This window comes from Equus caballus, chromosome 1 (genome assembly GCF_041296265.1).
Source record: "Equus caballus isolate H_3958 breed thoroughbred chromosome 1, TB-T2T, whole genome shotgun sequence".
Classification (NCBI taxonomy): domain Eukaryota; kingdom Metazoa; phylum Chordata; class Mammalia; order Perissodactyla; family Equidae; genus Equus; species Equus caballus.
In genome coordinates this window covers 18659826-18781721 of record NC_091684.1, presented here as the reverse complement: position 1 = coordinate 18781721, position 121896 = coordinate 18659826, and the positions used below count along the sequence as shown (strand labels likewise).

Below are 121896 nucleotides of genomic sequence, written 5' to 3'. Positions count from 1 at the left end.
AGGACCTGGGACTAGGGTGAGGCAAAAGCGGTCTCCTAATGTAAAATTTAAGGAGGTACCCACTCTCAGGGTCACGCAAGTGCAGGGTCAGCCTCAAAAAGGAGGACTGCCTCTTTAAATTTTGTACCCTAGGCACCTCTCCTGCCTCACCCTAGTTCTGGCCCAGCTACGAATGTTCAAGAAAATAATCATTTTGTGTCATATTTGGTTTTGTATACTTGGTCCACTCCATAACAAATGTTTTATAAATCATTTCTGGCTTGCCAAAAATGGAACTGTGGAATCATGGGGGAAAGATGAAACATAATTAGCGTATTAAAATGATTGCCAAGTTAAAAGCTTGCAACTACTCAGATTAGAAGTAATTCTCATACCTCAACTGTTCTACTCTTATCTATAACCATTAACTTATGATTTTGCTAACGTAAAATAACTTCTTTATTGGAATTTTTCTATGATCAATACCAAATGAACTGAATGAGTAGTAATAAAATAACCAGAAAAGTTACAAGCCAGCATCCATACTCTTTCAAGGCAGATCATTTGGGGTTTAGTACTTATAGTACTTGAAGATGATTCCCCTCTTAGTTCTTTAGTCTAGTTATTGATGGTTATTCAGGACCAAATAAGGAAATTCTTAATGTGTTTCGTCCACAGGAATATAACTCAATAACTGAACAAAGCATTAATTAAAGTTAGTTGTTCTGAAAACCAGTTTCATATTTAGGTACATGAATAAATAGAGAGTAAGTGATAAACAACTTAGATTTAAAAGGCATTGACATCACGTGGAAAAGGTTTTCCCGCTACATGAAAGTGATGAGAACTTGAAATCAGCCTGTCAAGTGTCACTGCATCTGGTAATTCAATGTTCAATGTCAGGTAAGATTGTAAAGAAGCTTTCTGAAAAGTTCTAAATACACTTTTAGTAAAACATTTTCCCCTATGTTGGCTGAATTCTACATTTCCTTCTCTACACGTTTAGAAGGTTCAAGAGCTATCATCCCTTTCTTTTGGGTTGACAGTAGATTTCTTCTTCTTTCATTTCACTTTAAAATTGAAAATTTTTACCTACCAAGCGTTAGGTACTAGAACTAAGAATTTCATATACAACTCTCAACAGTCTAGAAAAGTTTGGTTGTGATTGCGACTCATTTATAAAACCATTTGAGATGGTCCCTAAATGAAGTTTTACATATTCTGCCATAATAGCAGCAAAACAAAATCATCCCAAGCTTCCATAAATGGTGCTGCTTGTGAAGAAAGATATTTTTGCATAAGATAATAAAAAGGCTTAGGCTGCTCTTAAATACATCTGGATTTTCAAAGCAAAACATTCAAACTTACAAAAAATCAAAAAATCTTTTTACTAATGGAAAATGACAATTCTAGGAAACAGCTATTACTCAAATAATAAATAAAAATGACCCTAAATGACTTGCCCATCTCTCCTATGTTAAAAATACCAGTATTTGTATACCATACAAAGTTTTTCTAATTATAACTCTTTTTTTTTTCAAAGATTGGCACCTGAGCTAACAACTGTTGCTAATCTTCTTCTTTTTTTTTCTCCTCCCCAAAGCCCCCCAGTATATAGTTGTATATTCTAGTTGTGAGTGCCTCCGGCTCTGCCATGTGGGACGCCACCTCAGCATGGCCTGATGAGTGGTGCCATGTCTGCACCCAGGATCTGAATCAGTGAAACCCCAGGCTGTTGAAGCAGAGCACAAGAACTTAACCACTCGGCCATGGGGCTGGCCCCTAATTATAACTCTTTTATTTATTTATTTAGAGGAAGATTAGACCTGAGCTAACATCTGCTGCCAATCCTCCTCTTTTTGCTGAGGAAGATTGGCCCTGAGCTAACATCCATGCCCATTTTCCTGTACTTTATATGTGGGACGCCTGCCACAGCATGGCTTGACAAGTGGTGCATAGGTCCACACCTGGGATCTGAACCAGTGAACCCGGCTGCCGAAGAGGAATATGTGAACTTTACCGCTGCACCACCAGGCCGGCTCCTAATTATAACTCTTAATTAACAACTTATAAAACAATTTAAAACACCAAAATGAAACAAGTGAAAATAATTAAAGCATGTAAGTGAAGTCAACTGAGAATATAGTTAAACTTGATTTATTATCCATGTGCCCCTAAAGCTTTTCCTCCCCTGTGATCCCTACAACCCTTACCTCCATAACAAAAGATCCAAGTTATAAAAATAAAGTTCATGGAGAATACCATTATTCTGATGACTGAAATCCTTACTGAAAATAAATGATTTCATGGAAAATTATTAAGAAATCCCCAAGTTAATTTCATTGCTAGAGGTAATGCAACAATACACATATACACACACGCATACATTCATTATGCTAGCCAATTTCTTATTCAAACCCCATAAAAATATTTTTAATACGCATTGGCCCCAAACTTTCAGCTACTTAATCTGTGTCAGAGAGATCAAGATTCATAAATAAATTATACAATCTCACTTAGAAAAAAATACTGCAATCTAAACTTCTAGTTATCTGATGTCTTGGGTAAACAGTTCAGATAAACATCATTCATGTAAACTTTTCTCCATCCTTTATTGGGTGATTATCTAGGCTCTCTGAATCATCTTTTTCAGTCACACGTTGAATTATTTTCATTGAAATTTTGTAAGACTGCACGAATGTCACAGTTACAAATCCCAAAAATCGAAAGACACTATAGCAAATTTAAGATTAATTTTTTATTTAAGTAAACATATCATATAAAAGTTTTATCTCATAAAAAATATGCTTCATATTAAATAATTTTAAGGAAACATAATTACTTATACATAATGCTGTCAATCTAGTTTATCCATTACCATTCTGGTCCCCGAACCTGCCTTTGTTTCCACTCCTAAGGCTGGATGCAGAACATAACTGCCCCCACGGGGAGGGGCAAGCGGTCCTAGGGAGACCAGTCTCAGTTATCACGGATGACGCTGAGAGGCATTCAGCACCATGATGTGTTATTCAAATGTAAATGAGAAAATAAGCTATATGAGTGACCTTCATGAGGTTTTTCACATAAAGTGTATTTCATATCACTAAAGATTTAACGACTAACAAGCTACACCTAAGTTACTTAACTACTTTTGAGTCCTTCGAGATAACATCAATATCCAGCTTCTAATTTCCACTCTTTAAAATATTTCTCCATTGTGCTCCTCGATTTCCAGGTGCCGACATTCACGGTAGGTATGATTTTCTGCGGCTTCAGCCACTGAACAAAACGTTTCATTTCTAAGAAGCTGCTGTGTTCACTATAAGGAACTCCTGCAACAGAAAAGAAAAGATACGGCCTACTAAAAAGCAAGTTAATAAAAAAAATGCACAAGTCCAAAATAAAATAAAATAAAAGAGAAAAGGAAAGCAATTTGGAGTATTTTTGTCAAGAACTTCTTGGTGCTTTATTTCTGATGAGAAAATCTGTTATTATCTCTTACAGATAAAGATTAGAACATTAAAATGATACAAAAACTCTGAATTAAAAAATTCTATTACTTTTCTATGTAGACAATAACATGCATTTCTATAGATTCTTCTTTATAATTAGGCTTTTCTTTTAAACTAATTCTTCCCTTTAAGTACTTTGCTGAGCTATGGATTTCAGGAAAATCTTGGGAGAAATGTAGTAAAATTTGAAGAATAACAAGGAAGAGAGTCTTGATTTCCAGAGCAGGTAAGCAGATTCCAGTCCCCAAGCGTGGCACATATAAAAAGTAAGCAAAGAGAGAAAAATTAAATCCTAACAATCTCTTTATCTTCTTTACTGAAGATCAAGTACCACAGAGAAAGGGAGACAGGGTTCTGAATCGAGTAATCTAGGGTCTTTAGAGACAAAGTCATCGGTCTAGTGACATATCACAAATGTTTCCATCAGCCATTATTACAATAAGCCAATTTCTGAGGACAATGGTAAACCTCCTCCAAGAGATGAAACAATTAAAGTCAAGTCTGTAACTCTTGCTGTCACCACATCTAATCCATTGTCTCCTGCTCCCAGTTTCACAGCGTCATCTAAACTTCCAGGACACAGCTGCACTGCCCCTGGCTGTGAGCAGGTCTACGATTTCCTCTCCGTATCACTGATCACACAAACGAATGAGCTGCATTAGTCAATGTCTGTCTACCACAGTCACACGTCTTTCTATCAGTTCACACTGTACTAAAGATACAGGCTTAGAGTATGGAGACGATTTGATACCAGAATTTTTAAAGATTCTTTGGTGCCTATTTTTCTTGCATCTTAAAATGTAAGATTTTACAGCCTTTTAAAAAATGTAATTACAAATACTAAAAGTGACAAAACTTAATAATTATACCATATATTGAAATGTTTCCTTTGGTCCGGGGAAGGACATCTGCTATACTAGTTAACTTATTAGAATGTGTCCATCCTGTAGGTCGAAAAGCCAAAATCCGATCATATTTTCCACCACACTTCTTCAAATGACTCTGTAAGCCCTGTTAAATAAAAATAGGATATTTATTTAATGGTCGGTGAAGATAGTTATGTAGAATAAAACAGAACGATCAAAGATGTTACATCGGCATAGTCACAGGGAGTTTTCACTTGCTAAGCATTAGCTTGCAACAACCTGGGACAGTGATTCCAAAAAAATAAAATCACTGAAAAAAAATCTATTTTCCCCTTTACTTATCTAAAGTTAAACACGCTTAAGTACAGGGTGAAAAAAAGATGAGGCAAGGTTAAATGTAAATAATTATGTCTTTAAAAATTGCAATTCAGAGAGCTACCAAAAAAACCCCTCTCCATATCCTACCACTTTTTGGGTATTAGATACGCTATTAGCAGATTGAAGACACTAGCATCTAACAGTATCCCTATTAGACATACTGACATTAACACTTGCAAACATCATTCCAGACATATCCCCCCAGATAAACCAACAGAGGACTGACAGGTGGCTAGAGAGATGGGAATAAATGTATGGAATGGCATCATACTCCACACAGACATACATTTTAAAGACGCACAGTAGCATTCTTTTCAGGTGTTTACTCCTTTTCACCTCTAAACATGAGCTAGAATAACTTCAAAACTTCTCATGCTGCGACAACTGGAAGTAATATGCTTCCCTAATAAATCCTGAGTAGAATAGAACTTTGGAAACTGAAGTCATCATAAGTGATGACATTTGACACAATTCTCGGAAAATCAATGACCAAAGTTCAATCTTTGAAAGATAAGAGAAATCCAGATAAAGACAATAAGGGCATGAGGGATTCAAAAAGGTCTAATACTTTTGGTCTTAAGACTAAACCCAGAGTGTCAAAGGCTTATGGAAATCTATAATAAAATTCTAGTTTTATTAAAAATAATAAAAAATCTAAACCGTAAGTAGTGTTATCTTGGATTTCCAAAAGTCTTTTTCTTCCTTAATCATACACACTCTGAACTATTAAAGTATTCTAAACGGTGCTGGTATACAGTTCTGAAGAAAACTTAAAGACAAATCCATTCATTCATCGACCTATTCACTCCTCCAGGAAATATCTGCTCCAGGATTATGCCACGCCCTGGGTCAGAGATGGATGAGAGACACCGTCTTTATCTTCTGGAAGCTTACAGCCTGGCGGGGAGACGGTCAATAAACCCTACCGTCTGGGTCTTTTTTAATGGAAACCCTCTGCCATTTCTTGACTTTTTCTAACTCTCATCATCTGTTACACCATGAGCACTTAGGAGCCTTACAGATTGACCTTTTGAGAAAGGATTCATTTTTTTAGTATGAATTCCTAGAAATGGAATTGCTGAGTAAAAGGATTTACCCCTAATTTCCAATACTATCCAAGCAGATGAGAGTGCCAATTTCTCTGATCTCAGCATAGGAATATTACCTTTTTTAAAAGTATGCCAATTTGATAGAACACAAACATATTTTTTTTATTTTTATGCTTGATTACTAGAGACTGAACATTTTATTGTGTTTATCAGACATTTATATAGCCTGGTGAATTGCTAACAATCCCTTGATTTCTCTTTTGTACCAGTAATATTTTATTAATTTGATATTAATATTAATAAAATTATTTTATTATATGAATACTATTTACCTTAAAATTTTATTAATTTTATATTAAGTTATTTTAAGATAATTAAAAATTTATCTTTTATTAATTTGAATACCTACTATTAAAGTCATATTTCTTACCAACTACCACCTCCCCACAAAAAAGTTTAAGTTATGGATATATAACTAAGTTTTCATTACAATATCTCTGGCTCTGTACATTTTCAGGTTTTTGGCGTGCTAGTCTAGGATCTAGCTAATGTAATGCTCTTTGCTGAATTGCTAATCCTCCTCCTCTTGTCCTCACAGAGAGAAGGAAATAATAGAAAAGTGCAGTTTAGAGCAATTATACATGTAATACTGAGCTCCCCCTTTCCTATTTGTGCAAAAACACTCGGGAGAATTAAATGAGAAGTAATTTCTACTTTTCATGAGGGAAATTCGAGTTACCACAAAAACATCATTAACCTGTGCCACAAACAAAAACATATTATCATATAAGCCAAACATACAGAAGAGATTGCCAACAGCCACTAGTCCTTCATTCACTACAACTGGAGAACCACCATCATGAGGAACTTTAAGAATGATTTAGTCAACAGAAAGTCCTGATCTATGACTTGTCTCTCTGTTTATTGGTAACCAGTTTGTCATAACAATGCTTTCAGTATATGCCACCAGAATTATTTTTTCAGTATGCAAATAATCATGTATAACACAAACATATTGCTATAACATTTTACCACGTTCAATCAGGTTTAAATCAGAGATGATAGTCAACTGCATATCACATATATGAACTTGGGATGTTGAAAGAGACATCATGAACGGTATTATTTATACAGTTTCTCAGGCTTTTATACCTGCCTTAGAAACCCTGAAAATTGCATCAGGCTTACATTTTCACAAAAAGTCATTAGCTCTGATGCAACAAAACTATTTTTGGCTGGTAAAAAACTGGCTTTAAGTACTAACTAAAATATAGCTTCATGGTAACCATTTGCTTCTGTTCTGTGTTTTGAAGATAAGAAATTGTCAAAAACGCCATCAATATCTGGTCACTTTAACAGAAGAAGGGAAGGGCTACTGAAGGCAATGCCAACAGCAGATGAGAAATACAGAGAAAATAACAGACAATAATTTCAGATAATCATTTTTTTTGTCTTCAAGGCAGATAATTGTATTTTTTTTTAAGTGCACAGGTCAGTGATTGTCAGTACATTTAGAAAGTTGTGCGACCATCACCACTATCTAATTCTAGAACATTTTCATCACCACAAAAAGAAACACTGTCTCCATTAGCAGTCATTCCCCATTCCCTCTCTCAAGTCCTGGCATCACTAATCTATGTACTGTCTCCATAGATTTACCTGTTCTGTACATTTCATAGAAACGGAATAACACAGGATGTAGCCTTTTGTGTGTGGCTTCTTTCACCTGACATAATGTTCTCAAGGCTCATTCACATTGTACTATATACTAGCAATTCATTCCTTTTCATAGCTGAATAATATTTCTATTTTATGGATGTTACATTTTGTTAGTCATTCATCATGTGATGGACATGTGAGTTGTTTCCACTTTTCTGCTATTACAAATAATGCTACTATGAAGTTTTTGTGAACGCATATTTTTAATTCTCTTGGGCATATACCTAGGACTAGAATTGTTGGTCATATAGTCACTCCATGTTTAATTCTTTAAGGAAATTATCAAACTGTTTTCCAAAGTAGTTGTACCATTTAACAACCTCACTAGCACTGAATGAGGGTTCCAGTTTCTCCATATCCTCACCAACAACTGGCACTGTCTTTTTTATCATGGCTCTCCTAGGGAGTGGAAAGCAGTACCTCACAGTGGTTTTGATTTACAGTTCCCTGATGGCTAACAACGGAGATCCGCTTCTCATGTGCTTATTGGCCATCTATATACCTTCTCATTCACAATATTGATGCGCTTTTCATGTGCTTATTGGCCATTTGTATACTTTCCCATTTATTTGGCGATTTCTATACCTTCTGTCTTCGCCCTCTGCCATCTGGCTTCCTCCAACATCCCCTCACTTGAAATAGTTCTTGAGCAGGTCACCAAAGATGTTCTAATTGCCAAATTGCCATTTTTTCCTTATATGACCTCTCTGCAGCATGTAGCTTTTCAACACTTTTTCTTAAAAAGCTCTAGTTCCTTCATTTCTACAATATCCTGATTCCTCTGCTTCATCATCCTCCTAAGTAGACAATTTGTTCAAACGGAACACACTAAGTTAGTAAGAAATAAAACTGTAAAATAAAAATAATAAAAATACGCCATACCCTCCTCAGGATTTCAGTATTCATTTTACAATTAATCAACATCTCATGAACCTTCACACAATTTGGATGTCTCCCAAATTTAAAATACGTTTGCAAAGCTGGCTTAAATACCAGTGGACAAAATTCTGACTTGATTAGTTTTATGAATTACACACTCATGAAAAAAGCCCATAAAAACTTTACCTTAATCTCATGAACAAAGGAGTAGTTATACCAGTTAGAATTTCCTTACTCAAGAGATAGACCTAAAATATTCATTTTCTTTACACCATACGTGTTATTATTTCTAAGACAGATACAATAATCAACATCCTAAGCTATTTCAACAAGCTCCATAAAAGTTCTTTCATGAACATTATAGCAAAAGTGAAAATACATTGTTTTGTGTACATTATGTTCTGAATTGTTTTTAATAGACAGGTTTGATGTATTCCATCACTAGGTGTCAAAATGTTAGTAAATGGAATGAATCTTAGTTAGTACATGAATAAATCTGACAAATAAGCCTCCAAATCACAGTGAGGTCATATCATATGTATCTTAATTTATACCTCAGAACTAATATTAGAACTTCCTCTGAGGATGCACGGCCACCATTTCATTTAATCCTCACAAGTAAATTTCCAATATGAAGCAGCGTCACAGGGGCTTAATATTAATACAGAATACATCTGAAGAGAAGTAAGAACTCCTCAGAATTCTCCACTCATTTCCCCACTCACCCAGAAAGAACTGGAAAACAATCTTAAAAACAGATCACACAGCTGTGAATGACCAGACAGCTGCATACTTTTGTATTTTTGTTTCTTCCTTTATGATAGTTCTCTAGATCGTAAACTCCTGGTGGGCATATGAATTACTCTACTCAGCTGCAGATGCTAAAAAACTAAAACCATTTTATATTCCACCGAAAAGATTTTCTAGGACAAAGTTTACCGTAGGTGATGGCACTATAACTTAATTCCTCTAAGTTAAATGCGAGTAGAATGGAAATCCAGTTTACAATCATAGGTCATCTTTTTCAGTTCATCCTACAAAGACGCATCTCCTGAATGCTTACCTTAAAATTAATTTGCATCATTGGGAGAAGGTGAACCAGTGAATTGCACATGTCTGTAGTGATGAGGGAATTAATTTCCGGTATATTGAGGCACTGTAATGTTTTATATTTTTCTTGGGACATGCCCACCTTCGAACCTAAAACATCAGCAATGGCTACAGGCAAAGGAAAAGGTTGAAAATAGTAAAATTATAACTTATGAAAAACATCATAAAATTACAACTTAATCAAAATTTAAAATAAGAATTTACTAAAAAAAGAAAGGAAATTCAAAATATTCACACTTTTGCCAGAATATCTTAAAAAGGACGAACAATTTTGTTGGTTAACTGTGTGGAATAAATTGTGAGAAATTCAAACAATTTATTTTTAAAGACACAGTATTTAAAAACTGTAAAAGATGTATAGCAAGTGGTAGAAGGGAGGGAACCAAATTTGGAGGAGTTGAAACCCTGGCTTTACCACTGCATATCTTAATGTTTGCCATTATGTGACCACAGTTAGGAGAAATGGAAAGCACTCGGCAAAGCAGAGTAATACTATCTAGACAAACTGCAATTACATAGCCAGCCATGATTTAGGAACAAAAATTACAACTGTTCCCCCAACATAATTAATTGATGGCTACCCTCCAAGAATGCAGCAATACAACCATGCATGAGCCATCTTTCAAAGTTTACTGAAATACTCACGTAGCACGGCCATTTGCTCTATAAACATTTTGTAGCTATAAAGCCACCATAAACACACTTATCAAATGTTCCCAGTAAGCTGAGCCATTCCGAGTTTAAATGAATCGAACTCTATCAAATTTTCCTTCAACTTCAAAGGTAATATTGAATCATTTCAGGAAATAAATATCAAGTGCAGAACTAGAGACTGAAAGGGGTTTATGCAAAAGGAATCTGATCTTTATAATATATTAATGTAAATTAGATACAGCTACAACCCACCTAGGAAGACTTTCTCTTTTCCAATAGAATAAGTGCCACAGACAACAAGAGTACATGGGTTTAGAGTTACAGCCTCAAAGGCAGTGTTGATGACAAACTGGATAACCTCTTGCTGAGACGGAAAGGAGTATTCTGGGCTGCAATATCTGTAACATGGAAATATGGTACTTATTCAGAGAACAACAAGAAAGCCATAGCATTCAGTTGGATGCTATTTTAGAAAACAAGATTTAGCAACATCACATACAACTAGCAGTCTAAGATATTAATACCACTGCAGTTATCCCATTGTCTGTGGTTAAAACATTTGTTACCAGGAATTGATAACTGATGATGGAATTATACATTTTGAATATACCTTTTGCATTATATTTCTTTTATCACTCCGAAATAAAGAAATTGCCTTTTTTTCTTCAAGACTATTTCTAGGCAGCCAGCTATTTTAGCTATGAATTATAAACCTCAAGATCTTTTTTTTTTTAACCCCAATTACCATCAACGAAAATACTATTGATAGGGATTATTTATGGATTAAAGAATTCCGATTTAGTGAAAAAAAATTATTAAAACAATGGAACTAAACACGAATTTAATGAAGCAGTTTTATATGAAACAGTTAATATTCACATAGTTGTTCTCTTCTGTTAGGAGACACAGGGATACATATAGTATTAGAGGAATACAAAAGATCCAGTTGGATGGACCTCAATACAATAACACCCAATGAAAAATTAACTCTAAGACTACTAGCTATATACATTTGAGATGAAAATTAAGTACTTTTTCACTAAAAAAGTCATAAAGTACAAAGAAACATATTTTTTCCGATTTTCAAAATTGTTCTTGCTGTCAGCCATAAGAATACAGAAAAAACTTAGTCCTTTCTCCTATAAAAATCCACAAAAAAATTCAGAATTGTATGTAGAACAGAACTAAGTACTAACAAAAAAGAAACTTTTTTTGTTTTTTTGTGAGGAAAACTGTCCCTGAGCTAACACATGTTGCCAATCTTCCTCTTTTTCGCTTGAGGAAGATTGTCACTGAGCTAACATCTGTGCCAATCTTCTTCCACTTTGTAAGTGGGACACCATCACAGCACAGCTTGATGAGCAGTGTGCAGGTCCATGCCTGGGTTCCGAACCTGCAAACCCCGGGCCACTGAAACAGAGTGCATGAACTTAACCACTATGCCACCGGGCTGGGCCCAGTTTTTTGTTTTTCGGGGTTTTTTTTACTTATTACTTTCTTAATTTATCTAGTATTTAAAGCATATATAAAAGAATGGAAAAATTAGCTATAGTGTTAGAAAACTGGATGTGGAAAGACCAACTTTTACTAAAATATGCCACCCAAATTCACTTCTTGAAACAGGTTGAAATAGCGAATAATTAATTTCTAACAAATTGATGAGGTATTTTAATATATAATAAACAGATAATGGCTATTATCCGTATGTTTACAGCATTTAGAAATTCAAAGTCATCACTTATAAACTACCTTTTGGAGAAAGGAACAAAGTAATTTTGAATATTCAGAAATAAAATTGCATGTTGGCCTCTGTTCTTTCCTCCACAATTATACTTAATAATTATACAAATACTTTGAAAGGATAACTTAAAAGCGTGTTTTCCTAAAGTTTGCCCCCCAATTTTCTTCCTTGTTTCAGTAACAGGGTTCTCACATAGACCATATTTTCAAAAGGAAATTACAAAAAAATTGAGTTATAGTCAGTTAATACATGTAATCCCAAATTTGGGATCCCAAATCTCAAATGTAACCATAAATTCTTAAGCAAGTGCATTTTTTTTTTCAAACAGCACTCCTCTCATAAATAGCCTTAAAATGATAATGAACAGTAAGCCATGCTTTTGATTACCTAAGCTAATGCTCAAAGTACTCATAATATTCAGGGTAAATGCTGCCCGTGGGAAAGGAAGCGCACAAAGAAAGCCCCTCTTACGTGGTGTCTAAGTAAAGTGTGTGGACTCTCTGGCTCGCGAGAAGAGAACGTTCCATGCTGGGATCTGCTCGGAAGTCTCCAGTGTGTAACATGACATTACCATTAGGAAGATAAAAAAGGATCATGACAGCACCTGGACAGCTGAACACAAACATTTCAAAGGAATATTCTTAATACAGGCAAAGCATCTAAAGGAAGAGTACTTATTTCAATGCCAACACGTAAATACAGTTTCTTAGCAGACCACAACGACATAGCATTGCACCAGAGGAAATGGAGCATTTTAACCTACAGGAAGTTACATCATTAAAAAAACTGGTGTGCAGGAAAGGATTAATTTAGCAGACCAGGGTTGCTCAAACTCCATGTCCCCGAGAAAGGCCTGTCTGGAGGACTAGTCCTTGGCTGGCCCTTGGGAGATGAGTTCTGAGCCTTTGGAATATTCTGCCTAATAAGAATGTTTTGTATGTCTGATGCATTGGGCCACATGTTACCAGTCTGAGCAGAGTTTATGCTAACACTGTGATCTACGGTGAATATTTGTTTTTGCTCTAGGGGACTGCAGTCTGAGTGGCTGAGGTCAGTCACATGGGTACTGCATATGTACATGACTGACCTTCAATAAAAACCCTGAACACCAAGGCTCAGGTGAGCTTCCCTGGTTGGTCACACTTCACACGTGTTGTTACACCTTGTTGCTGGGAGACAAGTGCATCTGTGTGACTCTACTAGAAGAGGACACCTGGGAACACGTGCCTGGTTTCTTCTAGACTGGGCCCACTTTCACCCTTTCCCTTTGCTGACTTTAGTCCGTATCTTTTCCCTGTGATAAGCTGTAACCATGAGTATAACAGCTTTTCTGAGTCCTGTGAGTCCTTCTGGTGAACCATTGAGCCTGAAGGTGGTCTCGGGGACCCCTGACACAATGGGTTTTGGAGATTACTACTAACACACATAGAACTTTTGAATGCTAGGAAAACACAAGAAACGATTACTTTTATAATTAAAAACTTCCCCTCACCTCCTCAAGTCAAAACTTCAGACCCCAGTGACCTCACTGGGAAATTCTATCAAACACTTAGGGAGGAAATAACACCAATACTATATAACATCTTTCAGAAAACAGAGGAGGAGGGAATACTTCATGAGGCCAGCATTACCTTGATGGCAAAACCAGACAAAAACATTATAAACACACTCCAGACCTAATCCATTATGCAAACAGACACAAAATTCCCTAACAAAATATGAGCATATCAAATCCAGCAATATATTTTTAAAAAGGATAATACGTGAAGACCAAGTGGGGTTTATCCCAGGGATGCAAGGCTGGTTTGACATTCAAAAAGTCCATCATTGTAATTTACCATGTTAACATTACACAGGAGAAAAATTATATGATGACTTCAACAGATGCCTGAGAAGCATTTGACAAAACTCAACACTCATTCATGATTACAAACTCTCAGCAGATTAGGAACAGAGAGGATCTTCCTCTACCTGATAGAAGGTATCTACGAAAAAGCTACATCATGCTTAATGGAGAAAGACTGAAAGCTTTCCCCTTAAGATCAGGAACAAGACAGTGTGTCTGCTCTCACCACTCCTATTCAACATTGTACTAAAGGTGTGAGCCGGTAAACAAGAGGAAAAAGCACTCTGAATGGAAAGTAAGAAGTAAAACAAAATTGCATGTGCAGATGACATGATCACATATGTAGGAAATTTTCAAGATTCTACAAAAAAATCTATTATAATTAATAAGCAAGGTTAGCAAGGTCTCAGGATACAAGGTCAATAAACAAAAATCAGTTGTCCATCAAGAGGTGAATGGATAAAGAAATTATAGTGTGTCCATACAACAGACGCTACTCAGTGATAAAAAGCGACAAACTACTGAGACACACAACAGCACGAATGGATCTCAAAAACACGATGAGTGACAGAAGCCAGACACAAAAGAGTAGACACCATCTGATTCCACTTAGATGAATCCCTACGAAAGATAAAGCCAGTCCATAGTGATAGGAAACAGATCAATGGTTTCCTGGGCCAGAGTGGGGGCTGGGGACTGACTGGGAAGGAGCACAAGGAAACCTTCTGGGGTGGGGAGAATTTTCTCTATTTTTATTGTGGCAGGAATTACATGGGAGTACAGTTTTGTCAAAACTCAGCAAACACTTCAAATAAGTCAATTTTATTTATGTAAGTTATACCTTAAAAAAGTTGAGTAAAAGAAAAAAGTCAGAGCTAGGAGTTGTCGTAATTGGGAATTAAAAAAAGAAACAGCAACTAAGTTAGCAGGCAAAAACTTAAAGGCAACCTGAAGAAACAGCACTGGCCTGGGTTTCAGGAGACAAGTTGATAATTTATATAAGTGATATTAAAGAAAACGGCAAAGGTTCTCTCTTCAAGAACAACAGGACACGTTAAAATATTTTTTAAAAAATAAGATGGAGCTTCACATGTCAAGCATAGTAATTAAAACTGCATAAAAAATGGGTTACACAACATTTAGGGGATCCCTGTACATTTAACTCTGATTCTGTAATTGGGTACATCACTTTTTTCCAAAAGGAGAAACGTTTTACTCAAGTTTTAAGAAATATCAAGCATATTGGTTCCTATTATAAAGTTCTTAAAAATGCCAATGCGTTTTCCTTTTGAATATTTATAAAATAGGCTACTATTGAGGTAACTTTAATACTTACTGATTGGCATCAAGAAAAACAACTTTGACACCATTCACTATACAGCCAGTGTCCATTGGCAACGGATGGATATACTGTTCTTGCACATGAAGTTTGCACTTCAACAAATTGCCAGTTATCTGCAAAACAGAACATGCTTACTGCTGATATGGTGAAACACTAAATAAGTCTTTTATTTCATATCTAGTTTAGAACCCAAGCATCTTAATAATCTCTCACTTCTCCCACTTAGATTCATGTAAAGGCTTCAGAATGCCAGGAAGAACTTCCTAAAATGATTGTCACAAGTCTGCTTAAACACTATCACTGACTCTCCCTCACCTGTGAAAAGTCCATCACCACCACACCCACCCCCCCCCCCCCCCAACGCCCAGCACAACACAGAAACCCTTTGTGATCTGGCCCCTGCCCATTTCTGTGGGTTTATCTTCTGTTATTCCCTATTTCATGTTTAGCCATTCTGAACTGTCTGAAGCACCTGGAATGCGTATATTTCTTAGCTGTCTGTGCCTTTATACAAACTCTTCTCTTTACCTGGAACGCTCTCTCCTCTTTCTCTGCCTGGTTCTGGAATCCAACAGACTTGCATTCAAATTCTGGCTCTGCAGTTACTAGCTCTGTGACTTTGGGTAGGTCACTTAACTTCAATCCTCAACTGCTTCATTAATAGAAAGAAGATAACTCAAGAACTCTGAGGATTAAATCGAATTCTAGCCAAAATTCTTAGTAGTAGGCATTAAAGCGTTCACCTTTTAACAATTAGTTCAAGTACCTCTTTCACCATGAAACTTTCTCTAACCTTAGGCTGTGACAGAGTAAAGCACTCCCTTCCCTCTACTTCTAGGCATTCTGCCCACTTTTCTATTACAATACCGATCCCATGACAGCATTATTTGTGATGTGTTCTCGAAGGCTGTAAGCTCCTTGAAGTTAGGTATTTTGCCTTGAATATCTTTGTAGGCACTTAATGAATATTTACTGAATGAGATTTAGGTGTTTCAGTACATTGTGAAGTAGTTTATCGTTTCCATATAACAAAACGTATTCTTAAAAAATCTATTGTAACTATTGACAATAACTCATTTAATTTTAGAATCTCAATGTGGAATCTGTTTTCTCATATCTTTTCTAGTAGAATGATAGATCTTACAATTTATTCTTTTTTTAACCGAATAGTTTAAAAATTTGCTGCAGTCTACAAATTCAGAATTTAGAATACTAAAACTTACCTCGCTACAATACACTGGAAATGTGAAATTTTTAGACAATCCAGCATAATGATCAGAATGAAAATGTGTGAGAAAATAGGCTGTGCAACCTTCAACCAAACCATACTGAAAGGCATCGACTGTAAAGCCCGTTCCTGGAATGAAATGCCAAGACAGCTGCTTGAGTGACAGCAAAGTCAAAGAAACCCAGTTTGATTATAAATAGTGAACCCTCTAACATCTTTACATCTCACTTCCAACTTAAATTTATAATTTAAAAACTTATACCACATAAATTCAGCAAAAGGTGCCAAGAGAGATGAAAATGAGTCTTTTAAGTTTCTACTAAATACCCTGTGTAGGCTTTTTTAATGAACTGTACCAAAAAATCAAAATATTAAGCTACAAACCAGTTACTTCTTTATTTTACTGAATATTTTCGTGATACCTATGGGCACCTAAAATACTTCTGCAAAACAGCAAAAGGAGAATGTTAACTTTCTTCTAAAACATGAATTCTCAATGGGGGTCATAGTGTTCTGCTTTAAAGAGGGCAAAAATAGTTGAAGGCCCAAATAATCTTACATATTACAGTGGTCTGTGGTCCTCCAAAAGGCCATGGTACAATAACAGATAAACAGTATATCTGTAGTATTTGAATTTCATTGTGGGAGGCTAGGGGGGAGGGAGGGAAACAAGAAAAAAAAAAAGTCTAATAAAGGCTCCCTAGAGGAGCAATAATGAAAAAAAAAAGGTTGAGCTGTTAAGAAAGGTGTTTGCAAAAGAAATAACAGTGTGCTGACTGTGATATGCAAGTATCATACCTTATAAATAAGCATAACTTCACATTTCTATTGAGGCTTATCAACACAGGGCATACTAGTCTTAGGTTCACTTAAAATACAGAAAAGTAATCAAAATAATTACTAAAAACAAAACTGGTGCTATCATGTACACAAATGCTATCCTCTACATAAATATTTTGAACAAATTATAGACCTAGAATATCAATAAAACACAAAAATATTTCTGAAACCAAGTGTATTTTGGCAGTTATACTTTATATTCTTTTCAGAAGAAGAGTTACTGGTTTCTTTATTCTTAAGGAATACTAAAATTCACTTTGCTACACATTTTTCTATTAACTCATCTATTAAGGCATGAGAAATTACGAGAATATGAGAAGGCTGAGAAACTAAGTTATAATACGGTTTAAAAATGTTTGGCATTTATCATGACCCATACAACCTGTGCCATTTTCCTTATTTGAAGCTTTTTAGTACTTGGCATTTCTTCTAAGTGCTTAGAAGCTGTCTTTTATTACAGTTACTTACAGAGTGTGTTTCCTCCTTCCATATTAAGCTGATCTTTACTAATCTTTGTCAAGTCTGTAATATCTACCTAACTAGTACATTATCTTGTATACAGAATATGTTTAATAAGTTTCCTGAATTGAATGGAGTGAAAAAGATTAAATAGGCAAAAAATCTGTTAGAGGTCAATGAACTATCATAAAAAGCAAAAGAAACATACAAAAAATTGCTTCATACATACCGCAACATAGACAACGAACATGAAATTCAAAAAAGTTGATTCTTTGTAGATACATCAAGCACTGATAGTTCAACTTACCAGGTATTTTCTTATAGAATGGACATGTCTTTTTTCTTAATTCTCCTGCATTAGATGACTCTGGGATTTTTGTGTTCCCTCTCTGCAGCTTGCCACAAGCAGATTTTATGAAGACTTTGTCTTTACTTAAGTTGACTATTCCAGATTCTGTCTTGTTCATCCGGCGATCTGACTTCTTCTGACGTGCTCCTTCCTGCAGTGAATGTGACTTTTTAAGTCTCTTTCTTTGACGCTGTGACTTCTCACTAGAAAGTTCCACAGAAAGCTGACTCTCATTTAAATTCTTTGCATCAAATTCTAAGTCACTTAAAGATTTTTCTGCTTTCCTCTTGCGCTGCCGGGACCTCTTTTCATTAGGACTTACAACTGGATTTAAGTTCATCCCTTCCAGCGCACTTTTCCCCAGCAATTTCTCTTCTTTTCTTTTGGGTGGTAGTCCAAAGTACACACCTATATCCATTTGCTTCATGACCTTGGTAGAAGGCTGTGTTGCATTACACTTAGGACTAGATGGCAATATTTTCAAAGACTTAGCAGCAGTAGGTGTACTACAAAATTTCCCTGTATTTGGCGCTGCAACTTTCCTGCAGGAACATGTTGAGTTAGCACTGTTCTTAGCACTGAGGTTTTTACTTGATACTTCTCTAATTTTACTTTGGGTTGGGTGGAAAGAAAGACAGTCTCCTCCCTGGCTTGCAAAAGGTTTAGACATTTCACTCGTAAGTAACGGAAGGGAAGTTTGATTGCAAACAGCTGATTCTTCAATTACCTGTTTTTGTTTATTTGATTGAGATGAGTGAAATTCTGGCTCATCAGGTTTTGCTTTAGTGGCTTGGTAACTAGAAGCAGGACCCCTTGCTAATGCAGGTGGGAACAACCTAAAATCAGCAGCAGCAAATGCTGGATCACCACACAAAATATTCTCATTTTGGAAAATAATTTGAGACGAATCATTTACAGCATTGTATTCGGACAATTCTTCATTGTATTTATCTTGAGTTAAGAAGCTATACACTTCAGGGCGGCTCTCCTCCTGGTCCTTCAGAAAGGGACCATGGAATTTTTTAAACAAAGGAGAGCTGTTGTCATCTTCTTCTTGGCTGCCATCTTTAGAGCTGTCTGTAAAAAATAGTTCCTGTTGTGAATCACCCAGCTTTTCATCTATCTCGTAAGTTTCTTCATCACTTTGAAGTGGAGAATAGGAAATTTCACAGCTGCTAACGTCATTTTCTGGCAATGGCAAACTTATGTGCTCCGAGTTGTTTTGGCTGTCTAATTCTTCAGCAAGAGGCAAACCAACTCCTACCAGTTTGTCATTATTAACAAATTGTGTGAATTGTGGAGGGTGCTGGGATGTTTGGATATTTGTCAAAGAGGAAATCTTTTTATTGGTTTCAATTGGAGCCTGAGATTTTCTTAGACACGGTGTCACCAACAAGGGATCAGCTGAAACGTTTTTTAAGTTCTCAGATTGTTTCTGATACAGAGACCATTCTTCCTCAAGGCTACAAAGAGAGCCCGAATTAGTCTTACTGAAACTACCATCTGACCCATGTGAGGGACTGCTCAAAGGACCATTACCAGCCCTGCTTTGAGCTAGCAGGAGGTGTGTGTATTTCTTGTAATGAGAAGGAATTGCTGAAGTACACAGAAGACCTTCAGGACACTCTGAAAATTGTAATAAAGAAAAAAGTATTACAGGATCAAAGCACAGACTAAGCTCTGACCACATTAGCACTACAAATTAACATGAAAGTGGAAAGTTGTCAGGCCTACTTTGAGGCCTTAGGACACTGGCTATCTTTATACAAGCAAAAGATCAGCATAAAATAACAGTAATCCAGTATGGCTTTGCAAGGGGTTAGTTATTATTTTTAAATCGAATACTCTTTTAAATTTCTTTTCAAATATTCTTAAAAAAATTTTTTTATGACTAACACCCTCTTTTTCCCTACGTAACTCTTACAAATATGAGCTCCCTCAAAATGCATGTCATGCTTGCATTAGCTATTTCTTAAACAGGTGTTACAGATCGACACCTTCAGTTTCACTAGTTCACTAACACTCAGGCAATAAAGAGTAAAGAAGACTAGGATATGGCTCTCAGAACTAACACTCTAACCCAATTTTTATCTTATCAAGCAACACAGATTTATGAAAATTGTAGTATTGAATTAGATGCCATTACTTAATATTCACATCTATACAATAACAATAAAAATTTTAATTAGTTACGGGTGTTCATACCCTGAACATTTTACATACTGTTCTAAGATTTGAAATTCAATTTGATAAACTGGTTAATAATAAGGCTTTAATAGTCTGGAAACGATTCTCTATTATACCGTTATGATTGAGAAGCATTCTGTAAGCCATTTGGCATATCCCCTTGTATGTTCATTTCGAAGGGTATCAAAAAATGATTCCCTCTCCCTCCAAAAAAGATGTTACATTAAATTAGAAGACTTCATTGCTTAAAACTTAAAACCACCACACAAAAGTTATTTGTTACAGAATAGAATTCAGTTCCAGAAGAGGCCATCTGAGATTCTATTCAAAGGAGTTTACTCGGTGACAAACCAAAAGAAAAAACATCTCTTTGAGGTGGCTTCCTTGTAAGACATTTCACCCTGAGATGCTCACCATGCCACTGCAACTTCCATTTCTGATTTTCAAGCCACTTAAAAGCAAATTACTAGCATTTGATGAGGCTTTCACTTGCTATACTTTTATAAGAAAGGTTAATGCTAAATTAAAAAACAAAAAGTACTTTTGCATCTTCATGGAGAACTTCGAAATAACTAGAGGTTCCAGATATCTATATATCTCTCTATATTTATCTGTATATCTCTCCATATATATCTATATCTATATATAGATCTCTCTATATATCTATATCAAAATATCTTCTGAATCATAGTTACCATGAAGGTCATATTGAGTATTATTTTTATTTCACTGAATTTTAATTCCTTGAGATTTAAAAATCTATGTATGGTATAAATGATAACTTTAAAACATACAAATCATCATAATAACCCATTCTCCAAATACTCCAAGCTGAATTTTCTACAGGCTAAACATGACACATTACATACTTTAAAAGATGAAAACATAGCATTACTTCAGTTATAAATTGGCACATTTTTATTACTAGAATCTTAATAATCTAAGACTGCCTCCCAGTTCTTCTTCCTGTACATTAGTGTGATAAATTCAGCACAACCAGATTTATAAGACTGGACTACAGTCACAATTCTCTAAAAGCCTGTTTCATAAAAGATAAAATGGGCAAGTTGTTTAACTTTTAAGAACCCCCATCTATAAACTGTCAATACCACCTACCTTAAGGGCTCCTTGTAAGAGTCACATAAGTAAACAAAGTATCTAGTCTATGTGCTTAGTTAACACGAAAAATAACTGAGATGTTCAGCGACTTATGAGATTAATAAAATACACTTAAGCTGTTTTCAAGTTTGCAACATTCTTTACAATTGTACCATTGACTGTTATCATTTTACCCTTCTCAAAAAGAGTAAAGTGCATTTACGTTGTTTCCTTTGAGGATAAGTCATTCATACCTCTAATGCCTCATCTGTCTTTTGGCTTACTGCTTGCCTTGCTTGTTTCACTGAACTGATGTATCTGGCCTAATGCAGGTCTTTTAGACTATTTAGAGACCACTATGTTTTTCGTAATCTTACCTGTTTCAGAGACTGGCAGAGAATCCAGACACTCAAACACATGCCATCGAGGAGTTTGACCTAGCAATGAAGAAAAAGGCATCTGGCATTTGGGACAGTATCCATCATAAACTGGACGTATCTTTGGAGACACGTGTTTGTTTTTGTGAGTCCTACACTGCTTTCCTGGAGTGGTCTCCTTGTCTTGGGACTGCTGGATACCAACTCTACAACTAGAATTCTCACCAGAAGCTACAGAAGTCTGACTAACTGTTTCTCCAAGGCACATTTCGGGGTCCTTCACCTTTTCTTTAGCTTGTACAGTCCTTTTTTTATTTCTGTTTCGTTTTGACTGGTATTTTCCATCTGTTACTTTTTCAACAGATTCTGGAATAGTCTCAGAGCAATTATTTGGATGTCCTGGTTTTGGTTTTCTTTTGGATTTGTATTCCCAGATGTCTTCTTCCAAAAAAGCGTCTTCTAACATGGCAAAATGACTTTATCATTAAAGAAGCACTAATATTAAGTAAATTGACAGCTTATTTCTTGTTACAAAATTTTTTAACGGAATTATTTTGCTGAGAAAAAAAAGTAACAAAACGCCACTAATTTGATGGGAATCTAATGCTATGGTAACGAATATATTGGCAAACTACTAAAGCTTATACCTGAGAACCCCCTGTGGTTCCATTTACACCATAATAAAATTAACAGAACCTACTACAGGAGTAGCATCTGAGTTTTCCATTGTGGCTACTATTTTATTCAGGTATCGTGGTCTCTTCCAAGACTTGATTCATAAAAATAAGAATCAGTAATACTTCGAAAATTAGGCACTAATGGGAAGTATGGGCTCAACAGCTTAGTCTTAGAACAAGCTTTGCAAAATTGTTGTAAAGTGCCTGTCAGTTCTCTTTCAACTGGAACACTGTCCAAACAGTTCACAAATGCAACGACAGTCCCTGGGCAAGTGGCTCAGCAGGTGTCCCAAACGCTAAATGGTTACCTCCAACACTAGTCACACCATTATCAGAGGTATGTGATTCGCAAAAAAAAGTTAATCGCCCTTTTCCTTGACTCGTGGATATTCAACAACTTCAGTTTCCCGGGTGAGTCCAGCATCTTCCTCCAGCAGCAATAAACCACCGCTGCAGAATGAACAAATAAAATTCAAACATGTGAAGTCACGTTTGCCCTGAGGCCACACTCCTAACTCCAGACCACAGAGATGGTCTGCCCTGGAGGTGGCCAGGCCCCTGTCCACCAGCCTCAAAACCAAAGTTCACCTGCCTGATGCCTCCCACTCGCTCTACCTTGTTTGGACATAGAAGGCTGCAAGGCCAGCGAGTGGGGCCTTACCCGCCTTGCCCAGGGAGCGAGTAAGCTGCTACCACAACCCGCTCCACAAAAAGCCACCGGAGCCCGCCCCTTCTGAAGACCCAGAGGCCGGGCCCTCAGGGATCCTCGCCGCAGCCCACCTGCCACCCGCACCCCCGGGAGCAGCTCCAGCTGCGTCCGCTCCCCTCGGCGCCCCCTCCCCCCTGCTCGGCTGACAATCTATTCGCAGCCGCACTTTCAGCACTCCGGGGCGACAAAATACTGTATTTGTGTATAAACCAAAGCCACTGGCCAGTTACTCCCAACTTTAAAAGCCTCCTCCCTTGAGGATATCTCTACCCCATTACCTTTCCTGCCTTGGCAGGAACAGCTTCCCGCTGCCAGTGCTGTGTCGAATCGGCTGATCCTGCTGTAAGAGCGGGACTTTAAAAAGAGCGGAAAAAATGTGATCCTTTTTAAGTCCTACAGATTTTTTTTTATGTTTGTTCCATAACGCGCTCATTCTCAAAGTGAAGGGTGGGGGAATGGTTCTTTTAGAGGTTCTAGAACGCTGACCCAGAGGCCTTCCCCATGTTGAATCTGGCGCTCTGAATGTCCAGACCTAGCTGTGGCGAGAGGATGGAGGGGGCGGGGTGGTTTGGGACGGTAGTTTACGTGCCCGGGGAGTTGCGACGACTTGTACTTTAGCACTTGAATGCATGCTTAAAAAGTAAGAAGTGTCGTTAGTGTGGAGTGGGGCTGGTGGAGAGTGCGGTGAATGTGCCGTTTTGAAACCAAAGGACAGTAAACGCGTCCTCTCTCCCGGAACGAGCCTCTCCCGCGGCCCGGCGGCCGCCTCTGGACGGTCCGGAGAGAACATGGCGGCCCCCGGCCCCCGGGGCTGCAGCCTTTCGGGCCTGCTCCCGGCTCAGACCTCGCTGGAGTACGCCCTGCTCGACGCCGTCACCCAGGAGGAGAAGGACAGCCTGGTCTACCAGTATCTGCAGAAGGTGGACGGCTGGGAGCAGGACTTGTTAGTGCCCGAGTTTCCGGAAGGTGAGGGGCTGGCTTTGGGGTGGGCAGCCCTCACGGATCCTCCCCTTCCTCGGGGCGGGGGGCGAGGCGGGGTGGCGTCGCTGCCCCAGGGCTAGGCACTGCGGTCCGCCTGGGCCTCGGCTCGCGGCTCTGCAGTTCCCAGGTGTCTTCCCGGTGTCCCGAAGCAGCTGCGACGGCGGGAGTGACAGGGCGGGCACCTCCACGTTCGTCTCTGTATCCCGAGCCCTGTCCGGTTAACCAAGCAGACATTCCGTGACTGTTTACCCGGCCCCGGTTGGCGATGATTGAAAGGTCCATGCCACCCTGTCCTTTCACTCTGGATGCTCAGCATCGTCGTCTTCATCATCTTTCTGCATCAACCCAGCTAACATTTATTGATCACTTTTTATGGGCCACACACGCTTCTGAACACTTAGGGGGTATTATCTCATTTATCCTCCCTGTAACCCATCGTGGTGCTCTTATTAGTCCTATTTTACATTTGAGGAAACTGAGGCACGGGGAGGTTAAGTGACTTGCCCAGGGCCTCACAACTAATATCTATCAGAGTCGGATTTTACAGACCCCAGATTGGCCGGTTTTTCAGCTGAGCCAGACTTCTCCGTTCAGAGTCCTGAAACTTCTAAGTTTTAAAATCAGAATCAATTATGTCCCATCTCCAAGGTTCGGATCCTGGCCCTGCGAGTGTTTGGAACATGAGGGAACTGACATTCCCAGCAGTGCTATTTGTCAAGCACATCTTGCTATGATAAATGAAACGGTACTTTACCTTCTTGGTTGGGACTGGCATTGTTTTGCCTGGTGGTGTTGGCCTGTCTCCTGGCATGACACTGAAACCACATGTATAGTTAATTGGTTGGATGTGGCAGGCAGGGTTCAGTATTTCATGGGAGGCATATCAGAACCTTGCCTCTGACGACAGAGTCTTGTGTGTCTTTTCAAGCCTTTTGCTCCCTCCTTGAAAAGTGTTTATTTTTTGTTACTAATCCTATACTGGATTTGAAATCCTGTGGAATTCTTACAAAAGAATTGGACGCATGAATGCTTATCCCATCAAAGAAACTTGAAAAGATTATGTACATATATGCATATTTTTTACAAACTTGGGAATAAGTTAGTTATGTAGTCCACTGTTTTAAATGAGCAGGCCACCAGCTAGGATTAGGGCCAGTGTTTTTATTTTCTAGTCTTGTTTATATTTACAGTGCGTGTATTTTATTACCATGAGATTTGACCTCTGTGACTTGTAAATAATGTAATAAATATTCAGGCTTCAGATTTGACGTAGTCAGATTTTCTGCTGGACCTGATTATCGAGGACAGAATACTACAAATGAGTTTTTTCTTGGATTCTCTATCAGTAAACTGTAATCAAGAAGTCATAAACATAAGTCTATCTCAAAAACAGTAGGCTTTGTTCATTTCTTAAGAGAAACACACGTTTATGGGAAGCAGTGTGGTATAATGGATGGATTCAGACAGACCTGGGATTAAATCCCACTTATTCCGTTTGTTAACTATGTGATTTTGAGCAAGTCACTTGACTTCTCCAGGCCTTACTTATCTCACTTATAAAATGGAACCAGTATTTACCTTTCGAGTTTATTATGTTGATTACAAATAATATATTTAAAGTTCTTAGTTCATAGGAGAGCTCAGTAAATGTTAACAGCTTTTTAAAAAATTATATTCATTGTAATTATTGTTATAAAATTTCTTATTATTATTAAGCCCAATAAGCACCAAGCACAATAACTGACATGTAATAATAGTTTCCCTACCCTGCAATCCAAGTCACTCTTGACTATTTACGGAAAAAAATTTAAAGGACAGATTCATAAATATTTTGCAATTAGAATATAAAATATACATTAACTAGTTTAAAGTTTTGTATAGTTATGTGATCTGGTATACAATTAACACTTTATTAAAATGGATAATTAAGAGTTCACTATACTCTAAAACCTCACTAGGTTGGACTAATTGGCAGAAATACTAGCTTAATTTGAGGTTTTTTGTTTTTTGGGTTTTTTTTAGTATTTTGTTATAATCAAGTAACTCTAGTTACTATTGTTAGTCCTTCACTGTTATTTACTTGTTCCGGCTAACTTTGGCTTTCAGTTTCTATAAAATATTTACAAATACCTGCTTCAAGATATAATTAATAGTTTTCGTAGCTGCATTTATTTACTTAGAAGCAACAAACTCATTATTTTTGTTTTCTTAATTGAGTAAATAGAGATGCTGTACTTTTACGATTAGTTTATAACAAAATGTTTCTTCACAGTGCATAGTTAAAATTGTAAATCATGGTTAAGTAATGATAAACTCTGATTTTCAAAAGTACAGATGAATGAGGTTCTATTTTTCTTTTTTTGGAGGGACGGGAACGTGCTTTTCATGGGTATTGATGTTGCTTCCATGAAATTTATAATAATAACATATTTTGCTTAACTTGCATTTAAAATGTTTTGTGTTTAAGATCTCATTCAAATCCATAGCATTTCGGCTCTTCGGAAATTAGCCTAGGCATTTTGTATATTTTACTCCTTTTTGATGTTTAGTCATCCCTTGCTATTCTTAAGGTTGACTTTCATTCTCAATAGCCCGTTTGTACCTAATTGTGTCCTCTTAATATGTTATCTTTCCTCTGGTTTTTACCTAAATGTGTTGATTTTACTTCCTTTCACACACAATTATACTCTTTCAGAAAGAATTAGTAGCTTTTCCTTGCTGTATTTGCAGACTGCCTCATAATCGCACCTTTCCCATCCTCTCCCCCCCCACTCCTTCCTCCCCTCCCCATCCTGTCCTTAGAAATCACAATGGTTCACATTTTAGTGGAAAGTTTTAGATCAATTATCTTTATCTTTTCCTTTAATCATGATAATTTTGTGTAAATTTCAGGATTAGAATGGTTGAACACAGAAGAACCTATTTCTGTCTATAAGGATCTATCTGGAAAAGTGGTCGTCTTTGATTTCTTCTCCTACTGCTGCATAAACTGTATTCACCTGTTGCCTGATCTTCATGCATTGGAACACACATACTCTGATAAAGGTATCTGCCCCTTAATTGGTTGCTAACACACTGTCCTGGCATAGGCACTGGAAGAGTCGCTGACTCATTCTGACTCATTTGTTCATAGGAGAATGACCATTTGGCACAACTTAATGATTCTAAAAGTAATTTCTAATCTATGAATTAAGGACTCCATGTGCCTTTTCGTGAAGAGTTAAGCTTAGTGATAGTGGTTTGCCTTCGTAAAGAACCAGCATTTAGCATATGGTTTTTCCTCTAGGATAAGGACATAATTTACTATTTTCATGATCAAGTATTTTTAAAAGGTCATTTTGTGTATCCAGCCTTACCTAAATGTGTTCTGTGAAAAAATGAAACATGTGTCTCTAATTCTATACTCTTCTCAATGTGATTTAAGGTTTAAAATTCTTGTTAGGAAGTGTGATTAGGCTTCCTTTAATTTCAGATGATGTGAACTACAATGCAATGCAAAATGTTATAGCAGATACGTTTTCTTTCACCCTGCTTTATTAAAAAATGATTTATATTGGGCCTGGTGGCATAGTGGTTAAGTTCACGCACTCTGCTTCAGGGGTTTGGGGATTTGGATCCTGGGTGCAGACCTACACACTACTCATCAAGCTATGCTGTGGTGGCGTCCCACATACAAAATAAAGGAAGATTGGCACAGCTGTTAGCTCAGGGCCAGTCTTCCTCAAGCCAAAAGAGGAAGATTGGCAACAGATGTTAACTCAGGGACAATCTTCCTCATACACACACACACACACACACAAAAGATTTCTAAAGGTTAGTGTTTAGAAAATCCAGGAAATCCTTCTTTATGACATTACAAATTCTGAAGTTGTGAGAGATTATACTTAGTATTTGCTTTAGAAGTTTGAATTTTTTTCAGATCTTTTTTCTAAAGAGAGGATGGGGGTAAATGAAGCTAATTAAAGGTTCCACTTAATTAAGTTTAAATTACTTGAAGCTCTACTGTTGGAGTGAATGAAAAGGAGAGAGGGGCACTGATCTTATGAGAGTGAAGATGAGAATAGAGTATATGTGTACAGTCATGCGTTGCTTACCAGCAGGGATATATTCTGAGAAATGCATCATTAGGCGATTTCATCGTTGTGCAAATATCATAGAGTGTACTTACACAAACCTAGATGGTACAGTCTGCTACACACCTAGGCTATGTGGTACTAATCTTATGGGACCACCTTCACGTATGCAGTCTCTGGTGGGCTGAAACATTGCTATATGGCGCAGGACTGTGCAAAAATGAAGGATATCTTAATGCTTAGTATAAAAAAGGAGTGATAGGTAAAATCTTCTGTGCAAGTGAAAGTTCAGATGCTTTTAAATTGTAATAGATTGTATCTTGAAATTGTCAGTGAGACTTATCAAGACCTCAAATATTCCCAGTAGCTAAATCATCTGTATTGATGTAAGAAATGCGAGTATCTCATTATCTTCTAGGTTTTGGATGCCTGTGGGTCTTGTTCAAGCCCATGTAAATAAAGGCATTTATGGAACACGTGTTATGTGCAGGGTGCTCTGCTGAGGAATCATGTAACAGAGTTGAATAAAAAGCATTCTGGAACCTGAGGAAAGGAGTAACTCTCTTTGCCCAGAAGCATTGGAAAATATTTCTCAGAGAAGGAGACAGTTAAGCTGGATTTGAAAAATGAGCAGGAATGCAGCTGAAAATGAAAATGGGGCTGGGGGGGGGTGGCACTCCTGGCTGAGGAAGCAACAGGTAAACAAGCAGGGAACCATGGAAGAGTGGGTTTCTTGGGAGAAGTGAAAGGTGTGGTGAGACTGTGGGAGCTCCTGGGGAAGGTGAAGGAGAGGAAGGTAGCTTAGGTTGTGAGCACGTTGCAAAGGGCTTTGTATAACAGTCTCAATAATTTAGGCGTCTTCTATTGACAATACAGAGATGTTTAAGGTTGTTTTTGATGTGTTTGTTGAACAGAAGGATGACATAATAAAATTTGCGTTTTAGAAAGGCACTACAGACTGGGTTAAGAATCCCAAAGTTAACTATTTCCTTACTTAAGATCACCCCTAGAAGACTGTATTTGGTCAACTTAACTGCTTAACCCTATACCTGAAGCAAATTCAGTGACTTCTTAGAATGGATCCTTATAATCTCTTTATTAGTTTACTGGAAACATCATTTTTATAGCACATTGTGACAAAAAATAAAAATTATTTTTGTATACAAATACAATTCTGAAAAGTAAAATGCTTTGTAAGTGGTGTCAACATTTTAATGTCAAAGAAACATTACTTCAGTAATATGCTACTCTATGAAAATACTAGTAACTTAGAAATAAAAGGTTTTTGTATTGCTTAGAAGATAAGTTCAGTTCACATTCACAAAAGGCATGCTCAGATTATCACATGAAAGTTCAATAAGCTGTCACTAAATGCATTTGCTTTCTTGCAGCTAAGCATCTTGTCTCATTATCTGATATGTTTCTGAACATATTTGCAGCAATGCTATGTATGTTCTTGAAGTGACATTCAGCAGCATGGGTTAAATTTCATGTAATAGTTCATTTTATCAGTAAGCCAGACATGCGCAGCTGAGTGAGGAAGTGCTTTTTACTTCAGAAACACTCTGAAAGAGGCCCATTTTAATACCCAGTCTCGTTCCTCTTGAAAACAGCTTCTAAAATCAGCTTTTGGTGACCAGTATCACTTTCACAATAGCTAAGACAAATTACAAATGCCAGAGAGTCAAAAGCAAAAAGTAAAAAGATACTTCACAGAATGAATGCTTCTGATCTTCAAACATTTGTTAAGAATGTAGCTGTTCCATAAGGTTGTTATTAATTCATAATAATTTAGCGTATGTTTATAGTAAACTGACAGGTACCTTTGTGGGGTTTTTTCCTTTTCTACTTGAGGGTTTCTAAATATTCTTACGTGTTTATGCTGGATACATTAATGTTATATTATTATATAATACCCAAATTTAGCACAGTGGCCGTTAGCTAAAGAAAAGCACGCTTGTTTTAATAGAAAACATCTATTAGGAAAACTTGGCATATTTTAAACTGTGATTGCAAGGTGTATGTTAATGTATAAATAAATCAGACTTTTAAAAACCTAAATGCCATAATGCTACTGAATAAATTCTAGTATTCTCTCTGTTTGCACTTTTTCTATTTTATACTTTATTAAAAATTAGAAGAATATTCTTCTAACTTCATAGTGGGACCTTTAAATGAGTCAGTATATAATATCACTCTGTGTCAGGTTCCCACCCCCCTCCCCACTCCCCCAACCCCCTAGCTTTGCTTTGGTAATTCTTTCAGAGGACTCATAGGATTCAACATGTAGTTGTTTGTACTTATGGCTGTAGTTTCTTACAGCAAAAGGATACAAAGCAGAATCAACAAAGGGAAAAGACTCATGGGGCTAAGTCAAGGGGAGACCAGGCATAAGCTTCCAGAGTCCTCTCTCAGTGGAGTCACAAAAGACGGGCTGAATCCCCCCAGCAAGGAGTTGTAAAAAACACATTTGAGATGTTGCCAACCAGGGAAGCTAGTTAGAGACTCAGTCCCCAAGGTTTTTATTAGGGGCTTGCCACACAGGCAGCTTCTATCCATTGTCGTGTACCAAAATTTCAGACTCCCAAAAGTAAAGCAGGTGTTCAGCAGAAACCAGCTAATTTGTATAAACAGTTTAGGCACCGTGAGCCACTCTTGCCAGTTCTGGGAATGGTGGGAACCTCCCAAAATCCAGGCTGGCGCCAGCCTTGTGAGCAGGCCTTTGAAAGCATAGCAGTCAGGCCTGCTATGTTAACTCTTTTATGCACACGCTTTATATTTTCTTTGTTCAGCAGTCCACATGTTTATTATTCTCTGTTCTTAAATAGTTAAAATGTGATGAAAATATTTACCAATTTATGGCAAACTTTCCGGGTGTTTAATGTGGACAATTTTTAAAAGTAAAAAATTTTCAAATTTGTTTCTGACCTCTGCTTCAATTTAGTGTTCAGTGATTCTGATGCTTTCATTTCACATTTCCGTTACTCTCAGTATGAAACCTAAAATCCTGCCTCTCCACACCCTTCTTTTCCATACCTTTGTCTGCTTCCCTCAGGGCGCTCTAGCCCGCCTCGCCTGCCTTCAGTTCCTCAGTGGTGTTGTTCCCCTTTAAAGGCCGGAGTTCCTTCTGCCTGGGATGATCTTCTCATCGTTTCTCGCTTGTAAAGTCATGCTTGTCTTTTAGATCTCAAAATGTCTCAGTTTACAGTTTTTGTGACATCTGAAACTCCTCAAATATTTTCAGGCTGCGTTTAACTAGGTTATTATAGTGCCTGTGATTAAACTATACCTTCTGCTGTATCCTGTATTATATATATAAAAATGTTGTGTATATTACTATACACAATTGTGATCTAGTACAGTTGAATCTACATATTTATGCCTCTGAAAAATAAGACCTTTGAAGCTTTTAAAATGATTTCATAAAGTCATTTTATTACTACTGTTTCAGAAGTAGTTATTCTTTCTATATGGTGTCTTCTTCCTTCAGTCCCTCCCTTCTTGCTCTGTCTCTTCTCCTTCCTTCTCCCTCTCTCTTCCTTTTCTTCCTTCCATTTTTAATTTTAAATGGAGTAGTTTTGATCCTTGTGTAGGCAAAAGATTCATAAAGGGAAGAATCTTTAACACTCTGCTTTTTATTGTGTACAATTAACAGAAAAAGCAAAATATTTTAAGAAAAATCTCTGTATACTTAAAGGTTCTTGACACTGAGAAAATAGGAGGCATCATTTTTGGCGGTTGTCTTTGTATGGACGTCAATATAGATATTCTGTTTTAGACAGTATGATATGGTTTATATATCATACAAATATGTAAGTTCTTCAGTATTTGTGTCCTATCTATTCATTCTTTTATTTCCTGCTATCTACTAGATACTGTACTGGTGAATAATAAAACATGCATGGTCCCTGAATAATTAATAGGAATTACAGTCTAATGGGGGAAAACTTATAATCAAATAATCACACAAATATTTTTATAATTTCTGATTAGTCCTAAGAAGGAAAATTACAGGGTGCTATGTGCTGTGAAAATAAATAATGGGGTTTACCCTCATCTGGAGGAATTAAAGAAAGCTTTCTTAAGAGTGAAAATTGAGCTTGAGATCTGAAAGACAAGTATGGCTTTACTAGGTGAGAAAGGACGAGAACATTCCAGGTCAAGGGAACTGTCAAGGCCTTAAAGCAAGAGGAATAATGATACTCTTGAGCAGCTGAAGGAACGCCAGGCTGCTGCAGCACCCTGAGCGAGGGGAAGAAGGATGTGGAGAACGTGCTGTGAGGTGAGATTTGGCTTTTATACAAGGAACAGGGGATTTCTGCAAGAGGGTGACATGATCAGATTTGTGTTTTTTAAAAGATCAGTCCAACTCTAGGGTGGCAACTAATTAGTAGAGAAGAAGGATGTAAGATCTGTGACAAGGCTATTACTGTGTTCCCTGTGAAACATGATAGTAATAGCTTGAAACTAGTTATAGATGATAAGATCAACAGGAGTTGGTCATGGATTAAATATGAGTGATGAGAGAGGGCTTGTTGGTTGTTAGAGAAATATCCTAGGTAGGTTTCTGGCCCTTATAATCAGACAGGTGATAGTGCCATTCACTCACAGGAAACACTGTAGAAAGGACAAAGTTGGAGGGGAAGGTCATGAGTTTAGTTTGAAGTATCTTTGAGACTTACACTTCGTTCTCCATATGACTTCCATTGCTCTTAAGGATAAAGATCTAAATCCTTAGTGTACTTAGAAAGCTGACCCTATCTGTGTATCTCATTTTGTCCCCTGCCCCGCTTTGTTCTCTGGGCTTTGTCACTTACCTTCTTCAGTCTCTCTCTCTTTCATGCACCCTCTTTTGCATGCATTGTTTTCTCTCCCTGGAATCTCCTTCATTGCTCTCTTCACCTAGTTAATACTTTCTCATCATTCAGATCTCACCTCATTTATCACTTCTTCAAGGAAGTGTTGGGGTATATTGATCAGAAGGAAAATAAATATTTTTTGATGTAATATGATATATATTGTGTGTATGTATAATACATATATAAAATATACATGGACTTGGTTCATGGATACTTATTTAATTCATTGGCTTATAAATCATCACTGTCATTATTTCTTTTGATGTTTGCACCGTTCCTATTTGACTAATGGGATCCCTTTCAGGCTATCACTTGTGGCCTTTTGACGTGTCCTTTTCATTCTTTGAGCACTTCCTTACTTGTCACAACAAAATAGTTCCAGGTTCATCTTGTGCTTTCCCAGCACCATCCCTGAATTGGCCATTTCTCCAGGGAGTTCTGATTCCTTTGAGTGTTGGGAATGGTTTTGAGAAACCACATCTGGGCACTAGATGTGCTCATTGTTTCTGGGGTGTCTTTGCTTCTAGTCCCTCTCAACTAATTCAAAAATTACTTAGACTAGTCCCTCTCACCTCCCCCCAATGAAGTTATGTTATTCATTTGAAGTATAGCTAGGTTCATTTTTGTTTGTATTTTTATCCCTCCCATTTTTGTTGATTTTATTTGTTTTTGAGTATGTAAAATTTTAATGTGGTCCTGAAAGTCAGAACTATACAGAAAGTATGGTTCCATCCACCCATCTCTTCCACCTGTTCCTACCTTCCATTCTTTTAATTGTTTTATTTCCTCCTCTTCTTGTTTTCTTTTTTCCAAAAAATGTGGCATACTATAGGCATTTTTGTGCACTTTGCTTTTTTCCCCTAAAAAATTTGTCCTTGCATTCACCCCATATCAATTCATAGAGAACTTCCTGATTATTTTTAATAGCTGCGTGGTACTCCTTGTGTGTGTGTGTACCATAATTTGTTGAGCCACTCTCCTATCTTATATATTGGCCTTTAGGTTGTTTCCAATATTTAGCAGTTACAAACAATGAATAATCTCGTGGATCTATTTTTGTATTGCTGGTAGTATATCTTAAGGATAAATTCCCAGAAGTGGGATTGCTTGGTCAAAGTTAAATGCCTATGTTGTTTGTTAGATGTTGCCAAATTTTGCACCAGGAGGGTTGAACTAGTTTACGTTCCTACTAGTGGTATGTGAGTGTACCTCTTTCACTGCTGATCCAGTAAAATATGTTGACTTAATTTTTACTGATCTATGAGGTGAGCACTGGTAACTTAGTGTAGTAATAAATTGCATTTTAGAATGGGATTGAATGTCTTTTCATACGTTTATGGCTGTGAGGTTTTGTCTACCATTATCTCCTCCAACTGATTGTTGTATAGGTGTATAAAGGCTATTGATTTCCATGTGTTAATTTTATATTGTTACTTCTTGAATCTCTTATTATTTGGTTTAGTTTTATAATTGATTCTGTGAGGTTTCCCTAATACACTATCATTATCTGCAAAGAAATTTTCTAATTCTTATGTCTGTGACTGATTTCTCTTGTCTAATTTTGTTGGTAAATACCCCCCTCCCAATCCATTGTTAAATAGTAGTAGAGACAGTGGGCATCTTTGCCTCATTCCTTATCTTATTGGAAATTCTTCTAGTTTTATCCATTAAGTAAGAGGCTGGTCTTAGGACTCAGTTATATTTATTTAATTAACAGTATCAAAAGACAAAGTTTACTTTAAGTAAATTTTAGCTCGGTAAACCGGATGGTAAAAACAAGAATCTATCTCTGCTACTTCCTAGTTTGGAGAAGAATGGTAGCCACCTGATTTTGAGTCTCCCACTTGTCTTCTCTTTCCTGCCAAATATAAAAACAACAGGGAGAGTAAACAAAACCACACTTGATCCTGCATTCAGCAATACTAGGAGATAGAGAACATCATGGCCTTTGAATTACCTGTAAGTTGAGAAATAAACTGAATGCTGTTAAAGGTACTGCTGCCTCAAGCCCACAGGTGCTGAGAAGAGGAACGGGGAGGTGTAAGAGACTCCATGAAAAAAACTAGAGTGGTTCAGAGGACTTGCAGAGCACAAACCGAGTAACCTCCTTACCTACAGAAAGAGAAAGCCCAACACTAAGTGTAAAATACTGAACACTGGTTTCCTAGCACCGGCTCTTGAAAGAGTGCGGGACTAGAAACGGAAACCTCAGAGAAGCATTGCTTCTGGGAAGGAATCGGAGATATAGAGGTGTGGTTTCCCTTGGAGAGAGTCTACTGAAGGGAAAGAACAAAATAAGAGGGAAAAGTTAGGGATCCTGCAGAAACAAAAGAAAAAATACACATCAACCCCTCCTTCCAACAATGCTATCCAAAATGAAACTGCCCAGAAAGAAGGAACTATCAGAAGAGGTCGCTCAAACTAGTAGCCCTGTCCACAAAATGAAAAGGAATATTAGAAAGCAGATCATATCTGTATGAAACTGTAAAAAGCATTCCCAGTTGAAATGCTGATGAAAATTCTCAATCACAATGTTGACAAAAACAGTAACAATTCTCCATATGGAATTACATATCCTCAGACAGCCGTTAGGAATAGTGAAAATCAGTTTGAATCAGAAATTCAAAAACTAAGAACAGAAATGGACACAAAAAAGGAAGAAATAAGTGTTGACTGAACTCAGAAAAGATATAGAAGAGAAAGGTCAGAATTAGCAATGAAGGCTAAATTACAAAGTACCCAAGGGACAATAAGTTCATATAAAAATGTAATAAGGAGCGTTGAAGTAAAGCAGGGGAAGAAAAACAAACAGAAAATGAAAATAAGCTAAAGAAAGAAGTAAAAAGAGTTAGAAAATGACTGAATTGGAAGACATGCAGAAGTCCAACATAAGACTACTTGGAGACTCTGAAGAAGAAAATCAAAACAATTGACTAGAATATCTAAAATTAGAATCCAAGAAAATATTCTAGAAATAAAAGAAACCTCACATCTTTGTTTTGAAAGGGCCTACCGGATACCAGGGAAAACAGCCAGAACAGCCCAAGGAGTATCGTAGTCAAGCTAGTACACTTTCAAGATGTTGAAAAAAAATCCTCAGGGCCTCCAGGAAAAAAGATGACTTTCAGAAGCATGTAAATTAGACTGGACAGACTTTTCGCAAATCCCAAAAAAAGCAAGAGCAACATTTTCAGGAATCTGAAGTGGAGAGAGTACAAATCAAGGCTATTGTATCCAACCAGCTGTCTGTCAAGAATCAGTAAGGGTTATAGAAAAACAGTTTTGAATGTCCAAGAACTCGGAGAATACTGTGCACATCTGAATCTACTTTCTGGTGACTCTACTTGAGGGAGAGCTGCTTGTAACCAGGGGTGACTAAGGAACCGGCCAAATGGAAAGATGAAGATTTCATACAGGTCTTTGTAGAGCTAAGACCAAAACGAGGATGTGGAGTTTTGGTTGTAAGTCAGGGTTTGATTAGAGAAGCAGAACCACTAAGAGTAATGAGAAATAATAAAGGGTTTATGATAGGCACTTGGCCTTATGTAATTGTGGGAGCTGATTAACTAGTGTACATGTGAATGTTGCTTCTATGTCTAGTACCTCAACTTGGAGTCAGCTGGTCAGGCAGCTGAAAAGGAAAGATGGCTGTGAAGTAGGGGAGAGCAAGGATGGACTACAGCCTGCGGGCATGAGCTGGAACCCACGTAAATTTCCAACATAAGTAATGAGGGGACCAGCGGAGGAAGTTGGTGTCCTTTGTCTTGGAGCTAACCACTCACCTGGCCCAGGAGTTGAAGAAGCTGAGGGAGGAGATCTGGCAGGAGCTGGTGCATCTGTGGGGCCCAGTTGGCTATCCCACGGCCAGCAGCATGAGCCAGCAGATAAGCTATGAAGTATGTGAACTGTGCAGTAATGCCTGGTGCCCTGTACCAGTCTTCCAAGCAAAACAGAATGTGGCTGCTGCTTTCTTGTACACCTTCCACTTCTCTCTCAAAATATCTCTTGTGGTCCAGGATACCCCAGCACTAGGGAGGGAATAGAATACTGGAAAACAATTCCAACTTAGCTAAATTGACAAGATACAAATCCATCACCCATGGGTAGAAGAATAGTATAAAATTATATATTCTGACAAAAGTAGAAAGAATGCAACTAAAGGAAGATGGAAAGAAAAGGGAGAGAGCAAGGAGAAGTACAAGACTATTGATGATTGTATAGACCTAGGTGGGAGTTAAAGGATCCCATTTAAGAATAATAGACTAGATAGTAAAAGGTTATGAAAAATGGGGATTAATACTTTCATAATAGTATAAAACGTATTAATACAAGGATTACCGCTGGAACAAAAATACAAACCTTTCTAAAACCCAAAAGAAATTTTTAAAAAAGGAAAAGGGACACACCAAATAAAGAAACACAATCAGTCTAATGTAGCCAGTAAGTACAATATAGGATAATATGAGAGAATTGAGATTAGATATACCAGTTGCATTAATAAATGTGAATAAGGTTTACTCTCCTATTGAAAGAAAATATCTATCAATTCCTATTTTCTTTATTGGGAATGGATGTTGAATTTTGTTTTTCTATTTTGTATCGATTAATTCCTGGTTTTATCTTTATTTCCTTCCTTGTGCTTTCTCTTGATTTATTTTGTTCTTTTCCTAGATTTTTTTAGTGGGAATTTATTCATCTATTTTAATTTGTATTGATATAAATGTTTAAGGCTATGAATTGAAGGCTATGAATTTTCTTCTGTCAATACATTAAATATATCCAATTGTGATATATAGTAGTATTTTTTAGAAGTTCTGTAATTTTGACTTTTGTTTCACTTATCACTCAAGTTGATAGAGGGTTTTAAAATTTCTAAATGGACGGTTGTGAGACAATAGAAAATATATATATTATTCTCTGCCCTGGGTTCCTGGCACAGACCTCCTAAAACCCTTGTAATTTCCTAAGTGGTAAGGGCACTAGGAGTGTCTTTTGTTCTAATATTTGGTCTTTGCCCCTAATTCCTGACAGCGTTCCAAAATCTCCTGGAATTTCCTGGGTGATGGCAGTGTCTTTTGTTCTGAGATGACCCTTGGTGAGCTCCTGGATGGGGGCGCTGGTCACCAGAAAGACCAAGCCATGATTAGAAGCTTGGAATTTTCAGCCTTATTCCCCGTTCTCCAGAGAGGGGAGAGGGGTGGGAATGGAGTTAATAATTAGTCATGCCTATGTGATGAAGACTCCATAAAAAGCCCAGAGCGCTGACGTTCAGAGAGCTTCCGAGCTGGTGCATGCGTGGAGGGGCTGGGAGAAGGCACGGAAGCTCGGCGCCCCTCCTTCCCACCTACCTGGCCACCTTGTCTCTTCCGTCTGCATGTTCATAATAAACTGTGAACCTGTGTTTCCCTGAGTTCTGTGAGCCCTTCTAGCAGATAATTGAATCCAAGGGAAGGGTCATGGGAACCTCTGATCTGTAGCCAAGTGGGACAGAAGCTGTGGGTAAGCTGGGGACCTGCTGCTTGTGGTTAGTGTGTGAGGCGGTGGGGCAGGTTCGTGGGACTGAGCCCTTCACCTCTGGGTCTGTGCTAACTCCAGTTAGCGTCAGGGTTGAATTGTACCATACGAGGCTGGTGTCATAGATAGTGGCTTAGTGTGGAGAAAAAACCCACACATCTCGTGTCAGAAATATTGTGAGTGTGGTGGTCGTGTGAGAGTAAAGGAGAAACACACAGGAACAGTGTAAATTTTTCCTAAACAAAAGGTACTTTTCGTTGCCAGTTTCTGGTTTTATTGTATTGAGGTTAGAGTGTAATCTTTATAATGCTTTCTTTGTGGTCCATGTTTATAAGTGTTCCATGTACACTTGAGAGGAAGGAGACTCTTTATTATCAGAGTATAGTTTGATATGTGTCGATAAGATCAACTTCATTTTACATTAATTAGGCCTTCTGTATCTTGTTATCTGTCTGCTGGGTCTGGCTCGTACTCAGAGTGGTGTGTGTCTGCTTTATTAAGCTGCTTCCTTTATTACTTGGTACATGGATATTTGTATCTTTGTCGTGAATGTTTTGAATGTTTTTGCATTAAGATGTTTCTTCCTTTGTCATATTTAATGCTTCAGGGCTTGAAATCTACCTTCTCATCAGGATCACAACCCTTGAATAGGATTGCCTTCATTTCTGTGGTTCACCTTTGTCCATCCCTTTATTTTTAGCTCTTTTGATTCACTTTGTTTTAGATGTTTCTCTAATATGTAGAATGTATCCCTATCTTTTTCTTCTAATAGATGAGTTAAGCCCGTTAACATTTATTTATGGTTATTATGTATTAATATTGTGTTATTATGTGTATTAGGTTTTATTTGTGTTTCTCAACATGATGTGCTTTCTTTGCTGTTGTATTTTACTAATTTCTTTTCATATTTAGATAAGGTTATATTTTTCTTTTATTGGTTATCGTACTTATAAACAAAAAAATAATGAGGGAACATATTTCGAGCTTTTACAGTATACTAGGTACTATGCTAAATGCCTTATATACATTATCTCTTTTAATCCTTAAAACTGACATATGAGGCAGTTATTATTATTTTCCCCATTTTACAAATGAGAAAACTGATGCACAGAGAGGGTAAGTAACTTGCCCAAGGTAACTCAGCAAGTGGTAAAGCCAGAACTTGAATACAGGGAGTGTGAGTCCAGAGCCCTTGCTGTTTTTTGAGGAACTCTATTGTGGCGTAATCAGCATACAGTAAACTGCACGTTTCAAGCGCATAGTCCTTCCCACTCCGCGGCCCGCCCTTCCCCCAGTCCTCAAGCAGCCGCCAGTCACTGTCTTTCTGTAGCTGCTTTCAGGATGTGTGTGGGGCTTTTTGGTTTTATCTTTGGTTTTCAGCAGTTTATGATGTGTCTAGCTAGACATGGTTTTCTTTTAATTTATCCTATTTGGAGTGTACTAACCTTCTTGAATTCTATAAATTTATACGTTTAACCAAACGTTGAAAGTTTTGACATTATTCAGATATTTTTTTCTGCCCTGATCTCTTTCTGGAATTCCAATTACACGTATATTAGATCTTTTGAAACTGTCCCTGTGATTCTGTCCGTTTTTATTTTTTCCAGTCTTCTTTGTTTATGTTCTTCAGATTGGATAATTTCTGTTGAACTATCTTTAGGTTCGTTGACACTTTTTTCTGACATCTCCTTTTTGCCATTGACCTTATGAGTGAATTTATTTCAAATATGGTATTTTTAAGTGCTAAAATTTTCATTTAGTTCTATTTTTGTTTCTGTTTCTGTTTATAGTTTCTACTTCTCTGTTTATATTTCCTATCTTTTTTTACTTATTTCAAGGGTGTTTTTGTTTACCCTGTGGAGCATAGTTATCATAGCTGTTTTAAGTCTGTCCAGTAATTCAAATATCTGCCTCGTTTTGGTGTTCGTAACTGTCAGTTGTTTTTCCTTTGTAATAGGTCACGTTACCTTGTTCTTTGAGTGTTAGGCAATTTTGGATTGTATCCTGGACAGTGGATGTTATGATATGTAGACTCTGGGTTTTATTATAGTCCTCTAGAGTATATTGACTAATAGGAGGATATTGATCGTTTTAGGAGGCATTCAACCCTTTCAGTTCAAACCCTAAGTTCTGCCTCGTCTTCCGTGTCTCTGTCTCTCCTTCCATCAACCCAGTAGTTCAATTCTCAGTTCTCCAAGCATTTGCTCTACTTTTTTGGGACTGTCTCCCACATGTGCAGGTTAGGAGTTAAGCGAAGACTTGCACGTGTTCCTACTCAAAATGAGGAATCCTCCTCCAGCTCTCGTCCCCTCAGGGTGTCCGCCACACTCTCCACTTTCCCTGGTTCCTTGGGCCAGAAAGGTAGTGGGGTTTCTACTGGAGTTTCAGCTGCCTGTGTTGCTCCAAAACAGGCCAATCCTCAGTGCAAAGCCGAGAAAGGGAAAGTAAAACTGGAGACACCCTCATGTGGTTTGCTTTTCCAAGTTTTGCCGCCACCCCAACAGTCTACCTGGTTTTGTTTGCTTTTCTCAGTCCTCAGGTGTGTGTGTGTGTGTGCATGCGTGAGTTTTGTTTCGGAGTTAATAGTTGTAGTGGAGGGATGGGCTGTCAGCGAATTACACCTTCCACTTTGCGTCGTTTTATTTCTTCTTTATGCTGGTTTATATAGTTTTTGATGGGTGTGTTGGGAGATTCTAATTTACAGAGCTGTTATTATCTCCGCTACTGTGGTGGTCAATATTGAGTTTTCTCTCTGAATCTAAGCCAAACACTTCTTACTTTTTTTTTTTTTTTACCTTCTTCTTGACATACCATATTGATTAAGTAAAGGAAATATGTTTTTAGTTTTTAGTTTTCAACAGTTCTACTGTCTACAATGAGGTTTTTTCTAAGAACTATATAATAAGAATTTTAAATAAGTCAAAGACCTTATATTATGGAACATATTGCTTGTATTCATTCTGTTATCTGTATGTAGGTAGGTCATAAAAATTTAGGAGGCTAGTGAATTTCAAAGGGTTTTACACGAGGTGGAGAAAAACGTTACGAAATTTCAACATCTTCATAAGAAAATAGTGTTGTTGTTTTTTTCTGAGGAAGATTCGCCCTGAGCTAACAGCTGTGCCAGTTTTCTCTTATTTTGTACGTGGGATGACGCCACAGCATGGCCACTGACGAGTGGTGTAGGTCTGTACCCAGGAAGCGTACCCTGGCCCCTGAGGCAGAGTGTACTCCACTTAACGACTAGGCCACAGGGCTGGCCCCAAGAGTGTATGTTTTAAAGCTGTGTCTAGATAAAGGCCGTAAAGAGTTTTAATTCTGGAATAGCCACATGATTTTGATCATCTGTGTTTTTATGTAGTAACTAAGATTTTCATGAGATTTAAATGTTAATTTCTCATACATGTGTTTTAAGTTGATACTAATTTAGTTCCACCTTTTTTCTTTTTTCTCTCTGGACTGTTTATATTCATTAATGACCCAAAACCTAATCCATGGATGGTGATATTCAAACTTTAATCCTTCATAATGTTTAACTTATAATGTTTTCCATTTAGATGGCCTTCTGATTGTTGGTGTTCACTCAGCTAAGTTTCCAAATGAAAAAGTCCTGGATAGCATTAAGAGTGCTGTTCTTCGATACAACATCACCCACCCTGTGGTTAATGATGCTGATGCCAGCCTTTGGCAAGAGCTGGAAGTTTCCTGCTGGCCAACTCTCGTCATACTGGGACCCCGTGGAAACATGTTGTTCTCTTTGATTGGAGAGGGACACAAAGATAAATTATTTTTATATACTTCAATAGCTTTAAAGTATTACAAAGACAGGGGACAGATCAAAGATAATAAAATTGGAATAAAACTCTATAAAGATTCTTTGCCGCCTTCACCATTGCTATTTCCTGGCAAAGTAACAGTAGACCGTGTTACTAATAGATTGGTGATAGCAGACACTGGACATCATAGAATTTTGGTTGTCTGGAAGAATGGACAAATTCAGTACAGCATTGGAGGTAAAGTTTGCTTCTAATTATGATGTAAAATGTCTTTTACAGTAAAAAAAAAAGTAGCTCAAGGTAATATATTAAAATTGAAATTTATAATTAAGAATGAATTATAGAAGGGCAATATACATTGACGTTTAACTTCATCATGAAATTATTTTGTTAATTCATATATGAGATCTGAATTAATCTCTTCTCACTCTCTCAAAAACCAAACAAGAATACTCAAAAAGCTCCATTCAGATCAAAAGGAGGAAATCTTTTAAGTTATAATTTTTGAATATATTTGTATATCCCTTCTTGTTTTTTAAAAAAAACTACCACACTTATTGTATCTTATGAAATTATTGTATGCATTTTGGATTTCAGGCTTAAATGGAGTGTTTCACTTTCCATCAGAATATACCCATATCTTTTTGAAGATCAGGACAGTACCCTAGGAACTTGAGACTTAGATTATAAAATAAATAACCTAGGATTTGTACGGAATTTTACGTCTCTCTTCTTCTGTAAGAACTTAAGCATACTCTGGATCCATTCCCTTTGGGTATAGCAAAAATACAAGTATCATACAAGCATAGATCATTTTGTTCCCTATCTCCCTGGTCTTAGATTTAAAAAGGGCTCTTACTGACACCTACATAATTAATAAAATCTGTTAAGTACATTCTTATTAATCCAGGCTGAATTGACGTCTACCAACATATTAGTCAAAGAAAGAAGTCAGTCAGCTCTTTGCAGTTCTGCTTTAGTAATACATACAGCGTTAGTACATAAAGTAGGGATATCTGCGTTTCTAATGCAAATAAATTAATCATACACTAAGCCCTGGTGCTTCTTAGTATGCCAAGATATTATTCCCTTAGCTCTTGAATTTTTTATGTTGTTGTTTTTGTTAGAGTATGTGTATATTTTATGTTTTTTAAATAAACCCACAGAAGCTACCTTTCCCAAACATGTTTCTAGGAATACTGTTATCTTGTGATAATAGTTATTTTACAATTTTTTAAAAGCAATTCTGTTGTCAGATACACTCAGGAAATACTGGTTAGGTGTAGTTTAACAGATCTCTGTTGGTGGTGGTGTCACTGTACTGCTTAGATCTTTTACTCTGCTAATGTGCCTCAGGAATATCCAAGAGGGCGTTATAGTGCACAGTATTTTCTGATCTGAAGTGACCACAGTATCCTCCCTTTCTTTTTACCCAGGGAACTCTCACCAACAATAATAATATTAATAATAGTAAGCACTTATGCATGTGCCTGGCATTATTCTAAGCACTTTACCTGTATTAGTTTATTTCGTCTCACAATGCTATGAGTTAGGTATGTTATTAGTTCCATTTTACAGAAGAGAAAAGGAGACACAGAGAACTTGCCCCCATCGTCAGCTGGGGTTTAAACCAAGTCTGCTGGGCCTTGAGTGTATGTCCTTAGCTGCTGCATCATACCGCCTCTCTTACAGCTGGGACAGTGGAGTTCTTTGAAGCGTAGTTTGGGAATGCTGGCTTAGAGGCTTGAATTGCTTGTCCTCTTGTCACAGAAATAACAATTATATTTTATTATTCTGTGTGCTCTCCACCCTTGAAACTCTACATGTAGTCCAGAAGCTGAGAAGTAGGCCATTAGAACAGAATCACTCTTTGTCTCTCTTAAAGTGTGCATGAGATAGAACTTTGTGGCCAAGTGACGTGGTAAATATGAATGATTCTTAACCTGGGGTTTATGGACTATTAAGAAATGCTTGAATGGTCCTTGGGATCTAAGACCCCCTAGAAATTGTTTGTGATGTTTTATGGGCATGTGTATTTTTCTTAGTGAGGAGTTCATAATTTTCATTGTATTATCAAATTGTATTGTAGATCTTCCAAAATTGTTAAAAATCATTCATCTGTATGCTAAAAGATTAAAATTATTTTTTAATTCTTTCTAGTCTAGATAATAGGTAATTAAGACGCTTTTAAAAGTGTGTTCTTCTGATATATACTACTATACTTACGTGCACTGGTGAGCATTGTCCAGTAAGCCCTGTCATTTGCAGAACTCACTCTTCAGAAAAACAGATTTCTTGGGAAACATTTTAGTTTTTAGGTAGAAGTATCATGCTATTTATAATAAAATCCCAGCTATAAACACAAGTTTTATCTTTTTGGTTTTACTTTGAGATAACTTTTGAAGTGGAAAATTTGTCATGATTATCTTGTCTTTTAGGACCCAACCCTGGAAGAAAAGATGGAACATTTTCAGAGTCAACTTTCAATTCACCACAGGGTGTGGCCATAATGAATAATATCATCTATGTAGCAGATACTGAAAATCACCTTATCAGAAAGGTAATTTTCCATTTTAAATAAGGCTTTAGCAATTCTAATCAGAAAAACTGATAATTACTTGCCGCCTTAAATATTGAAGTGAGAGGGTGATACTTAAATACCTCAGAGCATTCTTACTCAGATTTTTTCAGAGGTACTCGCTTTAGTTTTATCCCTGGTATCTTGTTTTTCGTCACAGAGGACAAACCCACTCAAGTCCTTTTTTTTTTATCCTTTATTTCAAGGTCATAGTCCTAATTCCCGAAAGCTCCTCATTTTGAGTTGTTTTCCTAACCGCTATTTGCAAAGTGATGCTTTGTCCTTTTCAGTTAAGTTTTCTCAGACCTAGAAAAAAATCATATCATGCCTGCGTTCCTTCAGCTCTTATGCTTTGCCTGAAAGTTATCAGTCAGTTAGTCTTAAAATTTGTTTTATCTCATTATAAAAGTAATGTGTGATCTTATTGTTTTAAAAAATGGATTAATACATAAAGGTAAAAACGTCCCCTGATCATCTATCTATTCCAGTTCCCCAGATAACCAGTCATTGTTAAAATTTGTGCCATTTCAGAAATTTTCTTCTCATATACAAATAAATTTATATTAAAAAGACTGCCTCTAGAGAATCTTTTTTTTTTTTTTGCGGTGGGGAAGATTAGCCCTGAGCCAGCATCTGCCAATCCTCCCTTTTGGCTGAGGAAGATTGGCTCTAAGCTAACATCTGTGCCCATCATCCTCTACTCTATATGTGGGACACCTGCCACAGCACAGCTTGACAAGCAGTATGTAGGCCCACTCCCGGGACCCAAACAGGCGAAACCCAGGCTGCCGAAGCGAAATGTGTGAACTTGACCGCTGCGCCACCCAGCTAGCCCCTAGAGAATCTTTTTTAAAACAAATGGAATCATACTGTGTATACATAAGCCTCTACAATCTTTTTTTAGCTTATTTTTTCCCTGTTAGTCACTTGAATGATATGACTGCATAGTATTCCATTATAGAAGTACCTAGTTGTTTTAAACATTCTTTATTGGTGAATATTTTCGCTATAATCCATTGGTCTTTAAGTTGCCATCTATTTGGAAAATAAGTAACTACGTTCATCTAACGTCCTTCTGCTTAAACATACTGTTTCTGATACTTCCTTGCTTTTCTCGCTGGTTCTCTCTGTATGCCAATTTATCTGACAATATCATCACCTAATATAAACATAATAGGAGAAACATGTATAGAACATATGACAACATCCACTGTAATGTAAGTCTCCATTAGGGCACGAAATGTGTTTTCTTTGCTGCTGAAATCCTAAGCACCTAGAACAGGGCCTGGCCCACAGTAGATGTTCAATAGATATCTGTTAAATGAATTTATGGACAAATGACATCTGTCTAATGAAGCATTTTCTAAAGAGAATATTCTTCTTAACACAAAAAGGTGTTACATGAAGAAAGGATTTTGTGAATTTATAAATTAAAGCAGATTTATTTTTTGAAAGTGTTAGAGACTTTCTTTTTGGAGACTTTAATATACTAATGGATTGTGATTACATCAGTCGAGGGATATGTGTGCAGTATTTCTAAAGTTACTTGACCCGGGAACCATTTTAGGCAGAACTTTCATAGGACTGATGATTTCATGGTATATACTTTGGGAAAAAGTGGTTTTCTGTCACTAAATCCTTAAAGGTCACTGTTTGTTTATCAGCATCTTTTTGGGGTTGTATGCCTCTATAATTCATCATAGTGTCCTAGACATCTAATGGAATTAAAGTAGTAAGATATTTAACCTACAACATTCAGGAAGTACTTGTCTTTTTTTAATTGTACATTATTTCTCTTGCTTTAGAACTGAACTTAACAGGTTTTGGAGTATTGACTGTTTTTCAGATACTTTTTAAGTAGCATAATCACAACAAATTTAGGTTACCTGGAGTTATTTTTATATTGTGTGACTTAGTGTCTGCAAAAATAGGAAGTGAAGTGAAATTATTTCTTCCTCTTCTTTTAAAAGTATAAAAATATTTATTGTTTTACTTTTGTTTTTTGTTTTTTTCTTTTTTTTTTTTTTTTGAGGAAGATTAGCCCTGAGCTTACTACTGCCAATCCTCCTCTTTTTGCTCAGGAAGACTGGCCCTGAGCTAACATCCATGCCCATCTTCCTCTACTTTATACTTGGGACGCCTACCACAGCATGGCTTTTGCCAATCCATGTCATGTCCGCACCCGGGACCCGAAGCGGCAAACCCCAGGCTGCTGAGTAGCGGAACGTGCGCACTTAACTGCTGCACCACCAGGCCAGCCCCTTAATTTTGTTTAAAACCTTATTTGCAGAGAGTTAGTCATACTCTCACAAACGTCATAGCTCACAAACATCACTGTTTCATGCAGACCTGTCTCGTTTAGAATTTATTTTTTATAAATTTTTCTTCACACCCCATTCCCCTACAATTCCCCTTACATAAACACACCTGTACACAGCCATTTTGATATGTTTAATTTGTATTATTTTATTTGTTTATGACCTTGTAACATGTAGTGTTTCATGTGCATGCTTTTTTTTAAAATTGAGGTATAATTGATGTACAACATTATAATGATTTGATATTTGTATATATTGCAAAATGTTCACCACAATGTCTCGTTAACATCTGTGACCGTACATAGTTACCAGAAAACTTTTTTGACTTATGATGAAGGCTTTTAAGATGTACTCTCTTAGCAGCTTTCAAATATGCAATACAGTATTAATAACTACAGTCACCATGTTATACATTATATCCTCATGACTTACTTATTTTATAACTGGAAGTTTATACCTTTTGACTTCTTTTGTAGGTGTTTTTTAACAACTTTATTGTGATATATTTTACGTGGCATAAAATTCACCCATTTCAAGTATACAAGAATTTTTGGTAAATTTAACCTGTTATGCAACCGTAACCATAAACTGTTTTTGGAAAATTTTCATTCCCTTAGTAAGAACCCTCGTGACCAATTACAGTTAATACCCCTTCCTCCCCCAGTCCTAATCTACTTTGTGTCTCCATAAATTTGCCTCTTTTGAACTCATATAAATAGAATCATTCTGTATATGGTCTCTTGTGTCTGGGTTCTTTCATTCTGCGCAGTGTTTTTGAGGTTTACCTATGATGTAGCATATCATAGTTTATTACTTCATATTGCTGGATGGTGTTCCACTGGATATACTACATTTTGTCTAACCACTTAGCAGTTGATGAACATTAGGGTTTTTCTAATTTTGGGCTATTGTGAATAATTCACATGTAAGTTTTGTGTGTATATACATTTTCTTTTCTCTTGCATACATAACCTAAGTACTGAAATTGTTGTCATGTGTTTTATATTTTATGTTTAACATTTAGAAAAACTGCTAAACTGTTTTGAACAGTGATTGTACCATTTTACATTTCCACCCACATATTTCTGCGTTCCAATTTCTGCATATCTTCACCATTACTTATTTTCCATTTTTTTAATTCTAGTCATCCTACTATGTGTGAAGTGGCCTCTCACTGTAGTTTTGATGTGCATTTCTCTAATGAGTAATGATGTCAAACATCTTTTTCTATGTTTATTGACCACTTGTGTATCTTCCTTTGAGAAATGTCTATTCAGATTCTTTGCCAATTTTTTAATTGGGTTCTTTATATTTTTTATTATTGAGCTATAAGAGTTCTATATATATGCTGGGTCCCTTATCAGGTATATGATTTTCAAATGCTTTCTCACATTCTGTGAGTTGTCTTTTCACTTTCTTAATCATGTCTTTTCATTCATAAAAGTTTTAAATTTGATGATTCCCAATTTATTTTTTTCTTTCATTGCTTATGCTTTTGGTGTTACGTGTAAGACTCCATTGGCAAATCCAAGGTCACAAAGATTTACTCCTATGTTTTCCTCTAAGCATTTTATGATTATGGCTCTCTCAGTTGTCTTTGATCCATTTTGAGTTGATTTTTGTATATGGTGTGAGGTAGGAGTCTAACTTTATTCTTTCACATGTGGATATCCAGTTACTTCAGAACAACTATTTATTGAAGACTCTTTCTCCATTGAATAATCTTGGCAACCTTGTAGAAAATCTGTTGATCATACATGCGTGGGTTTATTTCTGGACTTTCAAGTTTATTCCATTGATCTGTGTGTCTTTCCTTAGGCCATTACCACACCGTTTTGATTGCTGAAACTTTTAATAAGTTTTGAAATCAGGAATTATGAGTTCTCTCACTCTCTTCTTTTTCTTAGGGATAGCAAGGGCCCATCCCTAAGCTGCCTTGTTTTGGCTCTTCTGGGTCCCTTGCAATTCCATATGAGTTTTAGGACCACCTTATCCATTTCTACAAAAACTTCTGTTTGTTTCTCATATAAATAATTATATTGTCCACAAAAACAAATAACAGTTTGATCTTTTTATTTTTACCCTTTTTCTTTCCTTTTATTATATTGCTGGCCACAACCTCCATTGCTTTTAACAGTGATAGTGGCTATCTTGTCATACTCAGATCTTAAAGGGAATGCATGTAAATTTTTTCTAAAAGTTTAATATTCTCTATAGCTTTGGGAAATAAAGTAGTTATGAAGTTAAGAAACTTTCCTTTCATTCCTAGCTGCTAAGAATTATTTTATTATATAATTTTATTAAATGCGTGTTCTACATTTATGGAAATAATTATATAATTTTTTGCCCTTAGTGTGTTGATGTGATGAGTTATATCAGTAGATTTTTTTCTTTTTTTTTTGGTGAGGAAGACCTGAGCTAACATCTATGCCAGTCTTCCTTTAATTTGTATGTAGGACGCCACCCTGGCATGGCTTGACAAACAGTGTGTAGGTCCACACCTGGGATCTCAACCCGCAAGCCTTGGGCCACTGAAGCAGAGCTTGTGAACTTAACCACTATGCCACCAGGCCGGCCCCTTAATAGATTTTTTTAATGTTTAACCACCTTTTTATTCCTTTGGATAAACCTTATCTAATCTTGAATTTTTTAAGCAGTCTAGTTGGATTTGATTATCCAGAATTATATTTAATATTTTAAAATTCATAAAATTCATGTTTATAAATTAAATGGCTCTATATTTTCTTTCTTTTTTGTTTTTTTTGAGGAAGATTAGCCCTGACCTAACATCTATGCCCATCTTCCTCTACTTTATATGTGGGACACCTACCACAGCATGGTGTGCCAAGTGGTGCCATGTCCACACCTGGGATCCAAACCGGCGAACCCCAAGCCGCCAAAGCCAAACGTGTGCACACAACCGCAGTGCCACTGGGCTGGCCCCTCTATATTTTCTTATACTGTTTTCCCCTGATTTTGCGATGAAGGTCACAATAACCTTATCAGATGAGCTACTTAATTTTCATTCTTTTTCTCTTTTTTTTGGAAAAATTTATCTAATGTAGGAATTAATGGTTTTTGAACATTTATTAAAGCTCCTCTATCTAATCACCTGGTCCTGGGGCTTTTTGCAGGAGGAATTCTTCAATTATCTTATGAGTTTCTGTGATACATTTCTTAAATCAAGATCTGTTTCAAGGGCCCATCCCTAAGCTGCCTATTGTATTTAGGCATATTGGTTTCAGTAAAAATATAGATAAGGTTACGTGGATGAATATTCTTTACAGTTTTAGGAGATTATAGAGTAGCTATTAAAAATAATGCAAGGAGGGGCAGTGGCCGGCCCAGTGGTGTAGTGGTTAAGTTCGTGTGCTTCACTTCGGCAGCAAAATATCGAATTCTTTCCCTCCAAAACTGGGAACCAAGCAAGGATTCCCACTCTCACCCCATCTATTAAATATTGTACTGGAAGTACTAGCCATTGTAATAAGGCAAGAAAGGCATACAGGCTGAAAAGGAAGAAGAACTGTCTTTATTTGCCAGTGACTTGTCACATATGTAGAAAATTCTAAGTCTATGAAAAAGCTACTGGAACTAATTGAATTTACGAAGGTTGCAGAATACAAAGTCGATATAAAAGATCAGCTGTATTTTTATATACTAGTGACAGTCAATTGGAAGTTGGAATTTTAAAATTCTATTTATAATAGCAAAAAAAACATAAAATACTTAGAATAAATTTAACAAAATAATACGAGAACTGTATACTTCAGACTACAAAACATTGCTGAGAAAAATTAATCCAATACTGGATTGGAAGGCTCAGTATTAAGCCATAGATCTCCAAATTGATCTGTAGATTCAATGCAATCTCAATCAAAACTCCATCAGGCTTTTTTGGTAGATATTGACAAGCAGTTCCAAAACTTACGTGAAAAGGCAAAACAAAGTCTTATTATATCTAAAACAATCTTGAAAAAGCACAGTTAAAAGACTTATACTGCCTGATTTCAAGACTTACTATAATGCTGTGCTAATCAAGACAGATACTTTCATAAGGACAGATATCAAAGAATAGCCTAGAAGTAATCTCATACCTGTACAGTTATTTGATTTTCAAAAGAGCATCAAAACAATCAAGGGAGAAAGGAAAGTCATTTCAGCAAATTGTGCTTAAACAACCAGATATCCACATGAGAAAGAAAAGAAACACGACTCCTACCTCACACTTTATATAAACACCAATTCAACATGCATCAGAGACCTACATGGAAACACAAAAACCATAGAGCTTTTAGCAGGAGACAGGAGAATAGCTTTGTGACTTGCAGGTGGGCAAAGGTTTCTCAAGACAGAACATAGAAACGATAATCATAAAAGGAAAAAATAATAGATTTGAATTTATCACAATTTAAAACTTCTCGTTAAAATTTGCTATTAAGAAAATGAAAAGACAAGCCACAGATTGTCAGAAAATAGTCACAAAAATTCACGAAATGTAATCTATTGAGGGACTAGTATTCATGAAATATAAAGTTTCCTACAACTTAAAAATGAGAAGACAGCCCAATGAAAAATGGGCCAACAATTTGAACAGACATTTTTCAAAAGCAGATATAATAATGACCACAGCAAGGCTAGCCCAGTGGTGTAGTGATTAAGTTTGCATGCTCTGCTTCAGTGGCCCAGAGGTCACAGATTTGGATCCTGGGTGCAGACCTACATACTGCTCATCAAGAAATGCTGTGGCAATGTCCCACAACAGTATATAGATTGGTACAAGATGTTAGCTCAGGGCCAGTCTTCCTCACACACACAAAAAAAGAATGACCACAGCACATAAAAAAGTAATCAACATCATGAGTTAAAAAGGAAATGTAAATTAAAACCACAGTGAAACTCCACTATACATCCACTGTAATGTTAAAAGTGAAAAGACTGACACTATAGGTTGGCAAGGATGTGGAGCAGTTGGAGCTCACATACATTTTTGGTGGAGATATCAAATGATGGACTACTATGGACAACTTGCAGGCAGTGTTATCAGACTAATCGTATCCCTGCCCTATAACAGCAGTATAGTTCTGTGAATTTACCCAAGAGAAGTGAAGACTTATCTACCAAATGGCCGCTGCAAAAATATTCATAGCAACTCTACTTAAACTAGAAACATCCGAGGTGTCCATTAGTAGGGAAATATATAAATAAACCATGCTATATTCCTATGATGGGATACTGCTCGGCAATAAAAAGGAACAAGCTACCAATACATGCATAAATCTCAGAAACATGAAGATAAGAAGCCTCACACAAGAATCCAGTCTTTGATTCCATTTGTCTGAAGTCCTGGAAGAGAGAAAACTATTCTGTGATGGAAAAAAACTTAATACTGTTTGCCTCTGGGGGCAGGAATGACTGGAAAGAGGCTTGAGGGAACTTGCTGAGATGAAGGTGACATTCTATATCTTTTTGTAAGTTGGGGCTCCACAGGTTTATGCGTTTGTTACAGTTCATCACATGATATGCTTAAGGTTTGTGCATTTCATTATAAGTTTCGCCTTAAAAAAGGAACTCTAGTTAATGATAAGCATGCTGAGATATTTAGGGACAGTGTACTGATGTATACAGTTTACTTTCAGATGTGTCAAAAAATATAAATGGATTGAGGGATTGGTAGCTGGAGAAGATATGTGATAAAGCGAGTAAGTGAAATGTTGATAGTAGGTGGTGGGCGTATGGATGTTTGCTGCAAAATTCTTTCAGCTTTTCTGTATGTTTGAAAGTTTTCATGGTAAAATGTTGGGAGAGGATCTCAGGAGATGAAACCGGAGCATCTGGTTTGCAGTAGAGTGCATTAGTTTTTCAGGGTATGAAGTAGAGGCAGTATGGTCTAGAGCTAGAACTACTTGGTTGAAATCCCAGGTCCTCAGCTTACTAGCTCTGGAATCTTGGGAAAGTTACTTAATGATCTAGGCCTCAGTTTTCTCTAAAATAATCAAAATCACATATTAAGTTCTATATGTGTCAGTTACTAGCTGAGCATAATTAGAATATATACATTTAATTTTAAGAAACATACATTTTTCTAGATTGCACTTTTACTTTCCAAATTTCACTTTCTTTTAAATTATTTTATAGTTAAAGTGAGATCAACACCAGTTTTGATAAAGGCATGATGAGGGAGTAGGGTAGGAAGAAAGTAGGGGAATGGACAGGTGGGGAAATGAAAAGCACTGAGTTTGTGCATTTGAATAATAAGGTGACACTGTACTTGATTAGCCTTTTTTTTAAAAAAAAAAAGAAAAAAAGAGTATTTGTCTGCAAATGCTCTCTATGTGTTCTATTGGAAATCTTCATATGCCAAAAGAAAAAGTAAAAGTAACATGCATTGCATAAAACGTATTAATTTCTGTAGATTGACCTGGAAGCTGAGATGGTGAGCACTGTAGCTGGCATTGGAATTCAAGGTACAGATAAAGAAGGTGGAGCTGAAGGAGAACAGCAGCCCATTAGTTCCCCTTGGGATGTGGTTTTTGGAACATCAGGTATGTAAAGTTTTAATATTAAACATAAGTGAACTTTGCTTAATAAAAATAAGATTTTAAAAATATTCTTGGGACATTCTATTGGATTAATTCTATTGCAAGTTATTTCATACTAAAAAGACAATCCAGGAATTTTAGTACTCGTGTTTTTCGTTGGCCCACAGTGATGCTGAGATGGTTATCTATATGTCTAAAACCAGATTCATGAATAAAGAAAGTTAGTATAGTACTTTGAAAATGGAATTTGGGACTAAATGGTATGTATGGTCTTAATATATTTATAGAGTGTATAAGCACCAACTTAGCTGAATGGCTTTATGTTTGAGATTATTTTCTATTATGCCAATTTAGTTACAATTCAGTGACCTTGATCTTTTCTGCTGTCATTAACTTTTTTTATAAAGCTTTTAATATCATAAAATAACCAAATGAACTACTAGTATTACCTATACTTAATGTATTTAACTTAGCTATTTTGTGTGAGTTATTTTTGAGAATTCTGGTTTTGGCATTCTGTGTGCTAGTAATTATGACTTGTTGTCGTGGCTCACAGGGGCAAGAGGATGGGAGGTAGGGAAGCAGTGCGTCCCAGGTGCAAGGGGATTTATTCCATGTGGAGAATCTAAAAACAGTAGTAAAACCAACTAAAACTCAGCCTTCTTCTATCACCAGGTTCCAGCAATTGTAAATAATTTCAGGGTTAAAAATACTCATCCCCACCAGGACTTGTCACTCTTGCCTCTCTGCCTTTGGTATGCCACTGAGCTATTTGAATATAAATCTTGTAGATGGAAAAATAATCTGAAACACATCCATCAGTTCAAATACTCAAACTGATTGAGATTTGTTACTTTGGTATGCTGTTACCCTCCCTCAAGGAAAACAAAAATTTCTGGCCTTAGTATGTAAGCCCCCAGTGATTTATAGCTGATAGTGGATATAGCAGTTCAGTTATTGATACTTACATTTGCAACTTACAGCCTGTATATACTGTATCTGTCAGTAATTGCCACTTATAATAATGCTTCATAAGAAACCATCCCAAAACTTTATTTCTCACTCACATACAGGGTTGGGGTTCAGCTCATCAAGGCTGAGCCTGGGCTGGGTTCCAAGCTGTTTCTTGGGTTGGATCTACTCCATTTGTTTCTCATCCTCCTTGGACCAGTAGTTGTCTGAGGCATATTCTTTTGGCAAGAGGCAGGAACACAAGAGCGTGAGCTCAGTTACCCACGTTTTAAGCCTTTGCTCATGTCATATCTGTTTACTTGCTGTTATTAAAGCAAGTGCTATAACTAAGCTCAGAGGCATGGGGCAGAGGCATGGGATCTGCACTTTACCTACAGTGAGGCCATGGCGAGGGTGTGGATGTATAATATGACTACAGAGGAATTAAGAATTCAATTACCAGTAGTTCAATCTGTCACATATATCAGAATTTACATTGCTTAAAAACAGGATGTACTTTTCTAGATGCTTTACTAAGTTGGATTTGGATGGCCAAGGAGTAGAGGAGTACTTCATTATTTTTCTAGGCTAATATTTTTTTAATCATACTTTACGGTGTGTGATTTCTGGTGGTTTATCTCTGAGAATGTGCCCAAATTGCTTTCCAAGGAAAACCTTGGCTGTCTTGACAAGTACTCCCTCAGCTTCCTACTGGAGTGATGTGCTGTCTGAGACTTGTTTCTTGATTAAACTGTTTACCGTAAAGGAAGTGAGTCCTACCTTAGTTCAACAGATCATTAGAAGCATATGGCTCTGCATTTAACTTACAGCTTAAGATAACTTCACTCTCGCTACTTGGCAAGAGGAGTAATCTTGAATGCACATAAGTAACCCCTTTCAAAATGTTGGCTGCAAGAAAATGTTTTTCAAGCACTGTATGAAGGACCTACAATCATGATGACTACTCTAGTCCAAGAGTTCTTAACCTTGGCTTATAGACCTAAGGCATTCATGGTTAGGCTTTATGAGGTACTTAAACTTCCCAGAAATTCTGTTTAACATTTGGAGGAGTTGGTCAGATTCTCACCAGAGTTTGACAGTGGTGTGTTACTCAAAAATATTAAGAACCACTGCTTTAAATTGCTCTAGAATCTAACCCTGGATTAATGTATTTTGTCAGAGTATGAGGAAATAGAATCCTAGAATATTGTTCTACTTAGAGTTGTTTTTACTAAACTGCATTTTGGCATGACATCATTCATTAAAAAATATATCGACACAAACATATCATATACATTTATATTTATATGTGTGTTGTATGTGTTTCATATTATGTATTTCATCAAAATACGGCCCTATGGGACTTGTTACTGTTTTTACTATAGGGATTTCCTGGTAGTTTCAGTTATTAACTTCTAAATGACCTCTCTGATTATCTACTGGAGAAATTTTTTTCTGGTTGCTGCATTATAGATAATTATACTTTTTCCTAAGTATCAGGTTTGTTTTTAAGCTCCTGGGTAATTTGAGTATCATAACTGATTGTGTTTGCATTGTATTGATTGCTAGGAAACTAAGACAGATTTATCTTTAGCAAAGTATAGTGGATAACGTGGCATTCATTTTAATATTAGCATGGTTGCATCGTCCTTTTCTACCTTGTTTACTTATTGCTTCAGTTTTTTTACTTATATTAAATTTATTTATCTTGTTAGGGTTTGTTTCTTTGTAAACTACCTGAACCCTTGTGAAGTAAAAGTAGAAGTATATAAATACAGTAGAATCCTTTACTGAAGTGATTAGAAGTATGATAGTTGATCCATATAGAAAAAAAATCTGTTAAATCTGGGAATAGAAAACTAAAAGGCTTTATTTTAATTTAAGAATTATGAATGTACATTTTTTAGCCAATCTTTTGATGTAGGAACAAAGTGTTTTCTTTAAGTGACCTTGACATTCTCGCACCCCTAAATGTATTGTTTTTGGTTTTCTTAAAGCGTGATGCGAACTTTAAAACACCTGCAAAGAAATCTGAGGGTGGAAATTTTTTTAACCTATTTTTTCCCATTGTCCTCCCCCACCTAATTCAACAATACTTTGACTTAGCTACTTGTCTTTATTGAGTCTTTCCAAAGTATTCAACTTTGTTTTCATAGAAACAGCTTCTTTTTTGCATCCATATTGAATTGGTTCATATATATTTAAATTACAAAATTGTACGACTGGTTTAATCAGACATGGGAATAAGCACAACTTGAAGAGGACCGTATTGAGAAAAATTGTTCTTTTAAACACTTAAGTTTTTTAATACTTCAGTAATTTTCCATAATATTTCTGATAGTCTACCATAGTTAGGAATTTGAAAGAAGATGGAATTATCAGGAGGAAAGCATGAAAAATTAGGTATTGTGATATCTTTATATACTAGGCTGCACTTCAGTGCCAATAATGGACCACAGCTACACCAAGCAACGTGGACAAGTTATCGGAAGGCATCTGTTGAGTGACAAAAGCAAGTTACAGAAGAGACCTACAATATGATTTATTTTATAGGAAGTTCCTTAGCAAGCAAGACTAAATAGATGTTGAGAGATCCATCCAGACATGGTAAAATTAAAAAGTAAAGCAAGAAAATGAAAAACACAGATTTTTAGGTTAGTGGTTCCTTCTGGGAAGAAGTGGGGCATATGGTCATTGAGAGATGCACAGGGTTTTCAAATATTCTCTTCGTTGAGCTAGGTGGTATGCACATGGATGTTCAGTTATTATTTAAACTTTATATATAACATACATCCATTTGTGTCCATATTTAATTAAAAATTAAACCTTAAACAAAATAGGTAAAGAGAATGAAAACTACCAAGAATAAATACACAGTTAAATATATACCCTACCAAGAGGTGCAGTTAATAAACAACATACTTCAAGAAGAGATTAAAGAAAGGGATTTGACATACCTCTGATTATTTTAAATATACATATAGTATATAAATATGTATGTATTTTAAATAGTGCCTAAATATTTAACCTAATTATGCCATTATAGTGATAAAAGCATAAAATAATTAACATAAAGTGATTTTTTACAAAAGTGATTGTTTCGTCTTTGTTCATTCTTTTTGATTATCACTATAAATATGATTAGAACTTCATAATGCACTAAAAGCAATTACTAACTACAATATATTTGTTTTTTCAGCAGAAATTTTACTATGTTTCAAAAATGCATATCAGGTCTGTGCTGACTCCACTCATGCCAGGCAATAACCTGAGAGATTTTTTATCATAAAGGTCAAAACCCCTGCTAGTCTCTAAATGCTTTAGCCTTTGCTGATTTAGAATCATTTATAAAAAAGGATAATGTGCCCAAATCCCATTAACCTTCCTTAGCCCTTCAATCAGCATTTTCCTTAGATAGAAGTTTGGCTGTTCTTATCTAACCTTTAATGATTGAAATCCAATTATTTAGTATGCTATTCTGATAATCTACAGTGTTGGTACTTATGTGCTTCAGTAATGTGCTTCTCTGAACTTCTGTTAATATGCTATAAAATACCATAAAAGCATTTGTCCTCTAATGATAATCAGATGATAAAGAATTTTTTTGAGGAATAAATTTTATGCAGTGTGACTAGTGTGTTTTTGCTTTTTAAAATAAAAACAATTATAGTATTCTTATATCTAAAATTGAAGAGAAGATTCTTATATTATCTTACTACATTGACTTGGTATTTATAAGATTTTTTTTTTTTAGTCAGGTTGATGAGGTATAATTTACAGAAAGTAACATACACCCTTATTAGGTATAGGTTCTGTGAATTTTGACAGACATATAGCTTACAACCATTATTACAATCAAGATATAGAAAATTTCCAAAAAGTTCTCTTGTGACCCTTTGTTCAGTCTCTCTCCCAGCACCTTCACCATTCACTCTAGCCACTGGCAACAATGATCGGTTTCTTTTTTTTTTTTTTTAAGATTTTATTTTTTCCTTTTTCTCCCAAAGCTCCCTGGTACGTAGTTGTGTATTTCCAACTTCTATGTTGGTCCTTCTAGTTGTGGCACGTGGGATGCCGCCTCAGCATGGCCTGATTGGCTGGGCCGCCAAAGCAGAGCACGAGAACTTAACCACTCGGCCATGGGGCCGGCCCCAACAATGATCTGTTTCTTGCTCCTCGGTATAGTCTTTTATGTATGCCTTCTTTCATATAGCATAATGCTTTGGAGATTCATCCCTGTTGTATGTATCAGTAGTTTGTTCTTTTTTGTTGTTGAGTACTATTTCCATTGTACAGCTGTATCAGAGTTTATTCATTCACAAGTTGATAGACATTTCAGCTGGCAATTATGATTAAAGACTCTATAAAACATTTGTGTGCAGGTTTTTATGTGGACATATGTATTCCTGTTGAGCAAATGCTTAGGAATGAAATTGCTGGTTTATATGCTAAGTGTATGTATAATTTTCTAAGAAACTGACGAACTGTTTTCCAAAATGGCTGTTTTCTGAAGAGTCCTATGTGTCCTTCTGGAATAATATTGCTTCTACATGAAGAATTTCCTTTAACATTTCTTGTAGCACTGCCTGTTGACAGTTATTTCTCTTGACCTTTTTTTGGTGTGTGTGTAGGGGGTGGTCTGAAAAAGTATTTAGCCTTCATTTTTTAAAGATATTTTTACTCCTTATATGAAGTCTGGATTCGTTTTATTTTTCTTTGATACTTGAAAGATGTCCTTCCATTGTCTTATAGCTTACATAGTTTTAAACAAAAGGAGTGATTTAATTCTCTTCCTAGTTCCTTTGTATATAAAGTGTGTTTCTCCTCTGGCTGCCTTCAGGATTTTCTTTGGTTTTGAGCAATTTAACTGATATGTCTAGGACTTATTCTGTTAGGATTCTTGAGTGTGTGGTTTGATGTCCTTCATTATTTGTGAAAAATTCTCATTCATTATCTCTTCAAATATTTTTTCTGCTCCCTTTCTCTCCTTTCTTGGATTTTAGTTACCGATATGTTAAACTTACATTATATCCAGCAACTCTTACATATTGTGTTCCTTTTATTTCACCCTTTTTTAACTTTGTTTCAGTGTGGATAGTTTCTGTTGATTTGTCTTTAGGGTTATTGATTATTTCCTCAGCTGTGTCTAGTCAACTAATGAGCCCATTGATGGAATTTTTCATCTCTGATATTCTTTTTTTATAGCATTTCCATTTTACTATTTCCTATAGATTCCATCTATCTGCTGAAATTTGTCATCTGTTTGAATATGTTGGCCGCTTTTTTCTCTAGATTCTTTAACATAGTAAGCATAATAATTTCAAAGTCCGTGTCATATAGTTCCAAATTTCAGATCATCTCTGAGTCTGTTTCTGTTGATTGCTTTGTCTCTTGAAAATGGTCTTTTGTTTTTTTGTTGGTTTTTTGTTTGTTTGTTTTTTGCTTATTTTTTGCTTATTTTTATGTGTGCCTCCTCATTTTCTTAATTAAATTCCAGTCATCTTCTGTGGAACTGGGGCACTGAGATCAGTAGCATTTCTGCCATTGTTATGGGAGGTTGTGTCAGTTTAGTCAGAAGCTGGGCTGGGTCTGGCTTTTATTATTGCTGTAAGTTCTGTCAGTTCACCATAGCTTTCAAATTCCTCCAGCAGTGGGCTGGTGTTGCCTAGGCTTGGGGGCCTAGATGCCGGAGGGTTTTTCTCAATGTTAGTATTCCACCCTCAGCTTTCAGTCACCTTGCACAGCTAAGCCACAGAGTGGTTCTCTCTCTACACTCTTGCAGCTCCCCAAGGGGTAGACTGCTGCCGTTTATCATTCTGTTGTGGCTTAAGGCAGTGTTCTCTATTGTTCTGGTAAGCCTGTCTTAGGGAGGCCCTGTGTGCCTTTTTCATCATTCCTGTTCCTTCTCTCTCTAGCAGCTGAGCTCTGCCTTGCATCTGTGAGTGGTTTTAAAGAGTGTGCTGCGTCTCCCCCAGCAGTGGGCAGCCTCTACTTGGTGACAGTATGGCCAAAGACTCTTCTCTGCTCCTCCCCCAGACGTAGAGAGGTTTCTTTTCCTGTGCCCTAGGGGTGACGGGCTTTGTGCTTATTCCTAGTGGCTTAGGCTTTGCTACATAGGAGGTTTTTGGAGAGTGCAGAAAAAGCTATTTACACTAATGGACAATTTCACAGATGCTATTAAAAGGATTCTTATTCAGTGGGATCTATTTTGATCTTAGTTGTTTAAAATAACAGAGAATATTTAAAAACTGGATTGCAGGTCATTTTCATTTCATATTTCATTTGCTGATTTTTTTCCTCCTTTTTGAAAGTATTTCACTAGTCCTTGTTGACAATTATGAGGGGTTTTGCCTTTAAAAATACTCATTCCCAAAGCCTTTTTAGCTTGTGGCATTGTCCTTTTTTATTTTTAATTTGTGACTGTTGAAAGTCAGTGATACTTAAGTTCACTTTTAATTTAAAATTGAAATGTTCATGATTGCAACATTCTTGTTAGAAGGAACAAAACTGATACCCATACTCAGTGATATAACTGTGTGCTTTAGATTTTAAAATCCAAGGTAAACAGCATAAATTATTAATCTGACTCTTGTTAGTTTAATAGACATTATAATTGCAGACTACTTTTTTTTTTAACTCTCAGTTTATTTGCAAAAACAAACTCTTCAGCCCTCAGTGAAATGATCTGGCAGGGTAAAAACTTCTTGAGAAACTGTGTAGCGTGGACTACTTGGGTCCCTAATTAGTTTCACATCTTATAGTGTGTGACTTGGGACAAGTTACTCAGCCTCTTTATGCCTCAATTTCCTCATCTAAAGTGAAGATACTAATAGTACCTACCTCAGGCTTATGAGAATTAATATATGGAAAGCACTTAGAACAGTTCTTGGTATATAGAAAGTACTACGTGTTATTGTCATCGTTTGCTGTAAGATAGGGTCACCTCGTAAAAGTCACAAAAAGATGTTGATAGGCTGAACCAAACCAAAAATGGAAAAGGCAGGGGACTGGGAAAAAAACTAGTAAGACATTATTCAGCCATAGGCTATTCCAGGGGCCACAGGGAAGGAAGGGCTGAAGGAGTGAACCTAGCCACACATCATGGAGCAGAAAGCCATGCTACATTTGATCAGATCCCTGTTTTTCATCACATCTCAGAATGCTTGGGTACTTGAAGCCTGAGCTAAGTCCGTGGGGCAGAGGCAGAAGGGAAGGGTAAGAGAATGGGCCAGAAGAGCACAGCTCACTTCTAGTTCCTTCATTCTGATCAGAACACTAATAATCTGGAGTCAGACTCACTAATTATTGGATTCAGATTCCAGGTTTACCTGTGTGAATTTCAACAAATTATTTAACCCCTTTGAATTTCAGTTTCTTTGTAAAATAGAGATAATAAGACTTCCTAAGGTTGTTAAGTTAAAGGAAATAATCCAGGTAAGGTGCTTATTAGCTCAGTGCCTTAAACATAGGAAATGTTCTGGATGGTTATCCTTTTCACCACCCCCCCAGTCCCCCACCGTCATCGTCATCATCAGTTGATCTGAGAATCGCAAACACGTGAGTCCTGACCTGATATAGCACCCACTTCTATACTTTTTCTCATTCCTTGGGCTTCTACAGGAAGTAAGTACACAGAGACCAAGCCCAGACAAATGCTCACACTTTATAGTTGGCAGCTTGTGCCTTCGTGTAGCAGACCCTGCTGAGCTGGTCTGGCCTCTTTGGAGGACTAGGTAACACAGACCTGATGTGGTCTTTCACTCAGATATACCCCAACACAGCTCTCTTTCAGCAGAATAGAGGCTTTAAGCGCATGGCACCTTCTAATAGTTACAGTTTTACTTCTAACCTTTATGCCTTTGCTTCTTTTTCTTACTTGTTGCACAAATTAGGACCTTCATATGGTGCTAAATAAAGATGTTGATAGCAGATATTCTTGTCTCATTTCTAGTCTCAGGGGAAATGTCTTAGTCAGCTCAGGCTGCCGTAACAAAATACCACAGTTCTGGAGGCTAGAAGTCCAAGGTCAAGGTGCCAGCATGGTTGGTTTCTGGTGAGAGCTCTCTTCTGGTTTATAGACAGTCACCGTCACACTTTGTCCTCACATGGTGGTGGCAAAATAAAATTTAAAAATTATGAAAAGCTTTTGATCTGCTTTTAAGGTGATTAAGTACAGACGGAGTCCCCGTAATATATAGATGGCAGTGTCACTTTTAATACGGTTTAACTTGATAAAAATATTTCGCTATGAAAAATTAAATTGAAATAAACTGCTTTCCTTTAGATTTCATAGGATAGCAATTAAGAACACCGAGAAAGAGATAGCATATGAACTAGGTATTTGTGTTGGACTGCTGGGTTCTGATTCTAGTTCCTTCATTTCCTAGCTCTATGATCCTGCCAAGTTACCTAACCTCTACTCCTCAGTTTCTTCATCTGTAAAAAGGGCCTGATACCACTGATCTCCTGGAGCTTTTGAGAAAATTTAAGTGATAATCTCTGTAAAGTAGTTGGCACATAGCAACCACAATTTATTGAGAACTGTCATCATTATTTTTGTTATTTTTAAATCAAAATACACTTGAAAGAAATAAAGATGAAAAATTCCTTCTAGACATAAACTATTTGACGTTAAATAAAATACAAATAAAATAGCCTTGCCAAGATACTTCTTTTAGCATAAGATATGTCAGACCAAATTATTTTAAATTGTCTCGATTACATGTAAAAGTACCCTCAGAATACAGCTTAAATTAAAATTAAATATTTTAACAATAGAATTAGTAAAACAGCTTTGTCACGTTGTAGTAAGTTGTAACGTCAGTCTAAAAAAATTGTCGTTAGTTTTAGTAAACAGAGCTTGTAATTGTAATATATTGTACTCCTAGCTTTTTTGCATGTCAGCTGTATCTTTGAAAAAGTTTCACAACCAATTAGTGTATTTTTTTTATTTTGCTCCTGAGAGAGTTTTTTTTTTTAAAGATTGGCACCTGAGCTAACAATTGTTGCCAATCTTCCTTTCCTTTTCCTTCTCCCCAAAGGCCCCCAGTACATAGTTGTACATTCTAGCTGTGAGTGCCTCTGGTTGTGCTATGTGGGACGCCACCCAGCATGGCCTGATGAGTGGTGCCATGTCCACGCCCGGGATCCAAACCAGTGAAACCCTGGGTTGCCGAAGTGGAGCGCACGAACCTAACCATTCAGCCACAGAGCCGGCCCCAATAATGGTTATGATGTATGTCTGAGTCTAAAGGCTAACACTGGTGGAAATACACATTTATTAAATTATTAAAAGATATAGTTTTTTCATGAGAAATTGTTCAAAGAAGCTATTATTAAAGCATATAATCTAGGTGATTAGTGCTAGGTATTTGACTAGCGCAGTTCCTTTGGAGAGTATGTATCAACACATTTCTTCTATCACGTAAAATAAGAAATCAAATATTTTAAAACATTGTGTCCAGAGATGCAGTGGGACATATTGTTATTAAAAACACTTTGGATTTCTGTGAAATCATTACAGGTAAGTTTATAAGTCTAAAGAACTTTCACAAGGAAAATGGAAAATTTTCAAAAACAACTTAAAACATTACAAATATTTATATCAGATGATTTACAAACATATTGCTGTCCTCCCTTAATTTAAATTTCTGAAACAATTGGAGTGTTTGTATGAATCAGACATGTGTATATAATAATGACTGTTTATTTTTTTATAAAGGTTCAGAGGTCCAACGAGATGACATTCTGTGGATAGCCATGGCAGGGACTCATCAGATATGGGCACTCCTGTTGGACTCTGGCAGACTACCAAAGAAAAAGTAAGTGGCAACATCTCCTTTTGGGTAACTGCACAACTTGAAGTTCACGGACTTCCCTTTCTCAAAGTCTCCATCCTCACAACACCCATTGTACTAGTCAGGATACACGCTGGGCTGTACTACGGTAACAAACAACCCAGATGCTTGGTGGCTTAAGACAGGGTTTGTTTCTTGCTGACTCACGTGGCTTCACTGGGGAGCACTCCTGCCCCCCAGGCTGCTGAAGCAGGCACCATCAGGAGCTTTGCCAGGCAGCCTGGCAGAGAGAGAAAGGTGATGATTTGCTCACTGGCTCTTAAAGCTTCTCCTCAGAAGTAATGCCTCACTTCTGCTTACATATCATCAGCCAGATTAAGTCTCATGGGCGCACCTAACTTCAAGGAACCTGGGAAGAGCTGTCTCCCAAGCATCCAGAAAGAGGACGGGAAGTGTTTGGTGGGTGCTCGTCTCTTTAATGCGTAGTTCACATATCCCCGATCACTAATTCAGATATTTGAGTACTGCGTAGCAGGGTGGTTAGTAGCTCAGGTCTGTAGTCAAGCCTGAGATTGAATCCTGGTTTTGCTACTTATCAGTGTGAGCTTAGGAGAACCGCTTTAACTTTCTAAGCCTCAGTTTCCCTATTTCTATCTACCTGATAGACTTATTTTGAGGATTAATATGTGTGAAGAGCTCAGCCTGGTGCCTGGCATATATATACACTAACTGTAGGTGGCTTTGCAGCCACTGTTGGGGATATAAAGATGAAAAGGCAGCGTCTACAGAGTGTCTTACATCTTTTCTGTAGAGCCTCTCCTCTTTTCCCTCACACCCCAGGTAGATCGACCATACTCTTCTCTGTGACCTCACTGTGCTCCCTCTGAGTTCTGTCACTGCACTAAGTCCATTCTCTCTTCCCTCCCTTCCTTCTCTCTTTTTCTCTCTCCCTCTCCCCTCTCTCCCCCTCTCTGTTTTCAGTTGCACTTATTTGTTTACGTAACTATTTCCTCCTACTAGACTGCCTCTTAAAGGAAAGGACCCTTTCTCATTCGTTTCTGTGTCCCCTGTGCCTAACACAGTGTCTGGTACCTAATAGCTCAGGAGGGGTTTGCAGAATAAATAGATGAATGAAAGTCATAGACCATAAAGACTGTTAAATCACCATAGAAAGTAAGTGCGGGTCATCTCCGTTACCTTTATCAGTAGAAAGGAGCAGTTGTGTAGTAGATAATCAGAAATATCAGATATTCCAAATAGTGTATGTGTTGCTTTATATGACGTTTTGTAAAATTTAATCATCTAACAAATTTTTATTAACTATGCTATGTGCTAGGCACTATGCTAGGTATTAAGGACGAAACATGTTCGCTATGTTAAGAACAAAATGAAAAGACATGGTTGCTGCCCTCAGTGAGCTTACAGAGGAAGAATCAGATCAGCAGACAAACAAAAATAGTTGGGAAGAGCAGGTACTGTGTATAGAAGGAATCACTACAGTAAGCCTTTAAGTGGAAAGTGTCCCTTATGTAAATGAGAGGAACACTCAGTATCAATAAGAGTTGAAGTATCAAGGAAGGCTTCCTGGAAGAAGCTACTAAGCTATCGCTGATAGAAGAGTAGGAGTTAGACAGGGAGTGTGGAGGTTTTCCAGGCAAGTAAATGACACTAGTGATATCACTAGAAGCCAGATCACGGAGTGTCTTGTGAGTCCTTTTAAGAGATTTGAATGTTATTTTAACATTATTCTACTTGCTTTTATGGAAAGTTTTAAGCTGAGAAGTGACATGTTAGACTTGTGTTTTTGAAAGAACACTTGCAGCATTTGGAGTGGGACCATGCTAGAGACAGAGATACCACTGAGGAAGCTATTGCTGTTATCCAGGCAAGAGATGACAGTAGCCTGACAGTGAGGTGACCAGTAACATTTTATGTGAGCGAAATGACCAGAATATGCTGTTCTAAGTGATGGCTGTTTTGGACCTAGATGGTCAAGAGTGGACTTAATTTCGAAATAAGTAATGATCACTCTTGTTCGTAGTAGAAAAATGTCCAATCAGATCACGTTGACCTGTGTCATAATTTTAAGGATGACTTATCTTTATTTGTTGCTGATCTTCAAGTGGTAATGACTCCTAACATTTTAGAAGTTCCTGTTTCTCCCCACTCTTCCTACCTTTTATTTGGTTAAGGGAACTCTTTTAAATTGTGAAGACTCCCGTAGTAATTACCTTTTAATTATTTGTTTGGCATGTTAGTTATTACACGTATTTCTCTGACTACATAAATTCCTTGAGTAAGTGGCCATGTTTTATACTCTCTGTATCGCTTGCCTCCATCCCCTGCTCCCCACTTAACTTCGCAGTGGGAACATATCAACCAATAAGTGATTAACGGTCATTTTAGACTTCTGCATGTTGTGCCGTATTTGGAAATGATACACATATAGTCTCTCATTATAGTGCATCCTGGGTCAGCTTCTTCCCTTCCCTCAACACAAGACACCACCATGTCTTCCTTCCAATCCCTCTGGCATAGACTTAGAAACCAAAGTGTAAAACTTTCTCTGCATTACAAAAGGAATCACTGCAACAGACCTTTAAATAGTGATTTCCCTGGTGTATTTAAGAAATGGTTTTGTGCAATTGATTAGTTGAAGCAGCATGATCATCCTACATCAGTTTCTTAAAATGGGTAATGCTTGACCTGACTACCTTTCAAAAATGATCTTTTTAATTCTTTTTGCTAGTCTCTACATATATACAAGAAAACCAAACATGTTTAATGAAAATTTAAGCTTTAAACCATCCAGAGCTAGGTAATCTTTTTAATCCCCTTTCAGAACTGGATTTTGCATGAAGCTAAGAAATTAAGGTGGGATTCAGCTGTACCTGTCTGACCATTTGGAGGAAAAATAAACCATCCCATCAATCATATGATCATTATTATAATTCTGACATTGTCAGGGATTACCTGTGTGGCCACTGAGAATAGTTTCAGTTTTGTGTATGTCAAGAAAAAAAACAGTAAGAAAGGTCTCTACACAGTGGATAAATAAGTTAATGATTAGAAAAACTACACTGAAATCTGACTTGCACAGGTTAACTAGGCTAAGATCACTAGATCTTTTGTTGTTTATAAGGCTTATCACCACTGATTTCATCACTTACATTCATTTGTTTCATAACTAAGTTGGGCATAATATAACAGTGTTGATTTCACCTATGAACTTGTCTTTCTAGTGAGTTAAAAAAAGGAACCTGCCTTCGGTTTGCTGGAAGTGGAAATGAAGAGAATCGAAATAATGCATATCCTCACAAGGCAGGTTTTGCCCAACCTTCAGGTCTTTCTGTGGCCTCAGAAGATCCCTGGAGCTGCCTGTTCGTAGCAGATAGTGAGAGCAGCACCGTGAGAACCGTCTCACTGAAGGATGGAGCCGTGAAGCACCTTGTGGGAGGAGAAAGAGACCCCATGGTAATGCAGATCACTTCTGCACAGTATGCCCAGGCTCACCAGCTTGCAATTTTCTGAATTGTGAAAAGTGAATAAAATTTAGGAGGGAGTGAGTTCTTGGCCTATCCATAAGTTAAAATGGAAGCCAAACCAAAGGAATGTGAATATAAAGAAACACAAGTAACAAAACCATCTAAGAAAAGTAAACTGACTCTACTTGATTATATATAAATGTCAAGGCTTCAGGGAGAGAGGAAGGATAAAATACTGATTACCAAGAGAAGAGGAGATGTAAGTTAGATAGTTGGCTGTAGGGTGGAAAGAGCACCAGATTAGTAGACTTGACTTGTTCCTGAGCAAGTGTGTGATTATAGTGAATAAAACTACTAAGCACTACAAACTAATACAGGTTTAAAATTCTGTCATTTTTATCTAGTCTGAATCAAATGCCCAGCCCTGTTTATATGAAATCAGACCTTTTCCCCTTTACCTTAAGTAGCATCTTTAGCCATCTTAATTTTCTCTTTATACCATAACAAAGTACTGTAAAAATTTTAATTCATGCTGTTTCTTTCTTTTAAAAAAACGTAAAAGGACTTATTTGCTTTTGGTGATGTTGATGGAGTAGGAATCAATGCAAAGCTTCAGCACCCACTTGGAGTAACTTGGGACAAGAAAAGGAATTTAGTTTATGTGGCAGACTCTTATAATCACAAGGTGAGTCTTGACAAAATTATATAATACCCTGCTTGTCATTTGTGGTATTTAAAATACTGGAAGATCTATGAGCCTCCTCCAGCTGCCACTCTGAAATATAGAGAGGAAGAACAGTCTTTGACAACTATACATAAGCCTCTTCTGTTCTTGGTCCTTTCTTTGCAAAGAGGATATGGTGGTACTCTGAGCTGGGGAAAAGACTAAACAAATTCCCAATGCCTATAGCCAAAAATTGTGAATTGCAACCCATCAAAGCTGCCTAGTAACGCATTGAGTAAATAAGGAAGAGGCAGGTAGCAGGGAAATTAATATATCAACTAACAAATGAACATTTTTGAGTTCTTGCAATGCCTGTTAGGAAAAAATTCCACTTTCAGCAGCATTTCCTTTTTTGGCTCTCTTGTATTGACTATTCAACTATTTTTATTGCATTTCTCTTTTATGAAAATCAGTGGAAAGTAAATGTTAATATTTTGTGATGAGGGCCTATAAATTTAACATGAATCATTAAGTTTAACGTAAGTAGCAACTCCTCAGCCAGTGTTAGATGCTCATGAGAAGAAACACAGTTCAGTGTCCCATTGTGAGGAAAGAGAGTAACACTTAAAAATTTTTTTAATTCCATAAATAATTTCATCAAAGATTGCTTCTAGAAGACAAGATGTAATTGAGGATTTTATGTAGATTTTAGCTCTCAGAATGGAATATCCCCTTTTAGACTGTAATTTGAATTTTTGGCTTCTTAAGAAAATATGGAAATGCCACTTCTTTTTCTGAGATTTATTAAGAATACTAATAGCAATCCGAAATTCTCTGGCTTGCTTAATACTACACTTTTCCATACCATAAACACGAGATTGAGCTTCAAATGTATAATTTTTTGTTCTTTCTTTTTAGATTAAAGTTGTGGATCCCAAAACGAAAACCTGTACAACATTAGCAGGAACTGGAGATGCAAGTAATGTTATCAGTTCCAGTTTTACTCAGTCAACTTTTAATGAGCCAGGAGGCTTGTGTATTGGAGAGAATGGTCAGTTATTATATGTAGCAGACACCAATAATCATCAGATTAAAGTGATGGATTTAGAAACAAAAATGATTTCTGTGGTAAGTAATCTCAAGGTGTAAGTTAAAGGGTGTCGATTTAAGAAAGATACTGAGATCTTCACAGCACTGACAGATGGTTACAGGCTGTCTATGGGTGAAAGTGAAACATAGAGGTGGAGTAGTAAGAGAATGCCTATTTCAAGGGTATCCTGTTGTTTTTAAAATAAAAATTCATTTGTGCCGAGAGCATTTGAGAAAGATAATGGAAGCTGGACAGAATTTAATGAACTTTCAGAAAAGAAAGAAAAAGAGGAATCAGACGTGTTCTTAGGTGTATGGACTTACTGACACATACTACACAGACGCACTGTGGGTTGCGTTGTTTAGTCTTGTTTTGTTTTTAATGATCCTTAGATTAATGTGTAACCTTCGTTTCCTATGGTGAATCTGTTACCAAATGATCTTCCAGAGTGGGCTCCAGAAGCTACATTTCTCAAGACGTTGAAAATAAGACTGGAAGAAACTAAAATAAGTTCTAATCAGTTTTTAAAGATAGGGACATGATCTCCAATAAAATTTTCAAGCTACCCCTTGATGTGTCACACTTGCCTAAAAAAAATGCAAGAGTTGTTTTTCTAAAATTCTAGGAATTTTCATGATATGTTTTTTAAAAGAAAAACACAGAGATTGCCATCATAACATTAGTATCATTTCTCTTGACATAGATCTCTGATATAAGATGAATGACATCTTATAGTTGGCAATGAAAATTATAAGAGGAGGTATACTATATCCACTACGTTTAAATTGGTAAAGTTTTACTTTAATTTCCTGCCATCCATAAACGTATTGGACAGTTAATTTAATTCTTTTTCATTCATAAGTGTTGGTACTCTCTTTGCCAGGGTGAGATATTTTTCTGAACCTACAAAATAATCATGAGTACATGTAAGTAAACATATTGTAATTCAGACTAGATGGCAATTAAGTTTCGTTTACATCAAACCTCATTTTTCTTGCGAAGTCTAAAAATAAGCTTTCTCACATTTATTATAAAGTACTTGTGCTTTAATAAACAGATGTTCTTATTTCCTAGCTCCCACTCTTCACATCTGAAAACACTGTGGTAGATGGCCCATTCCCAGAAGAAAAACAGAAGACATTACCCAGACTACCTAAATCTGCTCCAGCCGTTAAACTCTCCCCAGTGGCTGCATCTCCAGGACAGACTCTTCAGTTCAAGCTGAGATTAGACCTCCCATCGGGAGCAAAACTAACTGAAGGAGCACCCAGTTGCTGGTTTCTAACAGCTGAAGGTATGAGAATAATCTTGCAAATGCAAATATTCCATAAACTTGATGTTTAGCCTAGTGATTTTTCTTATTTGTTTTGTAATATTTTACTCTACAGTTAGGCAGGATTTGAGGGAGGTCCTATGAAAAAATAGATCCAGATCTAACACCACTTTAGCGGTTTTCTTTAGTCTCTGAGATTCTTTCCTCTCTTTTATCAAAGAACGGTGTAACTCACCCAGAGTTACTCAGTCATAATTGCACTGTTTGCTACCAGGCAAGTCCATCACATGAGGCAGACCGTGTGGCCTCGGAATGATAGGCCTTTGAACGTTAGAGCCGAAAGACACCATCTGTAACAAGCTCTTATTTTGTAAGTGAGGAGAGTAATGGCTCAAAGAGGCAAAGTGATTTGCTCAAGGGCATATATTGAATTAGGTCAAAAGGTTTGGAATTTGACCCCAGTTGTGCTAGTTCTTAGTCTAGGGTCTTTTCCATTGTCCTGCTCCATCTTAAACTAGTTCTCAGGGTATTAGCCCTAAAAATGAAATTATTTTTTTTAAAAAGACATATAAAATTCAAAGCCACCAATTACACATTTGTGTGTTGTAAAAGTTTCTAAACTTTCCTCTCAATTTCTGTACTTAACTCGTCATGGGTTAAGGACCAGCACCAGTCCACAGACTGTACTTTGAGTGGCACTGTTCTAGAGCACTCCAGCATAAAGAGATCAAGGAGAGGAGGAGGAACCAGCCAAGAAGACTGAAGAGTGAATAAGCAAGTAGGAGCAAAACCAAGAGACGGTGGTTTTTTGGAGTCACATGTTTTAAGGAGGAGAGAGTGATCAGCTGTGTCAAGTGCTATTGATAGATAACGACTAAAAATTTAATGTCATAGAGTTAATTGATGTCCTTGACCAGAGATGTTTCAGAGTGATGAAGGAGATGCCTGATTAGAGCAGGTTGAAAAAGAATAGAAAGTAGGGCCCACCTGGTGGCATAGTGGTTAAGTTCACATGCTTTGGCTTTTTTCACAGGTTTGGGTCCTGGGCAGGGACCTATACACCATTCATCAAGCCATGCTGAGGTGGCATCCCATATATAACGTAGGGAAAGATTGGCACAGATGTTAGCTCGGGACAATCTTCCTCAAGCAAAAAGAAGAAGATTGGCAATAGATGTTAGCTCAGGGCCAGTCTTCCTCACCAAAATAAATAATATATGGAGAGGAACTGGAGACGGCAAATATAGACAACTCTTTCAGGAGTTTAGCTAAAAAGATAAGAGAAAATAAAGCAGTTGCTGGAAGAGGAAAATGAAGTTGAGAGAACAGCATGTTTGATATATTGAGGACAAAGATCCAATAGAGAAAAGAATAGATGATATGTGGGGTGGGTACCCTTCAGGATGTGAGGGGACGGGATCTAGCACACAAGTGGAAGGCTGGCCTCTGCCAGGAATGTGGAAATTTCCACAGTGAAGAGAGAAGGCCCAGTGTGTGACCTAGAAGTCTAGCAGCTGTGGAGGTCAGTGCTTGTGGAAGCTCTTTCTGAATGATTCTGTTTTCTTAGTACATTGGGAAACACAGCCATCAGCTGAGAGCGAGGGGAGAAGGTTCTGGAGATCTGAAGAGAGAAGAGGGTCATCCAGGCGGGTAGGAAGGTGACTACACAAGGAAAATACAGCGTGATTGCACTTGAGGCTCGCTGTCACCAATTGGAGGGCAGGCTAGTCCACGTGGAGGCGGTTTTTCTCAGCCAAGTTTAGCCACAAGGGTGCAGTCTGTGTGGGGAGAGTATTGACTGAGTTGCGTTGATCAGGAGGTCTGCTGCAATGCCAGGCGATGGTCCCTCAGCTTAGATCTCTGCAGTCCCGATCCTGCGTTAGGTGTTCACCACTGTGCCTTCCCACAGTACAGTGACGGAAATCTCACAGATTCTAAAGGATTAAATTGATGTTCCCCTTGAGTATGCTGTTTTTTAAAAACACATGCTTTCTTTTAACAGAGGTAACTTGACGTAGGCACTCTCCAATTCAGTTCTTTGGTGGTGGTATTTATTGTTTACTTTTCCAGATACTGTCTATCAAATGCTTTAGAGCTTTCATTTAGTTGTTTGCTGCTCATTTTATTCACTAGTATCATTAAGACTTGATTTACCACTTTTAAGCCTGAAGCTGCGGTTTCTTCTTTAGAGATGCCAGAAGTAGAATTTGAGCCCCATTACTTGCTTACTACAAGAAAATGGATGCCAAAGCCATATCTTAAAAGTATGCCATTCAAGTAGAAGAAGAAAACATTGTTGGAGGATGTGTAACTGAATACAGATGAATTACTGTGATCAGAATCCAGGCAGAGCCTTTGTCCTCACTCACTGATTTGTGATCTTTTAATCTAAGAACACTTCCTGTTTGAGTCTATTCTCAAAAGTATTCAGTTACGGTAAATTATGTAGGTTTGAATGAGTGTTTGAGTCACAGTGTGAACTTATCTCATTAATTTATAATAAGGAATCAGAATATTACTTGCCGTATAGCAGTGCTTTCCAACATCTCTAGCAGAGTGGACAGCAATTTTAAAGTAAAATGTTAGTGGTCCAGAACTAAACTCTGACTTCCCTTCTCTCGTGATCTTCCTCTGTCTTACTCTCCCACGCTCTTTCACATGTTCTCACTCAATCTTCATTTCCTCCCCGACTCCTCCTCTCTTGTCCCCTCTCACACACTTTTCTTTTGTACATTACCCAGATCCAGGCTTTGTGCCTTCTTACCTTGGTACATTCTCGGGGCGGCAGCTACTGTCCTGCAACTCTCCACTCGGAGTCCACACCCAGAGCGCAGAGAGATCTTGGTAGACTAGCCAGGAGGAGCCTGCTGGGTTAGAGTTTGGGAGGCTGGCTGAGTGACGGAGCCTGTGGGAAAAGCACCCCCTTAGTCCCCATAAGGGAGAGGGCTGAGCCTCGCTTTACCAGGAGGGTGTTTGGAGCCAGCTTTGTGGACAGGAGAGTGCTCAAACCCTAGCCAGGCCTCAGTCCTCTGGAGGTCATAACCAGTCCTCGACTGCCATTTTCACTGTTCTGCTCGTGTCCATTTGTCTGAGAGCATTGCGTCAATTGGAGATGACTGTTAATTTCTCTCTGTGAAATTAAAGAGCTGTGTTTTGATTTTTAGAATAGGTTATTGACAAATTAACATGTTTAACTCTGTCAAACACAAATTAATTAACATTGAGTCATTGGAATACAAAATGTAGATAGTATCAAAGGAAAAGTGAAGTAGTCTGCAGAGAAAATTCTCAGCCATTTTATCACTTGTCCAAGATATTGGCTTCATTTTTACTGAAAGCAAATGAGCTTTCAGGCAAGAGTTCTAAGAATTTAAGTTTTTGAAAATTCTTTATTTTATAGGGTACATTTGTACACCTATGATTAAAGGACATTTTTTCTTCTTGGCCAGTTATTTAGAGACAGAAACACTTATTTTTAGCTAAATTTTGGTCTGTATAAAGTTGTCAGCATATGTGAAGGTTTTAAGCCAAAAAAAGGCAGCATAAAAGCACCACTAGCATATAACTTCACAAATCCTGCCTGTGATGTATCAGAAAAATATCTAAAGGAACATTTTCTGTGTTTTATTTCTAGAATTGGACATTAAAACAGCACAATTTATTATTTTCCTGTTTTGGCTTAAAGGATAAGAAGTTCCCCACTAATATGATGTCTAGGTAAATCAAACATTAAATAAAATAAAACATCCTCCTCAGTCCAGAAATAAGCAAAGAAGTCCAAAGAATTTTAAAGAGAATTTGTAAAGAATTGCTTAAGGCTCCTACATAAAAACTTTGCACTTAACTCTAGATTCTCACCTTCACTTTCTCCTTACTCTTATTTGACATATTTTTCTCAAATTTGATTTTTCAACCAGCAGAATATTAGCAGCAATAAACTAAAGGAGAGGTGGAGAGGACCAGTAGAAGCAGCTGCCTGAGTCTGCTGACTCTTCCTAAGGTCAAAAGAAAGAGACAGAAAAGCTAAAAAGTAGACACACAATTTCATCACTACTCAACAGATGGTCCATTTTTTGTCCATGTGGTCCTGAGTCGTTGATAAGTCATTAGATTATGTTCAGTGTATTATATTTAAGATGGCAGGAGCACATGTCCTGCATTTCCCAGATGCTGGCTCCATGTGTAACTCCCTCTAAAGCTACGTCAGGGTAAGTATTTGCTTCCTCAATACAATATGTGTGTTCCTTCTGAGAGAAGGCACTGGATGGATAAAGACATTTAAAAACTTTTTTTTTTTTTCCCTTCCCAAAGCCCCAGCACACAGCTGTATATCCTAGTCTAAGTTGTTCTGGTTCTCCTATGTAGGACGCCATCACAGCTTGGCTTGATGAGTGGTGTGCAGGCCTGCACCCAGGATCTCAACTGGTGAACCCCGGGCCACTGAAGCGGAGTGCACTAACTTAACCACTCCACCATGGGGCCGGCCCTGATTTAAAACTTTTAATACTAGAAATCTTCAAGATGTTTAGTGGTTTGTTAGACTTTTGTTATATAGATAATCTTTGTGTTTAAGTCTTGGAAGAGTTTTATGTATTAAAATGAGGTAGACAAAATCTCTTAGTTTTTACGTTATTTGAGCCCATCGGAATTATGCAGTGTTAGTTGTTTCTAAAAAAGTTAGTCTTATTTTTTGATTATTACGTTTGGATATTTAATAGTTCGTCAGTCCTAACTTGAAAGTCACTGCGGAGTTGCACATACATTTGTATTCCCTAGATTGTTTTACAGTTTTAGTATTATATTCCTGAAAAGTTTTATCTGGTAAAAATGATCTATTTTCTGAAGCATCCTATGTTTATTTCTAGAAATTAATAGGTTTCATTTTTAGTTTCAGGAATTAAGGGTCTATAAACATATTTGCAATATTCAACTTGATTTCAGTAGACACAAATTTATAATTTATCTTACAGTGAGTGCTCAAAGGAAGAATTTTAATAATTTGATATCAAGATCATTAGACTGGGGACTTCTCACGGGTGTTGTTGTATCTTGTTTATATTTATGTCCTTCACACAGAGCATAATGCCTGGCATTTGAGGCTTTCTGTAAATATTTGTTGATTGAATGAATGTAATCCTCGTAAAGTTTGTCTAATCTCCTACTTGTCTTCTTATGCAGTCTTAATAATTTACCTTTTTATTTGCTAGGCAATGAATGGCTTCTTCAAGGACAGATACCATCTGGAGAAATAGAGAGCATTTCCAATCAACCCACAATCTCACTACAGATTCCTGGAGATTGTGTATCGCTTGAAGCTGTTATATCTGTCAGCGTGTTTCTTTACTACTGTAGCGCAGACAGCAGTGCCTGTATGATGAAGGGAATTTTGTTCAGTCAGCCTTTACAAATAAGCGCTACGCAACAAGGTTGCATAGCTCCAGTAGAGCTCCAATATGTATTTTAGCAAGCAAGCTAGCAACTCACTCGCCACAGGCACCTGTTCGCCATCCTTCCCGTCACTGTATCTTATGAAAAGAAACTTTATTTCTGCCTCTGGATACCAAGAAACCCATTGCTGAGTTCTAGCCACTGATCTTAAAATAAAGCTATGCTCCTTATTTATTTATTATAAACAGATTCCTTCATTCTGGGTGTGTTCCAGCTGAGTCGTTGACCATTATTTGAACCATGATTTTGTAATCGATGCTGCTATTTGGCACAAGACTTAAGTCCACACTACAGTATAGGATATTATCATGAGATAATTTGCAGTAGATACTGATAACAATAATGATACCAAATATCTTAACTAACTTTTTCTACCTTTATTAATTGTGAACAGCACATTTGAATGTGTAAATTTCACATTCACCTTACAGGGAACCTAAGATCCAGTCCACATGTCAGTATAAGGACACCTGCCATTCAAGGCATAAGGTCTGTTTTAAGCCAAGACAAAAAAGGTCTTTTCATCACAATAGGGGTTTAAAGAGTACCTAGGTGGTAAATATGTTTGTTGTTCTCTTCTATGGTTTTCTTGGTTGAGATATATTTAAAAGAGAATTTCAGTCTATTTTTATTATAAATTATTTGCTATTTTAACATACCATTATTAATGCCTTATAACTCTATATGGAAGAAGTTAAAGATAGAGTCTCTAAAGACATACAGACTCATTCCTTTTACTTTCTTCTGAATGAACACAGTCTTACCAGATAGTGAATGCGTCCCCAGAAATATTGAGTTTCAAGAAGAGAGGGCCCGAGGGACACATTTCTGTCTGTGATACTATTTAATGATAAAGAATTAATTGTGACAGCTGAATCTGATGTAAATGGGTATGTATGTTGTCTTAGAAATTTACATTTCACCTGTAAGAATTGAATGCAGATTTGTTGAATTTTGGGTTTTTTGGTTCCCATATTCAGAATTTAAATTATGATCATTTATTGTGATGTCTTTAAAAATCATTTTTAAGCCTTCAAAGTGAAAATTTCAATGTGAAGCACTTTCATGGTGTTAATGTGTATAGTAATCCTAATATATTACTCTTTAAAATATTTAGGCTGAAACATATAGTGACTTGATGACACTGTTTCGGGGTTTTTTTTTAAACCCCAAAAGAGATAGCTACTAGAAGTACTGAAAGTTTTTTTATTACCATAATTTTTCTTTATGACTATTTAAAAGTCTATTCTTGTTTTTACTAAAACTGATTCAACGTGTTTGTTATTTAATCAGCTTTACAAGATTTTAAAAATGTCAAGTGAACCATATTTATTCAATAAATATTTATAGACAATATGCCATAATATGCCTTCCTCCCCCCTTCAAAAACAATGCTGAATTTGAAGTGTAATCTTTTAAGCATCATCATCTGCCCGTTTCTTCATGTTTTTTTGAAATATAGTTTTGAACATACTGTTTGCTGTTTTTATTCAGGTTACCTAAATCTCTGAAGGAGGGAAATACATAGATCATGACTCTCATTTAATTTGCACCCCGCTAAAGCTATTTTTAGAGAGAAGTATAAATGTAAAGTTAAAAGCAATCCTATTTGAAATTATATATAATTACCTCATAAACCTTTTCTCTCCACAAAAAAAAAATGTGTTGTTCTGTAATAAAAGGATATATGATATTAATATTCTCTTTTATGGAGAATAGGCCGTAGTCATTTTTTAATCTCGTTTGATTATTATACTTCTCATTTCCAGTTGGACAAGATGAGGATATTTTGGCTTAATCTTTTCCTATTGAAAGACATAAACAGTTTCACTCTCTAAAGGAAGTATATCTACTTTTAACTTGCTAATTCAGAAATACCTGATAATTAATTTTTCAATATTATACACAAACACACATACAGTATATATTTTCATGTACACTAAAAATCCAAAATTATTTCTTATAATCTATTAATATTCCCTTTGTCTAGACAAAGTTTTAGGTTAGTATTAAGCTTATACTTAAGTTAACTTTCAAAGTACAATTTTATTGAACATTCTTATTCTTAGTCACCAGTTTGCATTGTTTACATTCAAAATATTATTTATATGGGTTAGTATGATTTTTTGTAAATCATGCTAAAGCAATATAAATAGGTTCCTAGAATTTCTGACTAATACAAACCTCTTACATAGAGGAAGCAGCAGAACGTTTATTTTGAAAAACTTCTTAATCCTTGTAGGCCTTCAGTTTTCTATAAGGACTCCTGTATATTTTTTTTAACTTTTGCTTTTATTCATGCATAAATTTTTATGTCCAATGCTAGTTTGAAAAGAGTAAAGTTGTAGTGTAAGTCACCTTAATCGAAGTGCCAGTAATGTGGCATTACACGCACTTTGACATAATACCTAGAATCTTTGCCCTAGATTATTCTGCTGCTTTGTCACTATTTTTTCTGTCACTTTTTGTGGTATCATTTCACAAGTAGAGTTGTTTGTTCTGAATTTATGCTCAGGATTGATATGGTCCCTGAAAAGAGTTGTGCTTATCTTGAATATGCTGTCCCAAGCAAATATGTAAGCTATTCACAAGGGAAAGCTACAGTTTCATCACATGTGAGGGTCACTTTGGCAAAGTTCAATGACTAAAAAACAATTTTCTCCTTAACTGTGCTAATAATATATTTAGTTATAGTATTATCAGGCCTGCAGAAAGCTATAAATCTTAAGATAGCCAAAAAAAAGTTTAATGTGTGTGGATCAGCATATGTGTCTCTGTCTATAAATGTATGTGTATATATATATATACATAGACAGATACAAAAGAATTTATCGCATAATTTTCTCTCATGGCCAACGTACTGTTGAGCTACTGAGTTTAGTTACTCTCTGCTTGTTTTTCCACAGTTGGGAAATTGGGGAAGAAATCAAAAATATGTATCTCTGTAATATACTTTTATGCTTGCACAAAAGTTACTACTAGTTTATATCTGCCAGTTAAGACTTCAGCCTAGCCATTGTATGTGGCTTTCTGTTTAAGAACAATCATCAAAAACTAAATTCCATAGTTCACAGTTACATAAAAATATAGGCAGAGGGACTGTGTCTGCAGTGGTTCTCCTGAATGGTGGAATTATGGCTATTTTTATTTTAATTCTACTTTTTTGGGTTTTTTTTTCAGTGAGCCATGTGTTATTTTTCCAGAATTAAAGATTCACAATGAACTGCCTAGGAAGCACTTATTTTGAGTACCTCTTTCTTCTAGAGTCACTTGTTACAAAGATCAGAACATAGTTTGGAGCTCTTTGATCCAGCAGTTCTCTGAAGTATGTGATTTGGTGAAGACAGGAGTGCTGATGGCCCTTCTTCTGGTGTTTGCTGGTGTCCTGTGGTGTAGTGGTAAAGGGCGTGGGCTTTGCAGTCCCTTGGATTCTAACCCTATAATTGGGGCTACTCTACCTGCCCCTGTTGCTTTAAGGATTCAGTGAAGTCGTGTTTGTAAAGCATTTAGTAATTAATGAAACTGCTAGTTAATGGTTTAGTTAATAATAATGATAGTATTAACTTATGGCCATAAACACATGTCTTGACATTTTTCTTGCAACTGCAATTTCTAAAGTAAATTCTTTCTCTACCAACTATTTGCTATGTTAATGCTCTCCACAGAGTTGGGATTCAAAACAAGAAATACAATTTTATAATAAAGCATATTACTATTTTATAAAGGATATTATTTATAAAGAAGCATACTTACAGTTTTATTAATTTTTTTAAAAGGCCTTCTGGACCTGTGAGTAATAAACTTCCTTTGAGAGGGTCGAGACATACTCCCCCTGAATCACATGCCTATCCCGTACTCTGATGGCGCTTCACAACATCTTCCCAGTGCCTTTATGCATTTTGCCTCATATGAGCTTCGAAGTAACCTTATGAATCAGACAAGTAGATGTTCTGTCCATTTTACAGATGAGAAAACAGCTTTAGGATGTTGGTGGCAAATCTCAAGATCTGAGCTCCCAGAGCGCCTGATGCTGGGCGGCGCCTGGGATGAGCAGCTGTACTCAGCCCATTTTGTTGATGACTGAAGGGTGAACAGTGAGTGGCGGGTCTTTTATTTGAACACAGGTCTCCTAATTCCTAGCTCTACTCCTAGATGTGGAGAGAAAACAAACCGTGGAATTAAGAGACTTCTTCACTTTGTGACTGCTTTCTTATTAAGCCTTTGCAGTATTTAAATAAAGGGATAAGAATAATAGCCAGATTTATTGACTGCTTCCTATGTGCCTGGCACTTTCCTGAGTGTTTTGTATGTAGTAACTATTTAATCCTCACAACCACCTTATGAGGGAGTTACTATTTTTTTCTTATTTCCCTGATGAGGAAACTGAGACACAAAGTTAAGTTATAAGCAGTCACAGCGACATAATCAAGATCATGCATTTAGGAAGTGGCCAAGCCTGGATGAGTCCACTCAACCGCCATGCTGCATAGCCTCTCAAAGTACAGTTTTAAAAACATAAATCTTTCATAGTTATATATAGTAACTATTCAAAGAACCAAAAAAGTCCTAGTGATGATTGTTTTTAAAGTTTAAATTAAATCCATTTAATTATATTAGCCTTTGACTTTTCATTATACACACTTATCCTTCAGGGCTTGGAACAGTCTGTATAATTGTTGTTTCCCAAAAGATTTTATGTAACATTCTTTGTTAAATTCAGATATTATCCGGAGTTTTTCTTGGCAGATGGATGTAATAAAGAATTAAATAGCTTTTCAGTGTTAGTTCCAACACTGCTATTTTTAATTGGTCTTCAAAAGGTAATTATAAGACCTTGTCATAAAGTGTAACTGAATTCTTAGCACAGGACTGTCTCAGACCCTGAAAAGCTTATTCATAGTTAAGAAAATTTTCTTTTAATAACCAAAGTGAGCTCTAGAAACATAATATTTGGCCAATCTGTTAACACACAAAGTCCTCTGCTTACTTGCTTCATAAATAACACTAAGGTATGTAGACCTCCACAGCAACCTAAATCTATGCAATCTATTGTAATGTTCTCACCGGGTCAGCCTATTGTTCCGGCTTTAGATGCTATTAAAAGGAGTGAAGTGAAATGCTACATACTACTGATTATGATTCACGATCATCCAGGTACAGGAATCTAGACATCTTTTCGTTGTTAAATAGTTTGCTAACTTAAATAATATTATTAGGATTTGTTATAAAATCCCCTTCCTGAAATCCATAAGGAAATGTACATCAACTTAAAAAAGGTAATAATGTCGTACTTCAGAAGTAGAATTCACTGTTAATCACTAAGATTTGCCCCTTTTTCTCCTCCTGTGGCACATACATAGTTTATTTAAATGAAGAATTCACGCTAATCCTAAATCACTGTTTTGTCCTGAATAATTAAAAGTTTGCTTGTTTCCTGTCTCCTTGCAACAGAGTAGTATAAAGAATGATATTGAAAGTTAGAGACTTGACTAATCCGCCCATGTATAATCCAAGACCAGCAAACCATGGTCCTTGCCCGTGGTAGCCGGCCAGTTAGACTGGCTGCCTCCAGCTTTCACTGAGCACGGAGAGCCTGGGTGAGGTGGAACGGGAGGCGGCGCTGGTCAGCTCTTCTGACTGCACCCAGTCTGTGTCTTATGGTGCTGATTTGGTTTAATTATTTTCAGAGGTTAGAGTTGGCAAGTGAAAACCCTAGAGACTTGTGGAATCTTTGCCTAGTTATATTTATTCATTGTCTGGTGTGTCCCTCTTCTTCCCTGGCATGTCACTCTCGAGTGTACCAAAGGATGTTTTGTTCTGTTGAAAGCCCCACAACCAAAAGGAAAGAATCACAGGTATTTCCAGAGCCTTCCCAGCCCGTGCCAGCAACGGTGTACTAAAAAGCACTCAACAAGCACACAGCCGGCCGAGCAACCGCAGCGTCCAGAGCATTTCCTAACTGTCAGGGCCTCCTATGAATTGCTTCCCCTTTAAGCCGCAACCTGTAGACCTGCTGTTGTCCGCTGATACAGGGTTAAGCAAAATAGTCAGATTTTTTTAATGTTGAAAATTGGAAACTGCGTTAGATGGGCAAACAGAATTTATTACCTTTTGCTTTTAATACACTTGATTACATATTTACATTTGAAATAAAGTGAAATGAGACCTCATAATACTAAGAAGTAAAGAAAAAAATCAGCCCTCAGATTTAAATGTGCCCAGTTTCAACAGTATTTTTATGATTCTTTATGTGCTAGGTTCATGAAAAATATATATTCAAGTATATAGGGCAAAACATCAGTTGATAAATTATGGTAATGAAGAATAAAAATAGACACGAGCCTTTCTGAAAATGTAGGACTCTGCCATGTATCTGTCTTCTATTTTTAGAGATTGTAGTCATTGTTCTCAGTCCCACCATAAATATATTCGTTCTGCAAGCATGTACAGGATGGGCTGCTGTTGTGTTCATTACACGATTCGAAACACACACATTCTTGTTCATGAAGAGTTGGAACGTCCTGTCCATGCATGTCTGTGATAGGCATCGTCCACATCTACCTGTAGAACACGTACTCCTGTTCCTCTCCACACTATAGGCTTCCCTCTCTTTAGAAACAGTAGTTTCTGTAGAAGTTTCAGTGAGGAATGATGGCTATACAAAAAACATGTAATTTTGTGGTAAATTTTTTTTTCTAGAATTCCTATTAATATCTCAGTTTCCAAAGGAGAACAGTACCCTATGTGACTTTAAAATTAATTTCTCTCTACTTTGCAGTATGCCTATTATATTTTACATAGGTTAATTAAAAAAAGTTTGAAATTCTCACTGTTAAGATGTATTGAGAGCCAGTTTAGAAATGTTTTCTTTGCTGTCATTACTTTACATGTAGATTGTGGACAAATAAAAGTTTGCTGTGTGATTGAGATAGAGGTATATATATAATCACTTTCAAATTGTAACGTTTCATAAATTTGTCAAATTTTAGGCTCTCATCTTTTGTGTGGATAAAGTCGTGACTTTATTTCTGAGAACAGAGTTGGTCTGCTGTGCTGACTTCATCTCTGTCATTGCAAAGGATTGATGACACTTGTTTTTTTCTCCAAAGATAAAAAATGCAATGAAAATCCAGTTTACAAGTTCATATATTGATATTTCCAGACATGGTGTAGTTCTAAAAGAATTTACTTGGTCTGCATTTTTTAATTGTTTCTTGTAGACAGATTAATATATTTTTATACAACACTATTTCTACATTCATTTCAAGACTATTTTCAGTGACTTTTTCAAGTGCATGTGTTAACAGCAGATCGTTTGGAATGAACGTGCAATGGCCTTCGTTACCAACTCAAAAGAAGTGTAATACATGTGATTATAGAAGGAATGTGTTTATACTGTACACTGAAACCTAATGCCTCTTTCCTAAAGCTTTGTACATTTTTTCACAAAATAGATTAAATATTTTCTCTCTAAAACCATGTTTCTGTTTTTAATATGCTTTCTGTTTTAGATAATTTTAACTGCTTAGAAATTTGTAAGTCACAATTTTTTATTTGAACTAAGGAGCATAATACTTAGTTTTAAAAATAGCTCTGGGGGCTGGCCCCATGGCCGAGTGGTTAAGTTTGCGCTCTCTGCTTCGGCAGCCCAGGGTTTCGCTGGGCATGGACATGACATCACTCACCAGGCCATGCTGAGGCGGCATCCCTCTTAGCACAACCAGAAGGAGCTACAACTAGAATATTCGACTAGGTACTGGGGGGCTGTGGGGAGAAGAAGAAGGAGAAAAGATTGGCAACAGATGTTAGCTCAGGTGACAATCGTTAAAAAAGAAAAAAACTGCAAGCAAATAATTCAAATAAAATCATGCTATCATAATTACAATAGAATTTTTTAATACATTTGGAAAAGATGATCTACTTGGTTAATGATGTTGGGAACATTTAGAAAGAAGAAAATGGATCTCTACTTGACACTATACACAGAAGTTGAAAGGAATTAATGACTTAACATAAAAAATAACAAGTGCCAGAAGAAATAAAGGAGAATGCATTGTTGGATTTGGGGATGGCATTTCTGAGAATGACCTAAAACCCAAAAGCAAAATGGGAAAGACTGATATGAATGACTACTTAAACATTTTGAGCATCTATATAACAAATGAGAACAGAAACGAAAAACTGAAAGAAAATATTTACGAAACTTAAAATGAACATAGAATTCGTATAATATGTGAGGAGCTCCTGTAGGTCAAAAAGAGAAAGATATCCCAATTGGAAAATAGGCAAAGAATATAGGCATACAATTCATAGAAGAGATACAGTAGTGAAAAGATGTTCCATCCCACTAAATCAAGAAATGCAAGTCCATTCATTCAGCTATTTATTGAGCACCTCTTTTATGCTCTGTTCTAGGTCCGGTGATAAATTATCCAAGCTCTTACTCCAGAGCTTGCGTTGTAGTTGAGAGGAGAAACAAGAATGAATAAGTAAAAAAGGCTCATTGCTATAACAAGGCAAATAGGAGAGTCAAGGCCTCACATGGAACTTGAATGATGAGAAGGAGGTAATCACACACCCACCAGCAAAAAGTACATAGGCCACTAGGCCACTGTTTCCCAAAGTGGTTCTACCAATTTACATTCAGGGCAGAGTATGTGAGAGCCGCTGGATGCACATTCTCTCCATGCTGGATTGACAGACGAGTCTTTGCCATCCAAATGTCAGATATCTCATGGCGGTGTTGATTTACATCATGACCTCCAGTGAAGTGGAACGTTATTAGCCATACATGTTTCCTCTTCTGTAGAAAAAAAAAATGCCTATTCATGTCTTTTGCCCATTTTTCTGTTGTCTGTGCGCTAACTTGTAAACATTCTTTCTCTATTCTTGATTGCAAGTACTTTCTCCAAGTACATAAATTACCTTTTCATTTTCGTTAAGGCGTCTTTTGTTGAGAAAAGGTTAATAAATTTAATATAGTCAATTTTTTCTTTTTAAAGTTAATGTTTTTTGTGTCCCATTTAAAAAATATTTTCCTACACCAAGCAATAAAAGATATTAACTCATCTTCTACGAAGAATTTGAAAGTTTTTAGGTTTTGTTTCGAGTTTTCTGACATTAAGTCCTTAATCCACCTTGAGTTGATTTTTGTATATGTATGAGATAGGAATCCAGCATTGTTGATTTACATGAATAAACATGTTTTCTACCTCCATTTATTGAAAGGTATTTCCTCATTAAAATGACCTGCTTCCTTTGCCACATGCCAACGCTTCATACATGGATGGACCTGTTTTTGGGTATTAGGACCCAATGATTCCACTCGTAGGCATATATACAAGAGTGCTATATTCCAAGATTCATATTCTAGAGAGTTCACAGCAGCCATGTCATAATAGCAAAAACTTAGAAATAACCATTGTCAGAAGAGAAGATCAAACCAGGGTCGGCGGGGGGCGGGGGGGGGGGGTGTCCCCAAAAGATTCCACTCAGCTGATACCCTTTCCATAGAATTTTAAACAACTAAATGTACTTTAGGAATACATAAGATAAAATTATGTCAAAAAAGAAAAACAAGGAAATAACTACCAGATTAAGAATAGTGGTTACCTTGGATGGGAGGGGGCAGGAGATGAGATGAGGGTGACCATTAGATGTGAGTTTTCATCGAGATCCTAGCCTTTGTGTTGGGCAGGGGTTTCAGGAGTTTTTATTAAGTGTTAAGAACCAAGGATCACAGATAATACAATTTCGTGCACCTGCATTCCATTAAGAAACAAAAGGCAATGAGGCAGGTACAAACTTGCTGCACTGAATGGGTGCCAGGAGGATGGAGATAACCTCTGAGGGTAGAAGGCAGCCAAATTTTGAGTGATAGGGTTCTGATTTCTCAAAGTTCAACTAGAAGCCAGTGAGGAGTTTTAAAAAAGAAATCATGTAATCTATGTTTTAAAAGATCACTATGGCACTATGTGAAAAATGGATTATGAGGAATGGGGCACAGAGAGTGGAAGCAACTAGGAAGCTATTGTTTAATTAGTCCAAGTAATAAAGAGCTAATTATGAATTGGGCTCATATGGGAGAAGTAGATAGAAGTGACACATTTTAGAGGTAAAACCCATAGGATTTGCTGATAGATTTGACTTTTTGCCCATGAAATTGGCAAGATTTAAGAAGTCCTGGCGAGGGCACATGGAAATAGGCACTTTTGTAACTATTTGAAAGAATATAAATTGTACATCTCTTTCAAGGGCTATTTGGCAATATCTATCAAAATTTTAAATGCATAAACATTTTCACCCAGTGGTTGCACTTACAGAAATTGATTCATTAGAATACTTGCATATGTGCACAAAAGCATGTCAGCATTATAAGAGTGAAAAGCTGGAAACAACCTAAATGTCCATCAGTAGAGGAAAATTAAGTTAATGATCCATCCATACAATAGAATGTTATGCAGCCATTAAAAAGAATTTTAGACACCTATTCGTACCCATGTTAGCCAAAAAACGTTTCAGAATTAATGTAAATATTCTATTTTTGTTTTTTAAAAACTATATATATTATCAAAAAGGCAAAAAATAACAACTGTTGGCAAGAATGTGGAGAAAAGGGAACACTTGTGCACTGTTGATGCAACCATTATGGAAAACAGTATGGAGTTTCCTCAAAATATTAAAAATAGAGCTACCGTATGATTCAGCAATCCCACTTTTGGGTATTTACCAAAAGCAAATAAAAATACTAACTTGAGGGGCCGGCCCGGTGGCACAGAGGTTAAGTTCGCACGTTCCGTTTCGGCAGCCTGGAATTTGCTGGTTTGGATCCTGGGTGCAGACATGGCACCGTGTGGCAAGCCATGCTGTGGTAGGCATCCCACATATAAAGTAGAGGAAGATGGGCATGGATGTTAGCTCAGGGCCAGTCTTCCTCAGCAAAAAGAGGAGGATTAGCAGATGTTAGCTCAGGGCTAATCTTCCTCAAAAAAAAAAAAAAACTTGAAAATATATATATGCAACCCCATGTTCAAGGCAGCATTATTTACAATAGCCAAGACATGGAAACAACCAAAGTGTCCATTGACGGATGAGTGGATAAAGAAAATGTGGTATATATACATACAATGGAATATTATTCAGCCATAAAAAAGAAGGAAATCTTGGGGCCAGCCTGGTGCCGTAGTGATTAATTTCGTACATTCCACTTTGGTGGCCTAGGGTTCACCAGTTCAGATCCCGGGTGGTCAAGACCATAAAAATGATCATGCAAGCTGAGACTTTGCAAAGCAATCTTAATAACCAATGGGGGAGAATATGCTTGTTCCATGACCTTTAAAAATGTTTGTTAAAACATTAAAAACTCTTAGTGTCAAATGTAAATATATGGGAAAATGAAAAAAATAAAGCTAAAATTTATTTAGCACAATGTAATTTAAAACATTATAAACATTGAGAAAGTTTTTATTTCTTTGTAATAAAACTTACCAACAGTATTTGAACAGTGCTTACTTTCTCATCATAAAATTTATGGTACAGAGCAAGAATCTTTTCTCTGTCCCGGCAAATTGTCATACTCCTTTCTAAGTTTGGATCAGCTACCGACATTTTAGTCATTGTGCTTTCAATGTTGTGCTATATCTCCAAGAGTTCCTTTCATGTGAAGGTTTTTTTCCTCTAGGACATCATCATCCTTTTCATCGCAGCCCCTTTCCTCGTTTATGTCGACAAGTCCACCCTCAGTAAGTTTCTCTGGCTGCATAACTAAGAGTCTAGCAGACAGTGACCACCAGCATTCCCACGTCAGCCATTTCCTCTGGAACTCCACTTACATTCGATTCAAATTTCACTTCCACTGTTTTTTACTTTTCAGTTCTTTGCTGTACTTTTTGTCTTTTAGGCCAATTCCCTCTTTCGATTATCCATTTTTGTAAACTGTCACCTGGCTTTGTCACTAGGAAACAAGAAGGCAAAACAACTACACACTTTGCTGTCCGAGCATGAACTGAATAACATGCAGTGACCAGCCACCAACAGACTCTGAAAGAAGTGACCTTCTTGGTCACTGCCCGTGGGACACGTCTGTTATTACGTGGTGATTTGTGGACTGAAGAGCTAACAGTGAAGGCCGTACTCAGGTAATTTCTCACGGTTAATAATAGACAGTGGTAACTGAAATTGGAATCCTGTTGTGGGGCACCGGTGTTAATTAAACCATAGTAAATGAAATTGGGCACATCAGCATTGCTCAAAGCAGAGACTGCCTGAATAGGTGGAGAAAAAAAGAGAAATAAGTAAATGGAAGAACTCCTAATAGCAAACTCCTAATAACTATAAAATAGAGTTGAATAGGGGCTGGCCCCGTGGCCGAGTGGTTAAGTTCGCGCGCTCCGCTGCAGGCGGCCCAGTGTTTCGTTGGTTCGAATCCTGGGCGCGGACATGGCACTGCTCATCAAACCACGCTGAGGCAGCGTCCCACATGCCACAACTAGAAGGACCCACAACGAAGACTACACAACTATGTACTGGGGGGCTTTGGGGAGAAAAAGGAAAAAAATAAATAAATAAAAATTTAAAAAAATAGAGTTGAATACAGGAGATAGGGAGGGACTAGTATTTATTTACCCTATATATTTTTGTTTTGTTTGACTTTTTACGAATTAGTATTGTGATTTTTTAGAGCAAACTAAAACAGTAAAAAGATTACTTTTGGTGCCAGTCCTGATGGCCCGGTGGTTAAAATTCAGTGCGCTCTGCTTTGGTGGCCCAGGTTCGGTTCCCGGGCACAGAACCACACCGCTCATCTATCAGTAGCCATGCTGTGGTGGCATCTCACACAGAGGAACTAGAAGGACTTACAACTAGAATATACTATTATGTACTGGGGCTTCGGGGAGGGGGAAAAAAAAAGAGAAGGAGATTGGAAACAGATGTTAACTCATGGCGAATCTTTGCAAAAAAAAGTTTGCTTCTGTTTCCCGCAATCATATTGCTTGCTTTGTGTGCATCCTGGACAAGGTAACCAGATGAGAAATGAGAAGTAATATGAGAAACATTGAATAAATAAATGTTTGTTGCTGGGGAAAAAAGCCTATGACAGTTATCTTAAAATATGTGAAGAAAATCCTGTAAAATGAGAGTAAGTTTGTCACACAGCACAGTGTCAGGTCTAAAACACCAACTTTGTGCCAGCTGACCTGACACTATCACTTAACAACAGAATAGCCTTGAGTGAATTACTTCACCTCCAAAAAATTCAATTTCCTCATCTGCAAAGCTGGATATTAATACCTCACAGAATTATTTTATGATAATGTTAGAGAAGCACTTAGCCCAGTGACTAACAACTAGTAAATGCTCCAAACGTTGAGTCATTCATGCCATGGAAAGCTCTGAGTTCTCTGCCTGTGAATGGCTTCACCAGAGGCTATAGGAGAGTTCATCTAAGTCTTTATCATAGTAGGTGGGAAAGCAGGTGACCTCAGTTCTGAGCCATTCTAAGGTTCTGTGATTTTGAATATATATGGAAAAATCTATTTGTTTCATTTTACTTCAAAATAATAATAATTTGTTACTTATGCCTTAGGACTTTTTAAGATGATATTTTTTAGAGTGAAACCAACTGAACCAACTGAAATATTGCTACATTTAAAGACACACAGGGGGCCGGCCCCATGGCCTAGTTGTTGGTTCGCACACTCTGCTTCGGTGGCCTAGGGTTTCACCAGTTCGAATCCTGGGTGCAAACATGGCACCACTCATCAAGCCATGCTGAGGCGGCATCCCACATGACACAACTAGAAGGACCCACAACTAGAAAATGCACAACTAAGTACCAGGGGGCTTTGGGAGAAAAAGGAAAAAAATAAAATCTTAAAAAAAAAAAAAAATTAGGGGCTGGCCCCGTGGCCGAGTGGTTAAGTTTGCACGCTCCCTGCAGGCGGCCCAGTGTTTCATTGGTTCCAATCTTGGACGCGGACATGGCACTGCTCATCAAACCACACTGAGGCAGCATCCCACACGCCACAACTAGAAGGACCCACAACGAAGAATATACAACTATGTACTGGGGGCTTTGGGAGAAAAAGCAGAAGAAAAAAAAAGAAGATTGGCAACAGTTGTTAGTTCAGGTGCCAATCTTTAAAAAATAAAAAAACAAATAAAACTTTGGATATTTTTAAACTCCATTAAAATGAGGGTTCATAAAAACTCATGGGCTATCCAACATGCAGTAATTGTGCTATTTTTCAGATTTATAACCTTGACTGTAACAGCTTTCCAAAGAATATATTGCTCTTCACTATGTGATTTTTCTTATCACACGTGGAATACATCTAGACGTTGATATTTTGTCCTCAACTCTTATCTCGTCAGCAGCTAAGGCACAGATATACTAAGGAACTTGGATAAGTGAAATGACAGGCAAATGTATTTTCAGACTCCTGCGATCCAAAAATCGCCTTTCAGTATGTGAAGTGAGGCCTCATCAGCACCCAGTGCTGTCAGTGCTGGCGATTATTTCCCAAGAGGGGTATAAAGCTCTTAAAATAAATAAACAGGATTGCTTCAAATCAGTTTTTAAGTCATCAGTTTTCAGTGAAACTAAGATAAGAATTTTTTTCACATTAATGAGTATCGTACTTCATTTTGCTATTTATCAAAGCACCTTCAGTGGACTGTCTTTTCAGGTAGGGTTCAGCTTTTTAGCTTAAACATCTCTCTATAACCTTTAAACTATGCTATTCCTTAGAATTTTATAAATCCTTTTGTCTTAGGACTTTATAATACTCCTTAATGTGAAAAAAATTCTTGTCTTAGTATATGTGTGTGTTTGTATGTATATATACATATATATATACACACATTGATCATTTTCTATCACTATATATATATAAAAATTGTGGCATACACATATATGATTTAGTAGTATGTGTGCATTTGACCAGTTGTAGCTTCTAGCTTCCCCTTTTTGACCCAAAAGTCAAATTCTAGTTAATTGTAGAAAACAGCTTAAATGAGCAGTAACTTTAATCATACTTTGCAAATTATGCTTTAAGTCTGTGTCCAGCATACTTTAGTTTCGTTGCTGGGACAAGCTGACAGATATCACTGTATCTGTTGTTACTTCTTCCTGTTATTGAAGAAATTACTGAACTGCCATTCGAAAAGGAGGAGGAGCCCTAAGAAAGGCCAAACCTTGGCAACACACGACAGCATTCATTTCCCCTAATATTTTTAAGATTTTCATTGGAAAAGAGGCATCTCATTAAATAATATCTATCTCTTTCAATTAAAACTGTTCTATATTTGGCATTTTGTTTGAAGTGGCACACAAGCAAGTCCCTTATCAGAGTAAGCAAGCTAAGGAGGATAAATATTTGAAGCGTAGTTTATCTCCCCATCCTGGGAAGGACAAAAACAATAGCCTGCCCCTGTTCAGGAAGCCGGCATGCCCTAAGAATTCAAGCATTGGGATCGAATGAGGCTGTTTACCCCGTGCCCAGTCTGTGGGCTGTAACACACCTCACCCGCTTTGCAGAAAGCCAAGGAGAAAAAAGACAGCTGCTTTGATTTGTTTAACTTTCTGGAGGAGGAACAAACTAAGCACCCGCGTGGCCCAGAACCTTATTTGGTTTCCTTGCACCTCGCTATTACAAACTTTAAAAGATTCTTGGGTGTTTTGCTGTAGTTCGGTATTGTAGGGGAAAGGTACAGCCCTGAAGCTATTTGGATAATTTGCGTTAATGAAATGCCTCTGCAAATTCCATCATAATGAATGAGGTGACGGAGAGCTGCATTTGAGATCAACCATCTAAAGATAAGGATCTAGCCCGTTCTAAAACGTTATTCTGCAACGTTTACGGGCAGTACCTGCTACTGCTAAAACCTTGCAAAGAGATTATTCCTTGTGTCTAATCTATGTACCTTGCTCTGCATTGTAAGCATTCCACTGGTTTGTTGCTCAATGCACCTGTATACTAGCTCTTTATAACCGTAACCTTCTCTTTTCAAAGTTAATCATTTTATATTTTAACATTTTCTTCAATTCAATATTACCAACTTTTTTTTTTTTTTTTTTTGAGGAAGACTAGCCCTGAGCTAACTACTGCCAATCTTCCTCTTTTTGCTGAGGAAGACTGGCCCTGAGTTAACATCTGTGCCCATCTTCCTCTACTTTATACATGGGGCGCCTACCACAGCATGGCTTTTGCCAAGCCGTGCCATGTCCACATCCAGGATCCAAACCAGCGAACCCCGGGCCTCCGAGAAGCGGAATGTGCGAACTTAAGCGCTGCGCCACCGGGTCGGCCCCCTCAATTCAATATTAATTCCCCACTTATATGCCTCCTAGGTTCTCTTTCTTAGTCTCCCATTTTCTCTCAGCCCTCCCTGAACTGTTCACAGCCACCTGAAGTTAAAAAGCCAGGAATTAAACAACACCTTCTGTGGAAAGGATAGCCAATGCTGGACATTCGGCTTCCGGATTAGATGTTTAGGTTAGATTAGATGCTTCCAGAATGTCACATGAGGAGCTCTGAGGACACTCCTTCCAGTGAACAACCGTAACTGATGAAAATTATTTATAAATATCCATCTAAAATCTCTGTAAATTGTCCCAAAAGCATAAAGCACATGAACAAACATTCTTTCAAGAAAATCTACTAAAACCTGGAGAATCTGTGGCACGAGAGCCATGATGCACTCCCTTGCTCCCCCTGCCCAGGATCAGTAGGACAGAAGCTCCACTCCAGGTGAGTGTGGCCAGGAAGCTTGGACTCCCTCTCCCCCAGTCCCGGGGCTACACTGGTTCCCCAGGAGGGCAGGCTGCAAGCATCCTGGCACCTGCTCCCACCTCTGTGTTTAAAAGGCTAAATCCCAGGTCAGTGCAGCCAAGAGGTCAGAGGGTCCCTTCTTTCACCCAGCCCCACGCATATAGTGGAAGCTCCACCCCAGGCAGGGCGAGCTGCGAATACTGAGGCCCTGGACGCCCTCACCCCAGCTCACCCACAGGGCAGACTCCCATAGCAGGAGACGCTAGCCAAGACCAAGGCCACTGCCCCCACCTGGTGCCCTGCTCACAAAGAATGGGTGTCACTCCAAAATAGCAAGGTGTTATCCCCACTCTCATCTCCAGAACAAGATGCAGAGAAGCAGAAATGAAAGAGGGAACATTACTACTGACATTACAGAAATAAAAAGGATTATGAATGAGTAATATGAATAATTTAACGTAGATAAAATGGACCAATTTCCATAAAGACAAAAATGACTGAAATTGACTCAAGAAGAAATAGAAAATCTTAAGAGATCTATAAAAATAAATAGATTGAATTAGTAATTTAAAAACTTCCCACAAAAAATTCCCAAGAACAGATGGCTTCACGGATAAATTCCACCAAATGTTGAAAGAGGAATTAATACCAATTCTTCACAAAACTCTTCCAAAAACCAGGAGAACACTTCCCGTTCTATGAGCCTGATACCAAAACAAGACGAAGACATCACAAGAAAACTACAAACCAATGTTTCTTATGAATACAGATACAAAAATCCCTAATAAAAAATACCAACAAACTGAATCTAGCAATATGTAAAAAGAATGACATGCCATGACTGTTGTCTAATAAGGAATTTGTCAGGTCTTTGCCCAAGGTTCCTGGCATGGAGCTTCTAAAACCCTTGGAATTTCCTGAGTGATGAAGTCTTTGTTATTTATGAGCCCCTTGGATCAACTAAGTTTATGTTAATGAGGTGACTCACCCTGACCCCCTAGGTAGCTCAGGATGGGGGTTGGTCATGCTGGAAGGACCAAGGTAATTAGAGGGCTGGAGCTTTGAGCCACATGATATCAATGTGACCTCCTGACCTCCAGGGAGGGGCGGGAAGAGCAGGGTTGGAGACAGAGTTCAATCGCGTGGTCAATGTTCAACAAATCATGCTTACGTAATGAAATCCTAATAAAAACTCTGGACACAATTGATGGAGCTTTCTGATTGGTGAACACATCAATGTGCCAGGAGGGCGGCACATGTTGACTCCACGAGGAGAAGGCACAGAAGCTCTGTGTTTTGGGATCCACCCAGACCTCACCTGACAAGTCTCTTCATTTGGCTGTAAATATAGGGTTTTCCTGAGTTCTGTGAATTTTTCTGGTGAATTCACAGAGGGAGGTCATGAGAACTCCCCAGGCTTGTAGCCAGCTGATCTGACATGAGGTCAGTCTTGTTATGGGCCCTGCCCTTTAACTTGTGGGACCTACTAACTCTGTCTGATGGACGGTTTTTGTCTTTGACCACTTTGAATATGTTATTCCACTGCCTCTGGTCTCCATTGTTTCTGCTGAGACATTGGAATTCCTCGTATGTGACAAATCATTTTCTCTTGCTGCTTTCAAGATTTTTCTCTTATCTTCGACTTCCCTCATTTTTACCATGATGTGTCTATTCATGGGTCTCTTTGCATTTATCCTATTTGGAGTTCATTGAATTTCCTGGATGTGTAGGTTATTGTTTTTTGATAAATTTAGGAAGTTTTTTACTTATTGGATTATTTTTTCTGCTCCTTTCTCTCTCTCCTCTCCTTCCAGTACTCCTATTATGTGTATATTGATGTCTTGTTGGTGTCCCCCATGTCTCTGAGGCTCTGTTCATTTTTCTTCCTTCCTTTTGTTCTCTGTTCTTCAGTGGGCATAATTTCTATTGACTTATCTTCAAGTTCACTAATTCTTTCTTCTGCTAGTTCAAGCCTACTGTTAAGGCCTCTAGTAAATGTTTTAATAGACTTTATTTTTCAGAGTTTTAGCATCATGGCAAAATTGAGCAGGAAGTACAGAGAGTTCCCAAATATCTCTTGTCCCCACACATGCACAGCCTCCCCTATTATCAACATCCTGCACCAGAGTGGTACATTTGTTACAATCTGTGAACCCACATTGACACATTGAGTGATGATGATCACTCAAAGTCCATAGCTTACACTAGGGTTCACTCTTGGTGTTGTACATTCTATGAGTTGATAAATGTATAATGATATATATCCACCATTAGAGTATCATACAGAATAGTTTCACTGACCTAAAAATCCTGTGTGTTCTGCCTATTCATCCTTCCCTCTTGCCCAACCCTTGGCAATTCCTGATCTTCTCACTGTCTCCGTGGTTTTCACTTTTCTAGAATGTCAAATTGTTAGAGTCACACAATATGTAGCCTTTTCAGATTGATTTGTTTCATCTAGCAGTATGTAGTTAAGATTTTTCTGTTTCTTTTCATGGTTTGATACCTCATTTCTTTTAGCGCCAAATAATATTTCATTGTCTGGATGTAACAGTTTATTTATCCATTCACCTACTGAAGAGCCTCTTGGTTGCTTTTAGTTTTGGAAATTATGAATAAAGCTGCTACAAACATCTCTGTGCAGGTTTTTGTGTGGACATAAGGTTTCAACTCATTTGGGCAAATACCATGGAGTACAATTGCTAGATTGTATGGTAAGAGTACATTTAGTTTTGTGAGAAACTGCCAAATTGTCTTTCAAAGTGTCTGTATACCACTTTGCATTCCCACCAACAATAAATGAGAATTGCTGTTGGTCCACATCTTCATCAGCATTTGGTGGTGTTAGTGTTTTAAATTTTGGCCATTCTAATAGGTGTGTAGTGGTGTCTCGTTGTTTTAATTTGCATTTCCCTGATGACATGTGACGATGAGCATCTTTTCATATGCTTATTTGCCATCAGTAAATCTTTTTTGGTGAGGTGTCTATTCAGGTCTTTTGCCCTTTTAAAATCAGGTTCCTCATTTGCTTATTGCTGAGTTTTTAGATAATAGTTCTTTATCAGATATGTCTTTTGCAAATATTTTCTCCCAATCTATGGCTTGTAGTCTCATTCTCTTGATTTAGCAAATTTTAAAATTTCAATTATTGTATTTTTGCCAGAACTTCCATTTGCTTCTTTTTTATAATTTTTATTTCTTCATTGATGTTCTCTATTTAACTCGACATTGTCTTCATACCTTCCTTTACTTCTTTAAAAATGTTTTCGTTTAGTTCTGTGAATATATTTAGTGGCTATTTTGAAGTCTTTTTCTATCGCTCTCCCAGGCAGTTTCTGCTGCTTTTTCTTGCCTGCTTTCTCCCCAGTGTATGGGTCATACTTGCCTGTTTCATTTCATGCCTCATAAGTTTTTTTTGGGAAACTGAACATTTTAGACAACATATTGTCGCAACTCTGGATACTGACACTCCATTTGTTATTGTTATTGCTTGTTTAATTCTAGTGACTGGCTCAATTATTTTATTGAAGTCTCCCCTCCCCATACATAACACATTGTGCTAGCATTGTGTTAACATAAAGCACACCTTAAGCCTCTGATGTTGCTCTTCCTTTGGCTATGCCTACCTTCACCCTGGGATGACTGTGGCATTGGTAGGGGTCTCTTCTCTTTCCCTCACCACACCCAACTGTTAAACTCTACTAATTTCCAGCTGATTGCTCAATTGTTTTTAACAGTGTACTGAGGCATAAATTGCTCTGCGAATGAACTCAGTCTAATTGTGGCTCCTTTGAAGGAATAGTTTCTGAGGTCAGTGTTTGGTATTTGTTCTGACCTCAGGAGGGCTTCTCCCCAGCTGTCTCACTCCTTAGTTCTCTCCTGCAAACTGGCCAGCCTACAGTCTGGGCCATATCTTTTTAGTGTAGGCTGTCCATTACATCTATGAATCACCTCTCAATTGCCTTTAACCACAACCTCCACTGTTATTGAGAGTGCCTCTATATTTTAACTTTTTCACTCTGTTGTAAATGAAATCAGTTGCTTTGGGAAGAGAGTAGGACCTAACTGCTTTAAGACCCACTCCTCCCCATCTCTCCTATGCAAAGTCTCTGAACCAGGGCCCTGGGATTTGCGATGGCATAATGGCAAGCTTCTCCCTGAGTGACATTCCTGCTCCAGAAGCTGAGTGCTCAGCGCAAGGTCAGGGGGCAGCAGCATGAGGTCCTCTTGGCTTGCCTCTTCTGGCATGGAACCACCGCCTTATGAACCAGGGCAAGGGCAGTTGGGGCCCCAGTGTTCTCAGTGCACTTTATCCAAGGTAGAGCCTCCATCCCATGAGCGAGGGCTGGGCAGAAGAAGAGAGGCCCCATCTCTTGACCACAATTGTCCAGGACTAAGTCCCAGAGACAGGTAGCTGGGAGTGGGAAACACTAAGTCCTGCTCCTCCAAGGAAGAAAGGGGGCTGGGGGTGAGACAGGCCTGTGTGCTTGGCAGCGGTCTGGAGTGGAGTCTTCACCTTGTCGAGCTGGAGAGATGCAGGAGAGCACAGGCTTGTTTCAAATACCATAGATTCTCAACTTTTTACCAACTTTTTGTAAATTTTTCTTCATTAATTGTTTGCCCTTAGGACTATTTCCAGAGGCTTTAAATGGTTGCTTTTTATAATTCTAACTAGTTTTGTTGGGCAGCAGATCAGCAGAGCTCCTCACACTGTTGTCCCAGAAGTCAACCTCCTCTCCCATATCCTCCTGTGTTGTGCTCTAAGCAAGGACCGTCGTTCCCTGCCTTGTATTCATGAGAGTTTTCTTTCCTTTATGATTGTCAGTTGTAGCCATCTCCAAAGTCATCGTGAATCTTTTAATGTTGTCAAAGAAAGGTTTTTATACAATCACTAATGAAAATGTTAACCAGCAATTGTAGAAATTCCAAAACAGCCCCACTGAAGCCAGAAACTCACCCAGCATTCAGTCGTTCAAAGTGTGTGTGTGTGTGTGTGTGTGAAGGATTAGGACTTAAAGACAAGAATTTCACTTTCTTAGTCCACTCAGGCTGCTATAACAAAATATCATAGACTGGGTAGCTTATAAACAGCATAAATCTATTTCTCCCAGTTCTGGAGGCTGGAAGTCCAAGGTCAGGGCGTCAACATGGTGGGGTTCTGGTGAAGGGCCTCTTCTCTGTTGCAGACTGCCGACTTCTTGCTGTGCCCTCACATGGTGGAAGCGGGGAGCTAGCTCTCCGGGTCTCATTTATAAGGCATTCATCCCATTTATGACGGCTTCACCCTCAGGACCTAAGCACCTCCCAAAGGCTCCACCTCTTAATACCATCATCTTGGAGGTTAAACATGAATTTGGAGGGGGTGGGGGGACACTAACATTCAGACCACAGGACTTATGTCTCTAGTTTTATTATTTTTACTTGATACACAGACCAAATTATTAAACTGATGTCTCCCAAGGTATCTTCTAGGAAACGTTAGTTTGAAGAGGTTACATGAAAAAAGATTCCTTGCTTAACGATTTTCAGATTATATAAAAGTAATTCCAGAAGAAGTTTGGCTTCCGATCTTACAAGATCTCGGGAGTAAGACTCAAAGAATGAGTCTTGTTGGAAAATGATTAATAATGTATCCATTGCACTAAAACCAAACATGAACAACCAATATGATTCCCGTTTTATGGATGGAGAGACTGAGCCAGTGAAATGATAGCTGTACTAGGTTGCATAGCGTCCCTCCCAAATTCATGTCCGCCTGGAATCTCAAAATATGATCTTATTTGGAAATAGGGTCTTTGCAGATGTTATTAATTAAGATGAGGCCATGATATATTAGGGTAGTCCTAATCCAATGACTGGTGTCCTTATAGGAAAAGGGAAATTTAAACACAGACACGCAAGAGACAAGAAGGCCATGTAAAGACAGAGGCAGAGACTGGAACGATGCATCTACAAGCTAAAGAATAGCAAGGATTCCCAGAAGCCACCAGAAGCCATGGAGAGAGGAATGGAACAGCTCTTTCTCTGGAACCTCCGAGGGAGCATGGCCCTGTCAACACCTTGAGTTTGGATTTACAGCCTCCAGAACTGTGACAGAAGAAGATGTTTTTCAAGCCACCATGTTCCTGGTGCTTTGGACAGCAGCCTTGGGAAATTAATACAGTAACTATTTAAATGAACTCTCTGGGAATATTTACTATTTAAAAAGTAATAACAAGGCAATGTTGAATTCTAGTTGGCTATTACTTGCTTACTTGTTAAAATTTTACGTGAAAAATTCAGTTGCTCTACAGCTGCCCAATCCCATAGGCACCGTTGTTATTATTCCCAGTGGATCTTGAACTACGTTCTTTGAAAGAATTGCGAATATTTGTTTCTTGGGGGTTAAATGCTCATGAATTTGAAGTAAAATCTATGTTCTCTTTCCAGTCCAGATTAATTTTTTAAAATTTTTATTAATAAAAAAATTATTAAGCATTTTTCCAGACATTTCTGCAGTTGACGTTTACTTATTTTTTTCTCATTTTCTGGCATATTGCCAGTGCTAGTCCAGCTTGTTCTGAAAATAACGCCTTCTAATTAACTAATCCTGCAGAAACAACATATGGCAACCAGATTAAAGATTAAAACAAGGACATAAAATTGGTCTTTGTCAAAGTACCATTGGCTTGCTTTCTCCTAGTCTCAAACTTTATCACAAATGAACATCATCTCCCAACCCACAGCAGGCTGCTGGCCCCCAAAAAAGTGAGAAAGGCCTAGAAGAAGTTTCATGAGCGTTTATCCCACCTACCTCCTTCCTTTAAAATATTCCTTAGGAAATTGTGATTCTGTGAGAGACAGAGGGGAGGAAAAGGAAGAAATATTTTAAAGGCAACCTTAGGCCCCAAAGGAAAATATTTTCTTTAAAAAGGTGGATTGTCCCAAAGGCACAGGAATCTCTCTGTTGCTCTTGTTTCTGGTGGTAGTGGCAGCTCTTTGTTTTTAGAGGGAAACTCAGCAATGGTCTCTGCTTAAGCAAGCATCGTGATTTATCTACTGTGGGGTAAGGAATAGGTGCAGACTATGGTAAATATGGGCAGGGCCAAGTAAATGCCGTCACTGGCTGATAACTCTCTCTACTCTCACCTCAGAAGCACTCCGGGGTTTTTCATACCTTCGTATCTACAGACACAATTCTCCTCCCTCAACTCTTACCTAAAGACTTGCCTGCCTGTGAGGAAGAAGAGCTAAATTCAACAGAAAATCTTTTCCTTTTGTTTCCCGGGTGCCTTAAGATTCGTAAAATATGATAGATAATTTGTTATCTGTTTACATACACTTGTCTCTGTAATGTCAGTCGGGTTAACGTTTTGGTAGAATGCACAGTGAGCTGTGTGGTTTTGCCAGAAAGAACCCAGGATGCTAGGTATGGTGTGAATCCATGCCGGGAACGCTAGACCCCTAGCTGACTCAGAAAGCTACAGAAGGGGGACAGGAGCATCTCTGCCGTGGGCAGTCAGTGTCCTTCCCCTCCCCCCATGCCCCTGGCCCGGCAGCATCTGGTGGTTCTGGTTGTGGGGTTGGCAGAATGATGGCCCACTGTGGAAAGATGTCCACATCCCAAACCCCAGAAGCTGTGAATATGTCACCAAGGAATACGGGCAGCCTCTAGAAGCTGGAACAGGCAAGGAAACAGATTTTTTCCTAGAGCCTCCGGAAGGAACACGGTCCTGCCGATTTCTCGATTTGAGCCCAGTGAGACATTGTGGATTTCTGGCCTCCAGAAGAAAATTGCGTTGTTTTAAGCCACTCAGTTTCTGATAATTTGTTGCAGCAGCAGAAAAGTAATACAGGTGGGAAGTTCTGGTTTAGAAAAAAAGACGAAGAAGGAAGAGAGGGAGGGAGGGAAGAAGAAAGAGAAAAGCGGGTCTCAGAGCCTTCCCCGTCTTAGCCCAGCAAAGGCACTGGTATCTTGAGTCAACCTGCTCCATGAAGTTGCTCTCCTTGAGAGGGGTGAGGGGAGTGTGCTCATAGACTAGCACCAGGCCTGGGCAGAAGGCATTCCCTGATTCGTGGATGGTTTGTCACAGCTCCCCAAGTTCAACGCTTTCTTTTTAACCACCTTCCTGGCCCTCTCCCAGCGTATAGGCTGCCACTTAGAACTGGACATTCAACTCTAAGTCTCGATACAGCCTTTGGTTTAAAAATGGTGGACGAAATAAAGCCTTCTTTCTTTAAACTCATGTCTTTTATGTAGAGAGTGAAAATAAGTATAATAAAGAGAACAGCAAGAGCATCACTCATTTTGTAGAAAGCAAGCCTATTGTGGCAACAAATCCTGGGGCTTCTCGTGGGATCCTTACTACAGATGTCCCGGTTGCTGGGAGCTAGTGGAAGGAAGACACCTTACTTTGGGAGCGAATTACGGGGGAAAAAGGCATTCTTCATGTTAACTCTTGTGATTTGCCACCAAGTTTTTATTCTCCTTACCTAACACTTTAAAAGGATCTCTCTACCTTGACAAATCGTGAGCAATTAAACCAGACACACGACTGAACTGGAGGCCCATTTTCCAGCAATAGGCAACTTCCTCATCTAAAAGCAGTGGATCCTCATCTGATTTTCAACTGCTTCTGGTGAGGGCGAGTGGACTCTGCTTTCAAGTAAACCCACGTCAGGAGGAAACAGCAGCACAGCCTCCCACTGAGAGACAGCTGGCCTGCTTGCAAAGCGGAGACAAGGACGTGCAGTTTGGAACTAAATATGGAAACTTCTGCAACTCCCTGTAAAGACCTTCCATCACTCTGATGGAGCACGACGTGGGTTTGGTTGGCCATCTGGGTAACCACAGCGGGCCTCAGTTCAAGTTGTTTCTTCTCCAAACAGAGAAGCCCCCACATAACCAGAGCTCCCCTCGACCTCATATTGGGTGAGAGGGCTGAAAGGAGCATTCTCAAATGAATCCCCGTGAGAGGTGATGGCTGGCCTGCCTCGCGTCACCCAGAGCACAGCCCGGCGGGGTCTTTCCCTTGGACTTAATTATCCAGAAGGAAAAACATATCTTGCCTTGGGCTTCTTTGTAAGGTAGCTTTTATGAGCTGGGCCTGCCGCTAACATAAAATGCCTTTATTAATCCCCAAAGTGGGAAATGACAGCCTGTGAGAGCTGGTTTGAGGACTCAGGAGCTCCCAAGACTCTGAGGACTAACTAGTTGAGCCATCATATACTCAGGGGGAATCTGGCCCACGGAGATTGTGACTTAGCCACAGTCCCATGAGTAGTGGCAGAACTGGGCTTAGAACGCAGGCGTCCAGAAGGGCCCGTCCAGGGCTTGCTCTTCGCAGTGCACACCATCACGGTCTCATTTGTTATATCACAGGGGCCTTGAAGGCTGCTGAGATGCTCACACTGCCATTTTCTCACCTGACCCATCAGAAAAGTTGGAAAAATGACGTCCTTTTATCTGCTGTTTACTTTGTCTGAAGACTGATAAAATGTTTCCGTGCCCATAACAAAATGCGCTCGCTTCCCATGAGATTAAATCTGTTATTTACTTAGGGCTTAAACCTGGGCACAGCAGAAGGTGTCCTTGCTCTCTGATTTCCTCCCAGGACTGGTGGTGGAGATCAGCAACCGTGGCAGATGTAGGCGTTGGCCTGAGGAATGAGAAACTCTCAGTGCCATTTTCCTTAGAAATCCCTGAACACCAGCTAATGGTTTTTACGTGATGTGCCCAGCCCTGGTACAAGCGGTGACGTGCATCATGTCACCTTATCTTCCAGCACCACCAGGAAGGGAGCACTGTCATCATCCCCATTTACCAACGAGGAAACGGAGCCTGGGAGAGGTTAAATGACACACCCACATCACCCAGACGGTGCAGCCGAGCCAGGACTCAAAGCCAGGCCTGCTCGACTCTAGAGCCACTGATATGGCTTCATAGTGGGCAACAAAACCCTTTTTATTAAAATGTTGTCAATTTAGAATCTGACACATTTTAGATAGAGATAAATCAAAGCATAAAAAGGTCTTAGGAGGTAAGGTTAAAATTGCATACGAGAATAAATTCAAAACATGTCAGTCCATAAAAAAGACAAATGACATGTTAATTACGAATATCTGTTATTTCTGCATTTGAGCAAATCCCCAAAAGACCTCCCTCTCCCAGCAATTGTTCCATTTCTCTAGGTTGAAAGTAAGGAAGCCGCATTTCCTTTGCAATAGCCTGCTCCTGACTTTGCCGCTTTCAGGTGGTCCCTGACATCTTACATGAAAGATCCCTTTTCTTTATTAAAATACAAGAAAAAGTTTTAAAGAGGAACAAATAGGACAATTGATACATTCTTCCTTCCCAGAAATAAGGAATCTTCAGAAACAGACTTAACAGGAGTTAGAGGAGGACATAGCAAAGCCACACCCAGCTCACATTAAAGTCACTAATTGTCCTTGCCTAAGAAACAAACATCGGGCTCCAGAAAAGCCAGATGTCTTCCACGTCTCTGCCCAGCACTGATTTCTGTTTGCCATCCAAACTAATTCTTTCTTTGATGTCCCTTTCTCTTGCATGTGCAGGTGCAATATAACTTAATTTGAGCGTCACCAACCTGGCTCTTAAAACCATCTCCTATGATACTGCCACAGTCTACAACCAGGGTTAGGCCCTGAAACGGTTCTTACATTTCACTTGAAAATGGATATCTGTGGTGCTTGTTCATCATCCTCATTACAATTACTGGGAATTTCAAAGAGTGGGATTGCTTTTTCATTTGGAGGAAAGGATAAGCTGATTTTCATGATGCTTTCTTCCCAGGCAGGGCATTTTCGTGGTATCTGAATGGGCTGTTCTCATTTAGCCTGGGGGTGAGAAGAAAGGGGAAGGAGAAGTTCACTGGAGAACTAGAAGATAGAAACATGCCATTGGGGCAGTTTAAGGGCCTGCAAAGCTTTCTGCTGAGGTACTTCTAATCCAGGGCAAAGAGGGGTGAAGGGAGTGGGTTGGTGAGAAAATGGAAAGCACATTTTAAACCAGAAAGAGTTCTGAAATCTTATTTATGCTGAGTAATTACAGAAGGCTTAGAAAGCACTGGAGTGCTTGGGAGATTCCATTTCAGATGAGAAGAGTGATGTGATAACGCCCCATGCAGAAGTGCAGCAGCCACAGAGGAACCACAGAAGCAGGCCTATTTATCACATGCTCTTGAAATCGCTCCTCCAACTATGGCAACGTGGGGCTGTGTCTGTGCTGGCCCTTGAAGTGACCAGATGCTTAGGCCAGCAAGGAATCCATTCAGGAATTGGAGGTAATGGGCAGATGTCCACAAGACCTCGAAGAGGCTGCCCTGAGAAATAAGGAAACCCAGAACACCCCCCACTGATCCCATCTATAGAACCCAGAAGGATCTGAATTCTTCTCCTTCATGTTGAGATACAAATCCAAATAGCTTTAAAAACTGATTAAAAAAAATTTTTTTTTAAAGGCTTAAGAGTCCATAAAGCCTCTGGAGCCCTGGTGTGGAATGCAGCTTAATGACTGGAACATCTGAGCAGGACGTCCCTTAAAGAAACTTGAGTGTTTACTGAAGGGCCGCCTTTTGGTCCACTCCTACTCAGATCCGTACGCTTGAATCCAGATGACTGACAATCAACACTTCCTCTTCTTTCACTTCACCTGCTTCCTCACTAGGTTAAGAGAAGAAAAACCTCATAAGCTGGAAATGTCAAGGCCAATTACGGGTACAGCTCAGGACTTCATTTTTCTCTTTTTCAGGAATCCTCTGCATTATCATTAGTCATCGCAGAGCTGGCAACATTGTAGCTATGCGAGAGTTTCATAAAATCATTTGGTCTCTGATTTTTTTCCTCTTTGTTCCTTTTCAGTTAACTTTAAAACATTTTTTTCCCCAAACATCTCCCACTTCAGGAAAGATTTTGACAACCCCTCATAAGCCTGCATATTTTGTGACAGATCTATGATTATATTTAAGCAGGCTTGTCAGGGGAAGCACACTCAAGCTTTTTTTTGTTTGTTTCCCTGATTTCAAATTGTGCAGTGAACTCGCTGACGTTCTAATAAGAGCCTTCTGCATCTCAGAAAAGGGGAAAAAAGGGATGGGACCTATAGAAGGTGATGGTTATCGTTAACAAATAAAAGCAAAATAAATAAACATACTGAACACTAAGCCATCCAAAGAAAGTTGGTGTGGACCTAACCTTCCTGGGAAACTAAGGCAGGACAAGCTGAAATATCCAGTCCAGTAAAGAGATCCATGGAGAAAGCCACACTCCTGGGACGCACAAAGCTCTGGGTTTTGTTCTGGTAGCTCTAGAAGACAGTGGATGCAGCAGGAAAGAATCCCCTTGACTAGAGAAGAGTCTGACAACAATCAGACGTGTCTATAAATGGAATGGACAGAAAAAATCATGCACTTCTCACTGCTGGAAGCGTTCACGCAGAGACTGGGTGATCATCTGGCAAAGAGCACGTGGAAAGTGTTGCTCCTTTGGGTTGGAGGTGAAACTAGATAACATAAGGCCAAAGGTGACTTCTAAATCTAAGAATCCATGATTCCACAGCTTTGGACAATTAATAGCCCATTCTGGGTCTTGGTTTCCTTATCTGAAAAACAATGGCCTTGATGCAAAGTAGACATATAAGGTCCTTCCCAGCCGGAGACGATGTAAATCTATCACCTGAGAAAGTAGCATGTGTTGGAAGCCATGCTCAGGCCCCCTAACTCACTGCCAAACCGGGACGAGGTCACTGAACTTCTGGGTCTTGCTTGGAGGTCTTTCCTACAATCCACAGACAAGATCGAGGACCGAGAGAGCACGAGCCAGCCAAGGGCTTGAAGCACCACTGCAAAAGCAATTGGTCAAATGACTGAAGTCAGAACATTTACAGCACAGAGGTTTTCTGAACCGTATTTCAGACAACATCAATCAAGGTGAGCACTGGGACAACGCCTTAGGGTTCCTTGTCGTGGGATGTAAGGGGCTCCCCAGGAAGCTTATGTTGATGACTTGCCTTATGGAGTAGGTTTCAGGTCTAAAGAGAAAACGCCCCCAGACGGAGGAAGCACAACTCCTGCTTCATTCCCAGAAGACTTCCACCACGCCTCATCCCTGTGACTCCTGGCTTCAGCCCCCTTCGTGTTTGTATACTGTTGGTGCTCAAAGTATGTTTGGAGGAACAAAGTAAGTTTTACTGAGGGAAAATGTCCTTTTATAACAAATCTATTCTAAACTTGTATATCCACTTCAAATACACATTATAGAATGCATTTTTTAATTACCTTGACGATTGGAGTTGAAACACCAGTGAGGCAAAGGCTTTAGGGGAATAAGGACATCTGTGATGGCACAGGAACATGTGTCAGGGCTACCAGGCTGGGTGAAGCCCTGGATACCTCGAGGCCATTCCCTGACGTACTCTCTAACTTTTGGTTAAATTTGTCCATGACTGAGTGAACATTTGCCTCTCAGGGAGCCATTTGTCCCCATACAGAGAGAAAAGGTGTTTACACAAATCCAAAGAGGAATCTTGACTTATTTTTCTCTCTAAGCTGTTAGGAAAAGAGAGAGCAGGGCTGCCTTTACCTACAAAACTGAGATGCAAAGACTTTAAAGACTCTTTCTGCTTATAATGGTCTGGGTCTCCAGGCCCCCAGCCAGCAAGCTCCTGTCTAGCAGAGCTGACACTGGATAAAGTGATGAAACGACTGGAAGAATCTCTCTGATTCTCTCCCACGCCCCAGGATCTTCTCTCAGTTTCTTCCCACTCATCCCCAATACTTCTGCCAAGTCCCAGTGGTCAATATACCCCAGGCATTCTCTTGGTGCCTATTTCATGATATTCATAATATTCCACCTTCCATTCACCTCAATAGCCCAGTGCTCCTGGACACACTTAAGCATCTTTGTATCACCTGTGCAGTACTCCATCCAAAGTGGGGCTCCAAGTGATTGGTGAAGATATAGAAGTTGCTTAGGGTGTTACCCTTCTAAGGATAGATACGCTGTAATGAGATTGAAATCCAAAGCCTGGATCTGTCTGAAGGAGAGAAGGAAAGTAGCAGAGAAGATGGATTGGGTATGGAAAACCCTGACTGCATGACATCCACCTTTTCCTGACCAATAGTCGGGACAGATGAACTGGAAACAGAATAGAATTTATTTATTTATTTATTTATTTATTTATTTATTTATTTATTTATTTTGCTGAGGAAGATTCACGCTAACATCCATTGCCAATCCTCCTCTTTATTTTGCCTGAGGAAGACTAGCCCTGAACTAACGTCTGTGCCAGTCTTCCTCTATTTTGTATGTGGGACACCTCCACAGTATGGCTAGTGAGTGGAGTAGGTCCGCACCTGGGATCCAAACCTGGAACCCTGGGCTGCTGAAGCAGAGGGCGCAAAACTTTAACCACTCAGCCGAGGAGCTAGACCAGAGAACAGAATATATTTCATCAGAGTTACTTTGAAAAATTCACAATGTCTAGTTGCCAGATATGTGTTCCACTAACTTTTCAAATTATGTAGGTCCATGGATGGCACCTACTTGTAAGATTGACTTTGTCCTCTAGTGAGGGTGTTTTCTCCAGTTCTTCAAAGAGTTTGCTAGATGGAGATCTAGTTTGTACTCTATTGAAGGAATCCAGTTTGAAACCTAGTTATTTGTATATAAGTTTTATCTCTCTGACTACACTACAAGCTCATTGATAGCAAGGATCTTGTGCTAATAATCTCCACATCCATAGTGCATAGTGGTGGACCCACAGTGGTTGCTCAATAAATATGCGATGGATGGATAGATGATGGATGGAAGGTTACACCCCACTGGAGCCCACAAATTAAACTGCAGGTACCGTAGGGACAGAGATTGCACAGGCAGATAGGGATTTAAGAAGAAGACAGCCAACAGACAAGTAGGGAGAGAAACAGAGAGTAGACCCCTTGGGTCACCTGGGTGTAGGGGTTAGAGAAGGTTCTGGGTAGACTGGAGAGGGTCTCTGTGCCCTTGCTTCTCTCTCTGCCAAAGGAGAGGATTTAGGTAATCTCTAAGGTCCCTTCCAGCTTGAGAGCCTTTGGGACCATAAATTGTGAATTACTAGTCATTGGGTGCTGATAAACACAAGTCATACAGCTACTTTCACCGAGAGATCAGCCGGAGAGTGGCAGACACTTTTGAGCACTATTTTAAGGATAATCTTCAAACCTCAAATATAATTCACATAATGAACTATTTGTCCTCCTACAAGAGGAAACTCTTGCATTTCAGAAACTCTGCAAACATAAGCACGAGCCCCTTGCCATGGCCCTGCATCTGAAGAACATCCCTTCAGCCTCCCTCTCCATTTGCACAATGCTGCTGATTCCTCTCTGTGAACCTGCCAACTTGGATGCACAGAATGTATCCCTCAGCCATCTCACCACACCCATCCCTTTTCCAGCTAAACCCTGACCTCTGCTTCTTATTTTAAGCCATCACAATCATGAGGCAGCCGAGACTACCCAAAACTCTACCTACACATAACACAGAGCTGCTGTGAGCAAATTGCTCCAAGGGCAATCAACTTCAAGAGCATGAGGGGGAGAAGGGCAGAGGGATTCTAATCTTTGGCCTGTCACATGGAAGAAGAAAGGAAATCTCACATGCCCATGCTTGTGTCCTGTAATGTTTCTCATCTGAGATCACATGCAATGAATCTCTTTACTGCGTCCCTTTTCCTCCCCAGGCCTGGGTTAGGGCTACGGGCTTGGAATTAGAGAAGGCAGGCAGTGCTGGCCAGGGGAGGAAATGGGAGACTGCATTCTAGATGGAGCCTCCACGGGCTGGTAGATGGGGCCTAGCCTGAGGTTGCTGTGCATCTTGACCCACTATCAGAAGCCCCTTCAAAACCCTGTAGACACTAGGGAAGTCTGTGGCTGGAGTCTTTTTCTAGTGAGAAATACATATACCGTTTTCCTAGGGCTGCCATAACAAATGACCACAAACTGGGTGGTTTAAAACAACACGAATTCATTCTTTCACAGTTCTGGTGACTAGATGTCTGAAATCAAGGTGTTGGCAGAGCCACACTCCCTCTGAAGGTTCTAAGACAGAATCCTGCCTTGCCTCTTCCTAGCCTCTGGTGGTTGCTGGCAATCCTCGGCATTCCTTGGCTTGTAGGTGCATCACTTCAATTTCTGCGTCTTTGCCTGGCCGTATTTGCTCTGTGAGTGTCTGTGTCTTCACACGGCCTTCTTATCAGGATACCAGTCATTAGATTTAAGGCCCACTCAAACCCAGTATGACCTCAACCTAACTAAATAAATCTGCAGAGACCCTAGTTCCAAATAAGATCACATTCTGAGGTTCTGGGTAGACATGAATTTGGGGGGGGGCACTTTTCAACCCAGTACAATATGGCAAAGGGCAAAGGCTACAGCCTAGAACTCAGGAGACCTGGGTTCAGAGTCTGGCTCTTACTTAGTAGCTATGGGGAGACAGACAAGTCATTAAACTCACAATATCTTTGCTATAAAGTGAGACTAATAACAATAACAACAACAACAATAATAGTACCCACATCTCAGAGTCGTGAGACTAGAGTGAGATGACTGTGAGAGTTGTAGTGTGGGAATTACCTTGATACAGGGCGGTCTCCAAGCCTACTACCAGGCAGGCTAAGCCAGAAGTCACAGAACTTTATTCAGTAGGCAGCTTCTAAGACAGCCCCAGTGACCTCCCCACCTCCTGGTATTCACATCCTGGTGTAATCCCTTCTCTTTGACTATTGACAGGACCTAGTGACTTACTTCTAAGGAATCCGGCAAAATTGTTGGGCTGTCACTTCTGAGATTAGGTTATAAAGAGACTCTGGCTTCTCTCTGGTTCACCTTCTCTTGCTTTCTCACTCCTTGGCTGTGACGGAATGCAGCTGCCGCACTGCAAGCTGCCCTATGGAGAGGACCACATGGCAAGGAACCGAGCAGGGCCTCTGGCCCACAGCCCGTGAGAAACTGGAGGACTGTGCCAACACCACTTCAGTGAGTCAGAAGCGGTTCCTCCCCGGGCAGCCTCGGGATGACTGCAGCCCTGCCAACACCTTGATTACAGCCTGTGAGGGACCCCAAGCAGAGGACAGGGTCCAGGTTCCCGATGCACAGAAATGATGAGATAATAAATGTTTGTTATTTTAAAGCCACTAGTATCGGGGTAATTTGTTACACAACCATAGACAACTAATTGCTACAGGCTGAATGTTTGTGTCTCCCCAAAATTCATGTATTGAAACCTAATCCCCAGTGGGATGGTATTTGGAGGTGCGGCCTTTGGGAGGTGATTAGGTGATGAGGTGAAGCCCTACACAAATGAGATTAGTGTCCTTATAAAAGAGATCCCACGTTTCGACAGTTCGGATCCTGGGTGCGGGCATGGCACCGCTCATCAAGCCACACTGAGGCGACATCCCACATACCACAGCTAGAAGCACCCACAACTGAAAATATACAACTATGTACTGGGGGGCTTTGGGGAGAAAAAGGAAAAATAAAAATATTTTTAAAAAAAGAGAGGCCCCCACAGAGCTCCCTTGCCCCTTCCACCATGGGAGGACACACCAAGAAGATGGCCATCTATGAACCAGGAAGCAGGTCTCACCAGACACTGAATCTGCCAGCACCTTGATCTTGCAATTCTCAGCCCCCAGAACTGTGAGAAATAAATTTCTGTGGTTTATAAGCCACTCTGTCTATGGTATTCTATTATAGTAGCCCAACAGACTAAGACACAAATTCAGTTTATTCGTTCAATTTAAAATTGAGAAACAAGAGGAAAGAGATGGGGTAGGGTACAAGGGGAGTGAATGACCACATTACCCTAGCCCTGGATTATGCAATATTCATATTTCCAGTCTCTCTCTCAGCCACGTCAGCCTTCCCTACTGATGGTTTGATTACGAGGACCAGAGTTGAGACTTGAGCAAGAGGGCCCCCAGGCAGAAGGTACCTGGGCCAGTAACATACACTTGCTCCACGAGAGAACTGCAGGGGCAAGTACTTATGGCCACAGCTGTAGCTTCTCAATTAGTTTGTTCAGCAGCTTTGAACTTTATCCGGCAGGGGATAAATGGGACCAGAACGGGTAACACCAATATGTGGGCATTTTAAGACCTTATGAATACTGAGTGCCTAGTATGACTTATGTGTATTTAGTATATCATGACTATTTGGTGCCTTGTATGCTTTATGTGTATTATAAATATGTAATGCCTACTTGGTCTTTCCATCCCTTCTGGTTTTGTTTAAAAAGTACGTTCTTAATCTTAAAATATTATAGAAATAGGAGAAACCCTCATTGTTGGTACATGTGCCATCTGCTTTACTGGCCATACCTTTGCTACATATTTTACCTTACCTAGAATGCCTTCGGCCAAGCCTATCAAACTCCTATCTATCCTCCAAAGCTCAGCTTGATTCTCACCTTCTCCAGAAAGCCTTCCCTGACATTCTAGACCGTGGAGTGCTAGAGTTGGCTCACAAGGGCCAATTGGTAATTTTTCAGGAATTTTGCTAACTGGTTAATGAAGATAGGCATTATTAAAAATTAAACTATGTAAACTTACAATAAAATTGATTTTATTAAAGATCTAGGCAGTAAATGCTCAGAACTCATCACTTCTAAATTATTCTAATACTATAATCTATGCTCGAGTTTGTTTACACCTATTGCACCCTGTGGTGGAACTACTTTATGATGGTGTGCTCTTGTGCATCCCTACCCAACTCCATGTTTCGTGAAGTCAACTTGGCGACTTGAAATTGACCATGGTGGAAGTATGGTGTTTACACCGTGGAAATTGGCAAATGTTGCCAAGTAGAGCTTTTATTCTCTTCCCAGGGAGTCAGTTGTTAAATATTTACCAGTACCACCACTGACTCCACCCAAGTAATCACTCTGAATTCTAAACTCTCATAGGACTTTCTGTCTTTTCTGCTCAATAGATGGACAATTAGCATTTGCTGTCTGAGCCACCAGGTACATTTCGTGTGTATGTGCATGTGTGCACACCTTCTCCCCATAACTGGGGAGCCTTAGGGGCAGGAGCAGTGTCCCCTTTAGCCTTCCTGAGTCCCCTTTCCTCAAATACCTGAAAAGGGCATCCTCCTCCCTGGTGGGAGGCCCAGCACCATCTCCAGACTTCCTGGCACTCCCAAGGGCTCATACTCTTACCATCTTCCCTGCTCTTGTTCTGGGTCGTGGCCTTTCCCTGCTGCTGCTCTCCTGTTTCTGCTCCCCATCAGCCCCTCTCTCTCCTCTTTTGTTCCCCACAGCACCATGGACACAGCAAGGATTTGGGGCTAATGGACTGGAGAACAGCACGGGAATCAATAATAATTCAACATCAGGCATCACTCCCTGATATATCATTCCTATCACTGGGGCTCTCCCCCTGCCCTTTTTCCTCACTGGGACCTTTATCTCCATGTTTGAGGGTCCCCAAGCTCCGGTTTCCTTACCCACCAAGGGAAAATCACAATTCATCTAACTTTATGATGCCAAGAGATTTGCTCTGAATCCCTCCCCAACTAAGGACACATCTTTGCACATTAAACAAGAAAAAACATGAGAGAAACTCTCAACAAAGTGGATCTAGAGGGGATGTACTTCAAAATTTTAATAAAGGCCATATATGACAAGCCCACAGCTAGCATCATACTCAAGGATGAAAAGTTGGAAGCTTTTTCTCTAAGATCAGGCATAAGATAAGGATGCCCACTGTAGCCACTTCTATTCAACATAGAATTGGAAGCACTATCCAGAGCAATTAGGCAAGAAAAAGAAATAAAAGGCATCCAAATTAGAAAGGAAGATGTAAAACTGTCTCTATTTTCAGATGACATGATGTAATACATCATGATGATGATGATGATGTGTGTGTACATATATATATATATAACTATAAAGACTGCATCAAAAAATTATTAGAACTAATAAACAAATTCAGTAAAGTTGCAGGATACAAAATCAATATACAGAAATTAGTTACATTTCTATCCACTAATAATGAACTATCAGAAAGAGAAATTAAGAAAACAATCCCACTTACAATTGCATCAAAAAGAATTAAATTCCTAGGAATAAATTTAACAAGGAGGTGAAAAACCTGTACAGTGAAAACTGTAAGACATTGATGACATAAACTGAAGAAGACACAAATAAATGGAAAGTTATTCCATGCTCATAGATTATAATACTACTGTTAAAATGTCCATCCTACCCAAAGCAATCTACAGATTCAGTGCAATCCCTATCAAAATTCCAATGGCATTTTTCACAGAAGTAGAAGGAAAAATCCTAAAATTTGCATGAAACCATGAAAAACCCCAAATAACCAAAGCAATCTTGAGAAAGAAGAACAAAGCTAGAGGCATCATGCTTCCTGATTGCAAACTATATTACAAAGCTACAGTAATCAAAACAATACGGCATTGGTACAAAAAGACACATAGACCAATGGAACAGAATAGAGAGCCCAGAAATAAACCCATGAGTATATGATCAATTACCTTACAACAAAGGAGTCAAGAATATATAATGGGGAAAGGATAGTCTCTTCAATAAATAGTGCTGGGAAACCTAGACAGCCACATGCAAAAGAATGAAACTGGACCCCTATCTTACACCATACACAAAAATTAACTCAAAATGGATTGAAGACTTGAAAATAAGACTTGAAACCATAAAACTCCTAGAAGAAAATATAGGCAGTAAACTCCTTGACATTGGTCTTGGCAATAATTTTTTGGATTTGATACCAAAAGCAAAGGCAACAAAAACAAAAACAAACAAGTAGGACTACATCAAACTAAAAAGCTTCTGCACAGCAAAGGAAACCATCAACAAAATAAAAAGACAACCTACAAATGGGAGAAAATATTTGCAAATCATATGTCTGATAAGCAGTTACTATCTAAAATACATAAGAACTCATACAACCCAATAGCAAAAGTAGAAACAATCCAATCAAAAAATGGGCAGAGGATCTGGATAGATATTTTTCGAAAGAAGACATACAGATGGCCAGTGGGTACATGAAAAAATGCTCAACATCACTAATCACCAGGGAAATGCAAATCAAAACCACGATGAGATAGCATCTCACACCTGTTAGAATGACTATTATCAAAAAAATGAGATAACAAGCATTCGCAAGGATGTGGAGAAAAGGGAACCCTTATGCACTGTTGTTGGGAAAGTAAATTGGTGCAGTCACTATGGAAAACATTATGGAGATTCCTCAAAACATTAAAAATAGAACTACAATATGATCTATCAATTCCACTTCTGGGTATTCATCCAAAAGAATTTAAAACAGGATCTCCAAGAGATATTTGCACACCCATGTTTGCTGCAGCATTATTTACAATAGCCAGGAGGTAGAAGCAACCTAAATGTCCATCAACAGATGAATGGATATACAAAATCAGATATATATGCAATGGAATATTATTCAGCCTTAAAAAGGAAGGAAATTCTGTCATATGCTACAACATGGATGAACCTAGAGAATATTATGCTAAGTGAAATAAGCCAGCCACAAAAAGACAAATACTGCATGCTTCCACTTATATGAGGTATCTAAAGTAATCAAACTCATAGAAACAGGAAGTAGAATGGTGGTGGCCAGGGGCTGGGGAGAGCGGGGAAGGGGGAGTTGTTCAGTGGGAACAGTTTCAGTTTTGCAAGACGAAAATGTCCCAGAGATCTGTTGTACAACAATGTGCATATAGTTAACAACACTGCAACATACACTTACAAAGTAAGAGAGTAAATTTATGTTATGTGTTTTTTACCACAATTTATTTTAAAAGGAAGGGAATAGACTAATCTTCCCATTCTAAAAATAGATGATTCTCTAATGGGACTCTAGAAACGATAAGACAATCACGTGTGTGTCTGATATAAATTATTTTGGACTATCTGTGGTTTTGAAATCTCTAGGTCACTCTTCACTGCCATCATCGTGGCTAAGTAAGAGGTACATCTAACGAGGTGTCCAAGTGTTTTGGTGAGCCCACTTTTAGCCCTGGGACATTCTGCACACTGCATAACCTTTGTATGACTGGAAGGAAGTCTTCTCCCATGTCGCAAATGCACACGCACAGGGTAGACACAGTAAAGAGATGGCCTCACGGAGGGAGTGTTGGAGAGAACTGGTCACCCGTTATCACCATCCGAGGCTGACCTGGTGCCTGGCCCAGCATCTGCTGCTGCCAAACCTTGCCCTATGCATCCAGAACCCAGACAACAACTGCGCCTCGCCAAGCCGGGCAGATGGACCTCTTTCCTGCCTGTGAGCAGACTGTCGGGAAACCCCACCCTACTGAAATGAACGTACAGTAAATCCTTTAGAGGAGTAAAAAATCCTCTTTACCCTTCACTCTTTATTTTGTGAATTAACATCTTTGTGAAGAGTGTTTTCTTAAAGCAGAATTCCCTCAACAATCGCACCCACTTGTCTGAAGCTCAAGCAAAACCATGGCCACCCATGGTCATGGCTGCTTGGATATTCCCCTACAAGAAAAACCTGTTTTCACTTTACCCCTTTTTTTTGAAAGAAGAGCAGCAGATGTGTGAGTTGGGGGTCAGATGCTGCTAGAGACCAGTTTTTCTGCAAGACTGTTCTCATGTCAGAGTCGTCTTGTTTCTCCCCTATGTCTCCAAAGCAGAGTCGCTGAGTCCATTCTGGCAGCTTGGGGTCTAGCACATCCCCTGGAGGGGCTTTCACGTTCTTGACAGACTATTAAAATACTTGCGTCCTCATTTCGAGGATCCGGTCTGAGTTTGCACTGAGCCCCATCCAGCTAAAAAAGAGAAAGAAAATACCCGATGTGCTTTTTACTGCAGGGTCCAGCCAGATATGGACCAATCTTTATTGCCAGTGGCACCAAATTCTGCACTATCTGCCCAACTGGAGACTCCATGTGGATCCCCAACGCCACGAGCCTCATGTAGGCTTGTGGTTTGGAAGAGGGCAATTTGAATCTGGCAAGCGCACCGCAGGCCACTTCCCAAGCCTGAAAACATTTATCAAACATTAACAATGATTTTAAGTCCAAATTAACATCAGATGATTTTAACAGTACCCTCGTTTATGTCATAAAATCCTGCATTTGTAGAGCTAGAAAAGACCTGGGAGATCTTCTAGCTCAACGCCCTCATCCTACCAATGTGGAAACCGAAGGGGAGTGAGTTGAAGGTCATCAGAGGACACACGGCTGGTTGGTAACAGAGCTGGGCCAGAACCTCACCCGGCCTCCTGCCTCCCCACTCTTGGAGCTTCCCACTACAGCCCATCAGAGTTTCCAGATAACCAAAACATTGACGAGACTCTCCCAGCGGCCCACCAATTTCAGTCAATATTTGCTACGACAAAATTCCAGCAGAACCTGGAGATTTTGAAATTTGTGTTCCTGGGGTTTGATGTGTTCAATCGGAAAAAGATGACTTTTGACTTTTCTATAAGTGATCTGTTTATTTAGTTCGCACCAGTTGAGTGTTTTGTACTCCTTTACCAGATTCAGGCTCAGTAAATGTTCCACAAACATCCAGCCCTTTTCTCCTGCTGCTGCTGCCCCAAAAAGGACCCACAGGACAAACACCTTCTGGTCCCCTGAGGCAGGCTGAGTAGCAGATTAGAGCTAGGCTTTTCTGGTATTTGGTCCTGGGGGCTTCACTTAATGGAACCATTGAATCAAAAGTTAGTGAACGTGGGTTTGAGTTTGGGGCTGGTCAATCCCTGCCTGGCTCCCTTGGAAAGGTTCAATCCTGGCTCTGCCTTTAGCTCTCAGCCTCAACTCATACCAACTGCCCATTTCCTAAGTTGATATCCATGCTATGCTCTTCTGCGCCCAGGAAATAACCTGCCACGGTGTTGTCTGCCAGGTTCGCTGCTTTGTTCTCCTCCACACACTCACTCACTCACTCTCCCCCACAACCCTATGACAGACATCCCTAGTGCTGGCCTGTGGATTCCCTGTCCCTGTGTCCTGCCCACCTTTGGGATGTGGGACAATCTTGGGTTAGACTTCTCCAGAGCTGAAGGCTCACCTGATTGGGCTGGGGTGAAGCGCCTGGTGGTTCTGATTCTATACGCCTGTGCACAGTCAGATCCCCAAGCTGATGCCCCAACAGGATTGGGGACCACTAACAAAACAGCTCTCTGGCTTCCCTCCTGAAAGGTCCCCTTTTCTGCCCTCTCACCTCCCATTCCTCCTTTAGCCCTTGGATGAGTCCAGTTCCAGAGTAAGCCTATCCTGTCTTACGGAAGTCAGGGGGGCCAGGCTGGACACCCATGACTTAAAGTGCTGTGCATACACACCTGTGCAAGCCCATGGATCATGTCTCTGGTTGTTGGCATGAGAGACACACAGGACAGGGTGTGAAGAATTGGGCCATTAGAAAACAGGGAAGGGGCTGGCCCCGTGGCCGAGTGGTTAAGTTCGCGCGCTCCGCTGCAGGCGGCCCAGTGTTTCGTTGGTTCGAATCCTGGGCGCGGACATGGCACTGCTCATCAAACCACGCTGAGGCAGCATCCCACATGCCACAACTAGAAGGACCCACAACGAAGAATATACCACTATGTACCAGGGGGCTTTGGGGAGAAAAAGGAAAAAAATAAAATCTTTAAAAAAAAACAGGGAAGCTGGGTCTCATAAGGTCAGTTTGATTTTCATTAATGTCTGTAAAGTGATCTGGTTTTGAAAGGGAGTTGACACGTACCCACTAAATGAGGAATATGAAAACTCTGAGGATCTGAACATGGTGATGGGTCCATCCTGTCCCCAGGCTCACGTGGATGTCACTGAAACATGGAAACTCATCAGTCATAGGAGACATATAAAAACAAGCCTGGATTTTGAGAAGCTATTTTTAAAGCATGTATGCATGTGTTCCTTGTTAAATAAATCTGGTGAGATAATGAATGGTCTTTGTTTCTATTTAAGTTTTGTTAATCAAAAATCTGGATTCATGATTTGCCCCCTTGACAATTTCCAAAAGCATGGCCTTCCTTATACAGATCTCAAAAATTCCTCTAGCCTGGGCCCTTGTCCTAGGCTCAGGACTTTGGCTTTCTTCAGGAGCCCTGAGAAAGGTCACACAGGGAGTGTAGTGGGAACAAGGTGACGACCCCTGAGTGGAAAACAGCGCAGGCTTAGCGACAGAGCAGTGGTGGCGGCCCCCAGAGGCCCGGGAAGATGAAAGCTGCCTGTCGATTTGATGATGGCGCGGCTCGCACAAAGCTGGGAGTAGGGTAGTCACTGAGGCTGACTGTGCTGAGTAAGTTACAGAACAACTGGCTTCAGGTCTCCTTTTGACCTCTTGTTCTGTCCTGAACCCCGTCATTCAGAGATGTAAGATTTGTACAGTCAGTTCTGTAATTATTTCAAATAGTAACTCTACAAGTCTATGTTTCACTTGCAAAGTTTCAAAATGCTTTTGTAAACAGTCTTCAGCTGGGTTCCCCAGAGGTAGGCTCAGGAGAAGGCTCACGTGCAAGTGATTTACGATGGACTCCCACAAGAAAGCAGCAAGGAGGTGGGAGAAGCAGCTCCAGCAGCCCAGGGACCCTCCTCCAAAGGAGCCTTGGGAAGCAAAGCACTCAGAAACCGGGGGAAGGGCACACAGAACCGGAGAGAGGGCTCCAAGGCGGTCTGGGTGCGGCACTGAGGGTGTCTGCTACACGCGGCTGGCTCACTGGGTCCCTAACCAACTCGGGGAGGCAGGAGAGATTAGATCCTGCTTGCACAGAATGGGGAAGCCAAGGTAAAGAGAAGTTGTGCCCAAGGTCACACGTTCAGTGTAAATAACAAGGCGTACAGAACTCAGCGGGCTGTGCTCAGTGCTCCAGGCTCCCCTCCCCACCTCATAAATGGTTTCCCACCTGGCCGCAGTGATATGCATCCCGGGGAAGCAACGTAGTTAGGAAGTCAAATCAGCTGCGTTCCAAAACCAGCTGGAATTACTTTCGGATTTGTTGATGTTGTTGATTATCTAGCTTTTTAGCCCCCTAAACCAGAACAGAGAATCAGGATTTGGGAGCAGTTTCACAGTCATTCAATACCTCTGGGAAACAGACTTCAGAACAGAGTTATTTTTGATAAACTCACCATTCTCCTAATGTCCCTGGCATTGTCCCACCCTGTACCTGTGCCTTCCCATTGACATGATGCCCTCCCTTCTACTCACATCCTCCTGGAAGTCGACACCCCCTTAAGCCTCTGAGCAAGCTTCGCCAGATGTCCCCACTGCCCCCAAGGTGTCTGACCTCCTTGGACACTGGCTGTGCAGCCTTTTGGTGGGATTTCGTCCTGCCCACCTTTTTAATGAGTTTGCTTCTTTCTGTCCAAAGCGAAGATCCGTTTCTTAGGTCTGGGTTCGCATCTAAAGCCACATTTGTGTATCCTCTAAAAAGTCCTGCTTGACGCTTCAGAAACAGATGTTTGAACAGCACTCAGTCACTCAATTTTGGAGACAGAAAAATGGAAGCACCGAGAACAAGCTACACAAATAAATCATGTGTCAAGGGCAACGCTCACAGAAACACTTCCTCTCGATTCTCCTTGTTGTAACCGGGAAGGACCTAAGAGCTCCGTTCAAGACCACCCCATTCAGGGCTGGCAAAGAAACTCCACCTGCCTGCCTGAGCTGTTAACTGTGTGACCTCGGGCAAACTTCACTTTTCTCTGCCTCTGTTTTTCACTATGTAAAATGGGCTTAATAAGAGCACCTATCTCATAGTGTGATGGGGATTAAATGGATTTCATGCATGTAAAGAACTTCCAAGGGTGCCGAGTAAGCATGCTAAATAGATTTCTTCTTATTATTGTATATTTTTAAGAGTCCAGAAGGGTAAGGAGTTTGCCTAAACATTCCCTGTCTGGGAAGACTGTGCCCACATGTCACCTTCTCAGAGAGGCCTCCCCTGACCACCCTATTTAAATGTCACCCCTCCCCCTTCTCTGTACTTCTTATCTCCCTTCCCTGCTTGTCACCTAAGCTACTATGTAATTTACTTATTTTGTTTATTAGCTCCCTCACTAGGGGGAAGGCAAGGGCAGAAGTTTCTGCCCATTTTGTTCACTGCTATATCCCCAGTGTCTGGAACAGTGCCTGGCACCCAGTAGGGGCACAATAAATATTTATTAAATGATGAAGTGGCAAATCTGGGATATGGTGTTGCTTTGGTGGCTGTGAGCACCACCCCATACTGGCCTGGGTGGTGACCTGGGGCTTGGCTCCCAGTGAACAGCCCGCCCTCACGAAGCCTCCACTCCCAACACCCACAGATACACAGTGACTTTTCAGCAGCAAATCCCAGAAAAGGTTCTACGTCCACGTGTAGGTGCTGCAGGAACGAGAAGGAAAGAAACTGGCCTGCCAATCAGAGCCACATGCAAGCCCGGCTTGGCCTCATCGGGCTGTGTGACTCGGGCAGGGCGCTTGGCCTCTCTGGACCCTCTTCTCGGGCATGGTGGTCTCCAGGCCTCTCCCAGCTGCCTCGGTCCCGACTTCAAGGCTTGCTTACTTGCAGAATCCAAGAACATCGAGGTCTTCCTGGAGTTCCTTGTTACCCGTGATCCAAAGGAGCAAGGGCGGCCCTGGCCCGCAGCAGAGGCAGGGAAGCGAGCAGGCCTCCCTGGCAGCCTGGCCCGTGTCCCTGGACCAGCCCTCGTGCATTCCGAGCAGCAGGGCCTGGACACTTGCTGAATCCTTTGAAGCTGGAGAGCTGCTTGGGTGGGGGCTGTGTCTGCGTGGGGCACATTTTTTTTCTCATTGCCAAGAATTTCCGCTTCCAACGGCATTCGTCTTTCCCAGGAACTCCCTTCAGCAAAAAGAGAAAAGAAAAAGGAAACAGAAGAAACCCTCCCTGAACAAGGAGACTTTCTTTCTCTGTCAGTCCCTGATAAGAAAAGTGTTCTGCCAATCGTGGCATCCTGTTCTGAACCTGCCCTGCTCCTCTCGCCCTGGCCAGGCCCTCGGGCTTCTCTGGGTGTGATTCACGACAGTGGGGGCTCGGTGGCCTTCGGGTGATTGCTCCAAGGTCAGCCGTAGATGAACTTTTGGGACTTGGGGACATGAATTCAAGCTGTCAGCCAAGTGTGCAAAATTGCTCCGCTGAGGCTGATTAGCTTCTTCTCTCAAGCACTCTCTGAATCTCTTTCTCCCATCGTAATAACAACTTAGACACATTGCCGGCTAGACATTAACAGAGATAGAAATGACCATACCATCTTTTCTATTCTAAGATGCCTCTTCCACTTTGGTAACAAAACCCACAGACACGGACCCACCAGGGATTGAATTTTTGCTGTACAGGGCTCTGCTGTCCTACATGGAAGCCACTTGCCACATGTGGCTATTGAAGACTTGAAATGTGGCTAGTCCAAACTGAGATGGGCTCTAAGTGCAGAGACACAGCAGAGTTCAAAGACTTAACATGGCAAAAAATGTAAAATAGTTCAATAATACTTTTTAAATTGATTACATGTTGGAACAATAATATTTGGGATAGTGAATTAAAATATGTTACTGAAATTTTTACTTTTTTAATGTGACTATGCACCTAGGAAATTTAAAATTATGTACATGGCTCACATTGCATTCTATTGGATTGTGCTGATATAGAACCTAGTTTTCTTAGAATTCTAAGTTGCTAATTTCAAACAAGGAAGACCAACAATTTGTCTTGCCCATCTTCCTTGGATACTAAATCCATTTTTCCCAGGTTTCAAAAGAAGCAAGAGC

The 121896-nt window shown here is 38.7% G+C and overlaps 2 protein-coding genes across 4 annotated transcripts; one reads left to right on the top strand and one right to left on the bottom strand.

Annotated features, from left to right (window-relative positions):
• Positions 1–2722: 2722 nt before the first annotated feature.
• Positions 2723–23542, bottom strand: DCLRE1A (DNA cross-link repair 1A). 3 transcript variants are annotated; one of them, XM_001495681.5, is made up of 10 exons: positions 23278–23542; positions 21614–22740; positions 17910–19577; positions 16299–16432; positions 15070–15188; positions 12359–12499; positions 10399–10544; positions 9446–9600; positions 4361–4502; positions 2723–3311 (listed from the first exon to the last, which is right to left on the bottom strand). In XM_001495681.5, exons 2-10 carry the CDS (start codon positions 22077–22079, stop codon positions 3151–3153), a joined length of 3132 nt encoding a protein of 1043 aa, XP_001495731.3. In that variant the 5' UTR covers positions 22080–22740; positions 23278–23542; the 3' UTR covers positions 2723–3150. The 3 variants fall into 3 exon arrangements, with proteins under 3 accessions (XP_001495731.3, XP_005602276.2, XP_005602277.2); XM_005602219.4 differs by lacking the exon at positions 23278–23542 and adding an exon at positions 23071–23155; XM_005602220.4 differs by lacking the exon at positions 12359–12499.
• On the top strand, positions 23538–83827 carry NHLRC2 (NHL repeat containing 2). Its single transcript, XM_001495643.6, has 11 exons — positions 23538–23965; positions 26873–27025; positions 41984–42439; positions 44641–44762; positions 53514–53643; positions 64313–64412; positions 67631–67862; positions 68436–68558; positions 69456–69665; positions 70702–70921; positions 76108–83827. Exons 1-11 carry the CDS (start codon positions 23788–23790, stop codon positions 76362–76364), a joined length of 2181 nt encoding a protein of 726 aa, XP_001495693.1. The 5' UTR covers positions 23538–23787; the 3' UTR covers positions 76365–83827.
• The last annotated feature ends 38069 nt before the right edge of the window (positions 83828–121896 follow it).

Coding starts and splice junctions, on each gene's coding strand:
- DCLRE1A (XM_001495681.5), bottom strand. CDS start 22,079: ATGTTAGAAGACGCTTTTTTGGAAGAAGACATCTGGGAATACAAATCC. Junction 16,433..17,909: donor ATTCTATAAGAAAATACCTG/GTAAGTTGAACT, acceptor ATTTCATTCCAG/GAACGGGCTTTACAGTCGAT. Junction 9,601..10,398: donor AAAAGAGAAAGTCTTCCTAG/GTGGGTTGTAGC, acceptor CTTTGCCTGTAG/CCATTGCTGATGTTTTAGGT.
- NHLRC2 (XM_001495643.6), top strand. CDS start 23,788: ATGGCGGCCCCCGGCCCCCGGGGCTGCAGCCTTTCGGGCCTGCTCCCG. Junction 44,763..53,513: donor AAAATCACCTTATCAGAAAG/GTAATTTTCCAT, acceptor TAATTTCTGTAG/ATTGACCTGGAAGCTGAGAT. Junction 67,863..68,435: donor GAGGAGAAAGAGACCCCATG/GTAATGCAGATC, acceptor AAAACGTAAAAG/GACTTATTTGCTTTTGGTGA.